The following is a 144,179-nucleotide window of genomic DNA, read 5'->3' on the forward strand; positions in this document are numbered from 1 at the left end:
ATCAGAGGCTTGAAATGAACTTGAATGTTTGTGCTTTTCTTCTTGCTGCTTTGATTACATAGTCATTGTGTGTAAAAGCTTTGACTAGCCTCCTAGGTGATGAAAGATATGTGACCTGTTGCCCCTATTGCCTCAGACAACAACAGCCTTCTATGAATGAGGCCTTCTGGGATGAGACAGTGCCCAGCAAATCTGTTAACTGACTGGACTTGCACAAGTGAGCCAGGTCTTCACCAGGAGAACCATACAGGGGGATTCTTAGCTAAATAAAAGGATTGTTATAAGTTTCTAAAGTTTGGTGTGCTTTATTATGCAGAAAAAGGAACATACAAGTAATCTCAGTGAAATAAAAGTTTATTTAGATATTTTCCATGAAAGTGGTTTAATTTTGCTTAAAGCTGGCAAAACTTAATGCCAATTATCTCTGGCATACTCTTTCAGGCTGATTCTTATTACCAGGGTTTCAAATACATGTAGTCCTAGAATAGAAATGAAAAATAAATGTAATTAGGTTGACCTGATAGTAGAAACAGGTATAAACCTTAAGATGTGAGAGTGCTTTATGCATCTGGTTTATTATGACATGATTATAAAACATATTAAAACAGCATTCTGAGGATTGTATCAATAAGCATCCAACTTCTAAGGACATAAGAATGATTGTTTACTACCCTTGTATGTACCCAGGTAATAATTTTAAATATAAAGTCTTTTAGAGAATAGAAACAAATTCTAACTAATGTTATTTCTTTCTATGCATTTTAATTCAATATAGAAAAGTGTAACCATAGAGAAGGAAAAAATTATATATTAAACCCTATCAAAATCTACCATTAGTATTTTGGTTCAAATTCTTTCCACAAACACACAATTGACATTATAACATGCCTCTATCCTGCTGTTTTCTCTGTATAATATATCCAAAGCATCCATTTCATTAAAGTTCACGTACTGAACAATTGAGTCTTTAACATTCTTTTTTTAGATATATCTCATAACATGCTTAATATACTTCATACTCTAAATTGTAGCTTGTTTTAATCTTTTTATTTATTAGAGTAAAATTTGCTATTTAGAATAGACACTACTATTTACTAGGGTATATATAATTATTTGCTTGCATCTCTGCTAAATTTTTGAAAGATGGGCTTTTCATCAGCTTGAATATTTCCTGCCACTCCCTTCTGGCCCTTAATGTTTCTGTTGAGAAATCAGATGACAGTCTAATTGGTGCTCCTTTTTCGTAACTCTGCTTTTCCCTTGTGGTTTTTAGGATCTCTCCTTGTCTTTAGGCCTTGCCATTTTAATCATGATGTGTTTCAGTGTAGACCTCTTTTTAGGGGGCTCTCTGAGCTTCCTGGATTTATGTGTATTTTTCCTTCATCATATTAGGAAAGTTTTTAGTCATTATTTCTTCAAATAGGTTCCTGGTCCCTTGCTCACTCTCCTCCCCTCCTAATATTCTCATAATGCACATGTTGTTACATTTCGTGCTGTGGATGGTGCTATTACTTCCCCTTCAGGCTTTCTCTGTCTTCCTCTTGGTACAGTATCCCCTCACTTATCGCAGGTATTATGTTCTAGAGCCCCTCCCCCCCCCCCCGCCCCCTGCGAAAGGTGAAAATCCACAAAGTAGGAACCTTACATTTATTTTAGTATTTATATATATTTTAAGGCTTTATAAACCCTTCCCACACACTTATAAACTGTTCCCAGTCCCTTATTAACCTTTCCCATTCCATTATTAACCTTTTCCATACTTTTATAAACACTACTTATGTTCTTAAACATAATCTACACTCTTAAACCTACGTAACTTTAACAACATACATATACAGTACCGCAAAATCCCATGATATAGCGAAAAATCTGCGATAAATAATTAAATATAATATTTTTAAAAATCCCACGATACAGTGAGGCCACCATAAGTGAACCGCGATATAGAGAGGGACTACTCTATCTCTATAATGTGGATGTTATGGTTCAGATTGTTTCAAAGGCCTCTTAAACTATCTTCATTTAAATTTTTTGTTGTTGTTGTTGCTCTAATTGGGTGTTTTTGTTTTTGTTTTTCTATTTTGTCTTCTAAATCACTGATTCAATCCTCTGTTTCAACCAACCTACTTTTTATTACTTCCAGTGTATTCTTCATTTCAGATATTGCATTCTTTATTTCTTAATGATTTTTTTTTATGTTTTTATGTCCTTTTTAATGCTATTGAAGATTTTTATAACCATTACTTTGAACTCTATGTGTGGTAAATTGCTTACCTTCATTTCATTTAGTTATTTTCTGGAAATATCTCCTGTTCTGTCATTTAGGGCCTGTGTCCTTCTCTCCCCATTTTAAATGCCTTTTTGTGTTTGTTTCTATGTATTAGAACAATCTTCTATGACTCGCAGTCTTTGTGGAGTGGCTTTATGTAGTAGGTATCCTATGGGGTCCAGTGGTGTAATCTTTGTGATTACCTCAGCTGGGTGCTCCAGGTGTGTCCCTTTTGTGTCTTATGTGGGCACTCCTGATGTAATTTTATGGTTCATTGCTACTAGCCTGTTTATGTGTGGGATTGACCCTCAGGCTGGTTGACTGTGAGGCTCCACCCTGACCACAGCATGTGAGCTGCTGTTCAAGTAGCAGAATTCACCTCAGCAAAGTTTGATGCCTGCTGAGATTTCCCTTTAGATATGCTGCTTATGAAGCTTATTGAATCTTGCTGTGATGTTGTCTGAAGCTGGTGACTAAGTATGTTGGTTCTGGGTCTATTGGGAGGGACTCTGGTGCAGTCCAATGTCCTCTCCTCACGCGACTTCAGTTCACTCAGCCCTCTCTCTGCCAAAGCCCAGTGTAAGTGGCTGCAATACAATTTTGTGTTTTCGCCCTTTAAAAGGAATGAAAAGTATCCAAAATGGGGGAGAGATGGAACAACTTCACTGCATGCAGACCCTGAATTGAGGCAGAGCGACACTATGGTGAGCTCCCCCTTTGCATGAGTTGATTGCTAACTTTACCTATAGAAAACTCAATAGTCTTGGACATTTGTAAACCCTCTTGAACCAAGGGAGAGAATTCAAACATATTTTATGTTGACAGAGGAAATATGGACATTCAACAAACAAAAGTATGCTCAATTCACTAGAAATCTTGTAAATTGCAAATTAAAATGAGATTCCCTATTAAAAATGTCAGTTGACAAAACCTGACAACATCAAAATGTGGTGGTATGTAAAACAAAGCAATGCACATACACTATGGTTAAAACAGTAAATTGGTATAACTAATTTGGAGAGCAATAACCTCAGAGAACCTCTTCTTATGCATAGAAGGAAACATGTACAGAAATATTTACTGCAAGTTAGATTATAAAGAAAAGTTAGTGTATTAATAAGGGCTATCTAGGGAACCAGAATAAAGGAGAGGAACAAGGGGAAAAAGGGGGGAAAGGCAGAAGGGTAAAATCTAAGGAATTGGCTCACATGAGTGTGGAAGCTGGCGAGTCCAAAATCTGCAGGGTGTTCTGACAGAATGGAAACTCAGGAAGAGATGATCCCGAAGTCTGAGTCTGAAGGCAGTGTGTTGGAAGAACTCTCTCTTCTTTGAGGGAAGTCCATAATTTTTATTAAGATCTTCGACTGATAGGAGGAGGCCCACCTACTTTATGGAAAGTAATTTGCTTTACTGAAAGTCTGTTGATTTAAATGTTAATCTCATCTAACAGTATCTTCAATAAGTCATGTAGAATAATGCTTGACCAAATATGTCCATACTTTTGCCTAACCAAGTTAACATAAAATTAACCATTTAGTTGGCAACCACAAAATATCCACAAAAAATTTAACAGATAAATATATTTTATTATACTGATAAAACAGATTACTATCTAATCAGAAACATGTGGAAACCAGAGTTCAAAATGGACAAGGTACAAACAAAATTTTGAATAAAACATTCTAATTACAGAAGATATATATAGTATAATGCTATTTATATCCTATTAAAATATATAAAAAGTAATACTATATATTATATTGTTTATATATATGTGTATATATATATATATAGAGAGAGAGAGAGACAGAGAGAGACAGAGAGAGAAAGAGCATGAAAGGGAGACAGGGAAAAACAAAGAAAGATAATTAAATTATTTCATTCATAAAAGACCTTAAAACAATATTACTCACTGAATAGAAAAATAATTGACAAAAATAACTTATACCAGTTATACATTTTTTTCTTTTCAAAAGCATTTGGTTTTATTTATACGTACTTCCATATATAATCACCAAGTTTATGGGTGTTTTCAGTCACTTGAATGTCTAGGGTATGGCATTGGAAGGTGATTCTCTAAGTTTATAAAAGAACCAGTCTTTTCACTACATTTCCAAATTAGCTGAACACAGCTTAGTTCAGGAACGTTTCTGATTGAAAGCATTCCTAGGTGAGTGGGTGATTGAGTTCCTGTTACAGGCAGAATAATGGCCCTGAAAAGTTGTACACATCACCCAATATTACATAGCAATGGTGAATTAAGTTGTGGATGGAAATAAAGTAACTAATCAAGTACCATAAAATGAGAACATTATCCCTGATTATTCAGGTGAGCACAATGTAAGCCCATGAGTCCTTTAAATGTGGGAGAGGAAAGCAGAAGAGTTGGGGTTAGAGGTGTAAATGTTACAAGGGAAGCATTTGCTGGTTTTAAAGATGAAAAGAGGCCACTATTCAAGAAATAATGGATCTCTCTAAAGATGGAAAAGGCAAGGGAAAGGATTCTACACTGGTGTCTCCAGAAACAATAAAAACCTTCTAATATCTTGGTGTTAAACTGACACATTATTTTCGCACAGGTCTGCAAGTCTTAGTTCAAAGGGCCAGCACGGTTGGCTTCTGGTGAGAGCTCTTTCCCTGGCTTGTAGGCGCCACTTTTTTTTTTTTTACTGCTATGTCCTCACAAGGCCTTTCCTTGGTGCATGTGCACAGAGAAAGAGAGTTTGAGCAATGTCTTTTTCTGAGGACACTAATTTTATCAGATAAGGGCCCCATCCTTTTATCTTCATGTAACTTTCATTACTTCCTTAGAGACCTCATCTCTAAATATATTCACATTGGTATTAAGGATTCAACATACAAATTTTGTGGAGACATAAACGTTCAATCTATAACACCCTTTAAGACCCATTTCAGATTTTTGACTTTCAGAACTATGAGAAAATAAGTTTGTGTTGTTTAAAGCCACTGAGTTTGTGGTGGTTTGTTATAGTAGCAATAAGAAACTAATATAGATTTTGGTATCTAGAGGTGTGGTGCTGCTATAACAAATACTTAAACATGTAGAAGTAGCTTTGGGATTTGGAAGTAAACAAAAACTGGAAGAATTTTGAGGCGCTTGATTTTAGAAAAGCTAAGATTGCCTTAAAACTATTCATAGAAATATGGATCTTAACAACTCTGTTGGTCAGTATTCAGAAGGAAGTGAAGAGCATGCTATGTACTATCTTAGAGAATATTTACATCATCATGAACAGAATGATGGTAGAAATAGGGATTTAAGGCACTGAAGAGGAGAGCTCAGATGAAAATGAAGAATGTGTTACTGGACAATAGAGGAAAGGGAAGCTTTCCATACTACATAATGTCAGGAAGCTTAGTCAAACTGTGTGTTGCATAACTGTGTAGTTACTACTTTAGTCGTTAGATATCAGTAAGTATCCTATAGGGAGAAATAAATTGCCTTTCATAGGCAAGCTGGCTTCAAGCATCTGTTTTCCAAATCTTGTTAGTTTCCAGCTTGGGTAAATTTATAAGCTATCCCTTGGCACAATTAAGCAACTTTCTTCTACATAACATTAAAGATGGATTGAAATTTAACTTGAATGCTTAGTATAGGGAGAAGTAAGTTCAGAAGTCTACAGCCAACTGACTTTGTTGGGTATCATCTTATGGCCAACTCTGCTTATAAATCCAGAGCTACTAGTTCAAATCCTGTATCGTTTAGTTAATAATATTTAATCTGGTCTCATTTTACAAATATTTGCCTGCTTAACCACATTTTGAGGCCATGAAACTAAGAAGGGAAGTCTAGGCCTCAGTGCTCAGATGGTATTCTACCCTGCTCTGAAATGATCATGGTTCTCCAGCTTGGCATTTTGTTTGAAGGCATCCTCTCTCTTCCAAGAGGAGAATCAGTCTTCATCTGTGGGTTCAGAATAAAATTTATATGTCATTTAAAGCCACAATATAATTTAATATAATTTAGGTTAAGTTTTGTATATTGGCTGAAGCCACTTCTTTCATTTTAAAAACCAATGATCATTACTAAAACTAAAGCATTTTTCATTTTCTGCTTTGGTTTACTGCAGGAACCTGCTCAAGTAACTTGACTACGTTAGAACATTTAATCCTCACATTAACCTTATGAAGTAGATACTGTTATGCCCACTTAACAGTTGAGGTAATTAAGACATAGGTAGCGATGCAGCTTGGAAAAGAAAAGGTCTGTTGCAGGAATGTTGGCCTAATGAAGTTAGTTAGCTAGGGCACAGCAGCTGATGGGCAGGGATAGGGACAGAAGCTGCACAAGTCTTATGCAACACTGTTTTTAAAAATTATGTTCTAATTTACTTTCCATTTTTATACCAAAAATAGACTATTAATGTAATTATAACATAAAATTATACTTTATTAAATCTAGTTATAATTTGTTTCCTTTATAACAACTAATGTTATTCTACAAATACTATATATTCAATAGTTCAATATTAACTTTATTTCAGTCTCCTTTATAATTATGTTCAAATGATAGTTAATATGCATATTATTAGGAAAAAGTCAAATTTGTATTTTTTTAATATTCAGAAATTTTCACTATTTTTAACTTCTACTAAAGATAAAATGTTGTATGTAATTTCTCCCAAACACGCAATGAACATTCAGAGAAAATGTATAAAAATATTTATAAGCAATGATATAGAAAATAAACTATATAATTTGAAAGTGATATCACGTACCTGGACTACAAGGCATCACAGAATAATTCAAACATTGTATAATCATTTTTAAGAAAAACACTGATTGTCCTTTTAGACAGTCCCAATCAGTATAGATAGACACTTCAAATTTTGAGACATTCACTAATACACTAACACAATTTTGCTTTCAGGAGTGCACTCAGTATTTTAGGACATGACTTGTTTTCAAAAAACATGAAATCCTAGATAAAAACAAAAATATAGAAATGAACTTTCAGCAGCAAAACAGACAGTTCTTTGACTTAGAAATTCTAAGGGTTTTGAGGAACAGTAATATATCTGTTAAACAAGAAAATTTAACTGTAATGAGTAAATCTGGGAAGAGTCTATAGCTCTATAAACTTGACCTTCAACTTTCCACTTATTAGTAATTAAATCCTATAATTCTATTTATTTCTTGATATCTGTATAAATTGAATTATCTTCTGGTAATTTCACTATATTTTGCTTTTTCTAGTCCCCTTGAAAGCTCCCTCTTTCAGTCTATCTTACTCAACTTTTTTAGTCCCTCTCCAGTAATATAGCTTTTTCTGTGACTAGAGTTCCATCTAAAATTCAAAAATAATTTTTTATGAGAGAGATAGCTTTTTTAAGAGGTAACATTTTCTGTGTGTGTGTGTGTGTGTGTGTGTGTGTGTGTGTGTTAGTTTCATTTGTCTTCCAATTTTGTCCACTGTGTTCCCCAGTCTATTTCATTTCAGTGTCTGTACTGACCTCTACCCCTGTGACTTTAGCCAAATCCCATGGAATTTTTACCTCTCACATCTCTCACTTTCCTTTATACCTTCAACAGAAATAATTTTATCTTTTTTTAAGTATATTTTCTTGATTATGTTGTTACAGTGGTTTCAATTTTTTCCCCCTTGCTCCCCTTCTCCCAGTATCCCCCTTCCCTCGAGCAATCCCAACCTCCTCAGTTCATGTCCATGGGTTGTGCATATATTTTTTTTGCTTCACCCTTTCCTATATTATTCTTAACTTCCTCCTGTCTAGTTTGTATTTACCAAGTATGCTTCTTAATCTCTGCACCATTTCCCCAATTCTCCGCCTTCCCCCTCCCAGCTGAAAACCCTCCAAATGACTCCCATAATTATGATTCTGTTCTTATTCTAGTTTGCTTACTTAGATTTTGTTCTTACTTTTAGATTCAGTTGTTGATAGTTGTGAGTTTGTTGTCATTTTAATGTTCATAATTTTGATCTTCTTTTTCTTAAGTAAGTCCCTTTGACATTTCATATAATAATAGCCCGGTGATGATGATAAACTCCTTTAGCTTTACATTGTCTGGGAAGCACTTTATCTGCCCTTCCATTCTAAATGATAGCTTTGCTGGAAGGACAATCTTGGTTGTAAGTCCTTGCTTTTCATCACCTTAAATACTTTCTGTCAGTCCCTTCTTGCCTGCAAACTTTCTTTTGAGAAATCAGCTGTTTGTCTTATCGGCACCCCTTTGTAGGTAACTCTCTGCTTTTCTCTTGCTACTTTTAAGATTCTCTCTTTATCTTTCACCTTTGGCATTTTAATTATGATGTGTCTTGGTGTGGTCCTTTTTGGGTCTAGCTTGTTTGGGACTCTGTGCTTCCTGGACTTGTATGTCTATTTCCTTTGCCAAATTTGGGCAGTTTTCCTTCATTATTTTCTCACATAAGTATTCAATTTCTTGCTCTTCCTCTTCTCCTTCTGGCACCCCTATGGTTTGGATGTTGGCATGTTTAAAGTTGTCTCAGAGGTACCTAAGCTTCTCCTCATTTTTTTCAGTTAATGTTTCCTCATTCTGTACTGATTGATTGTTGTTTTCCTCCTTATGTTCCAAATCATTGATTTGAGTCCTGGTTTCCTTTCCTTCACCATTGGTTTTGTATGGATTTTCCTTCATTTCATTAGCATAGCCTTCATTTCTTCCCTTATGCGTTCGCTGTATGTAAGCATATTTATCAAGCCTGTGATCATCTTTATCACCAGAGTTTTGAACTCTACATCTGTTAGGTTGGCTATCTCCTCATTGCTTAGTTCTCCTACTGGAACCTTATCCATTCCCTGTTTTGGGCCATACTTTTCTGTCTCTTCATCTTGACAAGCTCCTGTGTTTGTTTGCCTCTGTGTTTTAGGTAAGGCTGTCACTCCTGTTATGTTATAAGGAGTGTAGTCTTAGGTTTTCTTGTCAGTAGAGGGCAACCCATTACACCATGTTGTGGTGCTGTATGTGGGAGAGGGGTCTGAGAGGGAACAATGTCACTTGCTCAGCACTCATCCCCTTTCCAGGCACTTCTCCCACTTTGTATGGGACTGGCGCCTCTCTAGTTGTTGCTCTTGCCATTGTTTCAGAGTGGGTAGGTCTGCAGCCTTTCTAGGACTGTGGGAGCCCTTTAAACAAGCAGAATCTGCTGAGAAACCAGAAGTTTCTTTCTCCTCCCCAATCCTCACTGGTTTGCATGGTCAAAAGCAATGAGGCTCTATTTTCCCCAGTGCTGGGACCATGAGCTGTGCAGCCTGGTCTGTTGTTGGGAGCACTCCCCAGGTGTCCCTCCCCACTTTTTAAAGCATGTGACTGCACTTTCCGCTTGCTTGCCACTGCCGCAGATGCCGCCGCAACCACACCACATCCTCTCTGCTCTGCCTCCACCCCTCCTACTTGTCTGGATGAATATTTCTTTGTTTATTGGACTTACATGCAGCTCTATTTTCTGGAACTTCTGATTGTCTCTAATTTTCAGGTAGTTGTTTTCCTTCTTAGTTGTGGAGGGAGATGCAGCATGTCTGTCTACACCTCTATCTTGGCTGAAATAATTTTATCTTTATTGCCAATCACTAGCAAATGCACTATTGCAATTTCACCTCTCAAGTTCATTTCTCACATAGACACCAGAATTTATGTTTCTAAAATTCTGATTTATAACCATTACGTTTAAACTTAGTTTAAAATCAACATTAAATGAAACAATTCTCAATGAATCACAATTTTTTATAAAAAGTTGCTTCATCTGTTTTTCCCCTCACCTGAAGACTTACTGAGTTTTAGAGAGAGAGGAAGGGGGAGGGAGAGATGGGGAGAGAGAGAGAAATATCACTTGTCTCCCATATGTGCCCTATGGGGATTGAACCCGCAAACTAGTATGTTCCCTGACTGGGAATCAAAACTGCAACCTTTTTGGTGTACTGTATGACACTCCAATCATGCTACCCAATCAGGGAAAAACGTTGTCCGATCTTTGAAGATCCTTTAGCTGAAGCCCTTAATAGTTTACTAATAAGCCCACCACCACACCAGCCCCATTTTCCATTTATCTAAACACTTTAGACTACCCTCTCTTCCCTAAAGACACCATATATTTCATATTGCCCTGTCTTTAGTTGAACTGTTCCCACAATATTAAGGTTAGATTTTACCTTTTATGTGAAATGAACACTTATTGGAAATAATTTTTACAAAGAACCTTGGTTATATTACAAACGTATTACAGAGAATATTAAGCATATCCCAAAGTAGATGGAATAACACAAAGTTAAAACAACCCCTCACTCAGCTTGAATGATTATTAACCTGATCAATCTTAGTTTAACAATTACTCCATCCTCTATTTTCCCCTGTCCTTACCCTCATTATTTAAAGCAAAGCCCTTATATCATTCCATTTTATACTGACATACTTTAGTATGTGCTCCTAAAAGATATGGATGGTGTTTTGCTTTTACATAACCACAATATCATCACCACAGCTTAAAAAACTCCTTAAATTTCTAGTGGGGGTTAGGAATTTGGGTGATAAAAGTGAAAGGAAATTAAGAAATGCAAATTTCTGGTTATAAAAATAGTCATGGGGCTGTAAAATACAGCAGAGGTAATATAATCAATAATACTGTAATAATGATGTTTGGTGTCAGGTACAACACTTATCCTTGTGGTCACTTCATAAGGTATGAAAATGTCTATTCAGTATGTTGTACACATAAAATTAATATAATATTGTATATCAAGTACAATTTAAAAATAAATTAAAATATTTAAAAGTAAACATCAAAACCGAAAAATATCACCTTAATTCATTAATATCATCAAGTAGCCAATGTTTATTTTTCATTTTTTTATCCTCACCTGAGGATATTTTTAAAAATTGTTTTTGGAGAGAAAGGAAAGGGGAGAGAAAGAAAGAAACAATGATATGAGAGTGAAACATCAATCAATTGCCTTCTCATACTTGCCCAGACCAGGGAATGAACCTGGGTATGTGATCTGACTAGGAATTGATCCTGAGACCCTTTGGTCTATGGGAAGACATTCTCACCAACTGAGTCACACGGGTCAGGGCAAATAGCCAATGTTTAAATTTCCCTGCTGTGTTGTAAATGTTTTTAAAGTGATTTATTTGAATCAATATCCAAACATGGTCAAAAAACTATTAGGTTGATGTCTCTCCCTTTTTCATTTTGTTTTTACCTTTTAATTTTCCTGACATTTATTTGTTGAAATAACTAGATCCTTTTTCTGTACACTCTCTCACTTTTTTTTTAATGTGCCCCCAAGTCAATGTTTATGATATTCATTTTGTGGTTCCAAACCTTGCTTACACATTGGAATCACTTGGGAGTGATCTAAACAGCTTGAAGGCTTGGTCCCATCTCCAAAGATTTTGATTAATTATCGGGGTGCAATCTTGACACAGGGAGTTTGAAAAGTTACCCAAAGTGTGTCTATTCTTCAGCAAAGGTTGAGAACCATTGCTCTCTCCCTGGAGCCCTTGACATTGGCTGCATATTGAATCACCTGGGGACCTATACAAACTTCTGATTGTAAACTTCTGATTTAGTTGAATTAGGGTATGATTTGGTACTTGGGGTTTTGAAATCTCCCTGAGTGACTTAATGGAATACATGTTCAGAATCACTGCTCTATCCTGCGTTTCCTTTCAGCCTGCAGTTCCATCTAACGGCTTGATTCAACACATATCCTTATTGCAGTTCACACTCCTGCAGCAGGTTTAATTGAACAATGAATCAAAACAAAATCTCCCTGTTTCACTGAGTTGTACTCCATGTAAGCTTGTATTTGAAGTCTTATCCAACGCACCCGTTTAAATTTTAAATAGAAGCCCCAAAGACCAGGGCCTCTCTGTAATGCAAAAAACCCTTTTCCTGATATGTGAAACTGAGTAGAATTTCCCAAGAAACCAGTCATCTGTGAATCCAGACTATCAGGAGAAAATGGAATTTCAGAGCTAAAATTAAATGGGTCTCCCTTTGAATAAAACCTATAAATTTAAGCAGGTCATTTAAAAATGTACAATTTACTGAACCTTTACAGAATGATACTAAAGAAATAGCCAAGATTAGCAAGAATAGACTTACAATGAGGAAACATGCACCAAGCATGGTAGCTTTCATTTTCACATCAAGGTCTAAAGGGAAATGAATATCAAAGTCACTGTAATCTGTGCATGTCTCTCTCACAAAATCAGTCCACTGCTTGGAAATCTTGCCAACCACATTTTCTTCATCAAGAGATTTAATCTAAATAGAAAAAAAATGAGAGTCTTAATAATTCTGTTGTACCTTCAAAGTTGGGATATAATATTAAACTTATGTCCAATACATAACTATGAACATTATCTCTCATTAGATGCATATAAATTCCTGTATTTATTTATAAATACATGAAAAAATTGTTTCTTTGTTACAGAGAAATATATGAAAACAGTTTTGTTGAAATATTTAACATTTTATATTGTACATTTAGAGAGAGAGTAATAAATTATTTGAACTGATATAAAAAAAATTAAGCATGAAAGATACAAATATGGAATGTTTCTTTGATGAAATTTCTATAAGTCATCAGAAGGGAAGCAAACTAAACCCTATGTGACACATCTGTTTTAAGACGAGCACTGAGAGTTTACACAGGTTTCAGTGTGATGCGGGGAACATTACCACGCACTGTCAGTGGGTAACCAGGAGCGCTGAGAGCCTGGGAAAGAAGACTGGCAGTTTCGAGTGAAGCCAAGTTTCTAGTAAGTAACTTGATGGGATGCCGCTGGTCTGGGTTTGGGGTATGACTTCAACTTGACAACAGGAAGGTGGGGGAACAACAAAAGAGGAGGATGTATGACAAAAGCTCTGAAGGAAAGTTTTCCTAATTTTACAGTTTTGCCTGAGGAGAGTCCAGGGCCATCATAAAAAGTTGAGAAGATCGTAGCTGGGCAAATCCACCTCACCAAGTGGGCATTTGGGGCTGTAGGTAGCCACACTCATCGTGGTGTGTACACATAGGGTTGTGTCAATGCCAGGAAGAGAAGTGTCCTTTTCAAATGTACACCAGGTGATAGATGTGCCAGGTTGGGACCTGCTACATAAATGTGGGGAAATTAAAAACTGTTTACGCCTATTCTTTTGTGGATGCTTATTAACAAACCTAAAATAAACTTTTAATTTGAAAACTGCGATAGCATGGATTACTGGTAATTAATATTCATTCACCCCTCCCACAGTAGGCCCAGTATACTTCCCTGAACATTGATAACTAGGCTTGGCCACGTGACCTGTTTGGCCAATGGAATGTTAGTATATATGACAATGAGCTGAGACCTTAAACATGGCTAAGTGGTTTGGGCTGGTTCTTGCTCTCCAGTGATCAGCCGCTAGAAAATCATGATCCAGGTGGCTGTTCTTGCTACAGCTCTAGAATGAGCATGCTTGGAGCCGACCTGGGGCCAACTTCTAGCCTAAACCAGACATTTAGCTGAGCCTATGTATACCCACGAGACACAGTTTACCTGTAGACCCATAAGCATGAGAGCACATGCCTGTTGTTTAAGCTACTGAGCTCTGGGGGTTTTATGTTATGTAACACTGTCATGGGAAAACAAATACAAATCTTTCTAACTCTCTACTGTTTTATCTGCTAACAACTATCATTTAAGTATTTGTAGCTTGTAATCTTATTTTATTAAATATTTTTCATTTTGAAATTTTTTGAAAATGAACCATACAGAAAATAACATATGTGCCACAACAATACCACACTAGATTTTGTTATGGATATTTACCCATTTTTATTCTTATAGCAAGAAATTTTAAACTTCACAATATTCATGAAAAAAGTAAAAACTAATTTTTTTAAATGGAAAGGATCAAAAATATGAATAATGACAAGTAAAATGTTATCAGAACCTAGATAATTTTTAGCTAAATTCTAGATAAATTTTAAAAAACAGAAATCCATATAATAAAGTTATTTACACATTAAAATATAAACTAGTGTTTGTGACATCATAAGAAATATATCTTCAGTTTTTTTCTTTGGTTTCTGACATAGAGATCTAAAACTCTTGTACTTTTCTAAATGATAAAAATTATTAGATAGTCTTTCTTTTTTTTAAACTTAGTCTTTGTCTCAGGTTTCTGGCACACAGATCCTAAAATCCTAGTTTCTCCTGAGTGATAAATCTTTTTTAGGGTAATGAAATGACTGGCGACTGTGGGCCCCTGAAAGGTTCATGATGGGAACTGTTCACCGGAAAGTCCAAGCAGTGATTAAAGACTTGGCACTTTGACCTCTCCCCTGACTCTGGGGAGGAGAAAAGGGCTAGAGATTGACTTAATCAACAATGGCCAATGATTTAATCACTTATACCTATGTAATGAAACCTTTATAAAAACTGTTGATTATGGGGTTTGTGGTGTTTTCAGATTGGTGAATGCATCTATGTTCTGGGAGGGTGGTATACCCCAACTACACAGGACAGAAGCTTCTGAACTTGGGACCCTTCCAGACCTCACCCTATATATTTCTTCACCTTGCTGTTTATATTCTTATAATATCATTTATAAAAGCCTGTAAATATGAGTAAAGAGTGTTTCTGAGCCCTAAGATCCATTCGAGCAAATTACTGAACCTGAGGATGAGGTCATGAGAACCCCAGATTTATGGCAGTCCGTCAGAGGTAAAGGATGTCTAGGACTTGTGATTAGCATCTGAAGTGGGGGCAGTGAGTGGGACCAAGCCCATAACCTGTGGGGTCTGCATCAACTCCAAGCAGTTAATGTCAGAATTGAATTGAGTTTGTAGTACAACCAGTTGGTGTTCAGCTGGTTGAAGAATTGTTTGGTATGGGAACAAGTACTCCCACACATTTTGTGTCAGAAATGTGGATGCCATTATGGTATATTTTATTTGAATTAATTTCTAAATACGTAAATTTAATACCAGTAATTGTTAAAGATATTCTAAAAGAAAAGCTGTAGATTTGCCTATAGTGTAAATTATAATGGAAAAAACAAATAGAATACTAGCACATACACCTAGGTAAGTATCAAAAGAATATACTGTAATAAAATACAAAATACTAGAAAATCAAATCATTGATTTGAACCCTGGTTTCCTTCCCTTCACCATGTGGATTTTCCTTCATTTCATTTAGCATAGCCTTCACTTCTTTCCTTATGCATTTGCTATATGTAAGCATATCTGTAAAGCCTGTGAGCATCTTTATTACCAGTGTTTTGAACTCTACATTAGTTAGGTTGGCTCTCTCCTCGTCACTTAATTATCCCACTGGGACCTTGATCCATTTCCTCTTTTGGGCCATACTTCTCTGTCTCTTCTTCTTGACAGGCTCCTGTGTTTGTTTTCCTCTGTCTTAAATAGAGCTGTCACTCCTGTTACGTTGTAAGGGGTGGAGCCTTAGGTACGGGCAACCTGTTTCACCACTTTGTGGTGCTGTATGTGGGGGAGGGGTCTGAGAGGGCACAATGCCACTTGTTCAGCACTTGCCCCTTTTCCAGGCACTCCTGACATGCAAAGTTTCTGTTGAGAAATCAGCTGACAGTCTTATGGGAGCTCCCTTATAGATAACTAATTACTTTTCTCTTGCTGTTTTTAAGTTTCTGTCTTTGCCTTTAACCTTTGCCATTTTAAATTATGATGTGTCTTGGTGTGGACCTCTTTGAGTTCATCTTGTGTGGGACTCTCTGTGCTTCCTGAACATGTATGTCTATATCTTTCACCATTGTTATATTTTCTCACAGGTTTTCAATTCCTTGATCTCTCTCTTCTCCTTCTGGCAATTCATGTTGGTACACTTGATGCTGTCCCAGAGGCTCCTTGTACTATCCTCATTTTTTTTATTCTTTATTCTTTTTGACATTCTGATTGACTGTCTTCTGCTTTCTTATCTTCCAAATCTCTAATTTGATTATCTGCTTCATTGACTCCATTGTTGATTCCCTATAATGTATCCTTCATCTCAGCCAGTGCAATCTTCATTTCTGACCAGTTCTTTTTCACATATTTTATCTCCATTTTTCGTTTCCTATCTCTTTGTTGAACTTCTCACTAAGTTCATCTATTTTCCTAGGTTCGTTAAACATCCTATAACCAGTGTTTTGAACTCTTCATTTAGTAGATTGATTGTCTCTATTTTGTTTAGTTCTTTTTCTGGAGTTTTGTTACATTCTTTCCTTTGGGACATATTTCTTTTGTCTCCTCTTTTTGCCTGCTGCCTTGTGTTTATTTTTATGTATTTGAGCTGCTATATCTCCTGGGCTTGGTAGAGTGGCCTTATGTAGCAGGTGTCCTATAAGGTCCATTGGCACAGTCTCCCATATCACCTGAGCCGGGCACTCCAGGTACATCACCTATGTGGCCCTCTTGTTGTAGTTGAGCTTTGATTGCTGTTGGCACATCAGTGGGAGGATTAACTCCAAGGCCAGTCAGCTGCAAAGACTGGCTATGACCACAGTGGAGGGTCAGCTGTGCAGGAACTGACACCATAGAGCAGGACCCACTTCAGTGGAGCACTGATGACCTCTGCGTGTGTCACTTGTGAAGGTAATTGGGTGGTGCTTCAACATGGTCTGAAGCTATCCATCAAGTTAACTGATTCCAAGGCCTCCTGGGAGGTGCAGGCCAAGTTCAGTTGCTACCTGTACCCAGCCTGAGCCCACCTGGCATGAGCTACAAGCAATCTGCCGTCAGCTACAGCTTGTGCTAAGTCTGGAGGTGCTCAGGAGAGGTCAAGGTACAAACCAAGGTCAGTTGCCACCAGTCCTGGCTGGGCCTGAGGCCACTGAGCGATAGGTATGGGGCATGCTGAGGCCACATGCTGCTTGTTTGAGAGATTTTACTCAAGTACAAAGCATGAACCAAAACAGGCTACTTTTATAGAAAAGCCACTGAAAATGGTTTGGGTTAGGTCCACAGTTTGGTGAGGTGAGGTTTCAGGAAATCACCAGGGCTGTTTGTATGGTGTTAACCAGGTTGATGGAGGCTCAGCTATGTTGCCTGCTTGCTGGTTCTGTGGGAGGAGGGCCCAGAAAAGGAACAAAGGCCTCTGTCAGCACCCTGGGAAGAAGCTGCCCCTCCAGCTCTAATCCTGATGTTAGACAACACAGTTCTTCTCTGTATGTCCCTGGTGCTCCAGTGCTGGAGATCACAGCAAGCGAGTCTGAGTAAGCACGTGTGCAGGCCCTTTAAGAGAAACATCTGGGGCCCCAGAAGCCCTCCATCTCACTCAGCCACACCCCTGCTGACTTACACAGCCAAAAGTTATGCGGACTTCTCTTCCTGGCGTTGGCACCCTGGACTTGGGGGGTGGGGTAGGCTGGGAAACCTTGTTCCTCAGGGAGGACCTCTGATTCCAAGATATTCCTCTTGAGATTAAACTGCCACACTGGGTGTGAGATCAGCTGGTTCTAAGTCTCTGCTGCTCCTATCAACCTTGATGTGGCTTCTTCCTCATATCCTTAGTTGTTGGACCTCTGTTCAGCTAGATTTCAGGCAGTTTTGAATGATGGTTTTTCTGTAGCTTAATTGTGATTTTGATATGGTTGTGAGAGGATTCAAGTCTCATGTTTACATACACTGATCAGAACCCTCTAACTTGAATATTTCAGATCTCCTTTTTTAATTTGAAGTTTCCGGTTTACCTAAGCTATATTTGGGTGTCAGCTTTTTTCACAGCCAGAACTCCTTGAACTTTCTTTTTTATAAAAGATTCTATTTACTTATTTTTTAGAGAAAAGTGAAGGGAGAGAGAAAGAGAGGGAGAGAAACATCAATGTGTAAGAGAAGCATCCATCAGTTGCCTCTTACATGCATCCAAACTAGAGACTGGCCTGCAACCCAGGCATGTGCCCTGACCAGGAATTGAACCAGACATCTTTTGACTTGTGGGATGATCCAACCAACTGATGCGCACCAGTCAGTTCCCCTCGTAATTTATGAATCTGAGGTTCCGCGCCATCAGGTCAGCAACATTCTGTCATTTGTCTCTTTGCAATAACATCTCAGCGCATTCTCTGTCTTCTCTTTCACTATAACTCTTCTTTGACATATGCAAGAGTAGTTTATTGTTCCATATCCCTTCAATTTTTTTGTTCTTTCAAATTTATAATTTTCCCTTTCTCTTTCTTTTCCATGTATTGATATGTCAGTTCACTAATTTTCTTTTCACCTCTAATTATCTATTTTGCAGCTCACTGATTCCAAAGAAGTTTTATTAATAATTATTACTCATTTCTGGCTTGTCTTCAAATCATCCTGTCCTTTATTATTAGTTTTATTCTTCCTTTTTTGTTTAGTTTCTTTACTGTTTATTTAGGTGTTTCTTATATGATTGCAGACTATTCTGCTACATGCTGTTTGTTCTTGAATTAGTTCTTAGAGAGTTATGTAACTTTTTCATCTGCTCGTGTAAAGATAGGTTTTCTTTTCTGTAGAAATAAAGGGTGCCCTTGGTGATTAATCTCCTTCGAGTGTGCTTTCACATTTTATCCTGCTACCTGTATGACCACTTAGCATCTATTCTTATGTTTTGAGATTACTGAACATACCACAGTAATGGTGTGAATTCAGATTTCAAACTCATAGAGGGGCCTGGATTAGGATATCAGTTTAATGTATGAATATTTTTCCCCTAGCAAGAATCCTGGAAGGAGACATATTCTCTTATAATGACCATGAGATATAGAAGAGAGTCTACCTGCCTTCTATTCACCCTTGGGATAATCTTCTCATGGCTTAAACTATCATTTGTATACTAAAAACTCCCTAATATTTTCCTCTACATATGTAAAATTCAACATAACTCAAATAAAAATCATTAGCTTCCTACAAATCAGCTGTTTCTCATTCAAGATTATTATTTTTCCAAAGGCATAACTTCAGCTTCTTAATTCTCAGACATCAGATTCATCTCTAGATTTTCTTTCATCCTCAACTGACATCCTATTCATAAGACAGCTCCACTCAGTATACTTATGAAATCTCTCAATTATTTTTTCCTATAGCATGACTCCTGCTGTGCTCAGGCTTTATCTCTTTTCTACTCCAAGTTTCCATAGCTACTGACACTGCGATGGAATCCATGTTCTGTAGAAGCCCCTCATATTCAAAGTTCCTGAGTTAAGGTGTCAAACTTGCCATCATAAATCGATTCAAATGACTATTTCTCAGTGTTCTGGAAGATGGTACCTAGTTATCATCATTCTGGCTGCGTAGGAGAGAAGTTAGTTCATTACATATGATGAATGCTCCAAGCATTCTATTGTGAAAGTTTGCTGGATGAAATCTAAATTCATTAACATTAAATATAATTTCACAATGTATTTCTAGTGTTTTCACCAATTTCTCCAAAATAATACATTCAGCTAAACTCTGTTAATACGGTTCCATGAAGGAACAATTATCTTTCCACTTATCTGGATCTTTGATATGTATGCCATACCCTACATGAAGAACTATTATTATACATACCTCTATATAAAGTGCTTACACATATAAACATTATACACACACACAAACATACGCATTATACATATCCCTTTAAAAGAGCCTTCATAAAGGCTCTTTACATTATGTGGGTTTTCTTAGAATCGTCCATCTCTGTCATTAGTCTATTAAGTCCATGAAGGAAATAATTCATCTTTACATAACCAGGTTATAACAGAATTGAAAATCATACAACCAGGGAAATCAGGAAGATAAGATAAAAAATAAAGGGGATAGTGGGAAACTGAGGAAGTTGGGAAAGGGGCAGAATTCTCACATCTTATTATGGAACAGCATCCCTGCTCAGCTGTAGCAATTTTTTGCCCTTTCTGTGGAAACGTGGGCCCAGTTTAAAAGATTTTATAATTTTCCAAGAGAATCATAATATCTAGATTATGTTATGAAATCCCCTGGTTTTTAAATATTTGCAACTAAATAATTTGGGTTTATGGCTAGACCATCTATTGGAAAACTGCCATAATGAAATTACTTCATACAGTAAGCACATAGATATATTTTGGTTTCTAATAATCAAATTTAATACAAAGATAAAGCAGAGACCGGAGAGAAGCATAACTGGGTGATACATCTTACACTGTCTTCCTGAAAACTCTCTCCGCATCATTGGACTTTTGTGTGGAGACTCAAAGATGTCAGACCTTCTGAAGAGGGCTGAGGGTACTGACAGCCTGCGTTTAAGATTAAGAAATGCTGCACAAGCTTTGGCAGTCAGACATAGATGGCAAAGTTAATGTTGTATTTAAAATGGATAATATATAGTGCCTCCACATAGAAACCAGCATGTTTAAATGTTAGTTATTTTGCTTATATTTACTTGACTGCAAGGCTTTACCTCACTTTTTTCTATTAGCATAATCAACATTGAAGCTCAATGAGACTAATAACTACCTTTATGACAAAAGTTACATAATGAACACACTGTCTCCCTCTTGAGATATTAGGATACATATTTATTTAATATATTTGTAACATCTTAAAAATTATATTCTCCTTATATTTATAAATCAAATCATATTAAAGTGATTATGTCTCTTACCTCAAAATCAACATCTCCACAACATTTACATGCAAGAAATGGGCCAATAATTTTGAGTATATCCTTTTTATTCTCATTTTGAATTGTAAACCTAGGCAGGTATGGATGCCTAGTCTGAATAACATAACCTATTGGTGTGCCAGGAGGAGAGCAGATTTCTATCTACAAAAGCAAAAGAATATTTGTAATGCATATCATCATCATCATCATTATTGTTATCATAATAATATCTAATAAGAGCTCTTATTTACAGAGTACTTTTTTTCTGCAATGAACAATATTTTTCCTTTCCAGCTTTATTGAGGTATAATTGACAAGTATAATTATAATACATTTAAAATGTTAATGTGATGATTTGGAATACATATACAATGTGAAATGATTACCACAATCAAGTTAGTTAACATATCTGTCACCTCATATGGTGATGCTTGATATCTCTCTTAGCAAATTTCAAATATACAGTATAGTCACCATGCTGTACATTTGATCATCAGACTTACTCATCTTATAAATAAAAGTTTGTATAGTTTGACCAACATTTTCCCATCTTCCCTTCCCCAGTCTCTGGCAACCACTATTCAAATCTCTATTTCTATTGATTAGGTTTTTTTTTTTAAGATTCAATATGTGAGTGATACCATATTGCACTTGCCTGTTACTGTCTGACTTATTTCACTTAGCATAATGCTCTCTAAGTGTATCCATGTTGTCTCAATGGCAGGGTTTTCTTCTTATATTTGGTTGAATAATATCCCATTGTATATACCTATATTTATAGAACATTTTCTTATTCACTCATCCATCAACAAATGCTTAGGTTGTTCCTATATTTTGGTTATTGTGAATAATGCTTCAGTTAATATGGGAGGGTAGCTATCTCTTTGAAAACCTGATCACATTTCCTTTGCATACATACCCAGCTGGATCAATGAACCTTTATACTCTTTTCCACAGTGACTGTAACAATTTACGTATATTCCCACCAACAGTGTACAAAGGTTCCCTCTTATTTACACACTTAACAAATTATATCTTTTTTGATAACAGCATTTCTAACAGGTGTAATGCGATATCTTATTGTGGTTTTGATTTTAATTTCCCTAATAATTAGTTATATTGAACAGTTTTCCCAATATCTGCGGGCCATTTTTATGTCTTATTTGGAAAAATATCTACTCAGCTCCTTTGCCAACTTCTAAGTATAAGATGCTGTTCTTGCAATATTTGACAACAAACACCAGGTTTGTACTATTATTCCTATTTTTAGAGGAAATAACTGAAGAACAGAGAGGTTCATTAACTTGTATCAGATTCCCCAGCTACAAAGTGGAAGAGATGAGACACAAACTCAGGCAGGCTGCACACATGGACCCCACTCTTACACACTGCTCTGTTGACCATGTACATTTTTAAATTTCCATACTGATGAAACATGTCTATGTTATGGAGGAACTCTTCTCAAACTTCTCTAAAAATAATGATTTAGGTGTGTGAACAGAGCTCTCATCACTGGTGCAATTTTCCAATATGAGTGGTAATAGTTCTATAAGGAAAATGGGGCCAGGATCTTTACTATTAGCTGGGTGATCTAGACTGAACAGTACGGTCATTTGTAAATGACATCTTCCTAGACTGTTTCCTAAGATCAATAGTGTATTATGTGTTAATGTGCTCTTTACATTTAGAGTATATTTCAATCAAACTCTCAGTTTTTCATCAGATATTCCTATGGACAGCTAACCTAAATGACATAAGAAAAAAAATAATCCATCAGGAATAACGTCAGTTATCTGTTTAAAATAAATACAGTATTAGACTTCAAATGTCTATGTACCTGTGCCTGTCTGTGTCATGGTCTCAGAGTTACTTGCTTGGAATGACTGACCAGCCAGGACTGGTCTCAGGCCAGTGGGATGCAGGCAAAGGCTGACTTTCCTATCAACTCTCTGTGCCCTGGTGTCTCTGCTGAGATCCACATTGAATATCAGTGCGCTGACAAGTAATATAAAATAGACACCTGGTCTTTCTAGCCCTGAAGAAAACCCACACCTAGCATACCTCTATTACAGAGGATCAAATACATTAATTTTTTAAAATAGGGAACTTAAAAACATAGGAGTTGAGATTTCTCAGAGGCAGTCTCTTCTAGGTTTATTCCATAACAAGTTGGCTAAAATTGTGAGATGAATATATGTTCTTTTCCTCATTCTTCTGTACACTTGCTCCTGGGATTGTACTCCAGAATATTGTCTGTAGTGTCCTCCTCTGGCTCAGGCCCGGCCTCGGCCAGTCATTTCCTGTAAGGGACTTGAAAAGTGCCTTATCTTCTCAGCTCTCCTAAAAGATCAGGAAGCCTGGTCTCTGAGCAGATGCTCAATCCCAGGATACCAAGCTCTCATGGACACAGGTTGAACTGGCCACTGTTTTTCATGAGCCATCCTTCCTGTCCAAATTGTTCTCAAGCATAAAACAACAGCTCATGGACCAATGTCTAGAAAATCTCATTTGATTATATAAATAGGTTCAATGTAAGGGTGAAAATTCTGTTGAACTACTTTACAAATTGCCCAGGTAATTGTTCACCTACCTCCTGAAGGCAGCACGGGCAACAACAGCTGCTACACCTTAGTGGTCTCTCCAGAGTTATGACCTCTCGACCCCTAAGATCAAGAATTCTCATGGTAAAAGGCCTATCAGACCCACAGCAATTTCGGGTACAGCAATCAGTGTCTTACACTGCAAAGTAAATATTCTGTCCAAGGCTGTTCTTAATTTCATACCTGTTATTTGTTTCAATGTTTATTATGACTGAAAACAAAGAAGAGGGAATCTTAATCACCATTATGTTTAAAAATATAATGAATCTAAATACTTAAAATCAAATATTTGCCAAAATTATCTTAATACTTTAGATGACACTTAATGTCACACAGGGAGAATGAAAAGAAAAGGTGTTTAGAGATTATCTAGACAGAGGAAAAAAGAAAAGAAAAGAAGTGGGGGAGGGTATGAAGATGTATAAAATTGGGAGTTCCTCTGTGAGACATGGAAAAGAAAATCCCTATCTTCCTAATTCCATGGACTTGTGTCAAAAAGGAGAACTTTACTGCTGAGCGATGGGTCACACTGCAGATGGTCATGGCCATGCTAGGTGTATGCAGAACATGTCCACTTGCTTGGCGCTGTTTGCAGATATTCATTTGGCGGGGAGGTGGAGAGAGGATGATTGCTGTGTTTTTGGTCTATGAAACACAGTGTGTGAAATAAATTGGCTTGAGATTTTGTTTCATAATATACCCATGGCTTTTTTTTTGCCCTGTGTAGGGAAGGGAAGGAAGGCGTTCGCTCTCCATGCATACATGTAAAAAGGGAGAGAGTGAAAGTGGAAGGTGGGTTAGAACATCACACTGGGCCCAGGGTGCCCTCGTTTAATGCAGCAGTAGCTGTTCAGAAGTGGGAGGAGGTATTAAACAGGGGGAAAGATGCCTGGCGACCAAGGCTGCAACTCACAGAATATCTCACCCCCTGATATACCACTCTATTCCTTAGTGGAGGTTACTCTCTTCACTGGGGAAGAGATATGCTCACTACTGACACCCACGTGGTACCTTACCAAAGTCTTCTCAGACTGAACCACACATCGGAAACTGCTCCTTGCTCAGAGCCAGGGAGGAGCAACTCACGTTCCCACTTGTCCAGAGCCCTCGTTAACTTGTGTCATGAGATGTCACAAACCACCCAAATAAAAAGTAATTGAAAGAAATATATGAAGACAAAACTATTCTCTAATATGTGTGTGGATAAACTTTGATTCAGATAGAGATGTCCTGGATAAATTCCAGCACCATGAACTCACCTAAGTGTCTTTGCTCTGACTCACACAGGCCCTGGACTCTGCCTTTATAAGAACCACCCTTCACCTCAATATATTCCAGTCAAATATTTCATAAAAAAATTTAAACTGATTTATGAAGTGGGATTTATTACCTTAGTGTTTCATTAAGTAGCTGAATCTCAAAAACCTACTTGTTTACTTATAAAATGAGATCAGTGGACTTACACAATCTAAAAATTTCTTGTTAGTTAAGAAATGAAAAATAAAAACACAACAGACAATTCTACGGGTATATCTTTATGGTCTATTAAATTTTTTCACAATATTTATTTTTTCTTTTTAATTTGTTGGTGTAAGTTTGGTTAATAAGATTATATGTTTCATGTGTACAATTCTATAATACATGACCATATTGCATTGCATGCCCACCACCCAAATTTAAATAATCTTCTGTCACCATATATTTTAGCCCCTTTACCCTTTACTACACCCTCCACCACTCTTCCTTGATAGCTGCCATACTGTTGTGTATGTGTAGGAGTTTTCTTTTTCTTTTTTCTTTTTTTATATCCCACATCTGAGTGAAATTGTATGGTTCTTAACTTTTTCTGACTGGCTTATTTTGCTTTGCATGATACTCGAGGCCCATCAGTGTTATTGAAAATAGCAATATATTATCTTTTCTTATGGCTGAATAATATTGAATTGTATATATGTAGCACATATTCTTTATCTAATCATCTATCAAAGGACATTTTGGTTGTCTCCATGTTTTGGCTACTGTGAATAATGCTGCAATAAACACAGGGGTACATATTTCTTTGAGAATAAATGTTTTCAAATTTTTCAGGTAGGTAGCCAGAAGAGGGTTGCTGGGTCACGTGGTAACTCTATTCTTAATCTTTTGAAAAACCAGCATACTGTTTTTCATAGTAGCTGTACCAGTTTACATTCTCACCAGCAGAGAATGAGGGTTCCTTTTTCTCCACAACCTCTCCAACACTTATTCCCTATCTAGTGAAGTTGAGCATCTTTTCATATATCTCTTGGCCCTTTGTATGTCTTCTTGGAAGAAGTGTCTGTTCAGGTCCTCTGTCAATTTTTAAATTGAATTGTGTGTGTGTGTGTGTGTGTGTGTGTGTGTGTGTGCGCGCATGCAGTTGTTTGACTTCTTTATATATTTTGAATATTAGCCCCTGGTCAGAGCTGTTGTTTGCAAATATATTCTCCCATTTGACTGATTGTCTTTTTGTTGTATTGATGTTTTCTTTTCCTGTGCAGAAAATTTTTAGTTTGATATAGTCCCAATCATATATTTTTGCTTTTACTTTCCTTGCCTTTGGGGTCAAACCATAGAATCTCTAAAAGCAAGATCCATAAGTTTAGTACCTATGTTTTCTATGTAATTTTTTTTCAGATCTTATATTTAGGCCTTTGATCCATTTATAATTAATTTTTGTAAATGGGGACAAAGTGACACTTTTACTTCTTCATTCCCAAATTGGATTTTATTTCTCCCTCTTGCCTGATTACTCTGGCTGGGGCTTCCAGTAATATGTTGAATAACAGTGATGAGTGGATATCTTTGTCTTGTTCCTGATCTTTGAAGAAAGTCTTTTAGTGTTTCACCATTGTGTATGATATGCTGAGTGTTTGTCATATATGGCCTTTATTATGTTGAGGTACTTTCCTTCTATACCTATTTTACTGAGTGTTTTAATCCCACATGGATATTGTATCTTATCAAATGCTCTTTCTGCATCTATTGGTAAGATCATATGGTTTTCATCCTTTGTTTTGTTAATGTGGTGTATTACATTGATAAATTTGTATATGTTGAACCTTCCTTGTGCTCCTGGAATGAACCCTACTTGGTGGAGGTCTGTCTGGAAACAGTCCAGCCATTGTTAATATTATAAGAAGAGTTTGTATAACATCAAGTAAACTGGCAGCCAAGGAAAGGACTGCAACGCACAGGTGGGAACAATGATGGCTTCACTGTACTAGTCAGTGGGGGTGGTAGACACCACTGAGTGAGCATATATGCTGTGTGGCCATTGCATTCAAAATGACTGAGTACAGCAAAATGAACCTGCATCATATTTTGCATTAAGCTTGAACATTCCTCTACAGAAACTATTTGGGTGATTCAGAAGGCCACAGCTATGGACAACTGGTGATTGGCAGCTTCATTACAACAATGCGCTCACTCATGCATCATGTCTCATGGAGACTTTCTGGTGAAACATCAAATCACTCAGGTGACTCAGCCCTGCTACATCCCAGGTTTGGCACCCTGCAACTTCTGGCTTTTCCAAACTAAAGTCACCTTTGAAGGGGAAGAGATTTCAGATCATCAATGAGATTCAGGAAAATATGATGGGGTAGCCGATGGCAATTGTGAGAACTTTGTGAGGTCCCAAGGCGACTACTTTGAAAGGGACTGAGGTATAATTGTCCTATGTACAATGCTTTTTGTATCTTGTATCTTCTTCAGTACGTGTCTCTATTTTTCTTATTACAAGTCTGGATACCTCTGGACAGACCTTGTATTATTTTTTTAATGTATTGTTGTATTTAATTTGCTAATACTTTGTTTAGGACTTTTAAAATCTGTATTCATCGGAGATATTGGTCCGTAGTTTTCTTTTCTAGTGTTATCCTTGCCTGATTTTGGTATCAGGGTTATGTTGGCCTCATGAAATGTTTTAGAAAACATTGCCTCTTCTTCAGTTTTTTAAAAGACTTTGAGAAAGATAGGTTATCAAATCTTATGCAATTATTTGGTTGAATTCATTGGTGAAGCCATCTGGCCCTAGATGGGGTTTGTTTTGGAGATTTTTGATGGTTGTTTCAATTTCTTCACTGTTGATTGGTCTACTTAGATTTTCTAGTTCTTTATGATTCAGTCTAGGAAGGTTAAATATTTCTAGCAACTTAAATATGTCTTCTAAGTTATTGAATTTTGTGACATATAGCCTTTCATAGTGTTCTAGTGTGATTCTTGGTATATACGTGATGGCTGAGGTAACTTCTCGTATTTCACTTATGATTTTGTTTATATGAGTTTTTTCTCTCTTTTTTTCTTAGTAAGTCTAGCTAGGGCTTTGTCAATTTTATTAATCTTAAAAAAAAAAACACCTAGTTCTTTGTTGTATTAAATTTTTATATTGTCTTTTTGTTCTCTATTTTATTCAATTCTACTCTAATATTTATTATTTTTGTTCTACTGAGTTTGGGTTGCTTTTGTCCTTTTTCTAGTTATTTTTTTTTAAGACATAATGTTGTTTACTTGGGACTTTGTTTGTTTGTTTCTTGAGATAGGCCTGTAATGATATGAACTTCCCTTTTATCACTGCATTCCCTGCATCCCAGAAGTTGTGGTATGTTGTATTGTCATACTCATTTGTCTCTAGGTATCTTTTAAACTTACTTTTTATTTCTTCTTTGACTCAGTCATTTTTTTTTTAGTATTATGTTATTTAGTCTCTACATATTTATGGAGTTTTTAACTTCCTTTTTGCAGTTGATTTCTAATTTCAAAGCAATGTGGTTGATGAATATGCTTGGTAAGATTACAATCTTCTTAAATTTGTTAAGGCTAGTTTTGTGACCCACCATATGATCTATCCTTGAGAATCTTCTATGTGCACCTGAGAAGAATGTATAATCTGATGTTTTAGGGTGAAAGGCTCTGTAAGTGTCAATTATGTCCTTTTGGTCTTATATGTCATTTAAGGCTGATATTTCTTTATTGATTTCCTGTTTGGATGATCTACTTAGAGTTGTTATGGAGTGTTAAGGTTTCATACTATGATTGTGTTTTTATCAGTTTTTCCCTTTAGTTTTATTAGTTCTTTTTGTATTTTGGTGCTCCTTGATTGGGTGCATATATATTGACAGGTGTTATGTGTTATTGATGTAGTGTCCATTTTATCATAAAATGTCCATGTTTGTCTCTCATTACCTTTGGTGTCTTGAAATCTATTTTATCAGATATCAGTATGGCTACATGTACTTTCCTGTTTATGCCATTTGCTTGGATAATCATTTTCCACCGTTCTCTTTGAGTCTATATTTGGCCTTGCAGATTTGATATGTCTCCTGAAAGCGACATATGATTAAGTTTTGTGTTTTTATCCAATCTGCTGCTCTGTGCCTTTTTATTGCTGAATTCAGTCCATTTACAATTAGGGAAATTATAGATATATGAAGATTTTCTATAGCCATTTTATCTTTTGTTTCCTGGTAGCTCTTTCCTTCATTTGGTTACTTTCCTTTGTGCTTCCATCCATTGTTTTTGTTTGGTGGTATTCCATACTTTTTTCCTCTGTTTCCTGTATGTGTGTGTGTGTGTGTGTGTGTGTGTGTGTGTGTGTGTGTTCTGTGTCTCAGCTTTGGGGTTTTGTGTGGTTACCATTAGGTTTATGTAAAATAAAGTTTCATATATACAGTAGTCCTTTATCTTTTGAATTTATCTAATCTCTACCTCTTTTTGCAAATCCCCTTTTGTATTTTTATCATTTCAAATGATCCCTATTTATACTGACTTTGTTGGTAATCTTACTCATAGGTTTTTTGTTGTTGTTGTTGTTGTTGTTTTTTTGCCTTTTGTTCCTGTTTCAAGTAGAATAATCCCTTTGAGTATTTCCTGCAATAGAGGCCTTCTGGTAGTAAATTTTCTCAGCTTCTGTATGTATGGAAGAATCTATTTCTCTTCCATATCTTAAGAATAACATTGCTGGATATGTTATTCTTGGATGGTAATTTCTCTCTTTCAGTAGTTTAAATACTTGTTTCTACTCTTCTAGTTTGTAGGGTTTCTGTTGAGAAGTCTGATGATAATTTAATGAGCCTTACGGGTTACTTTCTTCTTTTCCCTGAGTACCCTAAGAATTCTTTCTTTGTCATTAATTTTTGACAGTCTTAATAGTATGTGCCTTGTAGAAGACTTTTTTGGATTGAAGTAATTGTGTTCTGTTTGCTCCTTGGATTTGAGAATCTAACTCTTTCCATAGGTTTGGGGAGTTCTCATCAACTTTCTGTTTGTAATAGGTGTTTCATTTTTTTCTCAATTTTTTCTTCTTATATTGCTCTTTCTGATGAAATCAGATAGTTCTCATAGAGTTCTTTAATTTTTTTTAATGCTCAAGTGTCTCTTTTTCTCTCTGCATTGTTTCTAGATTTCTATTTTCAATATCTCTAATTCTTTCCTCCATATGGTCAGCTCTATTTCTTATGCTGGGTAGTTTATTCTTTACTTCTTTTTTTCCTCTACAATTCCTTATATATTTTATAATTATTTTAATGTAGTCTTTTTATCACCTGTTATCTAGCCTATACCTTTTCCCACTTCCAGCCAGTTTCCTGTTCCCCTCTTTTAGTGAGTTCTTTATCTCCTGAATGTCTATTTGGTTCTTTTTTAAAAGTTTCAATCTCTTTGGTAAAGTACTCATTCTAGTAACACAGTACCCCACCCCCACCCTCATCTCCGGCAACCACCGATCTGTTCTTTGTATCTGTGAGTTTGATATTTTTAAATTCACTCTTATATAAGTGATATCATACAATATTTGCCTTCTATCTCTGTCTTATTTCACTAAGCATAATGCCCTAAAGGTCCATACATATATCCATGCTGTTGCAAATGGTAAGATTTTCTTAATTTTTATGGCTGAATAGTATTACTCTATCTGTCTACCTACCTAACTATCTATCTACCTATCCATCCATTAATTCATCTATTCATAAACACTTAAGTTGCATTTCTATGTCTTAGTTATTGTAAACATGCTGCATTGACCATGGGGGTGCAGATATCTTATTAAGATAGTGATTTTTTTTTTTACTCTGGTTAGATACTAATAACTGGATTGCTGAATCATGGGTAGTCTATTCTTAATATTGTGAGAAGTCTTCATACTGTTTTCCATAGTGGCTGTGCCAATTTATATTCCAACCAACATTCCCCTGATGATTAATGATGTTGAGCACATTTATGTACCTGTTGGCCATCTGTCTGTCTTCTTTAGAAAAAAATCCATTCAGATCCTCTGACCTTTTAAAATAACTTGTTGTTATCCTACTGAATTGTATCAGTTCTTTATGTAATTTGCGTATTAACCTCTTACCAGATATATCACTTGCAAATATTTTCTCCCATTTCATAGGTTGCTTTTTCATTTTGTTCATCTTTTCCTGTGCTATAGACATACATTTAGTTTTGGTTACCTGTGCTTTTGTAATGTAACAAAAAAAAAAAAAAGAAAATCATTGCTTAGACCAATGTTAAGGAACTTAGCCCCTATGATTTCTTCTAGGAGTTTTACGGTTTCAGGTTGTACATTCAACTCTTTAATGTATTTTGAGTTGATTTTTCTATATGGTGTAAAGATCCAGTTTCATTCTTTTGTAAGCAGTAATCAAGTTTTCCTAACACCATTTATTGAAAAGCTTATTCTTCCCATTGTATGTTCTTGCTCTTTGTCATAAATCAAATGACCTTATATGTATGGGTTATTTCTGGTCTCCCTATTCTGTTCTATTAATATGTGTGTCTGTTTTTTATGCCAATACTATACTGTTCGAATTACTATAGCTTTGTAACATAGCTTGAAATCAGGAAGTGTGATGCCTCAAGCTTTGTTTGTTCTTCTCAAGATTGTCTTTTAAGTTCATTTGATCTGAAGTATCATTTAAGTCCAACATTTCCTTACTGATTTTCTTTCAGGAGGATCTATCTATTGATGAAAATAGGATATTGAAGTCCCCTACTATTATTGAATTTTTATCTATTTCATCATTTTGATCTCTCAATATTTGTTTTATATATTTAGGAGCTCCCATGTTGAGTGCACAAGTATTTATAAATATTATTTCTTCTTGTTTGGTTGGCTCTTTCATCATTATATAATGGCCTTTTTTGTTTCTTAGTAAGTCTTTTTTTTAATTCTATTTTGTCTTATATAATTATAGCTACCCCAGCTTTCTTTGGTTTCCATTTACTTAGAATATCTTTTTTCATAACTCTCCTTTTAGTTGGAGGTGTTGTTAAAGCTGAAGTGAGTCACTCCGAGCAGCACATAATTAGATCTTGTTTTGTTTTGTTGTTTTTTTGTCCACCTAACCACTCTAGATTTATTTTGGGGCAGAATTTTGTCTATTATTTAAAGTAATTATTGATAGGTATGGACTTACTATTGACATTTTGTTAAATGTTTCATGGCTGTTTTGTAATTCTTTTGTTCCTTTGTTTTTCTCTTTGTCTTTTCCTCTGTGCTTTGGTAATCGTCTGCAGTGGCATACCTACATTCCTTTCTCTTTATCTTTTGTGCATCTACTGTATGTTTTTGTGCTTTGTGGTCACCATGAAGCTTACATAAAATGCATTATATTTATAGCATTCTATTTTAAGTTGAAAACAACAAGTTTGAATACATTCTAAAGATCTACATTTTTTTCTACCCCAAATCATGTTTTATGTTTTTGATATCACAATGCACATCTTTAACTTTGTGTATCCATTAACAAATTATTGTGGTTGTAATTATTTTTTACTAATTTTTTTGTTTTAACCTTTATACTACAATTATAGTTGATTAACTTCCCACCATTACAACTTTAGATTATTCCCAATTTAACTATATATTTACATTCGCCAGTTAGATTGATATTATTGTGTTTTCCTGTTACTAATTAGAGTCCTTTCATTTCTTGTTAAGACTAGTCTAGTGGTAAGCCCTGGCTGCTGTGGCTCAGTGGATTGAACGTCGGCCTGTGAACCAAGTGTCACTGGTTTGATTCCCAGTCAGGGCACATGACTAGGTTGCACATCAGGTCCCCAGCTGAGGGTGCGAGTGAAAGGCAACCACACAGTGATGTTTCTCTCTCTCTCTTTCTGCTTTCCCCTTTATGAAAGACAGCTTTGCCCTGTGAAGTATTCTTGTTGGCTTTTTTCTTTCTTTCATAATTCTAAATATATCAGCCCACTCCTTTCTAGGCTGCAATGTTTCTGCTGAAAATATGTTCATAGTTATATGGGAGCACCCTTATATGTAACAAATTGTTTTTCACTTGCTGCTTTTGAGATTCTTTCATCTTTGATTTTTGTCAATTTAATTATAATGTGTCCTGGTGTGAGTCTTTGAATTCATCTTATCAGAACTCTCTGAATCTTAGACCTAGATGTCTGTCTTTCTTTTGGTTATGGAAGATTTTAACCATTATTCTTCAGATAAGTTTTCTGCCTCTTTTTCTCTCTCTTCTCTTTCTCAGAGCCCCATAATATGAATATTGGTCTGCTGGTCATAGTAATAAAAATGCAGACTGCTGGCTGACCCACAAGTTGGACCCAGGCAATTAGAGTTCCTCATCCTTCCTTTGTCCTTTGAATGTAAACTCTGCCTACAACTCCCGCAGTGGGAGCTGTTTCAAAGATGTAACTTGAGAGAATAAGGTACTGTTAAGACCGTTTGGATGGTATACATAACTTAACTGAATTAAGGTCTCTATATAAACTTTCAATATTCTGGCAGCAAATGAGGAAATCTACTCATCTTGCGGGACCCAAGCAAGTCTCACAAGTAAGTTCTCTTGCTTACTGAACCTGCCACCTACCAATATGTTGTCACCTGCCTCTTCAGCCTCTTCTTGTCCTCTGAGTAAGGAGCCAGTTTGCTAACCAACAATCCACTTGATGTTATTCCATGCTATGTTGTTGTCATGCTTTTTCAGTCTTTTTTCTTTTGGCTCCTGTAGTTGGATAAATTTCACTGCCAGCCCTAAAATTTGCCGATTTGATTTTCTGCTTTATTTTTTCTGATGTTGAATCCCTCTATTGAAAAGTTCAGTTCAGTTCCTGTATTCTTCAGCTTCCTATTTGTGTTTGGTACTTTCTTATACTTTCCCTCCCTTGTTAAAATTTCCACTTTATTCATCCATAGTTCTCCCGACCTCACTGAGTATCTTTATGACCCCTATTTTGAATACTTTATCAGGTAAATCTCTTATCTCTGTTTTGGTAAGGTCTTTTCTGAGTTTTTACCTTTTTTGTTTGTTTGGAATATAATCATTTGTGTATCATTTTCCTTGACTCCCAGTGTTGGTGTCTGTGAATTAGATAAAACAATCATGCTCTAAGTTGTCTCTCAAACCTTTGTGATTATCCAGCAAGTCTTCTTATCCTTAGTGGCTCCCAGTTGTTTAAAGTGTGCTAAGACCTTTTAGTCTCCCAGATGGTAGGATCTCAGGCAATACCTAGATTCAAGCTAAATGGAAGACAGATATTCAGGTAACAATTTTTAAAATATGCAAACATATTTCTTTTAGGGGAAGACTGGGAGATGGGAATTTCTTTTTTTTTCCTTTTGTACTGATCCCTGGGATGGAGGGGAGGTGGGCAGTAAGAACAGTTATTTTGTGTGTGCTACCCACCCCCCAGCTTTTAAAAAAATTCAGTCTAGAGAGAGAGATAAAAAGAGGGAAAGAGATTTGTTGTTATACTTATTTATGCATTCACTGGTTGTTTCTTGTATCAATATGAGCCCTAACCAGAGATGGAACTTGTAACCTTGACACATTAGAATGATGCTCTGGGCTCTTGCTACCTTCCCTTTGAATCCATGAACACAAGCCCTGTTGACTACTGGAGGCAGGCTATCAATGGATGTGTCTCCTAGATGGCAGTCAAGCTCGGGATGCCAGACATGCACAAAAGCTCCTTTTCAGAGATATCAGTGACCTGTGGTGGAACAGGGAGAGCATGAAGTTGGCTTCCATTGACCTCTCTGGTCTCTGGAGAGTATTGCAATTGGCCCTTAGATACATGTTAAATTAGAACCCTGCACCCAAATTTAAAAATATGTTCTTTTAAAGCAAATATGCTACTTTCACAGAAATACTGGCTTGTATCAACCTGTTGCCTTTGTGCTGGACCCTGGGAATTTAGCCATGCTGAGTCGAGACCTTTATTAACTGTCTCTCAGTTTGCTATAGCCTTGTGGGACATGGACACAAGCCATCTTGGTTTTCAAAGCTGGGTGCTTAGGCAGCACATCATGCACGGAGAAATCTTAACAGTTGGGGCACCAGATGTGATGTTCAAATCCTTTGCTCTTCAGGGAGAAGCTGGGAGTTCTGAGTTCCATCCTGTTTGTGTATCATTGTGCCAGGAGTGGAGTTCATGATGATGTAGTGTTAAAGCCTCTTCTATCTGTTTCAGTACGAATTTCCTCTCATTTGTCCAGTATGTAAGCGTCACATAGCTAGTTTCTGGATTTCATTCACAGGAAATTGTTATGTATGTAGGTGCAGATTCAGTGTGTCCACAGGAGGAAATGAGTTTAGGAGCCTGGTGCATCACCATCTTGAACTGGGCCATTGCAAATAATTGTATATTTTAATCAAATGTATTACTCTGCTAGTACAATTTATGTTTTAAATCTATAAATACAAAGGAACTTTCTAGAGAGATAAAGATGTATTCAACAGGTATATTCTAAAACCTAGCAGTTTTCTCAAAACTTCCTATATCTAGAAGAAAGAAGCTTAAAAAGAAAATCTTCACCTGATGATATGTTTACTAATTTTATAAGAGAGAGAGAGAGAGAGAGAGAGAGAGAGAGAGAGAGAGACATTGGTTGATTGCTGACCAGGGATTAAACCCACATTCTTGGTACGTGCCTCAGCCAGGTATCTAACCCACAGCCTTTTGTTGTGCAGGACGATGCTCTAAGCAATTGAGCCACCTGGCAAGGCAACATTATCATTTTGTTGTTGTTGTTGTTTTTTATTTGATCTTTACTGTATTTTTTTCCATTGCCATTTAGCCCCCATATACCCCCTCCCCTTAGCAATCATCACACTGTTGTCCATGTTCATGAATTCTTTTTCCTTTTTGCTCAGTCCTTCCCCTCCCTACCCTCTCCTTTACTAGCTATTATTCATTTTCCATATTAATTTAGTTTGTTCATTAGATTCACATATGAGCGAAATCATATGGTATTTGTCTTTCTCTGACTGGTTTATTTCACTTAGCATAATGTTCTACAGGTCCATCCATACTGCTGCAAAGGGTAAACTTTTCTTCTTTTTTATGGCCAAATAGTATTCCATTGTGTAAATGTCCCATAGTTGTGTTATCTACTCATTTATTGATGGACACATGGGCTTCTCCTATATCTTGGTGATTGTAAATAATGCTGCAATGAATATAGAGGTGCATATGTGCTTTTGAATTAGTGTTTTGGGTTCCTTCAGACATATTCCTAGAAGTGGGATCACTGGTTCAAAAGGAAGATCCATTTGAAATTCTTTGAGGTACCTTCATACTGTTTTCAACAGTGGCTGTACCAGTCTACATTCCCACCAACAGTGCACAAGGGTTCCCCTTTCTCCACATCCTCACCAGCTCTTGTTGTTTGTTGATTTGTTGATAATAGTCATTCTGACAGGTATGAGGTGGAGCAAAATAATTTCTGTGGGCGTGGCTATTGCTTCCCTCATTCTGATGCCATTTGGAGAGGAGTGCTCTGACTGAGAAAGATGGCTCCAGTCTTGTTGTGTTGAAGTGGTTTCTTCTGTTTTCCTTGGTTATAAGGCTCTTCTACAGCTCTTGTTCAGTTGGTTATTCAAGATGCTTTCTCCACAATTTAGTTGTAATTCCAGTTTGGTCCTGGGAGGAGGTTAGTGTAGCTTCTACTTACTCCTCTGCCATCTTGGATCTCCCAAGGCAACACTATTGTTAATGAAACTAACTAGGTTCTCTTCCTCTCTCACGGGTTCTGAAACATTTAGTGGCTGTTGGGGAGTACTGGAAATATCTTGTAGAGTCAAAGGTGTTATATAGAATGATCAGAAATAAAAGTTAGGCTACTGGGCCTAATGGTCAGCTCAGTCCAACATTGTAGCATTGCTTCATCTAGCTTGTAATGAACAGTCCATGGAACAAAGGTTTTATAGGGTTCATTTCAACTTCAAAGAGAACCTGTGGGTAAATATATGGTTTTCCAACACATAGCCATCCAACTTTAAAAAGTTCACTTGCTTTGGAAATATACAAAGGTAACTATTAATAGGTGGTACTCAGGTAACATGAACTATTGCATATGGCTCTGTGCCAGTCTCAAGGTTATCACAAATTGGGAAAAAAACAGTTAAAGTGATACAAGGCAGGTAAAGTAATAGAATCACTAAAGTGATTCTAGAGAGAAGGTGTAACAAACATAAGTTTTGTTCCTTCTTTTTCTAAATTAGGTTCACTTTTATGAGAACAGAGCCTAAAGAAATAGCATTTTACTGTTTGACTCCTAAATTCAAGAAATGAGCTAATGATAATCTTTATTATTTTACTATCAGGAAGGGAGACATTTGTAAATAATGAGGCCTAACCAATGCCATCAGTGAAAGTTGTTATATTTGTGGTTGTTGATGTGCTCTTATCTGCATAAGTGTCTACTCTTTATAGAAAAATGATGATAGAATAAATACATACCTTCCAGAATATCAATTTGCTGATGAATCAGTAGTTTATCTATCTAATATAGTAAAAAAAGCATTAAATACACATCCATTTTTAAGCTGAGGAAATTAAGAATTATTTTTGTATTTTTAAGAATGCATGTAAATATCACTACTTGTCAATATTCTCAATATTTAATAATAGCTTATATTAATTTTAAGTGTAAAACTAAAGCTAAATAATTTATAATGTAAAAAGGATCTTGAGTGTGTTTACTATTGAGGGAGACAAAATGACTTACACAGGAATCTCTATAAAAATGAGAAAACACTATTCCTTCTAGAAGATGTTTAGGAAATAGGAAGACCTTTTCATTCATTTAAGGAACTTTCTCTATAAATATCAAAAAATGTTAGGTATATTTTATGTCACTATTTGTAGTAAGCAATAACTTGCCCTATATGTTTTGTGAGTCCTGATTTTTAAATATCTACTTAGAGTACTTTTTGAATAGGTAATATACTAAGATTCTTATAAAATAACTGCTCAAGACAATTATGAGAAATTAAATTAGTAAAGAGAGTACAAAAAAGAAAATTTATTGAAAAGTGATTGGCTATTATAGGAATATTTGTTTATTTATATATTGATTGAACACATTGGAACTTCTACCTTATCTATAAAATTCCTAATACCATATATGAAACCTCACATTGCTGAGATAAACTATCATGTAGAACATTAAAATCCAAGATTATATTTTTTTTCATTGGAAAAAACGAAAGATTCATTTTTTCCATTTTTCAATGGAAGATTCTAATGCCTCTTCCTGGGCCATGTGCCCTTCTCTGGACTGTCAGCTGCAGCCACAGGAACCAGGAGACTGAATGTGTCTAGAGCTATCTGATAGCTTCACTCTGCTGCCCATCAAGATCTTTCCATTTAAGTACAACTGAAGTGTAATTTTATCTAATTAAGTTCATGAAAGTACTTTGGCAATAAGGACCCTGAAAAAGAAGATAACTATTAAGAAGAGATCCTGGTGGTTAACTAGGCTCTAATTTTTAAAAAGAGCCTAGTAGCTGTTTCTAAATAAGAGTCTTTTATGCAAGCCACACTTCAGAGAAAAGTTTGCACTAAGCTTTCTGCCTCCCACATTGAACTGCCTGCCTGCACCGTTTGTCATCTGAGCCAGCCTATATAAAGGAATTCCTGAAATTACATTTCAGCCCATAGGATTGAGACTTTCCCTCTCCATTCAGAGCTATGAAGTTATATTCTCTTCAGTATCTTTACTGACCAATCAGAACAGCCCCACTCTGACCAATTAAGATAGGATGGCTTTTAGAATTAATCAACCAGTGAGAATTTAGAGTCCTCATTTGCATGAGAACAAACCAATCAGTGACGAGTGGTAGGGATTCTTTCTACATTAGTCAGCTCCCCTCTGGTTCAGAGGGCATAATTTCCCTTTCCACCAAACCTTGAAGACTGAGTTTCCCTGGCTGGAACTGAAACACCAAAGACATCTCACTAGACCAGAATGGAGCAGATTGAAGTAGAGTGGAACAGAGAAGAGCAGATGAGCACACTGGACCTAAGTGGACTGGGGAGGAGCAGAGTTGTCTAGCCAAAGAGGGGCTGCACCCTTGGGGTGCCTCACCTAAGAGGCGTGCTGTTCCACAGCCATGCTATTTCATAATTCATTTTAAGTCTATTGAGTTGTTCCACAGCAATGCTGAATCTCACTTGAGTTGTTTGCATTGCACCCTATATAGAGGATTACTGTCAGCATTGAACTGGCATAACAACTATAAAATATAAAATATATAATATTTTAAAATATTATAAAATATAATATATAAAATTATAAAATATAATATTATTAATTATAATAAAAATGAATCATGTTACATACAAAATATTAATTTCTTTTTTGGTACCACTTACTGAAACTCAACAGTAAATTGAGTTTGATCTTTCTTTCCAATTCCTAGGAAATTATTCAGTGTTAAGATTAAAGAGTCCAGGATACAGAACCATGGTTCCACAAATAAAAAGCCATCCCCGCTCCCTTGGCATTTTGATGCTAAGCAAATTATGTAATTCCTCTGGACCTCAATCTCCTCTTCTGTAAATTGATGAAGAGTACAGCACCTATATATCCTAGAGTTTTTGAAAGGATCAAATGAGTTAATACTTGTATTATACTTAGGAACAAAGCCTGGGAAATGGTGCTTAACAAATTTTTGCTATTGACTATGATCACAGATTATATTCAAGATCATAGAAAACACAACCTCCCCAGTCATATGTAGTTTGCTTTAAAAGTAAACCTAACCTAGAAAAATTGGAGTAATTTGTTAGCAAATTACTAGTTAGACTTTTGGGAATTAGTCATTTGTTAATAAGTTAATTGGAAGCATAGTTTTATTTTTATGACTGACTTATGCATTTTAAATTACCTGACTTAAATATTCCAATCCTGGTGGACAGTCTGATAGAGGTGGTGGTGTCAGCATCAACGGTGGCTCTTCAGGTCCACTTGGCTGATTATACACTGGCTGGTGTTGGATAGGAAAGTCCACTGGACCAACACTTGAATAGCCAGGTGCTGGGACTGAGTTGTCAACCTGGGGGCCAGGATGGGCATCCTGGGGTCCAGGTTGGATCTTATATTCTGAAGGTCCTGAAATATGAACAAGTAAAACAGTTTGTATCTGGGAAGAAAAATAGAAACATCAATACATTTAGAATTGCCCCAGTTATCTACAAACTAAAATTTCAGCTCAAGAATACTGTTTTGACAAAGCTTAAAATTTGGGTTTTTGTCCTTCAGTAAGCTTTCTATTAAATATCAGTGGTTTCATATACATTTCTATTCTAAGGGTAGTGGAATGTGAATCAAGTCAGCCAATGGTCTTACCATTTCTGTTAAAAAATCTAAAATTTTTCATGGAAAAAAGAGATGGCACTGAGAAGAGGGCCCATAATAATGATTTTGAGCCAATGTTTTTACAAACAAAACACTCTGTAAAAAATGATATTTGGAAATTCTAACAAATGACATCTCTTATGTATGTAAAACTAGGGCCAGTTGTACCCTTTTGAGGGATATTTGACAAGGTATGGAGATGTTTTTGGTCATCACAACTGAAAAGAAAGGTGATGCTGACCAGAAATACTGCTAAATACCTTAAAATGCCCAAAACAGAATCCTTAAAAATAAAAAAAAGAGTTATCTATCCCAAAATATTATAGTGCCACTGTTCAGAAACCCTGATATAGAGGTAAAGGCATGTCATCCTTTTAGTACTCTCCAGAAACTTTTCTGGGTTAATGTTTGCAAGAAGTTTTCATCCATGGGATAGTCAGTTCCTGAGACACTCTACATAAAAACAAATTTCACTGTGATATTAAGATTACAGATTTAAATTTCATAACTTAGCACCCTCAGTATTCTGAACACAGAATTTGAGAGCCAAGGTAAGTAAAAATTTTATAATGGACAAAACTGTCTTAAGTTCTTAATAAGCATAGTGTATACTGTGTATACTCTATATACCATGTAAATTTTTATTACACTGAAGCTTCATAGCTTATATGTAGAGTGCACAGAGTAATAATTACATATACAAAGGTAAGACTAAGAAGAAAGCTTAAACCTCATATTGATGTCTTTTAAACACTATACTTTTATAATAAATTCCTTCTAAAATGAACAAATATTTACAGATGATCAATAATCTGACTCTGTTCTAAAATTAGAGGATAGAGCTATCAACAAGCCAACCTTCTCTCAGGGGGTTTACAGGCAACTTCTCAGAGATAGAACATACATTTTTTTAAAAAAGATTTCAGATTGAACTAATGGAGAAAATGCATGAGGAGAGGGGAAAATATCAACTAGTTGCTTTTAAATAAGTAAAATTTAAGTTGAGAACTAAACAATGAGAAGGAAAAAGCTTTGTATGATGATCTGGTGAGAAATGTTCTAAGAGGAAAGAAAACTAAATGCAAAAATCCCCAATTTAGGGATGAATTTGGCATGTTTGAGAAAGAGAGGAGCATCCTAAGGGAGAGAAGGAACAGAAGCGGCTGTCAGTAAAGAAATAGGAGCGGTTCATCTAGGGAGTCCCTTAATAAGGAGTTTGGATTTTACTCCAAGTGTGTCTCAGGCATTAGAGGATTTCAAGCAGAAGAGTTCCCTGACCTGATTGATATCGTAAGGAGTTTTAGGAGTGCGAGCACTGGGATTTAAAATGAAAAGTGCTGATAAAAATCCTGCCCTCGTTGCCTAATGGGAGAGAGAACTTTATACTCACCCTTACTGTAAGGAGATACAACACTATAGTAGTTAATGGATTGATTAGAATTGAAGATAATTCATTTGAAGGAAGGGACCAGTGCTATATTTGCCAAAGGAAAGTATTTGGATGAGGAGAAAGGGAAGGAGTTGGGAAGGCTTCCCTGAGGGCCAAGGGATAGAAGGAGGTGAGGAGGCTGGTGGCACAGAAAGAACATCTCAGAGAGAAGCCCTGGCATAGCAACAAACAGGGCCTTCCATATTAGAGAAAAAGACCCATCTATCCAAACAGTAGAGAGCCAGGCTTAAGGGGATACTAAGGGGAAAGCAGGAGAGTCCCAAGACTTTGTGGCCAAATTAAACATTTTGGCCTCTAGCTCAAAAGTAATGGGGAGTCAACAGAGACTGGATACCATCTGTAATATGAAGAGATTTGTATTTTTAAAGAGCTACTAAGAAGGTGGAGATGTGAGTTAAAATAACTTACAAAAATCACAGGACTATTACATTGTCTTAAAAATACTTTCTTTTTTACTTTTATATATAGTTACAGACATACACTTTTATTTTTATTTTTGCGTACATACACATACAAACACATACAATTGTTTATATAATCCTGATGAGTTAAAAAGTCATTATGAGCATGGCCAAGTATATCACTGTTAAGTGATCTGAAGCATCCTAAAGTTTGTAGGAAATAAAACAGCTTAATACTGTACAAATTTACATTTAACACACTTGGCATTTTGTAAATAAATAAAAGTAAGTCAACATAGCAATCATTAAAACTTCATGAGGGAAAAGTGAGATTTTTGGTCCTGAGAATATCTAATAAATCTAGTGAGGCTGCTGTTGTGGTGAGAAATAAACACCATTCTGGCTATATTAATGAAGATAAAAGGGAGAATAAAGATGATTTCAGAAGAACAGATTTTTTTTTGTGGTAAGTACTTTTTTAAAAGACATTTTTTATTTAGCTTTAAAACAAAGTTTAGAGGGCTGTACAGAGCTTTCCATATACCCCCTTTTGACATATGCAAAGCATCCCCTATTGTCGATATCACTCAACAGAATGGTACATTTTCCCCAAGGATGCACATACATTGCTACAACATCATAATCAACCGAAGTCCCTTGTTTACCTTATGGCTTACTCTTGGTGTTGAACATTTTATGGGTATGGACAAATGTATAATGACATATTGCCATCATTGTAAAACCACAAAGAGTATTTTAACTGCCCTAAGAATCCTCTGTGCTATGCCAGGTTATCCTTCCTGCAACACCCTTCCTGTAAACACTGATCTTTTTACTGTCTCTATAGTTTTGCCTTTCCCAGAATGGCATACAGTAGGAATTGTACACTACATAGCCTTTTTAGGTTGGCTTTTTTCACTACTAACATGCATTTAAAATTTCTCCATGGAATTTCATGGGAGAATTTTCATGAAAGAGGTTGAAAATTGCTGATCTAGACTTTCTTCTATATTATCTCTAATGCCGTTAGTTTCACATTGTACATTCAGTTCTGTAATGTATTTTGAGTTAAGTACTGTGAACCTGCAAAGTCTGTATCTAGATTCATATTTTTTACATATGGATGTCTAGTTGTTTCAGCAGCGTTTGTTAAAAAGGCTATCTTTGCTCCATTATATTACTTTTGCTTCTTTGTCAAAAATCAGTTGACAATAATTATGGTGTCTTAATTATGAGCTCTCTATTTTGTTCCATTGACCTATTTGTTTATTCTTTTACCAATACCACACTGTATTGATTACTGTTGATATATAAGTACATCCTACTCTTAAGTTAGCATCAGTTTTTTAAGATTGTTCTTCTCAGGATTTTGTTCTTGATATTTTTCCCTAATATTTATTGTTTTGCTCTTTAGAACATTAATTTTGAAAAAGATGCTTGATTAATATGCATCTTATTTAGAATTTTCTTGATAGAAAAAACCTAGAGCATAATGACTGGTATTTATTTAAACCTATATACTTATGTATGTTATGAAATATATATCAGGAGATCTAGCTGATAATTTTATTATAATGAACTGACACATTAAAGCTATTATCTGTTAATTAGTATGATTTGAATAATATTTATGTATATAAAATACAATAGAAAAGGGAAAACGGACCTGGATAAAATATAGTTAAACTAAATATTTCCTAATAAGCCTGGCATTTTTTTAGTTTTCTCTAAGATTTTTATTTTTTAATTTTTAAAGAGAAAAGCAGCTGTAGGTATATTTGTGTGTAGTTTTTCAAATACTGAGCTAGGCATTGGGTTCTGAAATTATATCCTTTCAGAAACTAAATAAAACATTATGACAAGTAACTTCTTAATAACAGAACTAACAAATAAGAAGGAAAGTAAACTAAGTAAGTTACTTACTTTGGTTATCCATAATTTAGAGTTCTGAAAAAAGAAGATCTACTGTTATTACATTTTCTACAAATTTATAGGTCAAATATCACTGTTGAAACAAGATGCTCTGTAACTATATAGTCACATACATGGTGTATTTCTTTTTATTTATCTTATCTATTCATATGTAGCCATTTCAGTCCTTTTGGCTTGATCCTTCTCATTGCTATGTTTTTGAGTAGGACTTTAGATGTTGTTGTTCAGCCAAGGATGGTGGACAATTTCTAGAATCTGGGACGAGAGGGTCTAATGAGGCAAAAGGCCATGAAGAAACACTGTGGGCATAACACTCCCACATGATAACCAAGTTGAAACTTCACAACTCACACAACCTAAAAAGAACATGTGATCCAGCACCTAGACTCAAGGCTGGACTCCAGGCATGGTCCAGAATGAGAAGAAGAAAGATTAGCTATCAGGTCATGCTACTGCAAACATCTCTGGAAATCCCCGGTCCTGTGGATGTGTCCTACCCAGCATGAACAGAAAATTTGCGTAGGACTGACCCCCTATTCTGTGCATCAATAAGTGCTTTTAGCTAGAAAGTCTCCTCTCAGGCAATGGTAGGAGCTGTAACAACAACAGAAACTTTGTGTTGCTTATTTCTACAGAAAACAAACAACCAAACAAGACATTGTGTTCAGTACTTCTGCCTTCCAGTGCCTTGATCCCATCCTAGTCCTTCCTACTACTATCCAGTTACTATTCTCCTTATCTCGCCACTTTAAAACCAACTTCTATATTCCTATTAATTAAAAGTAATAAAGGTGACAAAAACTTTGTTACCTATGTGATTTATCTTGGGTCCACACACTAATATTAATCAGTCCTACCCCTTTTCAAGCCCTATCTTGCCTTGATTGCCCTTCACTAAGTCTTCCTACTATGTCACCCTAAGTGGTAAAAAGATGTCAGCTACTCTCTCCATATCCTTAATTAAATTCTGCTGTTTTCAACAAGAACTCACTTCCTTCCTCTCCATTTCAAAATTATTAACATGCAAGGCCCTATACTAAGCACTAGAACAAAATGGGGGATGTGGAAGATAAACAAAAATTAAATATAATATTACAAGTATTCAAAGTGCTATAAATAAATCTAATGGCACTTTAATAAAGAGTTTTAGGGGCACTAGGTTAGATGGAAGGAGTGTCAAGGAAGACAGATCCCAGAGCTGAAAGAAGTGTGTTTGAAGAGTGGGTTGGATTATAGACAGAGGTAACTGCATAGGTAGAATTCCTGAGGCTGAGTGAGCTGATCTCATTCAAGGAAAGGAAATGTCTGTGGGTTACAGACCCAAGAGGGAGAGATCATTAGACATGATGATAGAGAGGTGCACAGGAGACCATCTTACACATTTACTGTTTCTACAGCTTCGCTCTAAACTCTCAGAGGCCAGGGCATGGCCAGTCCCCTGCAAGGCACTTAATTGGTGCTTTTTGATTGAACAATGTGTGTACAGTCAGAAAGAACGGCTTCCTTACAGATTTGATTTGCGAACTAGGTATTTCAAATGCCACTCTTTTACCCAAGTGAAACAGTCCACTCACTCCATAAACAGCCTTTGTGTTATGTTAGTTCAGCGTTCAAGGTCTTCTAATCAATATGCTCACCAGGGTGGTATTAAGAGAAACGTCCGCTGTTACAAAAGTTCAAGGGAGAAAAAGGGGATCCCAAATTGCCTGACAGGTCAGGTGGAGCAAGTGACACTTGTGCACTACTAACCACATCCTTCATCTTGCTAAACTAGGAGAAACAATAGTTCCCTGCCTGTTCTTGGAACTGGGAAGTGACCGTGCCAGACTTCCAAGACCAAATGGATAAGTAAAACCCCAAGGGAACCAGACACTAAATTTGGAGAAGCAAGGACTTTGTCAAATATTACAAACAATAAAAACTGACTGTCACTGAGTACTTTGTACAGTGCCAGATCCTGCTCTAACGGAGTTACACTAGAACATGTCCTACTCGAACTCTTATAACTGAGTAGACACATCTTCAGAGATGAGGTAAGGAAGGAAGGCCTATGAAGAAACTGGCTGGAAGTCAGAGTCCCCAGATACTAAGTAGTAGAGGCAGGAGGCAGGTGGACTCCTGAGATAATGATCTTGGCCTCTAATCTACAACCCGCCTCTATGTTTCCAATTCTGGTGGCCCAGGGTGCCTAGCGCAGTTCCAGCCATGCTCCTAATTAGTACCTACGTTAAATGACAGCTAGCGGGCTCTATTAATAGCCCCCTCTAACTTCCCCAAGAACCTGGCCGATGCTTCTGGCCCAGGATGCTCTCTGGGCTGTGTAGAGATGTACTAGGGGAGCCCAGCCTGGGGGCGTTTTCAGGCAGAGATCTTCTTGTCATGGGCAGTTTCGTGGCCTGAGGTACCACCTGAGCAGCTGGGGCCCCTGCTGAGCCCTGGCTCCACTTCTGGGTGGCTTTGGAGGCCATTGGAACCCCACCCCCCACCCAGGGACGCAAACAATGCTGGTCCTCCCCGGAGCCCCAGCAGCTTTCCCACCCTTCCCACTGAGCCCCATTTCCGAGGCCTTTGGGCATCCAGGATCCAGGAAGCAGGGAGCGAAGTCGGGCCTCGGGGCAGCCACAGTCTTGCCTTGGGCTGTGCTTGTGGTCAGGAGAGCTTCAGCGAATCCACCGCCCTCCTTCTTGCTCTCTGGAGAGATGTCAAAGACATTTGTTCTATAGCTTGGGGCAGCCAGGAACTGGCATGTCCACACCAGCTGGAACTGAGAAAGGCACTACCTGGTAGGTGGCTTCCTCCAGGTGGTTGCTGACTTCTGGCCTAAGTAACTTCCTTTATTCTGGCTTGATGTCCATTCCTTGGACCCCTGTTGCTTTCAAAGCCTGTTCTGTTCTGTGTGCAAGAGAGCACGGATCAACCTTGTTTTTCTTTAAGGTCTCTCTTCTCTTTTGCTTATGCTTTCTTCCTCTTTCTTTATGTCAGATGACATTTTAGCTTGTTTTGGAGACAAAGCAACTTGGTGTGTAGAATATTTACTGTTCACTCTATACATACTTATTAAATTGAACTGTTCATTGATTTTTTTTCTTTAAATATTTGTATTACAAAAGTAACAGAGGGTCTTCCAAATAATAAAGCCTAATATGGAAGAAAAAAGTAAAATATATCCTTTTTCTTCCCATTATTCTCTCCATTGCACTGTTACCCATGGTTAGACACTGAAAGATTTACTAAGAGAGAGGTAGATGAGAGGAGAGAAAAAGGGTGCTGGAAGGGAGAGGAATTGAGACAGAATCAGAAAATCGGTTGGAAAGAGGAGGGAAGAAAACCAAGCCACTTGGGTTCAAATCCTTTCAATCACTTTCATCCTTCTCATCCCTCTGATCATCTCTGTGACCTTGTGAAAGTTACCTGACAATCTCTGTGTGGGTAAAGTGAAGGTAGTAATAGCATCTACATTGCAGGATTTTTTATGAGGATTAAGGAAGATCAAATATGTAAAGTTGCCTGCCACAGAATAAGCACTCAGTAAATGTTATTATGCTGTCAAAAGTTTAGAAGTATAAAACCAATGAACTACTGAAATAGTAATTAGTAAAAGTTTATTGTGCAGACTGCAAGTGCTAAAACCAAATCATGGAATGAAATGTAGGGGTATGTTAATAAGGAGCTTATATAGTAAGAAAGCAGTGAGTATGTATTCTTTACAGTGATTAGTTATATTAGAATTTTCAATGGTTACCTCATATAAGTCTTGGGAAACAGTTTGCTTATGATTTCCAGAGGCTAAGCAAGACATAACTCAGGTCAAGTTAGTCTTGCAAAATAAATTAAGCTTTTTTTATATGACTACACTGGTTTTGTCTGCTCAGGGAATTTTCAAGGCCAGTCTCCATTTGTTTTTAATTTTAACAGTACAAATATGTACATACACATCAATATAGTGCCTTTTTTATGTAAGTAGGATTATTTCTCAAACTGTTTCTGATGATGCACCTTGGAAATCTCCAGGCCTTTAATAAAGAACTGTATCATTGATGTAATCATCTAGATGTACTTTATTTTTAGCTTTTTGCTGTTATAAATTATGCTGTAGTCATCATCCTTGCCCAGATCTTTTTGTACAGACTACAGAAAAACATTCTATTCTGTTGCCAATAAAGTAACAAAATGCTGTTTTTCACATCTCTCCAATTCCATATTATCAATTCTAGATGTTTACTACTGTGATTGGCAAGGATTATCTTATTCTTATTTTTATTTGTAATTAATAATAATATTTTTCCATTGCCATTTAGTCTCCTTATTCCCCCCTGCCCCCAGCAATCAACACACTGTTGGCCATTTCCATAAGTCGCTTTTGCTTTTTGCTCAGTCCTACCAGCCCCTAACCTCCCCTCTCCCTCTTAGCTGTCATCTTGCTTTCTATCTATGAGTCTGCCTGTATTTTCCTTGTTGGTTCAGTTTGTTTATTAGATTCCACATACGAGTGAAAACATATAGTATTTGTCTTTCTCTGTCTAGCTTATTTCACTTAGCATAATGTTCTCCAGGTCCATCCATATTGTTGTAAATGGTAAAAAATTTTTCTTTTTTATGACTAATATTCCATTGTATAAAAAGAACCATAGTTATTTTATCCACTCATCTACTGATGGACACTTTGGCTGTTTCCATATCTTGATGATTATAAAGAACACTGCAATGAACATAGGGGTGCTTCGAACTAGTGTTTTGTGTTCCTTCAGATATATTCCCAGAAGTGGGATTGCTGGGTCAAAAGGCAGAATAATTTTTAATTCTTTAAGGTATATCCATACTGCTTTCCACAGTGGCTCACCAGTCTGCATTCCCACCAACAGTGCAGTAGGGTTCCCTTCTCTCCACATCCTTGCCAGCACCTGTTTGCTGATTTATTGATGATAGCCATTCTGAACAGATATGAGGTGATATCTCATTATGATTTTAATTTAATTTTTAATTGAGCATCTTTTCATATATATTGGCCATCTGTATGTCCTCTTTGACCAATTTTTAATTGGGTTGTTTGTTTTTTTGGTGAGTTATAGTTCTTTATAAATTTTGGATATAGGCCCTTATCAGATGTATTGGTGAATATGTTCTCCCATTCAGTGGGATGTTCCTTTTGTTGATGTTTTCCTTTGCTGTGTTTGATGTAGTCTCATTTGTTTATTTTTTCTTTTGTTTCCCTTGCCTCAGGAGATATATCTGATAAAGTATAGCTATGAAGAAATAATATATATTTTAAATTTTTATTTATTTACTTTTAGAGAGAAGGGAAGGAAGGGAGAGAGGAAAACAATATGTGGTTGCCTCTTGCACACCCCTAACCAGGGGCCTGGTCTGCAACCCAGGCATGTGAGCTGACTGGGAATTGAACGAGTGACTCCTTGATTTGCAGGCCAATGCTCAAACCACTGAGCCATATCAGCGAGGGCAATTATATTGCTGCTATGCTTTCTTCTATAATTATGGTTCCAGGTCCATCTAAGTTTTTAATCCATTTTGAATTTATTCTTGTATGTGGTGTAAGGAGGTGGCTTAGTTTCATTTTTCTGCATGTGTCTGTCCAATTTTCCCAACACCATTTATTGAATAAACTCTCTTTAGCATATCGTATATGCTTGCTTCTTCTGTCAAGTATTAATTGGTTATAAAGGTGTGGGTTTATTTCTGGGATCTTTATTCTGTTCCAATGATCCATGGGTATGTTTTTATGCCAGTACCATGATGTTTTGATTACTATGGCCTTATAGTATAGTTCAGTAATAGGTAGCATGATTCCTCCAATTTTATTATTCTTTCTCAGGATTGTTGTTGCTATGCAGGGACTTCTGTTGTTCCATATAAGTTTTTGAAATTTTTTTCTAGTTCTGTGAAATATATCATTGAAATCTTGATAGGAATTGCATTTAATCTATACATTGCTTTGGGTAGTATGGGCATTTTAATGTTAATTCTTCCTAACCATGAACATGTTATGTGCTTCCACTTGTATCTTTTTCAATTTTCTTTAGTGTTTTATAATTTTCTGATAATAGATCTTTTATATCCTTGGTTAGGTTTATTCCTAGGTATTTTATTCTTTTTGAGGCAATGGTGAATGAGATTGTTTCTTAATTTCCCTTTTTATTAGTTCATTGTTGGCATATAAAAATGCAAGTGATTTATGGATATTAGTATTGTATCCTGTTACTTTGCTAAATTCATTTATCAGCTCTAGTAGTTTCTTGGTGGAACCTTTGGGTTTCGCTACGTACAGTATCATGTCATCTGCAAATAAAGACAGTTTTGATCCTTCCTTTCCAATTTGGGTGCCTTTATTTCTTCTTCTTGTCTGATTGCTGTGGCAGGGACTTCCAGTACTATGTTAAATAAGAGAAATGAAAATGTACATCCCTATCTTGTTCCTGATCTTAAGGGGAATGCTTGTAGTTTTTGCACATTGAGTGTGATGCTGGCAGTGGGTTTATCTTATCACATATAATCTTTAATATGTTTAGGTATATTCCCACTAATCACAGTTTTCTGAGAGGTTTGATCATAAATGGGTGCTGGATTTTATCAAATGCTTTTTCTGCATCTATTGACATGATCATGTGGTTTTTATCCTTCATTTTGCTTATATGGCAAGTCACACTTATTGACTTGCAAATATTGTGCCAAACTTGCATTCTGCAATAAATCCCACTCGATCATGTCATATGATCTTTTTGATGCATTGCTGTATTCAGTTTGCTAATATTTTGTTGAGGATTTTAGCACCTATGTTCATCAGGGATACTGGCCTTTAATTTTCTTTTTTTTAGTGTTTTTTCTGGTTTTAGAATTAGGATAATGCTGGCCTCATGAAATGAGTTTGGGAGCCTTCCCTCTTGAATTTTTTGAAATAGTTTGAGAAGAATAGGTGTTATTTCTTCTCAAAATTTTTGGTAAAATTCACCGTGAAGCCATCTGGTCCAGGGCTTTTGTTTTTTGGGGAGTTGTTGGATTATGCTTGTTTCACTAGGTGTAATCTGTCTATTCAGATTATCTGGTTCTCCCTGATTTAATTTTGAGAGATTATATGTTTCTAGGAATTTATCCATTTTCACCAGGTTGTCTAGTTTATTGGCAAAGAGTTGTTCATAATATTTTCTTAGAATCCTTTGTAGTATTTTTTGTGTCAGTGGTTATTTCTCCTCTTTCATTTTCTATTTTATTTGTGTCCTCTCTCTTTGTGTCTTGGAGTCTGATTAATGCTTTGTCAATCTTGTTTATCTTTTGAAAGAAACAGCTCTTGGATTCATTGATCTTTTGTATCATTTTTTTAGACCTTATTTTATTTATCTCTGCTCTTATAGTTTCTATTGTCTTCCTTCTATCACTTTGGGCTCCGCTTGTTGTTCTTTTCCAAGTTCCTTTAAGTGTAAAGTTAGACTGTTTATTTTAAAATCCTTTTTATTGCTGTTGTCTCTGTTTTCCTGCCTAAGCCAACTGCTGTTGGTCAATAGCTCCAAGAGTCCCACCGCCCTAAGGTGGAATCGTTGTAACAGGGCCTTATGGCAGCAGAAGAAAAAGGCCCTGATATCTGGGTGCCTCAGGTTCATGTGAAGAAGGGCAAAGTTTTCTATTTTGAGAAAATAGGCTTAGTAGGGCATTTACATTTTCCAATTAGATTATCAGACACGAATTCTTCAGTCTTCAACATTGGGCCATAGAAGTTTGGGCATAATGCTGGTAGCATTAGCAACCATAAAATTTCTATAACATAACACAGTCTTTGTTGTTGTTTAATGACATAACAACAAAGTGGGAGTTTTCCTCTTTGGTTGGATTGGCTTTGCTTTACATTATCATACTAGGAACCAGGCTAATGAAAGCACTGGTATCTGTAATATACACCTTCCAAGGTTTGGTGTGCTATGGAGAGACATATTTTGAATTAGTTTGTAAAAATTCAGAATTCATTCTTTGGAGAAGAGACGAGGCCCCAAATAACCATAGAATTGGCTCAGTGAATTGATATAGAGAGACCTTGACATAAGAGCATTATTGCTAATATAGAGTTGACTCACTCTTTGCAAAATAATATTTTGGACTCTCTCACAAATTGTCTACATAAAAGTCTTTGTAAAAGAGATGGACCATTTTATTTAAAGGAGTACTTGTGAACTATGAAATAGAACATATATGTTCAGGCGACATGCTTCAGTAAACCCCCCACCCTTTGGCCCCTTCTTGGAAAATTAAAACACCACCACCCAGGTTACTTTCCTCTGGACCAGAGTAGTCTGGTGTTTCAGTGAGTCCAATTCAGGTAGCAAATGTATTTCTGTTTTTCATGGCCAGGTAAACCTGTGTTCCTCTGCTAATAGGATGTTTAGATTCACCTTCTCTTTCATTTCCACTTTCTCCATGCAGCCCACCCCTCTCATGCCTGCATTTTTTGTTCATTTAAAATTCTAAGAGAATATTTCATTTTGTTTCATATCTTAACCTAAATTTTTACTATCCTATTTTCAACTCAGCCTCCCCACATATCCTTATTATATTTTCCTGGTTTTATTTTGTAGATTGTTTCTAATATCTTTGAAGTTGTAATTATGGACTGTTTGCTTTTTTTTTTTTTTTCCAGCTACCAGTAATGTCTCTATACTTTGTTTGTGTTTGTCTCTCTTGTCCGAAGCCTTTAAGTGGCTGGTGTGGAAGTCATGAGTGAGCTCAGCTGCTCATGCCAGGCCCTTCTGCAATAGGCTTGTTGACTAGTTTACCTCATTATGTGGTGAATGGGTAAGAAGCTGCACATTTTTTCCTTTAGGTACTCCAAAACCTGGAGGTTAATTTTTTGACTATTCAGTTTCTCCAGTAAAAAACGGCCACAAATATATTTATCTGAATTATTTGAGTGAATCTGTTTTCTTCACACATACACACACACACACACACACACACACAAATAGATTTATAAATGAAATGAATTGTGTAATTAAATCCTCTTTTTCTGTGAATGGCAATGATGAGGAGGGAATTCTGGTACTAAGACTTAACAGAAATGTGCTTAGGAGGTTCACAGTAGTCTATGATCCAACTTACACTGTAAACTTCATCTAATAGAGACTTCCTCTGGAATATTTCTGGTGGCTGTCATCTGTTGGTAATACTTGATTAAAGGTAAAATCTTCCCTAGCAACTGATTCTCAAAAGTAATTTTTAATGCAGGAATAAGCCAATGTTTGTTTTCTGTCATTGCCAGACAGAATAACCTCAATGTATTAGTGATGGAAAGTCAGAATTCACTGGCAGAAATAAATTGCCTTTAGTAGACAAATTGACTTTAAGCATCTGTTTTCCAAATCTAGTTGGTTTCCACCTTGGGTAAATTTATAAGCTGTCTTTTGACACAAATAGGATATTTTCCACCATTAAAAGCAGATTGAATTTTAACTTGAATGTTCTGTGTGGAGAGAGATTAACTTCAGAGGTCTATGGTCAATCGACTGTTGGGTATCAATCATCTTATGGCCATCCCTGCTTATAAATCCAGAGCTTCTAGTTCAAACCCTGTATTGTCCAGTTAATATATTTCATCGGGTCTTATGCTAAAGATTTTTGCCCTTTTCTTTCATGGTTTTCCACATTTGGAGACCATGACACTAAGAAGGGAAGTCAAGGCCTCAGTGCCCAGCTGGTATTCCACCCTGCTCTGAGATGAGAATGGTCCCCAGTTTGGCATCTTGTGGGAAGACATCTTCTGTCTTCCAAGGGTAGAATCAGTCTTCATCTGTGGGTTCAGAATGAATTTTATATGCCATTTAAAGCCACAACACAGAAATTCAATTTAGCCAAAATTTCCTGTATTTGGATGAGCCACTTCTCTCAGGTTTAAAAACCTGTGATTACCAGCATGCAGCCATTTTTATGTTCTGCTCTTGCTCTACTGCAGGAACCTGCTCAAGTGCCTTGATCTACATTAGCACATTTAATCCTCACACAGAATGTGCGAGCTATATACTGTTATCATGCCCACCTGACAATTTAGGAAATTAACAGGGAAGGACTCTTCTTAAGGAGACAGGTTTAGGTGCAGATATATTGCCCTAAGAAATTCAGGAAGCCAGGGCATGGCAGGTGGGAGCAGAGACAGGGACAGGAGCTGAGGCAACCTCTGAACATCCACCTGGGGCACTCTAGGAGGAGTAGTTGTATTTTGGAAGCTTTTTTCAACTTACTTTTTTATTAAGTAATGGCAGGAATTTCCCAATTGAATTCCTTCTAATTACTGTTCAATTATAGTAGCTCTTCTTGAGTACAAATTCCCATCAACCTCAATACCTAGACTGGAAAGAGCAGCTGACTGAATGCTAGGAGTCCAGACATGACTTTCTGGCCATTTTAACTGCCTCTGCCTGGCCTATCTCTTCTCTTCCAGCAGCTACTCCACTTCAGTCCTTTTCCCTCTTCGCTATACATACCCCTTAGTCAGGGACATTTAATGACACACAGTTCACTGTCACAACGCACCTTGCATTACCTGGCTGTTAGGCCCTAGGAAAGCCCCTAAGCTCCCCTCTCCTGGGCATCTGGCCCATCCAGGGCAGATGAATATTTCTGACCCTTTGTATTCCCTCTCAGGCCAAGGAAGCTTGGGATGATGGGGTTAGGAGTGCAGAAGGCACTTCCCATCTGAAGATAAAGAGTAGGCTTCACACTTGTGCAGTTCTGCCCTAGCCAAGTCACACAGGGCAAGTGGCCCTAGGAACCGTGGCCTCACTTTGCTTTTCTGAACTTTCCCACTCTAGCATGTTTCTAACTGGGATCATTAGGTTTAGTTTTATCTATTTGTTGAGTCTCTTTTGACTGAAATATGCTATCAAAGTTCCTCTCTACACCCCATCACCCACTGATTTCCCTCACATAAGCACCCCAAGACACAGCTCTCAGATTTCCAGCCAGTGGCTGGGCTCTCTGTGAATGCCTGCTGGTGATTACCAGATTAAAGGGGTAAATTGGCCAAATCCCACAGTCTCTGACTTCAGGATTATATTGAATTGGGCTGTGACCACAGGAGATTTAAACTACTGACACTTAAATTGAACATCAGAGAACACTCCCCCTTCTCCATCCACAGGCTAAGAAGCTCTGTGTAAAAAGAGCAATGAATTACAGTGTGGAATTCTTCAGGCGGCAGATTCCCTTTGATGGTTTCGGTAAACATTCTGGCAAACTAGCCCACATTCTGAACACAAGTAATCAGCTAAAAAAATTTGAAATCTGGGGTACAGTGAGGGTAACTAACAAGAAACTGGAAACGAAGCCCAACTCCTGACTAGCTGACGAGACAAACACAAGTACTGGACAAAAGGCATTCCACAAGGAAAGGTCAGTTCATTGGCATTAAAACAAAACCTCTCACAATGTGCTGTCCTAGCGGACCTGTCACGGTTCGTGATGCTGCATCTTACTGCATCCCATCAGGTGGAACTCAGTTGCACTTTGTCCTATTAGTGAAGATGATACTTCAGTCGCTTGATCACTAGGCTCTGCTGTAAAAGTTACTCTTTCCCCCTTTAAAATTAAAAATGATTTTGTGAGGACATAATTTGAAACTTATAGTATCTTTGTACTCATCAAACTTGTTTCTACCAGTAGGGTCCTGTGGTGTCCTAATTTATTCAATAGGTAGTGATCTCTTCCTATATTTTGCTGCTCAGATTTACTTAGTTTTGCTGGTGGAAGCCCTTTCAATTTGGTTCCTGCATCCCTGTGATATCCCACCATTATTCCTTAAGTACCTCTTTGGCTTTTCCTTAAGTTGTTTAAGACTCATCTTGTACTTGTGCCTGATTCATTTCTGGGTGTAACTATTTCTCAAAGAACCCAGTTCTAGTGGAGAATGGTATTTAGAAGCGAAGATCTAGGCCTTGGTGGTCAGAACGATTACCTAGATGTGCTTTTCCTTTTTTCTCTTCAGAGTAAAAAGGACAGGCAGAGGAAGCCCTGTTCTGAATGAATCCATGACACCACATCTCTATATGTCACATCATCCAGAGGGAAAGAATCTCAGGAGTGCGAAAGCTCTACTCAAAGGCAGGCATGGGGATATGGGAGCAAGGCATCAAATACCTTTATAGTAGTTATCTTTTTATTCCATATCCTTTGGTCCTCTTAAATGCCTGTGATTAGAGTAGTAAATTGATCAAATCCCATTGGTGAGGTAAGAAAAAATGAACTAGAATGGGGGAATATCACGGAAATTAGGCCACAGAAACCATTCTACTAAGGCCTAACAGTGTCTGCCACAGTTCAGGCATGTGGTAACTGTCTTGTAAAAGTAATCATAAATAGGTATTTTAATGAAAGTTTCTGAAATATGGTAAACCCATTCACCTAGAGTGCACAATCTGTCCTTTTTACAAGTTTTTTTTTGTTTTTTTTAAGTATATTTTATTATGTTGTTACAGTAGCTTCATTTTTCCCCCTTTGCTCCCCTCTGCACAGTACCCCCCTTCCCTCCAGTAATCCCAACCCCCTTAGTTCATGTCCATGGGTCGTGCATGTAAGTTCTTTGGCTTCACCCTTTCCTATATTATTCTTAACTTCCCCCTGTCTATTTCGTACCAATCGATTATGCTTCTTAATCCCTGCACCATATCCCCATTTCTCCCCCTCCTCCCTCCCAGCTGATAACCCGATAAATGATCCCCATAACTATGATTCTGTTCCTATTCTGGTTTGCTTACCTGGATTTTGTTTTTATTTTTTAGATTCAGTTGTTGATAGTTGTGAGTTTGTTGTCATTTTAGTGTTCAGAGTTTTGATCTTCTTTTTCTTAAGTAAGACCCTTTGACATTTCATATAATAATGACTTGGTGATGATGAACTCCTTTAGCTTTACCATGACTGGGAAGCACTTTATCTGCCCTCCCATTCCAAATGATAGTTTTCCTGGATAGAGTAATCCTGGTTGCAGGTTACCTTTCATCCCATTGAATACTGCTTGCCAATCTCTTCCTGCCTGCTGTGTCCTCTGAGAAATCAGCTGATAGTCCTATAGGCACCCCCTTGTAGGCAACTCTGCCTCTCTCTTGCTGCCCCCAGGACTCTGTCTTTATCTTTCACCTTTGGCATCTCAATCATGATGCACCCTGGTGTGGTTCCCTCTGGGTCCAGCTTGCCCAGAACCCTCCGTGCTTCCCATACCTGTATGTCCATCTCCTTCACAAAATTTGGGAAGTTTTCCTAATTTTTTTCAATTCTTGCTTCCTCATTCTGCACTGATTGACTCTTTTTTTCTCCCTTATGTTCCAAATCATTGACTTGAACCCGGTTTCCTTCCCTTCACCATTGGTTTTGTGTGGATTTTCTTTCATTTCACTTAGCATAGCCTTCACTTCTTCTCTTATGCGTTTGCCATACTCGAGCTTATGTCAAGCCTGTGAGCATTTTTATCACCAGTGTTTTCAATTCTGCGTCTGTCAGGTTGTCTAGCTCCTTACCTGTTAGGCTGACTATCTCGATGCTTAGTTCTCCTACTGGAACCTTGATCCGTTCCCCCTTTTGGGCCATATTTCTCTGTCTCCTCATTCTGACAGACTCCTGTGTTTGTTTCCCTCCACGTCCCAGGTAGAGGTGTCGCTCCTGTTACATTGTAAGGGGCAGAGCCTTAGGGATTCTTCAGTACAGGGCAACCTGTTTCACCACGTTGCTGCATTGTATGTGGGGAAGGCATCCGAGAGGGAACAATGCCGCCTGCCCAACACTTGCCCCTTTCCCAGGTACCCCTCCAATTTCCACAATGGACTGGCACCCCTCTAGCTGCTGCCCTGGCCATCGTTCCCAGAGTGGGTGGGTCTGCGGATGTTCTAGGACCGTGGAGGCCCTTTAAACAAGCGGACTCTGCTGAGAGACCTGCAATTTCTGCCTCCATCTGAACGCCCACTGGTCCGCAGTCAGAAGCAATTAGGCTTGATTTTCCCCCGGTACTGAGTCGATGAGCTGCTAGGTCCGGTGAGGAGCTGGGAACGCTCCCCAGGTGTCCCTTCTGACTTTAAAATGTGTGACTTGCTTTCTGCCAGCCTGCTGCTGCCACCGCCACCACAATGTGTCCTCTCCGCTAGGGCCCCGCCCCTCCTACCTGTCTGGATGAGTATTTCACTTTATATCTCTGTTGAACTTCCATGCAGTTTGATTTTCTGGAACTTCTAGTTCTTTCTAGTTTTGAGGTAGTTGTATTCCTTCTTAGTTGTGGAGGGAGACGCAGCATATCTGTTTACACCTCCATCTTGGCCGGAAGTCGCAAATAAGTTTTCTTACATTTTAAAATTATTATTATTTTCTTGGCTCCATTGATTTCTGCTTTTGAAATTTCTGCTGTGCATAAATTGAAGTCGATGTATTTGTTTTTCAGGAGTCACCTTTCTCTCTATACTTTACATGATTTCTGGGAGAATTTCTAAAATATCTTTTATTTTGTTATCTTCATACTTTATGCAATCTATTGTTCCAATGTCTCCATCATACTTTGAAATGTGGTCATCATATTATTTAAATTTATTAAAACTTTGCCTTGTCAGAATGCTTCTTTTTCTCTACAGTCTGCTTTAGAAATACACAACATTCCTCTAAATCTCACTGAGATTACAAATAAGACATTTGTTTTTATTTTTCTCATTTAAATTTCTAATTTTTCATGTGTAATGATTTTTCTCTTTGTAAATGCTAAATTTTCCCCGTATTTGAATTTAAATGGATTCTGCAGATGGAGTATGGGTTTCTGTGTATATCTTCCTTAAACACTGAAGAAAAGGAACTGTTCAATTCAGTTGTAATTTTACTTTGCTGAACCAGAGATCCTGAATTTTATGCATAGGATGGGGTGGAGGAAGAAGGAGGGAGTGAGAAAGACGGAGAATGAAAGCAAGATATAACTATCAGAGTTAATATCAGTACTTCTAGCTTCATTTTTTGTTAGTCGTAGTACCTGCCAGCTAACCTGGGAAGCCCTCCCTTCTCTAACTGGCATAACTAGGATCCAGCTATGCAAATACCTCACTTTATCTGGCATGCTGTGTACCAACTATAAACTGAATGTGAGAGTCATGGTTACTTTTCATTATTGTAATCTGGCATCTGGTGAACTATGTGACTAATAAAAATGGTGTGGACTTAGCTTTTCCTGTAGCTCCCCTGACAGCCCAGTGTTCTCAACATTATGAGCTAGTGGTTTTGGTGGAATTTTGTGGAAGGTAAAAGGGAGTCTCTCCCCTAACCCCTTATGTCCTAAGCACACTTTTCCTTTGCATGAGTTGATTATGGGCTGGGCATTTCTTCTCACTCAGTCCAAATTTTTCTATAAAACAGAATATAAAAAATTCCTTTACGCTTCTGACAGGTAGAAACCCTATTTTCCAGCACTGGTATGGATTTTATTAATGTTTATCAAATGCTTTTGCTCTTTTGAATGAAGTGGGAGGTAAATGTGTAAGGTTCAGAACACCGTATGAATTAACTGCTCAGTTTAAAAACAAAAATATGTAAAGAAATATATCAACTGAGGTGGATGTGCCTCACACACCCTAGGCTTGGTTGGAAGCTGCTCTGTCCAGCAGTCTTCGTGACCACGGCGGAACAAACTTTTACCCAGGACACTTTATTATGTCCCATGAACAAACTTTTACCCAGAACATTTCATTATGTCTGGGGGAAGGAGGGTGGCTGCCTCTCTAGTGGAGAACAGCGATTAGACCTTCTTCCCTCATGCCTTTTATTGAGGAGGATACACATGAGAGATACAAGGTCAAGATTCATGAATCACCAATAGCTTGGAGGCGTTAGGATAACAGTTGACAGTAAAAGATTACATGTACTAGTACAGAGGGTACAGTGACCAGTCTGTGTCAGGGTCTATCAAACATCTTGATGCCACACTAGCAGTAGGTGCAAAGTTTCATACATTCCTTGCTAGAGATTGTTTATGTTATATTATAGATAAAGAAAGTAGAGCAAGTTCTAAAGCACAATAAGCATTCTTTAAATCTTAATTCCCCTGGCAACCCTCTGAGTGGCTTTCGGTTGTTTCACATGCAGCCTTATGTTGAGACTTAAAGACAAGTACAGCCGGGATGCCGGCAAGCAGTCATGCTCAGGCCAGGGCTACAATTCCCTAAACCACGAGGAGCAGTTCCCTACAATCAACAATTTTTTATTTCAGTTACTTGATTGTTGGCATAAATAACCTACTAGTCTATTGTAGTTCACACTCTGATGGAATATATATGTTCTATTTTACTGATACCTGAATGAGCTCCTAACTACCATTCTCTATGAATGACAGAATTAGGTACTCAACATTCCATGTGTGAATAATTACTTCAAATAATACTCAAGTTTTAGAGTGAGTCTTTAAATAAAGTGTCCTTCGTTGGGACAGAATCATATCTTTTTAACTGAAATCCATTAAAAATTGGTAATTTACTCTCTTTCAATATGAAAATCATAGTAGCAGATTAGCTTATGTAAAAAGTTTAATTGCTGAATGAAAACAAATATTTTATTTTTCCTTGATAATATGGACTTGAGTATTACTTGAACATAATTGTAAAGGAAACTGAAGCTATGTTCATTTTTAACTTTTTTGAATATACAATATTTGCAAATTAACAGTTGTTACATATAAAATAAATTGTAACTAAATTTAACAAAATATTGTATAATTTTATATTAAAATCATTTTAATTAATTTTGCTGTAACATTGGGGGGAAAAAGCAACTTATCAAAGGAAGTTTCATGTTTAAATGTAAAAATTCCTATAGGTTTTCTCTGAAATATACATTACAAAATGTATAAAATGAAAAACATATATAAAATCATTTATAAGTAAGTGATACAGAAAATAAACTCTATAGTTTAAAAAGTGAAGTCATATATCTGGAGTTTTAGGCATCATAGTGTAATTCACACATTTCAATAAAGAAAAAGAAAACCCACTGAATTTTGCTTCTACATAGTCCCCATCGGGATACAGACGTCACACTTTCTGAGGAGACCTTTATTCATCCACTACCACACTCCTGCTCTCTGTTCTTGGCCTCCACTCCTTTCAAAAAACATAAAATCCTAAAAAATAAAAATAAAAAAACAGAAATGAACTTTCAGTAACAAAACAGAAATCAATTTGCAGATACATAAGTGCTAAAGAATATAATAAAACAAAATGATATATCTGCTAAACAAGAAAATTGACTATTATAAGTGATCTAGGAAAAGTCAATAAATAGCTTCAGCTTTCCATTCTAACAGGAATTAAATCTTATAATTTTATTCACTTATTAATACCTGTATACATTTAATTAGTCCTCTGGTAATTTCTCTAAATTTCACTTTTTCTCAGGTTCCTTGGAATGTTCCTTTCTTCCTAAACTTTTTATATACCTTCTCTAGTAATATGACTGGAATTCCATGTACAACTTTTAGACTTTTTTCAGGGGAATGGAAGCCATTTAGAGTTAGAATACCACTTAGAAATGTTTGGCCCAATTTTAGGATTTTTCTTCCAAACTTGTCCACTGTGTTCTCTAGCTTGCCTGACTCTAAAATGCCTAACTAGAACTTCCCTTCCATGACTTAACATCAAATCCTATGGATTTTATCTGTCACACCTATCATTTTCCTTTATCCCTTCAAAAGAAATAATTTAATATTTATTTCAAATCTCTTGTAATTGCATTACTGCAGTTATATCTCTTCAATCCATTTCTCACACAGTCATCAGGATTTTACTTTCTAAAATTTGGATTTATAACTTTTATTTATACCTACTTTAAAAATAATCAGTTAACTAAATCATTTTCAATATCCTCCCAATGTCTATTAGAAGTTGCCCAGTCCTTAGATGTCTTTTAGTAGAAGCCCAATCTATCCCATAGCCATTTACTAATAATCCCTCCACCACTCCCAATCCCATGTCCCACATATCCAAACACCTCAGACGGACTTAGCTTCCCCATACACACCAGATCTTCGGTTAAACACTTCCCTAAGGGTAAGGTTAAATTTTCTTATCATGTGACATAAACAGTTATTGAAAACACCATTTTTAGGTAGAACTATGGTTAGTTTTAAAACTTTATATAGAAAATATTGAGCCTATTCCAAATCAGATAGAATAGCATAATAAAGTCCAAGTATCTACTCACCTAGATTTAATAATTATTAATATGACCAACTTTGGTTCATCAAGTACTCTATCTTCTAGATTCCCCACCCCTCATCCCCATTATTTAATGCAAATCTGTGATAGCATACCATTTTATATTGAAATAGTTCAGTATGTGACCCTAAAAATATGAACTCTGTTACTGCTTTACTTTTACATAACCATTATATAATCATCATACCTTAAAAAACAGTAAGTCATTAATTATCAAAGAGCCAATGTTCAAATTTCTATGAATGCCTATAAATGTCTTTTTATACTGGTTTGTTCATTTCAGTATACAGAGTGTACAAACTGCATTAAGTTTATGTCTTTTAAGTATCTCATTTTATTATCCTTTTATTGTAAATTTTTCTCATCTTTTAACTTTGTTCTGAGTGCATCCCCACATAAATGTTTAAGATATTCATTTTATGGTTACAAATTTTGATTGCACATTGGAATCACTTGGGAGTGATCTAAACAGCTTGAAGTCTTGGTCCCATCTCCACAGATTTTGATTCACTATCTGGGTACAATCTTGACACAGGGCATTTGAAAAGCTACCCAAGGTGTTTCTACTATGCAGCTAAGGTTGAGAACCATTGCTTGCTCTCTCGCCGGAGTCCTTGACTTTGGCTGCATATTGAATCACCTGGGGACCTATATACAAACTTCTGATTGTGAGCTTCTGATTTAGTTGAATTAGGGTATTTGGTATTTGGGGTTTTTGAAATCTCCTTGAGTGATTTAATGGAAGACACATTCAGAATCACTGCTCTATCCTATGTATTTCCTTTCAACTGGCAGTTCCATATAATGGTTTCATCGGATGCATATCCTTATTGCAGTTCATACTCCTGTAGTAGAAGGCTTAATTGAACATGAATCAGTAAGTAAAATCTCCTTGTTTTACTGTGTTCCACTTCATTTAAGTTCATATTTGAAGTCTTACCCAAAGCACCTGTTTTAACTTTAAATAAAAGCCCCAAAGACCAGGGCCTCTCTGTAATGCAAAAGGCCCTTTTCCTGACATGTGAAATTGAGTGGAATTTCCCAAGAAACCAGTCATCTGTGAATCCAGACTATCAGGAGAAAATGGAATTTCAGAGCTAAGATTAAATGGGTCCCCCTTTGAATAAAATCTATAAATTTAAGCAGGTCATTTAAAAATGTACAATTTACTGAACCTTTACAGAATGATACTAAAGAAATAGCCAAGATTAGCAAGAATAGACTTACAATGAGGAAACATGCACCAAGCATGGTAGCTTTCATTTTCACATCAAGGTCTAAAGGGAACTGGATCCCAAAGTTATCAGCATCTGTAAATGCCTCTCTCACGAAACCAGTCCACTGCTTGGAAATCTTGCCAACCACATTTTCTTCATCAAGAGATTTAATCTAAATTGAAAAAAAATGACTGTCTTAAAAAATTCTAGAAAATAATCAATCTACTTTCAAAGTTGGAGTAAAATGAAACAAATACACTATTAAACATGATATGTGCAATACATAACTATGAGCATTATATCTCTCATTAGATGCATATAAAGTCCTGTATTTACTTATAGATACATAAATTTGTTTTTTGGCTACAGAAAATTTATATGAAAGCAGTTTTACTGAAATATTTAGCATCTTGTATACTAAGACAGTAACTGAACTGATCTAAAACAAAATTTAAGTATGAAAAAATACAAATATGAAATGTTTCTTTGATGAAATTTCTACAAGCCATCAGAAGGGTAGCAAACTAAACCCTATGTGACACAACTGTTTTAAGACAAGTACTGAGGTTTACATAGGCTGAGTGTTTCAATGTGATGGGGGGACATTATCACGCATGATCAGTAGGCAACCAGGAGCGCTGAGGGCCTGGGAAAGAGGGCTGGCAGTTTGAGTGAAGGTAAGTTTCCAGTAAGTAACTTAATGGAATGATTGATGCCTGTCTGGCATTGGGGTACAACTTCAACTCAACAACATGAGGATGGGTGACAACAAAAGAGAAGGGGTGTATGATAAAAGCTCTGAGGGAAAATTTTCCTAATTTTACAATTCTGACTGAGGAGAGTCCAGGGCCATCATAAAGAGTTGAGAAGATAGTAGCTGGGCAAATCCACCTCACCGAGTGGGCATGTGGGGCTGTCTGTATGTAGCCACACTCACCATGGCATATACATGTAGCATTGTGTCAACACCAGGAAGAGAAGCATCCTTTTCAAATGTACACAAGGTAGCACATGTGCCAGCAACACCCTTTGAAGCCCTAGCTCAGGCTGGGAGCTGCTACATAAATGTGGGGAAATTAAAAACTGTTTACTCCTTTAATTCCTTTGTGGGTGTTTAAGTTATGAACAAACCTAAAATAAATTTTTTTTGTCTTTTTATATTGTTGTTCTTTTACAGTTGTCCCAATTTTTCCCCGTTGCTCTCCCCTGCCCCACCACCCCTGCTCCCAGAGTCAGTCCCCACCCTGCTGTCCATGTTAAAATAAAGTTAATATGAAAACTGCAATAGCATGGATTACTGGTCATTAATATTCGTTCACCCCTCCCACAGTAGGCCCAGTATACTTCCCTGAACACTGATAACTAAGCTTGGCCACGTGACTTGTTTGGCCAATGGAATGTTAGTATATATGACAATGAGCTGAGACCTAAAACATGGCTAAGTGGTTTGGGCTGGCTCTTGCTCTCCAGTGATCAGCCGCTAGAAAACCATGATCCAGGTGGCTGTTCTTGCTACAGCTCTAGAATGAGCATGCTTGGAGCCGACCTGGGGCCAACTTCTAGCCTAAATCAGAGGTATCTAGCTGAGCCTATGTATACCCACGAGACACAGTTGCTTGCAGACCGATAAGCATGAGAATAAATGCCTGGTGTTTTAAGCTACTGTGTTTTAAGGGTTATTTTCACACAACCGTCTTCTGGGAAAACAGACTAATACAAATTCTCTCCTTTAACACTATAGTGTTTTATCTGCTAATAGCGGTCATCTAAGCACTTGTAGCTGGCAATAAAACCTTTTATTTTTTTAATTTAGTTATTAATTTTTGAAATATTTTGCAATAAAATACACAAAAGATAAGTTATCAGCCACCATAATCCTATCACTAGATTTAACATTTAGCCTTTTTGTTTTCTGTAGCAAGAAATCTAAAAATTCACCAAAATTTATGTATGAAGTAAACCATATAGTTTTTTTATGAAAAGGTTCAGAAATGTGAAAAATGATCTTCAGCTGAAGAGTCAACAAAACTAAATAATATTTAGCTAAATTCTAGATAATATTTTAAAAACAAAGAAATTGATACAATAAAATTTCAACTTGTGAAAAAATAAACAGGTATTATTACTATCAATTAAATTTTAATTATTTTAAAAAATAATTGATAAAGGTATTCTAAAAAGTCTTAGCCATTTATCTATTTGAGTATTACTTCAGCACATTCTCTGTCTTCTCTTTTTCTGTTCACTTCTTTGGCATATGCAACAGTGGTTTATTCTAGCTTTCTCATCCCTTCAATTTTTTATCCCTTCAAATATATTTTTTCCTCCTTTATATTCCTAATATGGATCATCCATTTCAGCACTTTTATCTTCATCTGTATCTAAATTGCAGCATTCTTTTCCAAAGAGGTTTTATCAATGACTCTTCCTTATTTTACTATTTGGCTTGTTTTCAAATCCTCCAGTCCTTTAATAGTCTCATTCTTCCCATTATGAATCTTGTTTTGTCTAATGTTTCTTTAAATATTTCTTATATGACTGATTGCAGATTGTTCTATTATATGAAATTGGTTTTTGGTGGATTAGTTCCTCGGGCATTATGTACTCATGGCTTCAAATACCATCAGTATGCTAAAAACCCCACAAATTTTCCTTCTACACACCTAAAATCCATTACAACTCAAATCAAATCAACTGGTTCTCCTCCAAGATTCTTAACATTAATATTCATTTGGTTTCTTAATCCTCAGGCAACAGAATAATCCCCCAATTTTCTTTTATCCTCAATTGACCTCAAATCCATGGATCAGTTGCACTTAGTATACTCATTAAATGTCTCTTGAATGATTTCTTTCTATAGAATGACCTCTGCTCTTGCTGTGTTTTATATATACGAAGTGGTTAAGCCCACCGACACCCAAATGGAACTCATGTTCCATAATGTTTCCTCATATTGATAATTTATGCAATCAAACTTCCAATCAGATAGCTTTCAGAAAATGTTTTAAGGGACTATTTTCTCAATTCCCTCAAAGATGTTACTTAGTAGCACCATTCAAGATGCACAGGAGCAAGTTAATTTATTACCTATAATAGATGCTTGAAGGTATCTATTGAGAAGGGTTGTTAGATGATTTCTAAATTCCTTAGCATTAAATACAGGAGTTTCACAATCCAGTCTGACTTACTTCACCAGTATTTTCCACAAATAAAGTATATGTTAGCCAAACTTTTCTTAATACTCCCTGAAAGAACAATTACCTTTCTACTCCTCTGGATCTTTGATAGGAATAACAATCCCTACAGAGAGAACTATTATTACACATAAACCTATAAAGCCTTTACACATGTAGTACAAATCCCACCCTACAATCTATTGGATTGGCCAAGAAGTTTGTTCGGTTTTTTCCAAACGTGCAGCTTGTACACGTTCAACTTCTCAAGTGTTCTGCTTGTTGCTGGCCTTCCAGAATGTGGATCACTTTCAACAGATTCTCAGCCACCTTTGAAGCATTTGTGCCATACTTTTATTTGTGCTGCATTCATTACATCATCCCTGAAAACCTTCTGAATCATCAGAACAGTTCCTGTGGAGGAATGTTCAAGCTTAATGCAAAATTTGATGCAGATTCATTGCTCTACTCGCTCAGTCATTTTGAGTGCGATATCCACACAGTACACAAGCTCACTCACCAGAGTCTGCTGCCCCCACTGGCCAGTACAGTGGAGCTGTCATTGTACATGCGTACACATTGCAGTACACTCTCCTTAGCTGCCAGGTTACACCAATGCCGTGCAAACCATCTTGTTATATTAACAATGGCTGGTCATTTTCTCAGTAGACCTCACATTTTATGCAAAAAACTAAACAGATTTTCTGGCCAACAAAATAGGTCCCTTTTTAAGAATCCTTATGACGTCTCTATTACATCACATGTGTTTTCCTAGGATTGCTTGTCTCCCTCATTAGACTCTGAGGTCTTTGAGGGGAATGATTAATTTTTATATAACCAGTCTTACAGAGGGATTCTATATTATATTACCAGACAAATGCTATTTAAAAAATGTAGCTGGATAGTGGAAAACCTCAGGAAGTCACAGCAAACTGGCAGAGTTTCCACATATTAATCACAACGGGACAGCTCTAAACAGGTTCAGCCTATTTTTTGCCCCTTTTATAGAAACGTGGGCCCAATTTACCATATTTTCTGCTTTTCCAATAGAATAAGAAAATCAAGATTAAGTTATAAAATCTCCTGATTTTTAATATTTGCACCTAAATAATGTGAATTATAAGACTAGGCCATCTGTTTGAAAACTGTTGTAATGGAATTACTCCATGTGGTAAGTACACAGGTGTGTTTTGGTTTCTAATAATAAAATTTAAAACGAAGATAAAGCAGAGACCAGAGAGAAGCATAGCTGGGTGGTACATCTTACGCTGTCTTCCTGAAAACTCTCTCTGCATCAGTGGACTTTTTGTAGGAGCTCAAAGATGTCAGACTTTCTGAAGTGGGCCAAGAGCTCTGGCAGCCTGTGTTTCAGACTAAGGAAGGATCCACAGGCTCTGGCAGTCAGACACAGAGGACATGGTTAAAGTTGTATTCAAAATGGATAATATATAGCGCCTCCACGGAGAAACCACCATGTTTAAATGTTGGTTATTTTGCCTATATATTTGACCACAAGGGTCTGCTTTTCTTTCTCCACTTAGCAAAATCAGCACTGAAGCTCATGGGATTAACAGCTTCCTTTCTGACCAAAGTTAAATATATAAGCACACTGTCTCCCTCTTAAAATATTAGGATACACATATTTATTTAATATATTTGTAAAACCCTCCCTCAGTTTATATTATTCTTATATTAGGGAAGCAAAATCTATAAACATTATCACATCTCTTACCTCAAAATCAACATCTGCACAACAGCTGCACACAAGACAGGGACCACTAATGTTTAGTACAGCCTCTCTCCTCTCATTTTGAACTGTAAACTTTGGCAGGCATGGGTGCCAATTTTGAGAAACATAACCCACTGGTACACCAGGAGGAGCATGGATTTCTATCTACAAAAACAAAAGGACAAATGTAAATTGTAATAATGATAATAATGTTTAATAATGACTGTCATGTATTGAATATTTTTTAAGTGTCGGATACTGTTCTAAACACCACTTGTATTACAACACATCTTATCAGGTTGGTACTATTATTCCTATTTATAGAGGAAGTAACTGAAGAACAGTGAGGTTCATTGACTTGTATCAGATTCCCCAGCTACAAAATGAAGAGATGAGACACAAGCTCAGGCAGGCTTCACGCACGGGCCCCACGCTTAAGCACTGTTCTGCTGACCATGTACATTATTAAATTTCTATACTAATGAAACATGTCTAAGTTATGAAGGAATTCTTTTCTCAAACTCCTAGAAAAACAAAGGTTTAGGCATGTGAGCAAAGCTCTGATCACTGGTGCAATTTTTCAATATGTGTGGCAATGGTCTATAAAGGAAAATAAGGCCAGGATCTTGGCCCTGCTATTAGCTGGGTGACCTAGAGAGAACAGTAAGGTCATTTGCAAATGACGTCTTCTGAGACTGTTTTGTAAGATCAATAGTATAATGTGTGTTAACGTGTTCTTTACGTTTAGAGCATATTTCATCAAACTCTCAGTTTTTCCTCAGATATTCATATGGACAGATACTATTATATCTAACCTAAATGACAAAGAAAACAAAATGATTCAGCAGGAATAACGTCAGTTATCTGTTTAAAATAAATGTTGTATTAGACTTCACATGTCTATGCGCTATGCCTCTGCCTGTGTCATGGTCTCAGAGCTACTCGTCTGGAATGACTGACCAGCCAGGACTGGTCTCAGGCCAGTGGGATGCAGGCAAAGGCCAACTTTCCTTTCAACTATCTGTGCCCTGGTGTCTCCCCTGGGATCCACATTGTATATCAGTGGGCTGACAAGTAATATAAAACAGACACCTGGTCTTTCTAGACCTTAAGATACCTGCACCTAGCATATGTCTATTACAGAGGATCAAATACATAATTTTTTTTAAATGGGGAACTTAATAACACAAGAGCTGAGATTTCTCAGAGGCGGTCTCTTCTAGGTTTGTTCCATAACAGGTTGGCCAGAATTGTGAGATGAATATATGTTCTTTACCTCATTCATCTGTACACTTGCTCCTGGAATTGTTTCTAGGATATTGTCTGTGGTGTCCTCCTCTGGCTCTGGCCCGGCCTCGGCTGGTCATTTGCTGTAAGGGACTTGACCAAAGTGCCTTATCTTCTCAGCTCTCCTAAAAGATCAGGAAGCTTGGTCTCTGAGCAGACGCTCAATCCCAGGAGACCAACTTCTCATGGACATGGGGCTAATGGTCACTGTTTTTTCTGTGCCATCCTTCCTGTCCAAATTGTTCTCAAGCATAAAACAACAGCTCATGGACCAATGTTTAGAAAATCTCACTTGATTATATAAATAGGTTCAATGTAAGGGTGAAAATTCTGTTGAACTACTTTACAAAATGCCCAGGTAATTGTTCACCTACCTCCTGAAGGCAGCACGGGCAACAACAGCTGCTACACCTTAGTGGTCTCTCCAGAGTTATGACCTCTCGACCCGTAAGATCAAGAATTCTCATGGTAAAAGGCCTATCAGACCCACAGCAATTTCGGGTACAGCAATCAGTGTCTTCCACCGCAAAGTAAATCCTCTGTCCAAGGCTGTTCTTAATTTCATATTTATTATTTGTTTCAAAACCTGTTAACACTAAAAACATAAAGAGAATCATATGACCATTATGTTAAATGAGTACTGAATGTATCCTAAAATGCTATAATACCTAGTTATACCATTTTTAGGTGATACTACATGTCACATAGGGAGAACTAAAAATAAAGGAGTTTAGAGGTGACCTAGACAGAGAAAAAAAAGGAAAGGAAAGAAGTGGGAGAGGGTATAAAGATATATAAAATTGAGAGTTCTTCTGTGAGACATGGAAAAGAAAATCCCTATCTTCCTAATTTCATGGACTTGTGTTAGAAAGGGAACTTCGTTGCTGAGCGATGGGCCACACGGCAGATGGTCATGGCAGTGCTAGGTGTATGCAGAACATGTCCACTTGCTTGGCGCTGTTTGCAGATATTCATTTGGCGGGGAGGTGGAGAGAGGATGATTGCTGTGTTTTTGGTCTATGAAACACAGTGTGTGAGATAAATTGGCTTGAGGTTTTGTTTCATAATATACCCATGGCTTATTTTTTGCCCTGTGTAGGGAAGGGAAGGAAGGCGTTCACTCTCCATGCATACATGTAAAAAGGGAGAGAGTGAAAGTGGAAGGTGGGTTAGAACATCACACTGGGCCCAGGGTGCCCTCGTTTAATGCAGCAGTAGCTGTTCAGAAGGGGAAAGGTGCCTGGCGACCAAGGCTGCAACTTGCAGAATATGTCAACCACTGACATCCTAAGTGAACTCTATTCCTCAGAGGAGGCTACTCTCTTCACTGGGGTAGAGATATGCTCACTACTGACACCCACCTGGTACCTTACCAAAGTCTTCTCAGACTGAACCACACATTGGAAACTGCTCCTTGCTCAGAGCTAGGAAGGAGGATTCACATTCCTACTTGTCCAGAGCCCTTGTTAATTTGGATCATGGGATGTCACAAGCCACCCAAATAAAAAGTAATTGAAAGAAATATATGGAAACAAAAACTACTATCTAATATGTGTGTGGATGAACTTTGATTCAGATAAGAGACATCCTACACAAATTCTAGCACTGTAAACTCCCCCAGTGTCTTTGCTTTGACTCACACAGGCCCAATTATCTCAGTGCAGCTTAATCTCATAAATCCTTAGTAGCTTAATCTCATAAATGTTTAGCCTGTTTATCTATAAAATGAAATCAACGGCCTTATATAAAGAATCTCTAAATTTCCTTCTAGTTACTTGAAAAAAATGAAAACAAATAAAACAAATTCTAGGGCTACGTCTTTATTATCTATTAAGTTTTGAACTGCTAGATGTGGTTGCCATAGTCTCAGGTTCCAAAAATAAACTGAGTACTATGAATATCTGTATACTATTCATAATCTTAAAATACAGACTTTCAATTTGAGACAAAAAATTAAATCCATCTCTTTTAAAAACTGAAGAATTAATAACTACTAAATTTGGTACTTTATGTTTCCTCAGGAATACAAATACTTTTAAAAAAACATATAAAAGTTATAAATTAAAAAACTATGAATGGAGTACTGTATGATGTATTGGGGCGGAGGAGGTTTATAATCTTAAAAGTAAATTCCCTAGAATAAAACATTTTTAAAAATTCAGAATACAAACTATCTAACAACAAAGAGCTCCTTTCCAGGAATTTAGACTCAGTTTAAAAAAACTAACAGTAATGAGAACATTATAAACATCTAACAATGTACACTGTAAGTAATCAAAATACAATAAATAATAATTGTATATTCTAACCTAATCTATTACCAATTAGTGTAATTCATATTATAATTTCTACTAGTGGAAGGAAACTTTGCAGAGTGGTGAAGAAGGATTTAATACATATATTCCAAAAACTAGCAGAGTTTTCATTAAACTCTATATGTAGAAGAAAGACACCATGGTTCATGAATGTCCCTGGCTGGGGTTCTGAAACATCTGGTGACTTTCTAGGGTTATCTTATGTGTGAGGCACACTGGCCCCAGGGAGACACCTGCTGGAGTCAGGCCCATTCACGTGAGCAGGAATGCTGTTTGAGGAAGCCAGACCTCTAGACCTGCTGGTCCACATACTCCAACATCCAAAGTGATCATCCTCAACCTATGACAAAAAGGCTTTACAGGGTTTATCTGAACTCTTGAGAGAAGCTGTGAGCAGGAATGTGATTTTCCAAAACATGCTCATCCAAATTTTAAAAAATGTATTCACTTTGGAAAAATACTAAATAGTTGCAATATTACACATGGTCTGTGCCAATCTCAAGGTTATCACATAAAGGGGACAAAAGAGCTTAAGTGATAGAAGTCAGGTAAAGTGATAAATCACTGAAGTGATTACTAGAGTAAAGAGAAGCAAAAGTAAGTTTTGGCTGGTTTCCTCCTAAATTCAGGTCTATATCATGAGGACAGATGGCCAGAGTAATAGTATTTTACCACTGGGCTCCTAATTTCAAGAAACTAGCTGCTAACAATCATTATCATTTCATTATCAGGCTGAGAGACATTTGTGATAACCAGGCTTAATCATTCCAAATCAGTGAAAGTGTTATATCTGTGGTTGTTGATATGCCTTTATTTGTACAAATGTCTTTTCTTATGGAAATATAATCAATACATACCTTCTAGAAGCTCAACTTGCTGATGAATCAGTATCTGATCTATCTATTATAGTTAAAAAAAAGAATTAAGCTGTAAATTATATATCACATGTTTTTTAAGCCAACCAAATTAACATTAGTGTTTTTATATTTTAAAGAATACATAATCAATAAACAATACTTACCAATATTATCAATATTTAATGATAGTTTACATTACTTCTAGGTATAATCAAAGTTAACATATTTTTAATTAAAAATACCTATTGAATGTGTTCACCATTAATATGGGCAAATTCAAGAAAGGGAGTCATATTACATACAAAATATTAGCTTTTTTTGGTACCACTTATTGAAACTCAACACTAAGCTTTATTTGTTGTTTATTTCCTACTCCTATGAAATTATTCAGTGTTGGGATTTAAGACCCCGGATACAGAACTAAGGTTCCACAAGTGAAAAGTCATTCCCATTCCCTTGGCATTTTAATGCTGAGCATTTTATATAATTTCTCTGGACCTCAGTCTCCACTTCTGTAAATTGGTGGTAATTAAAGCACCTATATATCACAGAGTTTTTGCAAGGATCAAATGAGTTAACACTTGTATTATACATAGGAACAAAGCCTGGAAAGTGGTACTTAATAAAAGTGTGCTATTGGGTATTACCACAGATTATATTCAAGATCATAGATTACACAATTTCCTAAGACATCTGTAGTTTGCTTTAAAAGTAAACCTGAGCTAGAAGGATTGGTGTGATTCATTAGCAAAAAATGTTGTTTTACCATTTCAGATTTTTGTGAATTAGTCATTTGTCAATAAGTAAATCAGAAGCACAGTTTTATTTTTTTTTAATTGTTTAATGTACTTGAGATTACCTGAGTTAAATATTCCAACCCCGGTGGACAGTCTGATGGAGGTGGTGGTGCTGGCATCCATGGTGTCCCTGTAGGTCCACCTGGTTGATTATACACTGGCTGGTGTTGGACAGGAAAGCCCACTGGACCAGTACCTGAATAGCCATGTGGTGGGACTGAGTAGTTAGCCTGGGGGACAGGATAGCCTGCTTGAGTTCCAGGATAGGCACCCTGTGGGCCAGGATAGCCTGCCACCATCTCAGGGTAGGCAGTCTGTGGGCCTGGGTAGCCAGCATGTCCTGGAGGTCCTGAAATATGAACACGTAAAATAATCTGTAACTTCACTGAATAATGGAAGCATCATCTCTTTGGGATTACCCCAGTAATTTCACTTCAGGAATCCTGTGTCTATGAAGCTTAAAATTCACGTTTTTATCTTAGAGCAAAATTTCAATGAAATATCTATGCTTTCATATATACTTCTATTTTGAAAGTTTTGGGTGGAAGAGAGTTGGTGCAGCTCTTAAACTCAGATGAAAATATACTTAAAACCTAAGAAAGTGAAAGAAAATCAGCAATGACCTAGTCACTTATGTAAGTATTATGGAATTCCTTCATGGAAAAGAGAGATAGCATTGAGCCAGGGTTGAGCCAGGATTTCTAGGACCAAAGCACTCTGTAATAAATGATAATTTTGGAATTCTAACAAATGGTACCTCCTAAATGCCCAGAACTGGGGATGGTTTTGCCCCTTCGAGGCATATTTGGCCAGGTCTGGAGATATTTCTGGTTGTTACAGCTAGAGGGGAGGGTGATACTGACATCTGGTGGATAGAGGCCAGGAATGCTGCAAAAATCCTAAAATGCCCTCCATCTGAAGAAAAAGCAGCATCTATCCCAAAATACTATAGTGCCACTGTTGAAAAACCCTAGTACAGAGGCGAAGGCATGTCACTCTTTCCAGTACTGTCCAAATAGTTTTCTGGGTTAACAATTTCCCTGAAGTTTTAATCCACTGTATTCTAAGACCCTCTAATATGAAAAATAAAATGGCAATAATGTTAAGGTTACAGATTTAAATTTCACAATTTAGCACCCTCAGCTATCTGGAAATACAATTTGAAACAGGGTAGGTAAAAAGTTATCACGGAAAATTGTCGTAAGTACTTAATGAACACAGTGTATACTATGGATACTCTATATTCCACATGAATTTCAAAAATGTATACTTAACATTTCATGTGAATTTCACAAGTGTATACTGTATAATCCATGTGAATTTGACTACAGTGAAACTTCATATGCTTATACACAGATGTATAGTCCAGAGAGTAATAATTCCATAGCAATGGAATATAATTTCAAAGGACTGTGCTCCACAATATTTTAACAGTAAAGGGTATTCAAAACTTAACTTAGAATATGCAATTTGTAAATACTCTTAATGGAACACTGATGAAAAATACATACACTATTAAAAATTAAGAAGAGCTTAAATCTCACAGTGATATCTTTTAAACACTATAGCTTTTATAATTAATTCCTTTTAAAATGAACAAGTATTTATGGATGATCTATAATCTGACTTTGTTCTAAAAGCAGAAGATATAGCTATCAACAAGGTAACCTGCTCTCACGGGTTTACAGGCAACTTCTAGGAGACAGAAAATAAATTTTTTAAAAGATTTCAGATAGAAATGATGGAGAAAATGCATGGGGAGAGGAAAAGGTATCAGCTAGTTTTTTTTTTTTTTAATCCTCACCTGATTATGTTTCTTGATTTTGAGAGAGAGGGGAAGGGAAAAAAAGAGAGGAACATCAATTGTTTGCCTCCCTTATGCACCCAGACTAGGAATCAAAACCATAACCCTTGATGAAGGGGACGACGTTCCAACCAGCTAAGCCATCTGGCTAAACTAGTTGCTTTTAAATAGGTAAAATTTAAGTTGAGAACTAAACAATGAGAAGAAAAAATCTTTGTATGATGATCTGGTGAGAAATGTTCTAGAGGAAAGAAAACTAAACACAAAAATCCCCAATTTAGGGATGAATTTGGCATATTTGAGAAAGAGAGGAGCATCATAAAGGAGAGAAGGAACAGAAGCGGCTGTCAGTAAAGAAACAGGAGCAGTTCATCTAGGGAGTCCCTTAATAAGTGTAAGAAACGCTCACAATAAAAACTGGGACACAGGACTTGAGCAGTAAAACGAGGCCTCTATTCACGAGTCTGCAGAGCCGGGTGCACCCTCACAGCCAGGAGAATGTGCAGGCGCCAAGTAGACAAAGGAAACTGGTTTTATAGTCTTGGCTTCCCCACCCTGAAATTGCCACCCTAAAGTGATTATCGTTTCCATCCTAAAATTGCAGCTCTAAAGTGATTATCTTCTCCACCCTAAAATTGCCACCCTAAAGTGATTATCTTCTCCACCCTAAAATTGCCACCCTAAAGTGAGAGGATTAGCTTCCCCGCCCTAATGCAATTAGCTCCCCCTCCCCTCTCCTTCTTCCCCGTTTCTCCATAACTGGATACTCCGGAGTTACAATTAACTCGTTCATCTAAATGCCCCTATTGTGATTTGTGAATATGCCAATGCTGTCAGCTCACTTCTTAGAGACCCTTTAATTACATTTGCCCTTTGTCACTAATGACTGTCTCCTGGTTTGGGAGTCACTATGTCCTTGTTTCCTACATAAGGAGTTTGGATTTTACTCCAAGTGTGTCTCAGGCATTAGAGGATTTTAAGCAGAAGAGTTCTCTGATCTGATTGATATCTTAAGGAGTTTTAGAAGTGCGAGCACTGGGATTTAAAATGAAAAGTGCTGATAAAAATCCTGCCCTCGTCACCTAATGGGAGAAAGAACTTTATACTCACCCTTACTGTAAGGAGATACAACACTATAGTAGTTAATGGATTCATTAGAATTGAAGATAAGTGATTTGAAGGAAGGGACCAGTGCTATATTTGCCAAAGGAAAGTGTATGGATAAAGAGAAAGGGAAGGAGTTGGGAAGGCTTCCCTGAGGACCAAGGGATAGAAGGAGGTGAGGAGGCTGGTGGCACAGAAAGAACATCTCAGAGAGAAGCCCTGGCATAGCAACAAACAGGGCCTTCCATATTAGAGAAAAAGACCCATCTAGCCTAACAGTAGAGAGCCAGGTTTAAGAAGATCTTAGAGGGAAGGCAGGGGAGCCCTGAGCATGTGGCCAAATTAAACATTTTGGCCTCTAGCTCAAAAATAATGGGGAGCCAACAGAGACTGAATACCATCTGTAATATGAAGAGATTTGTATTTTTAAATTGCCACTGGGGCCCTGGTGGGTGTGGCTTAGTTGGCCAAAAGGCAAAAGGTCACAGGTTTGATTCCAGATCAGAGCACATACCTAGGCTGCAGGTTAGGTACGCAATGGGGAGCACTGAATGTTTCTAACATCACTATTTCTCTCTCTCTCCCTCCCTTCTCCTCCCCTGCTCTCTCTATTAAAAAAAAGAAAACAAAACCACTAGGGAGGTTTAGATGTGAGTATATTGGTAACATTACTGGCATTAATTCAATCTTCTCAAAATTGTTGGAGAGAGAAGGTTCATTATTTCCAAAATCAATGAATTAGCCTATAGAATTACCTGAAATTTGAATATTTTCATTTATATAAAGCCAAACTGATTTAATATATTATTAATTTAGTCGGTAAATCTTTGTCATTAATTACTTATAAAGCACTGTGATAGGTGTTTTACATATAGTTTCATTTAATCTCTAAATTGACCTGAATTGGAAAATGTTACCCCCATTTTATAGATAAGAACTGTGGAGAAATAGTGGATTCAAAATGGAGAAGGAGAAAATGACCAAACTGGAATTACAACTAAATTATAGAGAAATCATTCCGCATAACCAACTGAACACTAACTAGCTGGACAGACAGAAGAGATCGCTTCATCACAATGTGACTGGTAGGTAGTGTGGGGGCACAAGAGCCCTGGCTGGGCTCCCACGCGTGGCAGCTGAAGTTCCGATGGGACATTTCAGTGGCTAGAGGGCTCCCCGTGCGAAGTGTGGGGTCTAAATCTCAAGCTGAGCTCCCTAGCACAGAGCACCTGAACCAGGAAAGGAACCAAATAACATCCAGCTGTGGAAAGCAGCACTGTTTCTCTTCACCAGAGAGAGATGGCTACAGATGCAGAGAGCCTCTTAAAGGGCCAACATACAAAATTTCATTTGCAGCCACGTACCCTGGACTCTGGCAGAGGGAGGACAGAGCAAACTAGAAACACATGAGGAGAGTCTGGGGTTGGTGGCTCTGGAGAGAGAACTATAGGAACAGCCACCAGTATCCCTGTGCTGAGTCATTCCCCATATTGCAGAAGCCATCTTTCTCAGTGAGAGCAGTGCCCTCCAAATGGCAATACCCCCACCAGCAAGAATCACTCTTACCCCACTCTTTGAAGCTTATGCCTGGCTACTGATGAGCACAGCTAGAAGCTATTTCAGAGACAAAGCCTTCAGACAAAGGTGGGTGTGTGGGAGCTCTGAGTTCAGCTGACACAATCCTGGGCCCCATGCTTGTAAAAGCCAGCCTTGGTGCGCCACCTGATTCTTTCTGCACAAAAACAGGCCCATCGGAGGAAGCCATAAGCTGTGAATTGCTGACAGCTCCAAACAGTCACCCAGGGCCAGTCACAGGAAGAGTCTGACACAATTCTACCCCAGTCTTACTCAGTCTACCTAATACATAAAAACAAATACAAAGAGGCAGCCATAATGGGAAGACAAAGAAACAGGACTCAAATAAAAAAACAAGAGAATTCTCCAGAAGAACTAGATGAAATGAAGGCAAGCAATTTATCACACAGTTTAATGATTTTAAGGATAATCAACAGGATGAAAAAAAGACACAGAAACAATATAAAAGGCCAACTAGGAATAAAGAATGCAATATCTGAAATAAATAATACACTGGAAGGAATAAACAGTAGTTTAAATGAAGCAGAGGACTGAATCAGTGTTTTAGAAGACAAGGTAGGAAAAAACACCCAGGTAGAGCAGCAAAAAGAAAAAAAAATTTTTTTTAATGAAGAGAGCTTAAGAAATATTTTGGCAACATGAAGCGTAACAACATCCGTATCATGGGAATACAAGAAGGAGAACAGAGTAAGCACAGTATCAAGAACCTATACGAAGAAGTAATTGAAAACTTTCCTGGTCTGGTGAAGGAAAAGACACACAGGTCCAGGAAGTGCAGAGAGTCCCAACAAGATGGACTCACAGATGCCTACACTAAGACACATCATAATTAAAATGGCAAAGCTTAAAGACAAGGAGAGTATCTCTAAAAGTTGCAAGAGCAAAGACTGTCATCTGGTTTCTCTAGAAACATTTCAGGCCAGAAGGGATTGCCATGAAATATTCCAAGTGATGATGGCAAGGACCTACAACCAAGACTACGTTACCCAGCAAGGCTATCATTTAAATTTGAAGAAGAAATAAGAAGCTTCCCAGACAAGAAAATGCTAAAGGAGTTTGTTACCAGTACTGCAACAAATGTTAAAGGGCTTGCTTTAAGAAGAAGATTAAAAAACAAAAACAAAAAAAAGAGGCAAATAGTTTAAAAATAAAATAGCCTATCAATAATCACCTCGAATATAAATAGCTTAAATGATCCAACCAAAAGATCGGATGGGGTAGCTGAATGGATAAGAAAATAAGACTCATATATTTGCTGTCTCCAAGAAACCGACCTCAGAATGAAAGATACAATACACACAGACTAAAAGTAAAGGAATGGAAAAAGATATTTCATGCAAATGGAAAAGAAAAAAAGAAGCCAGGAGAGCAATATTTAACTCTGACAAAACAGACTTTAAAACCAAGGCTACTGTAAGAGACAAAGAAGGACACTATATAATGATAAAGGGAACACTACGAGAACATAACCCCAGTAAACATTTATGCACCCAACATAGGAGCACCTAAATATGCAAAGCAAATCTTGATAGACATAAAGCGAGAGATGATGACAGAAATACAGTCATAGTAGGTGATATTAACACACCATTGATTTCAATGGATAGATCTTTCAGACAGAAAATCAACAGGAGACAGCAGCCTTAAATGACACTCTAGAATCAAATGGATTTAATTGATATTTTCAGAGTAGTTCACCCCAAGGCAGCAGGATATACATACTTTTCAAGTACACAGGAATATTTTTTAGGGTGGTCCACATGTTATGTTAGGACACAAAACAAGTCTTAATAAGTTTAAGAAGATTGAAATCACATCAAGCATCTTCTCTGACCATAATGAGATGAAACTAGAACTCATTCACAAGAAGAACACTGAAAGACACCCAAAGACATGGAAGCTAAATAACATGTTTTTAAACAATGAACTGGTCAACAATGAGATCAAGGAAGAAATCAAGAGATACCTTGAAACAAATGAAAACGAGGACACAACAATCCAAAATCTGTGGGACACTGGGAAAGCAATCCTAAGAGGGAAATTCATAGCACTACAGGCCTATCTCAAAAACAAACTAACAAAAAGCTCAAATAAACAATCTAATGTCATACTTAAAGGAACATGAAAAGGAAAAACAAACAAAGCCCAAAGTGAGTAGAATGAAGGAAATAATAAAGAGCAGAGCAGAAATAAACAAAGGTCTAAAAAATAAAAATAAAAATCAATGAATCCAAAAGATAATCAAGATTGACAAACCTTTAACCAGACTCATCAAGAAACAAAGAGAGAGGGCACAAATAAATAAAATCAGAAATGAAAGAGGAGAAATAACAAGAGACACCAAAGAAATATAAAGGGGACTTCTGGCCAAGATGGAGGCATAGACAGACACGCTGCGTCTCACTCCACAACTAAGAAGGAATACAACTACCTCAAAACTAGAAACAATGAGAAGTTCCAGAAAAATCAAACCGCATGGAAGTCCAGCAAACAAAGATATAAAGAAGAAATACTTATCCAGACAGGTAGGAGGGGTGGAGAGGACGTGGTGTGGTGACAGTGGGAGGGGGGAGGGGGAGGAATGGGGATATGGTGCAGGGATTAAGAAGCATAATCAATAGATACAAAATAAACAGGGGGAAGTTAAGAATAATATAGGAAAGGGTGAAGCCAAAGAACTTATATACACAACCCATGGATATGAACTCACGGGGGTGGGATTGCTGGAGGAAAGTGGGGTACTGGGCAGAAGGGAGCAAAGGGGAAAAAATTGGAACTACTATAACAACATAATCAATAAAATATACTTAAAAAATACAAAGGACTGTAAGAAAATATTAAGAAGAACTATATGCCAGCAAATTAAACAACCTAGCCAAAATGGATAAATTCCTAGCAATATACAATTTTTCAAAACTAAATCAGGAATAATCAGAGAATCTCAATAGACAGATTACACTCAGTTAAACTGAATAATCCAAAAGCTCCCAACAAACAAAAGCCCTGGACCCCAATGGCTTCGCAGGTGAAATTTACCAAACATTCTGAGAAGAACTAACACCTCTCCTTCTCAACCTATTTCAAAAAATTCAGGAAGAGGGAAGGCTCCCAAACTCACTTTACGAGGCCAACATTATCCTAATTCTAAAACCTGATAAAGAAACTACAAACAAAGAAAATTGCAGGCCCAATATCCCTGATGAACATAGACACTAAAATCCTCAACAAAATATTAGCAAACTAAATACAGCAATACATCAAAAAGATCATACACCATGATCAAGTGGGATTTATTCCAGAATGCAAGTTTGGTACAATATTTGCAAATCAGTATATGTGATTCACTATATTAAAAAAAATGAAGGATAAAAACAACATGATCATATCAGTAGATGCAGAAAAAGCATTTGATAAAATCTAGCACCCATTTATGATAAAAACTCTCAGAAAAGTGGGAATAGAGGGGACATACCTAAACATAACAGGCCATATATGACAAACCCACTGCCAGCAAAAACTACAAGTGTTCCCCTTAAGATCAGGAACAAGACAGGAAGATCGCTTTCACGTCTCTTATTCAACATAGTACTGGAAATCATAGACACAGCAATCAGACAGAAAAAAAGAAAATAAAAGTCATCCAGATTGGAAAGGAAGAAGTAAAATTATTATTTGCTGATGATATAATACTGTATATACAGAACTCTAAATGTTCCCCCAGAAACTGGAACTGATAAATGAATTCAGTAAAGTAGCAGGATACATAATAAATATCCATAAGTCAGTTGCATTTATATATGCCAATAACAAACTAACAAAAAGAAAATTAAGAAAACAATCCCATTCACAATTGCTGTAAGAATAAAAGACCTGTGAATAAATCTAACCAAGGGTATAAAAGACCTGTACTCAGAAAATTATAAGAAACTGAAGATGATACAAGTAAGTAGAAGCAAATACCATGTTTAAGGATAGGAAGGATTAATATCATTAAAATGTCCATGCTATTGAAAGCAATCTATAGATTCAACACAATTCCTATCAAAATTCTAATGATATATTTCACAGAACTAGAACAAATATTTCAAAACTTATATGTAACCACACAAGGTCCCACACACATAGCAACAGAGATCCTGATAAGAGAGAACAAAATGGGTAGAATCACACTACCTAATATCAAATTATACTATGAAGTCATAATAATCAAAACAGCATGGTGCTGGCATAAAAACAGACACATATATCATGGAACAGAATGGAAAGCCCAGAAATAAACTCACAGCTTTATAACCAATTAATATTTGACCAAGGAAGCAAGCACATACAATGGGCTAAAGATAGTTTATTCATTAATAGTGTTGGGAAAACTGGACAGATACATGCAGGAAAATGAAACTAGACCACCTTTTCACACCACACATAGGAATAAATTCAAAATGAATTAAAGACAGATATTAGGTTTGCAACCATATATGTCCTAGAAGAAAACATAGGCAGTAAAATTTCGGATATTGCTCATAGTAATATTTCATTGGATATATATTCCCAGGCAAGGGAAACAAAAGAAAAAATAAACAAAGATTACATCAAACTCAAAAGTTTTACACAGCAAAGGAGACCATCAACAAAATAAAAAGACAACCCACAGAATGGGAGAACATATTTGCCAATATATCTGATAAAGGGTTAATATACAAAATTTACAAAGAACTTATAAAACTCAACACCAAAAGAACAAACAACGCAATTAAAAAATGGTCAAGAGACTCCGAAGAGGACATACAGATGGCCAACAGACATATGAAAAAATGCTCAACATCTGTAATCATCAGAGAAATGCAAATTAAAACCACATTGAGATATCTCCTGACACCTGTCAGACTGGCTATCATCAATAAATCGACAAACAACAAGCGCTGGCGAGGATGTGGAGAAAGGGGAACACTTCTGCACTGTAGGTGGGAATGCATATTGGTGTAGCCACTGTAAAAAGCAGTATGGAGACACCTCAAAAAATTAAAAATAGGTCTACCTTTGACTCAGTAATCCCACTTCTGGGAATATATCTGAAGAAACACAAAACACTCATTTAAAAAAAAAACATAAGTACCCCTATTTTACTGCAGCATTATTTACAATAGCCAAGATATGGAAGCAGTCAAAGTGTCCATCAGTAGATGAGTGGATAAAACAATTATGGAACTATTCCTACAATGGAATACTGCTCGGCTGTAAAAAAGAAAACTTTGTCCTTTGCAACAGCATGGATGGATCTGGAGAACATTATGCTAAGTGAAATCCAGTCAGACAAAGACAAGTATCATATGATTTCACTCATACATGAAATTTAAGGAACAGATTCACCTAACAAGCAAAATAGAGACAGACTCATAGTGAGAAGGATGACAACTACAAGGCGGGGGTGGTGGTGGTGGTGGTTGTTGGGGTGGAAGGATTGAACACAAAGGAAAAGGATGCATGGACATTGATAACAGTGTGGTGACTGTCGGGGGGAAGAGTGTATAAAGGGACTAAATGGTAATGGAGAAAAATAAAACAAAATTTTAAAAAATGCACTGTGGCTTAGAGGTACAGCCTATTGTTTAAAACCACAACTATTAAGTACAGAAGCCAGAGCTTGAAGCCTGAAGGAGCCTCTCTATACCTGTGTTTCCACATAAATAATAGGTATAATTAATATATTTACCTCAGAAGAGTATCAGAGAATTACATGAGTTAATCCATAATATGCAAAATAAGCTCTCAATATTAAGGTATCAGTATCATTACATTAAAACCTGTGCTATATGGGGCCTTGAATATAAGCAATAAAATTGAGCTGTTTTTTCTTACAAACTCGCAAGTCTGATGATACCAATTTAATTATGTATCACCTACTTTTAATTAGCTGTGGGTGGATTAAATCATTCTCCAAGTACCTTGAATGAATATTATAGACTTGCTAATAATTCTCCAAACACCAACTGTGTAAAGAATTTAGAGTTCACAGCCTTGGCTACATGTTACACTAACCTGGGGAATTTAAAATTACCAATCCCTGGGTCCCACTCCCTGAGCTTCTGCTTTAGTTTTTTTTCTGGGATAGTGCTCTGGCACTAGTGTTTTTAAGAGCTCTCATGGAATACTTATGGCAGGTACCCTTGAGACTCTTACCTTAGAGTCTTGGATTTTTTTCTAGTTCACATTCTTTTAATTGCAAACATTTGATGACATCCAGGTCCCACCGGGAGAGTTCTCATTAGACAATTAAACAGACCATTCAGCTCCTAAGCAGACTGTTCACAGTAGAATACAAAATGAATACAACCTTCTGTTCAAACCTGAAGTCTTAAGTCCCCAGGATGGTCTCTCAAGATGTGGGTAGCCTGCCTACTCAAATGCAAGACGTAATTCAGCATGTAAACAAAAGGAAAGCTTTCATATGTTACAAAATGAAAATGAGAATTATGCCCAGGTAACTACGTTTCTATTGCTTTCAGCTTCGTTTTATTAAAGCAGTCATGTCTTTTCTGTGACTTTCACTGAACACAATTAACCTCAGCTATGCATGACTCAAGAACACTCAGGATTAAATCTTCTAAATGTGATTACATGATCACAATTTTCTGAAGAGATAGAGGAGAATCAATACAACCTTTTACTTAATATGTTCATTTTGGGGTTTAAGTTATATGCAGCTTTATATTTCACTTGCTAAATGTAAACTCACTACTATTTTTATTAACTCTACACCTTTACTATCCTGTATCAATAAAAATTACTTTAATGATATTTATGATAACATATAGTCAACCAAACAAATCAAGAATGAGGCTGACAATTTCATTATTGCACCTTCAACAAAGTGCAGTACTACAATACATACACAGACAGACAGACACACACACGCGCACACACACACACACACACACACACACACATCCTTTGGGGAATATCGATTATTGATTCATTTTGGTTTTATTCCTTGAAAAAAATGTTTTACCTTGGAATGCTGCCGGAGGGTATTGAGGATATGCAGCTGGGAAATTTGTTCCTGGGTGAGAAGCATTTATTTGCATATCTGTAATTCAAGGAGAGGTAAACATATATCGGCTTTAATAAAATGCTTATTAGGAAAAAAATACAATATCTGTAGATAACTTCATTTGTATGATCTTATGCTGTACTGAAAGAGAAAGAGTGAATTCTTCACTTAACAAAAGCTGTGTCTCTTTTCACAATTATTTTGCTATAGAACCCTGTCTCAAACAAATTTCCTTTTGGATAAAATGAGACAGCCTGGGTTACTGGGAATGAATTTCTAGTTTTCAGCTATGCCTGATGAGTGTTCACTTCCATTTTATTTTGTTGGTATTAGAAAAAACTGTTTTAAAAACACATATAGAGTATGAGGAAATAAATAAAACTAGGTAGATGTGAAGACAGGAATGAAAGGATTATGGATGATTTTAAAGATATTTATAATCACTGCTATAGAAATTTCTTATTTTTAAATTTTTTCAATTTATTTTTATTGTATTTTTTTCATTACCATATCCCCCTTATACCCACTTTCACCTCCATCCATGCCCCTCCACCCTGCATAACCGCACTGTAGTCCCTGTCCATGAGTCTTTTTTCTTTTTTGCTAGATCCCTCCACCTGCTACCCACCCCCAAATACTTAAAATAATGCATATATAGTTTTATTTAAATATCCTTTTTAATGTTTACTCTGGCACTACCCTAATAAGGTTGATCAAAGTAAATTCTAATATCTGACTTATTTTGACCTACAAAAACCATAACTGACTTAATTACAATAAACTAACATTAAATGTTATCTACTAATCAGTGTGTTTTAAATAATCTTAATATATCTACAAATGGTTCAACATCCTAGTTTTACATATTTGCATTTCTCCAATTATTCATTCAACAGCCATCCCAGCCTGACAATAAATATTTACTGAGCAGCTCCTGTCTCACCCCTGAGTTAGGCTCTGGGGCTTCACTGGCTCTGCCTTCATGGAACTTACGGCCTAGTGCACACTACACTATGTCCTCCTCTCTTTCCCATGACTTATTAACGTAAATTCAACTTTCTTTTTGAATCATGCAACATTGCATCAATATAGAAGAAAATGTTGGCCAAACTTTCAGCCTCACATATTTCTTGTATGCTTCTCTTTCATGGGTCTTTTAAGGTCACTCCATTCATGTGGTTTCAGCAGGAAGGCTGGATTCTGTGGCCTGCTCTCTCCTCCATTCAGTTGACTTCATAGTAAGTTCAGCAGCATGAAGTCCATGGAGACTGCAAATCTAGGCAACATAGAATCCTCTACTTCCAACAGGGCAGATACCACAACACTCCCCAAATTATCATAGATTTCTGAAATATTGCAATCTGTTCCTTCTAACCTTTCCCTTCTGTTTGTCAGCATCCCATGAGTGGCCTAGCTCCTAGCTCTTTAGCTCTCAAGGGTCTGCCCACAGGCCCCACTCTTCCTTGAGTTGGAGATAACAGAATCAGACTCAATGGATCTTGAGGAAATACACTGCAGGTCTGATTGAAAGACCTGCCCTTAAATAATAATATGTCACATTTTGGCACCTCTAAGTACTATTGTTTCAACAATAGTAAAGACACACATATGTCCATGACCTGACAAAGTCAAGAAATTAGGAGCTCATAATCTCTGGGATTTTGGTGCCAGAGCAATGATCCTGGCTTCAGAAATTTCAATAGAAATTCATACAAGAGAAACATGTGAATGAACAAGTGGTCAAGTAGAGCAAAGAGCATATGAATCACGAATCGTTTTGAGAAATGCAACTTAAAATAACTTATAGAATCACAAGAGTATCATATTGTTGTAAAGGTATTTTATTTTTATATATGTATATTTACATAAATATACATATATAATTTCATTTCTATTTATGCAAACATATACATACAATTTATATATGTGAAACTGAAAAAGTAGAAGGTGACTATGTGGACTCTAATGAACAAAATAAAATGACAAACAAAACATAAACAGAGGCATGGATACATAGAACAGACTGAGAGCTGTCCGAGGGGAGAGGGTTGGGGGGCTGGATGAAAGAAGGTTAAGGAATTAAATTAAAAAACATATTTTATATATATATATGTGTGTGTGTGTGTACATATATATGTGTGCATATATATACATATGTGTGTGTGTGTGTGTATATATATATGGAAAAGGGGATAGGTGATAGGTGGAGGTGGGCAAAGTGGGGAGGAATGAGGATGGAAAGAGACTTCGCTTTGGGCAACGGGCACGATGCAGTATGCAGATAATATTTTATTGAGTGGTACACTTGAAATCTATATGGTTTGTGAACCAGTGTCACCCCAATAAATCCAATAAAAAAAGGAAACATACTCTTGTTTAACAGAAACTCCTACTGTTGACTCATAATCATTTCAGCTGATTTTAAGTTATTTTGTAAATTTATCCCAAAAGGTGTCAGTGCTGAGTTGAGGCAAAGTCCTTTTTCCAAGGGTAATATTTTAATTAGTCAAAAGAAAAAAGAAAAAAGGTGACTATGACTGTGGTCAAGAGAATCTTTATGAAGTGATCTGATGCATCCTAAAGTTTATAGCAAAAAAACAACAGCTTAATATTATATAGAATTACATTTTAAAAGCTTTGAGTTTTGCAAATAAGATTAAATTAATATAGCAAACGTAAGAGAAAACCATGAAACCTCCTGAAAGAAGAGCCAAGGTTTCTGGTCCTAATAAATGATACTACATGTAGGAAGAGTGACATCGTGGTGAGAAATGAACATCTTTGGCTATCTAAACAAAAATAAAGAGAAACTATAAATCCTTTCAGAACACATAATTTTATTTTTTATCTTTTCCTGCCTATGTATTGCTTTAGATTTTTAGTCAGATGATTCGATTTTTATTACATGCTTGGTCAATACTCAACTTATTTAAAATTTTCTTGAAAGAAAAAAAGCCAGAACATAATGATTGGAATTTAAAACTATTCACGTGTGTATATTATGAAATACATGAGGGATTTATGTAAGGATATTATTACAATGAACTGACATATTAAATTTATTATCTGTTAATACGACGAGTAGTCTTTCTGTAAATGAAATACACATAGAAAAGGGAAAACTAATCTGGATGAAATATAGTATAAATTATAAATTACTGGAAAATTATTTTCCAGTAAGCCTAAAATTTCTCAGGTTTATCTAAGGCTTTTTTTTTTTTAAGGAAAAATTAGTGATAGTGAGTATTAGTGCATATATATCAAAACACTGAACTAGACTTTGGATTTCAGAGCATAAATAACACAAAGCAAACTATATCCTTTCAGAAACTAAATAAAACATATAGTAATTAATATATTAACAGATTTAACATTGAAGGAGAAAAGTTAATTACTTACTTGCTTTGTTCATGATTTAAAGAGTTCTGAAAAAAAAAGACCTGCTATTAATACATAGGTTATAATTTTATAGGTCAAATATGATTGTTTAAACAAGATGCTCTGAAACTATACATGCAAATAAGATATTCTTCCATTCATCTAGTTTACCAAAATCTGGTCATTTAAACCCTTTGGTTGATTCATTCCCCATTGCTATGTTTCTAACTACGACTTTGGAAGTTGTAGGTCAGCCCTGTTAGTGAACAGCTGGCTGGGCTCCAGGAATGGTCCAACATGAGAAGGAGAAATGTTAGCTATCAGGTTACACTACTGCAAATAACTCTGGAAATTCCCAGCCCATGGATGTGTTCTGCCCAGCTTGAATGGTAAATCTGAAAAGGTCTGACCCTTTGTTCTATGCTTTAGGACATGCATGGACAACAGTGTGTTGATTGCTGGGGGCAGGGGGATATAAGGGGACTAAATGGTAATGGAAAAAAACAAAATAAATATTAACCTTTTTTTTTTAAAGCATACTTTTAGCCAGAGAACCCACTCTCAGGGAGGGGTTGTCACAGTTGTAGTAGCATGACAAATCCAACCGAAATTTTGTGTTTGGTTATTTCTACCAAAAATAATAACTAATAAAAAGTTAAAAAATAAACATTGTACTCAGTACTTCTGCCTTCCAGTGCCTTGATCCCATCCTAGTCTTTCCCACTACTGTTCACTCACTACTTTCCCTATCTCTCCACTATAAATGCCTATGTGCTTGTTAATTACAATCAACACGTAAGGCAAAAACTCTGTTACCTTACTGTTTCATCTTGGACCCATACATTAATATAAATCAGCCCTGCACTTCCCAGGCCCTCTCCAGGCTTGGCTGCCACTTTATTAACTCTTCCTACTATATTGTCTTAATTGGTAAATAAAAATCAACTGATCCCTCTATATCCTTTACTCGTCGTCGTCGTCGTCGGCAGCCGTCCGTCTCGAGAGACGATGGTGTAGCTTCTCAAGAGTCTATCTGCACCGCCGAGAATGGCTGTGCAGTCCGACTCGGGAGTGACATCGTATCTGTCTCCTCCCGTGTTGAATCGACATCTTGTGATGACGCTGAAGCTACAGAGCCTGGGCAGGGTGATATGGAGGGTCTGCTGTTGCCCATGCAGCAGACCCCCCCCTCTCTTCGCAGCTGAAGGGTCCAAGGGAAAGACGGAGTCAATACAGCTTGGCTTCAGGTGCGCCGCAGGAGTTGCCAGTGTTGACTACAACGTCAAACCGCCTTAGGGACTCCGGCTCCGGATTTTCTGTCAGGGTTTACTCCCTTAGCCTTTCCCCTGAAGAGGTATGCCGCAAGGCAGCGGAGGTTTTTTGGAGTCAGAGTTTTCCTTCTCTGATATCCTTTACTAATGTCTGGTTTTCCCAAGAGGAAACCATGTCCCTCCTCTCCTTTTAATTGTTTTCTTTATCATTGCCTACTTTAAGCATAAAATTTCATAATCTAGTAAAACTCTTATGAACATTCTAATTGAAGTCACCTCTTAATTATATACTCAAGAAATTCAGCAAGGGTTGAATAATTTGGAATGGGTTTACTTGGCCCTGGGATAAAGCAAAAAATTTGTTTGAGTTACTGATTTCACCTTCTGAATTTTCTTAGAATGATAAAAACAAGTTTTTGTTAGCTAGTTAGAAACCAACTGTTATGGACCTCATCAGGCTAGAAGAGCAAAATGATGAAAATCTATGCTTTTCTTCAGTTAATCTATAAGACGATCAATAAGCAAATAAACATATGTAACCAAAGTTGGCTAAATATTTTCACAGGCCACATTCATGTTTTAGGTTCTGTCATAAAAGGAACAGTAAAAGGAAACTAAAGTCATATGTATCAAATGCCATGGTTACTTTTGTTAACCTCACATTTCCATGATCAAAGATTATACATTAAAAGTAAAACCCATTACTTAACAGATATATAAAAATTAATATTTAACATAAATATTAAAGATATATATAAAAATATATAAAATATATAATATATATATATATATATATATATATATAAAGTGGTGGAGAATTAAATAGTATTCCTTAATCAATATACTGGACTGGACATCTCTAAAGCTTTTATCTATCCTCTGTTGCTTGTAGGACTGCCCTCTTTAATATGATTAGTTAAAAAAATATCCTATAGCCTTTAACCGATTTTATAGCAATTTTAAGAGACTATTGTTTTTATCATTCTCCACTTGCATACAATGACAGCAAGGCACCCATTTCAAGGACAAATACTAAATAATACCTGGAGGAGGAACACAGACAAGTCACCTCCACTCTGTGTGTGTGTGGGAGGGAGGGGATCTAAAATTATTAACATTATTTTTTTTTTACTTAAAAATTAAAGTATTTTTAAGTAAAAAACAATATTTTTTACATTTAGTTGTTTGAGCCTGGGGAGTCCAGTGCCAGTCAGAAAGAACGAATGTGCCAGAAAAAGGAAATTCATAAACAAATGCTGTGAATCACATAAGGAACAGGTAGACACTCCTCAGTAACGAGTGCCGTAAGCTCCCAAGCCCTTGCCCAGTGAGTACCAACATGAATACCAGACTATTGACTTTCCTTTCATTTCCTCCTTCCACAGAAATACAAAGAAGTAAAACTGAATGGACCCCAAAACAGAGCTCATTTGTTCATATTTACTCTTTTCCTTCATATTTGGTTACAGTTTGACTCTTGTATTTTTAAAATAATTTTTCCCCAGGTGCACGTCTCCAAAGCCTGTGGGCCTTAGTGGCAGAGCAGATCCTATTAGAAAATGGTATCAGCCGAAGTTGTGCTATAGAAAGCATTTAAAATATGGTTATTTATAGAAATATAATCAGAGTGTGCTCTTTTGTGTCTGGCTTCTTTCACTGAACATAATATTTTTGAGATTCATCCATGTGGCTGGTTGTATCAGTTGCTCCTTCTTTTATGTTGCTGAGTAATAGTGTTTTGGCCACAGAAATCAGAACAGTGGTTGTTGCTGCGATAGGAGGGGGCTAACTGGAAAGTGATAGGAGAGAATTTTCCGTGGCAATGGAAATGTTCTGTATTTTACCTGGTGTGTTCTTTACATAGGTTTATATACAAGGGGGGACCCCCCCCAAAAAAACAGTATTTATTAAAAATTGTGTATTTATTGTTACATGTTTAAATTTCAGTCACTTTCAAAGTACTCTGCATTTGATGCAATACACCTATCGAGACGTATTTTCCCACTGCTCAGAACAGTTTCTGAATGCATCAATTTTGATGCCTTTTAGTGCTTCTGCCATTTTTTATTTCACCTCTTCCACAAAGGTAAAATGTTTCCCTTTGAGGACTATTTTCATCCGGGGAAACAAAAAAAAAGTCACTCAAGGTGAGATGAGGTGAATATGGAGGTGGGCCACAGGGGCCATGAGATTTTTGATCAAAAACTGCTGAACATTCAGCGTGGTGTGGGCAGGTGTGCTCATAAATCACCCACCATGAAATAGGCAAACACGTTGAAAGAGTCTTCAAAGAAAATTCACTGAAGCTGAACACAGCATCTCCACAATGCCAGCTGGTACACTGAGACAGATGTGTTCACCTAGTGGGTGAACTCACCTAGTGGGGGAAGCCTGTACTAAAAGGGGCCCGCCCTTCTAAGATAATTCCATTTTGGGGGGTCCCCCCTTGTATAATGTACATGTACATATGTAAATATTATATAAATATTCACTTAGTATAAAGCCTGTGCCTTTTCTCAGAGAATACTCATGAAAGGCATATAACAGTATTTTATTGCAAACATTCAAAATGCTATAAATAAATCTAATGGTGCTGTAATGAAGAGTTATAGGGTCGCTAGGTTAGATGGTGGGGAGAGGGTGTGAAAGAAGACAGACCTGAGAGCTGAAAGAAGTGTGTTTGAAGAGTGGGTGGGGTTATAGACAGAGGTAACTGCATAGGTAGAATTCCTGAGGCTGAGCAAGCTGATCTCATTCAAGGAAAGGAAAGGAAATGTCTGTGGGTTACAGGCCCAAGAGGGACAGATCATTAGACATGACTATAGAGAGGTGCACAGGAGACCATCTTACACATTGACTGTTTCTACAGCTTCGCTCTAAACTCTCAGAGGCCAGGGCGTGGCTAGTCCCCCACAAGACACTTAATTGGTGCCTGTTGATTGAACAATGTGTGTACAGTCACTCCTTTCAGACAGAAAGAACAGCTTCCTTACAGATCTGCTTTGCGAACTAGGTATTTCAAATGCCACTCTTTTACCCAAGTGAAACAGTCCACTCACTCCATAAACAGCCTTTGTGTTATGTTAGTTCAGCGTTCAAGGTCTTCTAATTGATATGCTCACCAGGGTGGTATTAAGAGAAACTTCCGCTGTTACAAAAGTTCAAGGGAGAAAAAGGGGATCCCAAATTGCCTGACAGGTCAGGCGGAGCAAGTGACACTTGTGCACTACTAACCACATCCTTCATCTTGCTAAACTAGGAGAAACAATAGTTCCCTGCCTGTTCTTGGAACTGGGAAGTGACCGTGCCAGACTTCCAAGACCAAATGGATAAGTAAAACCCCAAGGGAACCAGACACTAAATTTGGAGAAGCAAGGACTTTGTCAAATATTAAAAACAATAAAAACTGTCACTGTACTTTGTACAGTGCCAGATCCCGCTCTAACGGAGTTACACTAGAACATGTCCTACTCGAACTCTTGTAACTCTGAACAGTCACACCTTCAGAGATGAGGTAAGGAAGGAAGGCCTATGAAGAAACTGGCTGGAAGTCAGAGTCCCCAGATACTAAGTAGTAGAGGCAGGAGGCAGGTGGACTCCTGAGATAATGATCTTGGCCTCTAATCTACAACCCACCTCTATGTTTCCAATTCTGGTGGCCCAGGGTGCCTAGCGCAGTTCCAGCCATACGCCTACTTCGTATCTACTGTTAAATGAAAGCAAGCGGGCTCTACTAATATCCCCCTCTAACTTCCCCAAGAGGCTGGCAGATCCCCCTGGCCCAGGATCGTGCTTTGATTCACGCTGACCTCTGGGCAGCAAAGAGATATAGTAGGGGAGCCCAGCCTGAGGTCAGTTTTAGGCAGGGATCTCCTTGTCATGGGCCCTTTCCTCCTGGGGTACCTACCACCTGGTCACTTGGGGCCCCATCCTGAACCCTGGCTCCATTTCCGGGTGACTTCCCTAGGCCTCTGGAGCCCCAATCCCACCTGCCCCGCCCCAACCTCAGCACAGGCACAAGCCAGCCCTCCCCCATCCCCACCCCCACCTCATCGCCCCGCGCCCATAGGAAGTATCAGAGAACGCCGCCGCCCACCTGTAGCTGCTGCAGTTCCGAGGCCGCGCGGGGTCAACGAGTACCGGCGGTGGCTCTGCTGGTCTGGTTACACAACCACTGTCCCTGAGTCAACAGGAAGGGGCCTGGGAGCGAAGAAATCACGTTTCCCGGTTTCGTTTCTGAGATCCTACGCGTACAGAAGGGTTCTCTAGCCGTCAGCGTAGTTGCTAGGTGGCTGGAGAGCTGCAGGGAGACCACTGCCCCGGGGCGGGGCGGAGATGTCGCCCCGCCCTTCTTCTTGCCCTTTGGCCAGACTCCAGAAACGTAGGTTCTGTGGCCAGAGGGCAACCGGGAGCTGGGACGTCCACACCAGCTGGAACTGGGACAGCCGTAAACGGGGAGGTGGCTACCTCCCAGGTGGTGTCGAAAGCGCTGAACTCCGGGGACTTCCTTTACTTGGGCCTTGACCTCCATCCCTTGGACTTCAGCCAGGGTCCAGGCTGGGAGCGGTGACCGGCTCAGAGCACAAATAAGGAAGGCCAAGCTTGTTTTTCTTTATGGGCCCTTATCACTTTCGTTCTCTGGCTCTTTGTTGCTCTTCCTCTGTTTCGGTCTCAATCTCGGTCTCTCTTTCCATGAAATTATGTTAACTCTTTTTAAAAAGAGTCAAACTGATCATATGTGTTTAGAATATTTAGTTTTTCAGGTCCCTCCGACTGGCATCCAAACACAATAAATGTACTGGACTGAAAAATGCATTAATTTCCTTTTTCTTTTAAAATTTTCATTCATAAAAGTAACACATAATCTTCCACACCATAAAACCGAATGAATATGGAGAAAAGCAAAACATACCTCCTGCACCCCCACTTTTCTCCTCAAGACACTGTCAACAGGCATTTGCAAATTTACTGAGAGAACAAGTAGGTGGCAAGAGAGAAGGGAAATTGAAGGGAAGTAGATAGGGAAATTGAGGAAATAATACTGAAAAAGGAGGGAGGAAACCAAGCCCCTTTGTTTTGAAACCCTTCTCATCTCTGTGACTGTGAAAATTGCACTCTGTCTCTTTTCTAATCTGTAAAATGAGGGTCACAATACTTTCTACCTCAGGATTTTTATGAGAATCAAGGAAGTTAAAATATACAAAAAGTTTAAGAGTGATGCCTGTCACCCAGTAAGCGCTTAATAAATATTATATATACAGAAGTACATACTGGTTTCTTTTTACATAAACAGGATTATTTTATGCAAACTTCTCCCATATGTTTCTACCTTACAATGCATCTTGGAAATTTCCTTGGCTTTAATACAGAACTGTATCGTTGATATAATTAGCACGGTGTACTTTGCTTCCAATTTCACTATTACAAATTATGCTACAGTCATCATCCTTGCACATATCTTTCCGTACACACCATAGAAACTATAGAAACTTGTCATTCTGTTCTGAGAATCCTTCTTTTACTACATCTCTCCACTCCCTAAATATTATTTCTAAATGTTTGCTATTCTGATTAGCAAATACTAATTTACTATTCTTGTTAATTCAGATTGTTAGTAATATTGAATAATTTATTTCATATTATTATTGAACATTCTACCATTTTATTTTGTGATATGTCTGATATTTAATATAGAATTTTCTGTTGGATTGGAACATATTTTTCCCCTTTCTGATTTGTTGTTCTCTTTATATACTGTGGATTGAACCCCTGGTCTGTTATCAATAAGGTACAATCATTTTGCCCAGCAGGTCTCTGAATTATATCTAATTTTAAGTTGCTTTAACAGTACATAGTTTTCATTTTTAATCATCTTTTACAGCGTTTTCACTTTTGACTTCAGGGCTTTGCACCTTATTTTAGAAAACTTCCTGTATATACCCCAGAACATCCAATATGAGTGCTTCCGTGACACCTGTTCATTCTTTCTTTTTTAACCTCAGGACACAACTTCTAACTTTAAAAAATATTTTCAATTATATTTGACATACACTATAACATTAGTTTTGGTTGCATTGATTAGACATTTTATATGTTGGAAGTGATTACCATAATAAGTCTAGTAACCATCTGACAGTATACATAGTTTTTACAATATTATTGCCTATGTTCCCTATGTTGTACTTTATATCACTGTGACTTTTTTTTTTTTAATACTCACTTGAGGATATAGTTAGAGAGAGGAAAGAAGAGAAACACCAATGTGAGAGAGAAACATGGATTGGTTGCCTCCCATATGCTCTCCAACTGTGGATTAAACCCACAACCTAGGTATGTATCTTGACCAGGAATCAAACCCGCAACAGTTTGGTCCAACCAAACTGAGCCACCTGGCCAGGGCTTTATAACTATAAATTCATACTTCTTAAGTTCTTCACCTTTTCATCCATACCCCCAGCACCCTCCCATCTAGCAAACATCAGTTTGTTCTCTGTATCTATGTGTTTGTTTCTGTTTTGTTTGTTTATTTTTTTAGATTCCACATATAGGTGAAATCATAACTTATTCTTTTACTCTGCCTGACTTATTTCATTTAGCATGAACTTCTATGTCTACCTATGTTGTTGATAATGGCAAGATTTTTTTCTATTTTATGGCTGTGTAATATTCTATTCCATGTATACCCCTTCTACTTTATCCATGCATCTATTAATGGACACTTAGGATGCTTCCATATCTTGGCTACTGTAAATAATACTGTAATAAACATAGGGGTGCCTATATCTTTTCAAATTAGTGTTTTTGATTTCTTTGAATAAATACTCAGCAGTGGAATTGCTAGGTCATATGGCACTTCCATTTTTAACTTTTTGGCGAAACTCCATACTGTTTTCTGTAGTGGCCGCACTGACTAACAATTCCACCAACAGATATATAAAGTCAAAAGACTAAATTTGTTGAGTAGAATTAAATAGTATTCCTTAATCCATATGCTGGACTGGACATCTCTAAGGTTTTTATTTATTCTCTGTTGTTCATAGGCAGGAAGTATTCTAAGTGTTTAACAAACAATGACTTACTTAGTTCTTACAACAGCCCTATAAGGAATATGTAGTTATTATACCAGTCTTACAAATGAGAAATCTAAGCTATCACAGAGCAATTCAGAGTAAGCTTATCCCCACTTCCATATTTCAGTATCTACAGTTTCCCTTCTTCAGGGTATGTACCTCTAGTCATTCTTTATAGAATATGTTTTCTACAATCTTTATCTTTTTTGAGATATAATTGACATATAACATTACATTAGTTTTAAATATACAGCATAGTGATTTGATATATGTATATGAGTATATTGCACAAGTTTAGTTAACATTTATCACCACACATATTTACAATTTATTTTCTTGTGATGAGAACATTTAGTCTCTTCACAACTTTCAAATATACAATACAGTACATATAAGTATCGTGCATTACATCCCTAGGGCTTATTTATCTCATAACTGGAAGTTGGTACTTTCTGACCACTTTCACACATTTTGTCCTCCTCCTCAGGCCGTACCTTTGGCAACTGCCAATCTGTTCTCTGTATTTGTGAGTTCAGATGTTGTATTTTTTTTTCAGATTCCATATGTAAATGAGTTCATATACTATTTGTCTTTCTAGCCTGACATATTTCACTTAGCATAATGGTCTCAAGGTCCATCCATGTTGTTGAAAATATCAGGATGTCCTTCATTTTATGGTTATATAATATTCCAGTGTGTACATGTATTACATTTTCTTTACCCATTCATTTGTTGATGGACACTTAGGTTGCCGCCTGTCTTGGCTATTGTAAATAATGCTGCAATGAATGTGGGAGAGCAGATAACTTTTTGAGATAGTGATTTTGTTTCCTTTAAATAAATACTCAGAAGTGAGACTGCTGGATTATATAATAATTCTATTTTGAACTAATTGTTGAGTAATCTACATACTGTTTTCCATAATGGCTATACTATGGGAAATTTACATTTCCACCAACAGCACACAAGGGGTCCTTTTTTCCGACATTCTTGCAAACACTTATTTCTTATCTCTTTGATGATAACCATTCCAACAAGTGTTGATATCGCATTGTGGTTTTGATGTTCATTTCCCTGATTATTAGTGATGTTGAGCAGTTTTTCACTTTCATATTGGCAATCTGTATGTCTTCTCTGGAAAAAAAAATATATTCAGATCCTCTGCCTATTTCTTAATCAGATTGTTTTTTTAAGTTTTATGAGTTTTATATATATATGGTTTGGATATTAGTCTCTTATCAGGTATATGATTTGCAAATATTTTCTCTCATTTTATAGGTTGCCTTTTCATTTTGTTCATGGTTTTATTTGCTGTCCAAAAGCTTTTTAGTTTTAGGTAGTCCCACTTGTTGATTTTTACTTTTGTTACCTTTGCTTTTAGTTAAATCCAAGAGATCATTACTAAGGCTGGTGTCAAGGAGCTTACAACCTATTTTTCTTCTAGGGGTTTTATGGTTTCAAGTCTTAAATTCATTTTGAGTTGATTCTTGTGTATGGTATATGATAGGAGTTCAGTTTCATTCTTTTGCAGATGGTTGTTCAGTTTTTCCAACATCATTTATTGAAGAGACTATCATTTCCTTATGGTATAATCTTGGCTCAATTGTCATAAATTAATTGACTATATATGTATGATTTATTTCCAGCTCTCTATTTTGTTCTATTTATCTGTGTCTGTTTTTATGTCAGTACCATGCTGTTTTGATTGCTACACATTTTAAAATAATTTGTTTATATTTAAATTTAAAAAATATTAAATTTAGCGGGATGACATTGGTCCATAAGGTCATAGAGGTTTCAGGTGTACATTTCTATAACATATGATCTGTATATTGCATTGTGTGCTGACCACCCAAAGTCAAATCATCTTCTGCAACCATATATTTGTCCCCTTCTGTACCTTGCTACCTCTCACCCCCTTCTTTCTGGTAATGACTGTGCTGTTGTTTGCATCTATGAGTTTCAGTTTTATTCCCATGTATGAATGAAATCATATGGTTCTTAGCTTTGCCTGACTGACTGATTTTGTTTAGCATACTATTCTCAAGGTCCATCCATGTTGTCACAAAGGCAGTACAGTATTTCATCTTTTCTTATGGCTGAGAAGTATTCCATTGTATATATGTTCCACATCTCCTTTATATAATCCTCTATCAAAGGACACTTAAGTTGTCTCCATGTCTTGACCATTGTGAATAATGCTGCAGTGAACACAGGGGTGCACATAACTTTGCCAATAAATGTTTTTGAGTTTTTTGGGTAGACACCCAGAAGAGGGATAGCTGGCTCATATAGTAACACTATTCTTAATTTTTGGAGGAACTACCATACTGTTTTCCATAGTGGCTGTACCAGTTTACATTCTCAACAGCAGTGAATGAGCGTTCCTTTTCCTCTGCAACCTCTCCAACACTAGTTATTACCTGTCTTGATGATAATAGCCATTCTAACAGGTGTGAGGTGGTATCTCATTGTAGTTTTGATTTCTATCTCCCTAATAGCTAGTGAGGTTGAATATCTTTTTCATATATCTGTTGGCCATTTGTATGTCTTCTTGGAAGAGGTGTCTGTTTAGGTGCTCTGCACATTTTTAAATTGGATTGTTTGTTTGATGTTTAGTCGTATGAGTTCTTTATGTATTTCGGACATTAATCCCTTGTTGTAGCTGTTGTTTGCAAATATCATCTCTCATTCAGTTGTTTGCCTTTTTATTTTGTTGTCAGTTTCTATGCAGAAGCTTTTTAGTTTGGTATAGTCCTATTCACTTATTCATAAAATTTTCTCTATGACCAATGTCCGTAAGTTTAGTATCTATGTTTTCTTCTATGTACTTTACTGTTTCAGATCTTACATTTAGGTCTTTGATCCATTTTGAATTATTTTTTGTACACGGGAACAAGCTATAATCTAGTTTCATTCTTTTGCATGTGGATTTCCAGTTCTCCTAGCATCATTTTTTTTTTAAAGGCTTTCTTCTCTCCATTTTGTGTTTTTGGTTCCTTTGTCAAAAATTATTTGCCCTTATGTCTGTGGCTTTATCTTTGGGCTCTTAATTCTGTTTCATTGGTCTATGTGTCTGTTCTTCTGCCAGTAACATGTTGCTTTAATTATCATAGCTCTGTAGTATAATTTGAAGTCAGGAAGTATGATAACTCAGGTTTTGTTCTTTTTTTTCTCAGAATTGCTTCAGCTATTCAGGGTATTTTGTGATTCCATAAAAAAATGTGACAATTTCTTCCTCTATTTCTTTAAAAATAACATTGAGATTTTTGACGGGGATTGCATTAAATCTGTCTATTGCTTTGGGTAATACAGACATTTGAACTATGCTGATACTTCCAATTCATGAACACAAAATATCTTTCCATTTCATTGCGTCTTTTTAAATTTCTTTAAAAAATGCTATGAAGTTTTCAGTAAACAGGTACTCCCTGTCCTTTGTTAAGCTTATTCCTAGATATTTAATTTTTGTTGCAATTGCAAAAGAAAATTTTTTTTCATTACTTTTTCTGCAGTTTCATTTTTAGTATATAGGAATGCAATAGATTTTTGTACATTGATTTTGTATCCTGCAAATTTACTCTAGTATATTGGTGGAGTTTTTAGGATTTTCTATATACAGAATCATGTCATCTGCAAAAAAGTGATACTTTTACTTCTTCATTCCCAATTTGAATGCGTTTTATTTTTTAGTCTTGCCTGATTGCTCTGGCTAGGAATTCCAAAAACATGTTGAATAAGAGTGATGAAAGTGGACATCTTTGTCTTATTCCTGATTTTAGGGAAAAAGGTTGCTGTCACCATTCAGTATAATATTGGCTGAGGGTTTGTCATATGTGGTCTTTATTATGTTAAGGTACTTTCTTTCTATACCCATTTTATTGACTGTTTTAATTATAAGTGGATATCAAATGCTCTTTCTGCATCTATTGATAAGATTATATGATCCTTATCTTATGTTTTGTTAATGTGGTGTATTACATTGATTGATTTGTGTTTATTGAACCATCCTTGTGCTTCTGGAATGAACCCCAAATGATCATGGTGTATTATTTTTTAAATGTACTGTTGTATTTGATTTGCTATTATTTTGTTTAAGATTTTGCATCCGTATTCATCAGAGATATTGGTCTGTAGTTTTCTACTGTTATCCTTGTCAGGTTTAGGTATTAGGGCTATGTCGGCCTCATAAAATGTGTTAGGAAATATTGCCTCTTTAATCATTTGGAAAAGTTCAATAAGAATTGGTATTAAATCTTCTTTGAATGTTTGGTAGAATTTACTAGTGAAACCATCTAGTCTTGGACTTTTAATTTTGAGAAGGTTTTTTGAGATTTCAATTTCTTCACTGTTGATTGGTCTATTTAGATTTTCCATTTCTTCATGATTCAGTCTAGGAGGTTATATATTTCTAGAAACTTATGCATTTCTTCTAGGTTATTGAATTTGGTGGCCTTTAGTCTTTCATAATATTCTAGTATGATCCATGATGTCTGTGGTAACTTCTCTTTCATCTCTGCTTTTGTTTCTATGGGTCCTTCCTCTTTTTACCTCTAGCCAGAGGTTTGTCAATTTTATTAATTTTTTTAAAGAACCAGCTCTTTGTTGTATCAATTTTTATATAGTCTTTTTGTTCTCTATTTCATTCAATTCTGCTCTAATTTTTATTATTTTTTTCTTATGCTGACTTTGGGTTGCTTTTGTTCTTTCTTTAGTTCTTTTGACCTCACCTTTTATTTCTTCTTTGACCCAGTCATTTTTTTAGTACCATGTTGTTTAATCTCCACATATTTATAAGTTTCTTCCTTTTGTCAGTTGATTTTTAATTTGAAAGCATTGTGGTCAGAGTGCTGGGCATAATGTCAGTCTTCTTGAATTTGTTGAGGCTAGTTTTGTGACACAACGTATGCTCTATCCTTGAGAATGTTCCATGTACACTGGAGAAGAATGTATAATCTGATATTCTGGGAAGAAAGGCTCTGTAAATGTGAATTATGTCCATATGATCTAATATGTCATTTAAGGCTGATATTTCTTTGTTGATTTTCTGCTTAGATAATCTGTCCAGAGCTATAAATGGTGCATTAAGGTCCCCAACTATGATTGTGTTTTTGTCAGTTTTTCTCTTTAGTTCTGTTAGTATTTGCTTTACATATTTTGGTGTTTCCTGATTGGGTATGTATATATCAAGAAGAGTTATTATTTCTTGATATAGTATTTCATTTATCATTATAAATTCCCATCTTTGTCTCTTGTTCCTTTATTATCTTGAAACCTATTTTGTCAGATATAAGTATGGCTACACTTCACCATAGGGAAGTGTGATGCCTCCAGTTTTGTTGTTCTTATTTAAGATTGTTTTGGCTATTTTAGGGTCTTTTGTGGTTACATACACATTTTAGGATTATTTTGTGAAAAAAAGTCTCATTAGGATTTTGAATATGTAGATTGCTTTTAGTAGTATGAACATTTTAATAATATTTTTAAATTATTTTTATCATTTCCCCCCTTGTTATTGTTATTCTTCAACAGCATTTGTTGTGTGTTAATTTATTAATAATAGCCATTTTAACAGGTGTCAGGTGATATCTCATTGTGGTTTTAATTTATAGCTCTGTGATGGCTAGTGATATTGAGCAGTTTTTCATATGTCTCTGGGCCCTCTGCATGTCCTCCTTGGAGAAGCGTCTATTGTCTTTTGTTTATTCTTTAATGGGATTGTTTGTCTTCCTGGTGTTGAGTTATGTGAGTTCTTTATATATTTTGGAGACCAAACCCTTGTCTGAATATCATTGTCAAATATGTTCACCCATACGGTCAGTTCCCTTTTCATTTTGAAGATGTTTTCTTTAGTCATACAGAAGCTTTTTAATTTGATGTAATCCCATTTGCTTGTTTTTTCCTTTATTTCCCTTGTCCTAGGAGACATATTGGCAAATATATTGCTACATGGAATATCTGAAATTTTCCTGCCTATCTCTTCCTCTAGGACTTTCATGGTGTCAAGACTTATATTAAAGTCTTTTATCCATTTTTAGTTTATTCTGGTATATGGCATATGTTGGAGGTCTCGTTTCATTTTTTTGCATGTACCAGTAGAATTCTCCCAACACCAAGTACTGAAGAGGCCATTTTTGCTCCATTGTATGCTCCTGCCCCCTTTGTCAAATATTAATTGACTATAGAGACCTGGGTTTATTTCTGGGCTCTCTATTCTGTTCCATTGATCTATGTGTCTATTCTCAAGCCAGTACCAGACAGTTTTGATTATAGTGGCTTTGTAATATAGTTTGATATCAGGTGTTGTGATTCCTCTAACTTTATCCTTCTTTCTTAGGATTGCTGAGGCTATTCAAGGTCACTTTGGTTGCATTTAATTTTTTTAAATATTTGTTCTAGATCTGTGACATATGCCATTGGTATTTTAATAGGAATTGCATTGAACCTATACATTGCTTTGGGTAGTATGGACATTTTAATGATGTTAATTCTTCCAATCTAGGAACATGATATATGTTTCCATTTCTTTGTATCTTCCTTAATTTCATTCTTCAGTATTCTATAGTTTTCCAATTATAGGTCTTTTACCTCCTTGGTTAAAGTTATTTCTAGGTATTTTGTTTTTCATGTTGCTATAGTAAATGGCTTTTTTCCCTAGTTTCTGTTTCTGATTTTCATTGTTGGTATACCAAAATGGCATCAATTTCTGAATGTTGAGTTTGTATCCCACTATTTTGTCAAATTCACCTATTAGGTCAGGTAGTTTTATAGTGGAGACTATAGGATTTGCTATCTATACTATCATGTCATCTGTGAATAATGACAGTTTTACTTCCTCCTTTCCAATTTGGATGCCTTTTGTTTCATTTTCTTGTCTGATCACTGTGGCTATAACTTCCAGTACTATGTTGAATAAGAGCGGTATAAACAGACACTCTTGTTTTGTTCCTGATCTTAAGGGGAAAGCTTTTAGTTTTTGGCCATTGAGTATAACGTCAGCTGTAGGTTTCTCATATATGGCTTTTATTATGTTGAGGTAGGCTCCTTCTATTCCAACTTTTCTGAGCGTTTTTATAATAAGTGGGTGTGGGCTTTATCGTGCTTTTTCAGCATTTATTGATATTAATTTTTGTCCTTCATTCTGTTTATGTGGTGTATTACATTTATTGATTTGTGAATATTATACCATCTTTGCATCCCTGGAATGAATCCCACTTGGTCATGGTGTATGAACTTTTTAATGTATTGCTGGATCCAGATTGCCAATATTTTGTTGAGGATTTTAGCATCTATGTTCATGAGAGATATTGGCCTGTAGTTTTCTTTCTTTGTTGTGTCTTGACCTGGTTTTGGAATTAGGACCATACTAGCCTTGTTAAAAGAGTTTGGGAGTCTTCCATCTTCTTGAATTTTTGGGACTATTTAGAGAAGGGTAGGAGTTAGTTCTTCCTTACGTAGGTAAAATTTACCTGTGAATCCATCTGGTCCAGGGCTTTTGTATGCTGGGAGTTTTTTAATTACTGCTTCAAATTGACTAGTTGTTATTGGTCTATTCAGGCTTTTTGCTTCTTCTTGATTCAGTTTTGAAAGAAGGTGTGTTTATAGAAGTTTGCCCATTTCACACAGGTTGTCCAGTTTCTTGTCATATAGTTGTTCATAGTAATTTCTTAAAATCTTTTGTATTTCTGTGACATCAGCTATAACTTCTCTTTCATTTATGATTTTATTTATTTGTGTCCTCTCTCTTTTTTTTTCCGTGATGAGTCTGATTAAAGGTTTGTCAATTTTGTTTATCTTTTCAAAGCACTGGCACATGGATTTATTGATCCCTTAATGAATTGTTCTTTTAGTCTCCATGTCATTTAATTCTGCTCTGATCTTGATTATTTCCTTCTCTTTTCTCTGGGCTTTGTTTGTTGTTTTTCCTCTAGTTCTTGTAGATGTAGGGTTAGGTTGTTTATGTGAGATTTTTCTATCCACTTTAGGTAGGCTTGTATTGCCATGAACTTCCCTCTCGGTACTGCTTTTGCTGTATCCCATAGGTTTTGGGTTGTTGAAATGCTCAGTTTCATTTGTTTCCAGATACTTTTTGATTTCTTCCTTGATGTCATTGTTCACCCATTCATTATTTAATAATGTATTATTGAATCTCCATGAATTTGAATGTTTTTGAGTTTTTTCCCTTAAGTTGGTTTAAGTTTCAAGCCATTGTGAACCAAGAAGATGCTTGATATAATTTCAGTTTTCTTGAATTTGTCGAGGCTTGTTTTGTATCCTACCATGTGATCTATCTTTGAAAATGTTCCATGTGCATTTGAAAGGAATGTATATTTTTACTCTCTGGGGTGAATGTTCCTGTATATATCAATTAATCCTATTTGATCTAGACTGTCATTCTGTGCCCCAATATCCTTGTTATTTCTTTGTTTGGAATATCTATCTATTGTTGACAGTGTAGTGTTAAAATCCCCTACAATGACCGTGTTGTTGTCAGTATCTTTCTCGAAGACCTCCAAGATTTGCTTTATATCTTTAGATGCTCCTAGGTTGGGTGCATATATCCTTACAAGGGTGATATAATCCTCTTGGATTTCTCTATTAACTATTATATAGTGTCATTTTTTCCCTTTTCATGGCTTTTGTTTTGAAGTCAATTTTGTTTGATATAAGTATTGATATTCCAGATTTTTGTGTTCATTTGCTTGGAATAATTTTTTCCATCTCATCACTTTCAACCTGTGTAGATCTTTTGTACTGAAATGGGTCTCTTATAGACAGCATATATGCAGGTCTTGTTTTCTTATCCATTCAGCTACCCTATGTCTTTTGATTGGAGTATTTAATCCATTTACATTTAAGGTTATTATTGATAAGTACTTATTCATTGCCATTTCTACCTTACCTACCCCCACTTCTCCTTTTTATAGCAGTCCCTTTAGCATCTTTTGCAGTGCTGGCTTGGTGGAGATGAACTCTTAGTCTTCTTTTGTCTGGGAATCTCTTTATTTCACCTTCCATTTTTAATGAGAGCCTTGTAGGATAGAGTAGTCTTGGTTGTAGGTCCTTCCTTTTCATTACTTGGAATATTTCATGCCAGGCTTTTCTGGCGTGTAGTGTTTCTGTTGAGAAGTCAGCTGTTAGCCTTATATGAGCTTCCTTGTATATTACTAACTGTTCCCCCTTGCTGCCTTTAAGATTCTCTCTTTAAGATTTGCCATTTTAATCATGATGTGTCTCTTTGGGTTCATCTTGATTGGGACCCTCTGTGCTTCCTGAATCTGTGTGATTTTTTTTCCCTCACCAAGTTAGGGATGTTTTCTGCCATTATTTTTTCAAATAGGTCTTCTATCCCTTTCTCCTTTTCTTCTCCTTCTGATATTCCTATGATATGAATGTTGTTATGTTTCATGTTGTCCTGAAGCTCCCTTAAACAATCCTCATTCTTTTTGAGTCTTTTTTTGTTTTGTTGCTCTGACTGGGTATTTCTTTCTATCTTGTCTTCCAGCTTGCTGATTTGGTCCTCTGCTTCATCTAGCCTACATTTAATTCTTTCTAGTGTATTTTTCATTTCAGATATTGTATTCTTCATTTTTTTCTGATTCTTATCCATAATTTCCATGTCTTTTTTCATGCTGCTGTAGTTCCCACTAAGTTCCTTGTATCTCCCATCAGGTTTCTTACAGTTCTCAGTTCCTTGAGCATCCTTATACCCATTATTTTAAATTCTATCTCTGATAGATTGCTATCCTTAATTTATTTTAGCTCTTTTTCTGGGGATTTCTTCTTTCTTTTTGATTGGGGGTTATTTTTTTGTCTCCCCATTTTAGGTGACTCTTTTTGTTTGTTTCTGCATCTCAGGTTGCTCTGCCTGTTTTTGTGGCATAGACTTCTGTGGGACTCAGTGGTGCAATCTCTTTAATCTCCTGATCCGTATGCTCTAGGGTTGCCCTTTATTCAGTTTATGTGAGCTCTCTTGTTGTGTTGGACTTTGATTATTATTATTATTATTATTTTAGAATTTATCTCCATTTATTTCTTTTTTTTCCAAAGATTTTATTTATTTTTAGAGAGTGGGGAAGGGGTTGGGGGAAGAGACACCAATGGGTGCTTGCCTCTTGTACGTCCCCAATTGGGGACTTGGCCTGCAACCCAGGCATGTGCCCTGACTGGGAACCGAACCAGTGACTCATTGGTTTGCAAGCAGGTGCTCAATCCACTGAGCCACACCAGCCATGGCTGGACTTTGATTATTGATGGCTCATTCATTGTTGGGTTCTCCCCTCCAGCTAGCTGACTGGGAGTCACAACCCCCACCACATCTTGTATGCCTTTGTACAGGTGCTGGTTAACAAAACAATACTACCCAGAAAACCAAACCCACACCAGCAAAAATACCCTACTACCATGTCAGCAATAGTAATAGCAAATGAGCAAAAATAATAATAAGATAGGAATAAGGGAATATGAGATGACTATTGGAGAGAAACATTATTTTGAGTTTGAAGAATGAGGAGAAATAATGAGAGTAAGGAATAGAAACATGACAAAGAAAGGGAGATGATAAAATTTAAAACATAAGTAAAACAGGGAAGGGCAATGGCAAAATGGAGTAAGACAGGGGGATTGTAACCTATGAGATTTGAAATAAAAAGACATAGTGAACAATTAGAAATATAGTTGAAGAACAGCAATAACCATGAGAAGTAACAATTTATAAAGGTGGAAAGAAAATGAGAATATTATAAGAACGGAAAAGGAATGAGAGCTAACTGAAGGGAGTAAAATTGATTTTGAGAGGTTAGAGGGAGGAGAAATAGTGAGTAAGGAGTAGAAATAAGACATAGCGTGAGGGAAAATAAGATTTACAATGAAAATAAGAAAGGGCAGGGAGAAGGCAAAATGGAGTAAGGCAAGGGAAGGGTAAAATGTGAGATCTGAAATGTAAATAAACTAAAAAATCATATAAAAATAAAACAAATAAGAAATAAAGGACAAACAATATTGAATTAGTTGGAATACAATTGACACAAAATAAGAAGTTTTAAAAGGTTATGTGAAAGAAAAAACCTCCACAAATTTTGAAGAAAGCAAGGTGGAATTCATCTCAATAGAGTTTGGTGTTTCCCTTCTGTCTTCTCTTTCTGGATCCGCCTCTGGTTTTTTATCAGCTTGAGGTCCCAGGGTGGGTTGTTCCAGTTTCTAGCAGCACCACCTGTATCACCTTCACCTGCCTCTGGAGGGAGAATCTATTGTGATTGGGAGGGTGGGGCCCCTGGGTCTCCCCTAGGAGGCACTGTTCAGTCTTTTGGGAAAATGGTGGCTGTGTTCTCCCTGCCCCTGCACCACCTGACTAGGTCTGTCCCAGCTTATTTCCAATAATGTATAGCTTCTGATGAATTAGCTGTCTGTTTCAAGGGAGGTGCTAATCTGTGTAAGAGGGCCAGGCCAGCTTGGAGGCCAGCTCTTTCCTACTTGGTGCTGAGGGCAGCTCTGTGTGCTAGCCTAGGCTGGGCGAGGCCCTGATTCCCCCTTGCTTTGCAGGTCCCAGTGGAATAAGGGCCTAATGATGGGGGATTCAAATGTTGGAAATTTTTAGTTTCAGGTAACAGCTGATAAGTTTAGTTATCTTTGTTTGTAAAAAGCTCCTGTTTCAGGAATTGGAGGTATGACCCACCTTATCTCCAGGAAACCATAAACAGTTCCGCCTTTGTGCCTCAGGAGGACTGCAAGCAATCAAGATGGTATCTGATCCATTGTACTCCAGGAAGAGACACCACCGCCCAGGGCACAGCTGAAAGAATGCTGCAGCTTTTATCTGATCAACCTTTTCCCTGAATTCCAAACCCCTTACCTATACTTTTCTTCTCCTTATAAAAAGGGTCCATTTATAATAGAATTTAAGACAGTCTGTTAGGGTACAAACCTGCTGTCTTCTCAGATCATGGACCATCTGAATACAGCACCCATAAAGATTCGATCCCTGTCTCTGCTTATTGGGTCTGGTAGGTGACAGACAGCACAAACACTGGCTTTTCCAGTTTCCCTGAGAGTTCAAACTGGGCCCTTAGGCATTCTGTTTCTGTCTTTCCCTTGCTGATATGCACCCTGCAAGGGTTCTTGAGCCTCTCCAGCTTGCTTTCAGATCCTGCAGAAGGTGGGGGTTGAGTGCGTCCTTCCCTTCCCAGAGGTTCTGTCTCCCCCGGGGAGGGTGGCTCTGTCTGGGTGTAAATAATCCCAGCTACTCCACTGCTGCCCATCCAGTTCCAAGTCCACTGCCCTCCTGGCAAACAGTCCCAAACACTACTCTTTGTAGCCTTTGGCATGCTAGCTGCATCAAGCTGAGGCCAAGAAACCTTGGCGTGTATGTTTCTGATCTCTCTGCCTGGCTGCTCTCAGCGGGAGCAAACCGCACCCTCAATCCTTTCCACTTACTGGCAGGGCAGCTGCATGTGTGGTCCCTGCCCAGCATGCCTCAACTTCCCTTTTAAAAACTGTCTCTGGGCACTCCCACTGCAGCACTGAGTCACTGTACAGCTTCCCTCGCACACTACCTCTCCAACAAGCAAAAAGTCACAGTCACTGCTACCTGCGGCCTCCCTCCCCACTACCCAGGTTCAGATAGAATCCCTCCCTCTGGCACTGTCCCCATTGGTATTTGCTGCTGTAGCTATGGGTGTGCCACTGGCTGTATGTGTTGGGGGGTGGGGGGGGTGGGGGGGTAGAGAGCGGGGAGCCTGGATCTTCTCAACTTTGTATATCCAAGTCACTCTTGGCCTGGGTCTCCAGTTTAATAATATTAATTCTTCCAATCTATGAACATGGAATATTTTTTTCACTTATTTTTGTCTTCTTCCATTTCTTTTGTCAATGTCTTCTAGTTTTCAGTGTACAGGTCTTCCACCTCCTGGTTAAATTTATTCCTAGGTATTTTATTCTTTTTGATGCAATTATAAAGAAAATTGTCCTCTTAATTTCCCTATCTGGTATTTGTTATTAATGTATGAAAATGCAACCAATTTTTTAAAATGTTTAATTGTCATCCAAAAACATGTTTATTGATTTTAGAGAAAGGGATAGGGAGAGAGAGAGGGAGAAGAGGGGGGGAGAGAGAGAGAGAGAGAGAGAGAGAGAGAGAGAAACATTGATATGAGAGAGGAACACTGATGTGAGAGGAAAGTGTCAATTGATTGCCTCCTGTATGCATCTTGATTGGGGATAGAACCCAGACCCACACCCTATTGTGGCCATGCCTGGGGTCAAAGCCACAATATTTCAGTGTATGGAATGATGTTCAACCAACTGAGACACTTGGCCAAGGGCACAATGATTTTTGTATATTGATTTTGTATCCTGCAACTTAACTGACTTTTTATTAGTTCTAACAGTTCTTTGATAGTCTTTGGGGTTTCCTCTCTATTTGTCATGTCATCTGCAAATAGAGACAATTTTGTTTCTTTCATCAAGTGCCTTTTCTTTATTTTATTTGCCTAATAGTTCAGGCTAACTTTCTATAATGTGTTGGGTAAAAATGGTGAGAGTGGGCAACCTCACCTTATTCCTGATCTTAGTGGAAAAAAAAGACTTCCAGATTTAATATGTTGGTTATAGGCTTTTCATATAGTCTTCATTGTGTTGAAATAACTTTACCTTTATACACACTTTATGAAATTTTTAAATTTTTTTAGGAAAACAGGTCTTCATTTACAATGTTCCAGTCTGAGAAGGGCAGTAAGCACTTCAGCTCAGAGCCCTGTTCTCCCACGGGACCCAGCACTTCCCTTGCTCCCCAAAAGGCTAGAAGCCAAAAACATGCCCAGAAGTTTCCCATCCCTTATCTGTCAGATGTCTCCTTCAGGATCTGGGGTACAATGTCATCAGCCTCCATATAACAGTTCAGGAAAACATGTGCCATGTTGCACTGGATCACGCATGGTTCTCTTTCTGCCCTTCCAAAGCTGCATGGGTCTCCTCTTTTACTTCCTTGCAAACTGCGTGGATCTCTCTCAGAAAAATTTTTATCATGAATGGATGTTCAAGTTTGTTAAGTGCTTTTTCTGCATCTATTGAGATTATTATATAGTTTTTAGTTTTCATTTTGTTAGTGTGGTCTATCACATTTATTGATTTGTAGACGTTGAACCATCCTTATATCTCTGGAATAAATCCCATTTGATCATAATGTATAAATCTTTGAACATATTATTGAATTCAGTTTGTTAGTATTTTGTTGAAGTTTTTTGAATCTATGTTCATCAGAGATATTGACCTGTAATTTTCTATTGCGTAATATCCTTCTAGTTTTGGTAATGTACATATCAAGAATAAAAATATTTTTTCTTCTCACAATAGAAAGAGTCATAACACTTTATGGTATAAAATTTACTTTGAGAGTCAATCACCATATCTTTTTTTATAATTTTTAATACATGATTTTTTGTCCATTGTACTTTATTCCTGGTATTAATTTTTATAGAATGTATATTAATTATAATATAAAGCATTACATAGTGTTTTTATACATTTGATTCAGGTAATTGTCACATAGTTTATTTCATAATAATTATCAAAGAAGAGCACATATTAATATTCTGTAGGCTGAGAGACTTTTATAATATTATTTGTTAGAATTTTACATTTGTTTCAGAAATAGTAACATTAAAAATCTAAGACAAGAACTAGCAGTTTGTCAATTATTTATGTGAATTATTTATATGGACCATATGCTTATAATTTTCTTCTTTTCTTTTTATAGTCATCTTCAATACTACAATAAAAATTATATCTTTTTCTTTTTTTAATATGCAAATGTGGCTTCTAATTCTTGTGTCCACACAAATGAGTGGTACATTTATTAAGCACATTCAGCAAGTGATTCTATACTTTGTTTATGTATAATCTACATGTTGTCATACTTTTTATCATTTTGGTTAATATCTTTATTGTTGTTATTTACATTCATTTGAGGATGAACAGACTTAATATTAAAATTTGATAATTCTTCTATATATTAATACTTCTAATAAATATTTCTTGGAAATGGACCTAAAACTCTTAGTTCAAATAGAAATTCAGATATTTTTAGATTATGATATTAAATCAAAGGGTCCCAAGAATGTAGTAAAATGTTATTTTCCAAGAATTTTTACTTTTATTTGTTTTTCATAGCCTGCTGTTTCTCTTTAGTGCATGCATTAACTTTTCAAATTCCTCAGTATACATTGGAGTTTTGTTTATAGAGTTCTCTCTGTTCCCTTAGCTTATTATATTTGTCTTTACTTTTGTTGGCAATTTAAAAATTTATCTTGGAATTCTGTTTCTCCATGTATCTAGTGGTTTTAGTTTGTCCATATTTAAGCATAGGACACTGGTGACTGCTGTCATTTTTCTCTGCTCTTGTATGACTTTTTCTGCTAGCTCTTTTCCACCTGTAAAACTAAGATGGGGAGGTCAATTATGAACAATGGTTGTGACCTTTAGGGTGAACAAATGGGGAAATCACTCTTTGAATGTTAAAATAAGGAGAGCTTTACTCTGTGGAACTAGAAGCTATTCCAGAAACATTAAAAACCTTATGCTCATGCAATTAATTATTTTGAGTGCTATTTTGAGCTGCCTGGGCTGCTATGGTCATTGTGCATGGAGAAAAGGAAGGCGTTAGAAATGGAATTAGTGTGGGCCACTAGACAACACAGTATTTCAGTAGACGGACTTAATAACCCTGTTTTTATATACTCTTTCAACTCTCATGTTCCATGATACTTGTCTTTGAGCCAGGTACCTCCAAGGGATCAGGGCAGTTTTCATTATAGACTCGTCGGCAGCCGTCCGTCTCGAGAGATGATGGTGTAGCTTCTTAAGAGTCTATCTGCACCGCCGAGAATGGCTGTGCAGTCCAACTCGGGAGTGACACGGTATCTGTCTCCTCCCGTGTTGAATCGACATCTTGTGATGACGCTGGAGTGTCCTCTCCAGTGAAGCTGAAGCTACAGAGCCTGGGCAGGGTGATATGGAGGGTCTGCTGTTGCCCATGCAGCAGACCCCCCCTCTCTTCGCAGCTGAAGGATCCAAGGGAAAGACGGAGTCAATACAGCTTGGCTTCAGGTGCGCCGCAGGAGTTGCCGGTGTTGACTACAACGTCGAACCGCCTTAGGGACTCCGGCTCCGGATTTTCTGTCGGGGTTTACTCCCTTAGCCTTTCCCCTGAAGAGGTATGCCGCAAGGCAGCGGAGGTTTTTTGGAATCAGAGTTTTCCTTCTCTGATGTGCCCTGACTGGAAGATCGAACCAGCGACACTTAGCTCGCAGGCCGACGCTCAATCCACTGAGCCAAACCAGCCAGGGGTACATTATAGACTATTCATATAAATATTTGGCTGCCTTTGCTGGTTCTATTTCATCCATCATTATGTTCATTCGCATAATTTCATAAAAGACTTAAGAGAAAGCAGAAATAAATTCTTATTTTTTTAGTTGTTTTAACTGGAAGAAACATTTTTTGAGACACTTGTTTTAAAAAGTCAATTTCTTAATTATATTAAAAATGGATTGTACAAAGGAGCAGAGGCTGCTTTCAGGGATATAAGTAATCACGTTCAGAAATAGGATTGTGACAGCAGAAATGGAGATAAAGAAAGAGAAATAAGACATAAAATGAAGGTAAAATTTGTAGCACTTGGTGACTATTTTTGTTATCAGTAGTTGTGTACACATAGAAAGAAAGAATTGCTTCTTTTTGCTTGACCAATAGACATAATTGCAATATAAAAACAATATGTAGAGCTCCAGACTCCATGTCTCTTCAGAATTACTTTCTACTTGTATAATTCAATTTTAAGTAATTGAAATTTGATCTACTGACTTTACTTGACAAATTATATTTTCTGATATCTCATGAAGAGCCATGATGTCTAGATTTACATATAAACAGTATGAGCAATTCATTGAAAAATTGGAAGACATAATTCTACACCAAATTTTCATTTTTTCCTCATCTTTTCCCATTACTCCATAAAATAATGCCTGAAGCTCAACCTTTTAACTCAGATTAATCAAATATTTATGCTTTTGATTCTGGAGAATGGCTCCATTCTTATCCAAATAACAGGTTTATCCACCTGTGTTTGGTATCTTATTTTTGTTGTATTATTCTATGAGTTTTGCTTAGTTAATTCTTATAGTTTTTCCTGTAGAATACTAAAAAAGTCTCTGCCTAATTAAGACAACTAAAGCAACACTATTCCAGATCCTCATGGTTGCTCACATTTGCTTTCTATATTAATTCTAAGTCATTTGTGTTAATATAATAATTCTTTACTTATTTCCTGTGATTCTTTTTTTCCATCATGCCCAAATGCACTAAATTAGACCTTTGCCAAATCCATTTAACATTACTTTCTCTAAGGCCTAATAGTATTAGAAGGTCTAAATCCCAAGAAAATAACTAAATCATGTCTTTTCTTTTTTAACCCACTGTAACATAGAGGATGATTAATTACCACTCACCTCATAGAAACCTCTCCTCTCTTAATTTCTATAGTATCATATTCCGTTGTCTTTCCTGCTAGTCTCTAGGCAGTTCTACTCCAAACTTTGTGGGCTTTTCTTCATCTTTACAGTCAAATATGGTGTCCCAAGCCTTTCTTCCAAGTTTGACAGTCTTCTCCTTTCACGCAATGTAATTTCAGTGGGTTAAGCCACATACTTATGGCTTTGATTCCTAAATTTAAACCTTTAAATATGTGGTGTACTATCATAGATCTTAGGAAACCTGCTAGATATTAATAGGTTAGACATTATAACAGGTAACTCAGTGGAAAAAATAGAAGTAAGTTTTCATAAAGCTGACCTCATTTAGAATACAATTGAAAAGACTGGGAGTAATCATATATTTTTAAAAAAAAGTCATCATTTTTCTAAATTTTTTCTTAATTTTTTTCTCTATAAATTCAAGAAATGTTATACATTTTCACTTGAGGCAAATCTCAATAATTGTGTGTGTGTGTGTGTGTGTGAGAGATGAGTTTATTGTTCAAACCTTTCAGAAATATATAAAGTAGCTATTAATTCCTGCATATGCCCATCCCAACTATGAAATAACCATTTTTAAATTTGATATGCATTCTTCCAGATTTTTAAATTTAAGAATATTTTATATAGTGTATATGTGATTACTATTTTTTTTTTACAAAAAGAAGTTACAGTTTTGCACATTTTTCCTAAGTAACTTTGTTTTCTTCTACCTACTACATTAACGATATTTTCTGTTCTCCTTTCCCTCTATTTTTCCCTGTCCTCTATCTAAATGCCAATGACTATCTAATTTTAAGAAAATAGAATTTCTTTTTCTGTGTGAAGAGATATTTATTAAATAGCCCACCATTGGTTAACATTTAGGATGTCTGTATTCATTTTATTGTTAATATTAAAACAATTTTGCAATGAACACCCTGATACATATATCTTTGAAGGCTTTTGAATTTATTTAATATATCTATAGAATAAATTCCAAGAAAAAAAGTTGCTTGCTCAACTAATAAGTACATTTAATTTGTTTACACTTAATGCTAAATTTTTCTCCTGATTCATATCAACTTACTTTTCCATTAAGAGTATGTAAAGTATTTTGCTTTCTTGAGCCTTTGCTATCAATGGGTAATTCAAACTTTTGAATCTTTTCAATTCTGATTTATTTCTTTAACAATTAGAACATGAGTTTACTTTTACTAGCTATTAATATTTCATTTTTAAGCAAGTTTTACATTTATCACTATGCCTGTTTCCTTTTAGAATATTTGTCTCATATATTCGTAGAAGCTTTTTCTTCATCATGAGTAAGCATTATGTCTTCTTTCATATTGCCCCTTTCTTTTGTCTTAGTTCATGTTGTGTTTTGCATAACAGAAAATTTTAATCTAGAATTTTATGGTTCATTTTCATATACACATTTTTGTTTGTCTGTGGCCCTACATCATATTTTAATTTTTCTACATGGTTTTACTAGATAACAATATTTTCAGCTTCATGTTACAGTCTACCTGAACTAGTGGCTTAAGTACTAAATGATTTCTTAACACATGTATGATCTCACTTAAGAATTTGGGAGATAGCCCCACTCTCAGTCCTTAAGCCTGATGGCTGATCACAGATTGAATAGATTAACAACTAAAGGAGACAGACAAAGGCAGTAGATCTCTGATAGTCTCCAACAGGCTGCCTAGCCCCAGACTGGTGCACGATCTGACGCCACCAGGAGCAGATCCAGGAAGTGCAGATCAATCTAAGAAACAGCAACAAACAAGAGTCACAAAAATGGGGAGACAAAGAAACAACTCCCCATTGAAAGAGAAGGAAGACTCCCCAGAAAGAGTGCTAAAGGAAATAGAGGTAAGCAAACTATCAGACATGGAATTCCAAAGATGGATTATAGGGAAGCTCAATGAGATCAGCGAGCTCAAAGAAAACTAAAAGAACTCCAGGGAAACTACAACGAACTCCAGGGAAACTCTAAGGAACTCACTGAGAATTACACCAGCAAGAAAAATGACATAAGTTATCAATAAGAGCCAGGAGGAAATAAAGAATACAATTTCTGAATTGAAGAACACAGTAAAAGGAATTAAAAGCAGACTAGCGGAAGCAGAAGATTGGATCAGCAAGCTGGAGGACATCATAGAAAAAAATTCCCAGACTGCAACAAAATGAAAAAGACAGAAAAAGGATGAAGAGGTTTTAAGAGAGCTGCAGGACAACATGAAATGTAATAATATCTATATCATAGAAATTCCAGGAGAAGAAGAGGAGCAAGGGATAGAAAACCTGTTTGAAAAAGTAATGACAGAAAACTTCTCTAACTTGATGAGAGAGAGTCACTCAAGTCCAGGAAGCACAGAGGGTCCCAATGAAGATGAACCCCAACAGGCCCACTTCAAGACATATCATAATTAAAATGGCAACATTCAAAGACAAAGAATGCTAGAAGCAGCAAGAGAGAAACAGCTAATAACATATAAGGGAGCTCCAGTAAGGCTATCATCAGATTTCTCAGCAGAAACACTACAAACCAGAAGGGAATGGCAAAAAATATTCCAAGCAATGAAAAATAAACTCCTACAACCAAGAATACTCTACCCAGCAAGGCTCTCATTAAAATGGAAGGTGAAATAAGGAGTTTCCAAGACAAAAACAGGCTAAAAGAGTACATCTCCACCAAACCAGCATTGCAAGAGATGCTAAAGAGCCTGCTTTAAGAAAATGAAGAAACAGAGAGAGACAGAGAGAAACACAAGTACAAAGGGGGAAAAAAAACAATAAGTACCTATTGATAACAACCTTAAATGTAAATGGATTAAATGCACCAATCAAAAGACACAGGGTAGCTGAATGGATTAGAAAGCATGACCCACATATGTGTTGTCTACAAGAGACCCACCTTATAACAAAGGGTCTACACAGACTGAAAGTAAAGGGATGGAAAAAAGTATTTCAAGCAAAAAGACATGAAAAAAGAGCTAGGGTAGAATACTTATATCAGACAAAACAGATTTCACAGCAAAGGCCATAAAAAGAGACAAAGAAGGATATTTCATAATACTTAAAGGAACAATCCATCAAGAAGATATAACTCTTGTAAACATACATGCACCCAACATAGGAGCACCCAAATATGTAAGAAAATTTTTGAAAGACTTCAGGAAGGATATAGACAGCAACACACTCATAGTAGGGGACTTTAACACCCCATTGTCAACAATGGACACATCTTCAAAGCAAAGAAACACCAAAGATATTGAGGCATTGAACAACACTCTAGATCAAATGGACTTAGTTCATATATATAGAAATTTTCACACCAAAGAAGCAAAATATACATTCTTCTCAAGTGCACATGGAACATTTTCAAAGATAGACCACATGGTAGGACACAAAACAAGCCTCAACAAATTCAAGAAAATTGAAATTATATCAAGCATCTTCTCAGATCACAATGGTTTAAAGTTGGATATCAACCTCAAGTAAAAAACTCAAAAACATTCAAACTCATGGAGAATGAATAACATGCTATTAAATAATGAATGGGTTAACAATGACATCAAGGAAGAAAGCAAAAAGTTTCTGGAAACAAATGATAATGAACACACAACCCAAAATCTATGGGACACAGCGAAAGCAATCCTGAGAGGAAAGTTCATAGCAATTCAGGCCTACCAAAAAAGCACGGAAGAATCTCTAATAAAAAATCTAACCCCACAGTTACAAGAACTAGAGGAACAACAACAAACAAAGCCCAGAGTGAATAGAAGGAAGAAAATAATCAAGATCAGAGCAGAATTAAATGACATAGAGACTAAAAAAAAAAACAATTTAAAAGATCAACAAAAGTAGGAGCTAGTTCTTTGAAAAGATAAACAAAATTGACAAGCCTTTAAGCAGGCTCATCAAGAAAACAAGAGAGAGGATTCCAAAAAATAAAATCAGAAATGAAAGAGAAAAATCACAACTGATACCACAGAAATACAAAGGATTGTAAGAAATTATTATGAACAACTGTATCACAAGGAATTTGACAACCTAGATGAAATGGACAAATTTCTGGAAACATATAATCTTCCAAAACTGAATCATAAAGAAGCAGAAAGCCTGAACAGACCAATAACAACTAGTGAAATTGAAGCACTAATCAAAAAACTCCCGGCACACAAAAGCCCTGGACCGGATGGCTTCACAGGCGAATTTTACAAAACATTTAGGAAAGAACTAACTCCTATTCTTCTCAGACTATTGCAAAAAATCCATTAAGAGGGAAAACTACCAAACTCATTCTGTGAAGCCAGTATTACCCTAATTCCAAAACCAGGTCAAGACACAACAAAGAAAGAAAACTACAGGCCTATATCGCTGATGAACATAGATGCTAAAATCTTCAACAAAATACTGGCAAATCGGATCCAGCAACACATTAGAAAGATCATAAACCACGATCAAGTGGGATTCATCCCAGGAATGCAAGGATGGTTTAATATTCACAAATCAATAAATGTAATACACCACATAAACAAAATGAAAGACAAAAACCACACGATTATATCAATAGATGCAGAAAAAGCATTTGATAAAGTACAATACCCATTTATGATGAAAACTCTCAGCAAAATGGGAATAGAGGGAGCATACCTCAACATAATAAAGGCCATATATGAGAAACCTGAAGCCAACATAATACTCAATGGGCAAAAACTGAAAGAATTCCCCCTGAGGTCAGGAACAAGACAAGGATGTCCACTCTCCCCACTCCTATTCAACATATCATTGGAAGTTCTAGCCACAGCAATCAGACAAGAAAGAGAAATAAAAGACATCCAAATAGGAAAAGAGAAATTTAAACTGTCATTATTTGCAGATGACATGATAGTGTACATAGAAAACCCTATAGACTCCACTAAAAAACTACTCAATCTAATAAGTGAATTTGGCAAAATAGCAGGGTACAAAGTCAATATTCAGAAATTGAAGGCATTTCTGTACACCAATCATAAAATATTAGAGATAGAAACTAGAAAAAAAGTTCCATTTACTATAACAACAGGAAAATTAAAGTACCTAGGAATAAACTTAACCAAGGAGGAAAAAGACCTGTGCTCAGAAAACTACATAACACTGAAGAAAGAAATTAAGGAAGATACAAATAAATGGAAATATATACCATATTTGTGGATGGGAAGAATCAACATCATTAAAATGTCCATACTTCCCAAAGCAATTTATAGATTCAGTGCAATCCCTATTCAAATACCAATGACATATTTCACAGACCTAGAACAAATACTTCAAAAATCTATATGGAACCAAAAAAGACCCCAAATAGCCACAGCAATCCTGAGGAAGAACACAGTAGGAGGAATCACAATACCAGACATCAAACTATACTACAAGGCCACAGTAATCAAAACAGTCTGGTATTGGCATAAGAACAGACATATAGATCAATGGAACAGAATAGAGAGCCCCAAAATAAACCCAGGTCTATATGGTCAACGAATATTTGACAAAGGGAGAAGGAACATAAAGTGGAGTGAAAAGAGCCTCTTCAACAAATGGTGTTGGGAGAACTGGACAGAGACATGCAAAAAAATGAAACTAGACCACCAATTTACACCATACACTAGAATATACTCAAAATGGATCAAAGACTTAAATGTAAGCCCTGGCACCATAAAAGTTTTAGAGGAAAACATAGGCAGGAAAATTTCAGATATCCTGTGTAGCAAAATTTTCACTGATATATCTCCTAAGGCAAGGGAAATAAAGGAAAGAATAAACAAATGGGACTACATCAAACTAAAGAGTTTATGCTCAGCAAAAGAAAACATCAACAAGATGAAAAGGAAATCAACCATATGGGAAAATATATTTGCCAATGATACCTCAGACAAGGGATTGATCTCCAAAATATATAAAGAACTTATACAACTCAACACGAAGAAGACAGAGAACCCAGTTAAAAAATAGGCAAAGGACCTGAACAAACACTTCTCCTAAGAAATATGAAAGAATGCTCAACATCACTAGCCATCAGAGAGATGCAAATAAAAACCACAATGAGATACCATCTCACACCAGGCAGAATGGTCATCATCAACAAAACAACAAACAATATGTGCCAGCGAGGATGCAGAGAAAAGGGAATCCTGGTGCACTGCTGGTGGGAATCCATACTGGTGCAGTCACTATGGAAAACAGTATGGAATTACCTCAAAAAACTAAAAATGGAACTGCCTTTTGAACCAGCAATTCCATTGGAAGGATTATACCCGAAGAATCCTGAAACACCAATTCAAAAGAACCTATGCACCCCTATGTTCATAGCAGCAGTACTTACAATAGCCAAGTTCTGGAGACAGCCTAAGTGCCCATCTATAGATGAGTGGATCAAAAAACCTTGGTACATTTACACAATGGAGTACTATGTAGCAGAAAGAAAGAAGGAACTTCTACCATTTGCAACAACATGGATGGAACTAGAGAGAATCATGCTCAGCAAAATAAGCCACGCCACGAAAGAAAAATACCTTATGCTATCACCTATTACAGGAGGTTAATGAACAACACAAACAAATAAGCAAAATTGAACCAGAGAATACAACAAGGATGCCAGCCTGTTAAACCAAGCATGCCGTGGTCCGGGGACAGCCAGCTGACCTGGAGTCTACAAGATCCTTCCCCCTGTGGGAAGATCACCCTCAGGGATTTCTGAACTCAAGGATAGGTAGGACAATGACCATGTCCAGCTTGAAGCAGCTAGAGGAGCATGAAACCTTTGACCATTGTCCTTTATAAGATTATAAAGGGTCTTAAATCTGAGGGGCGTGGTTGTTATTTTTTTATCGTTATAAAAAATTAACTAATTAATTATTTAAAAAAAGAAGAATATAGGAAAGGGTGAAGCCAAATAACTTGTATGCACGACCTATGGACATGAACTAAGGGGGGTGGGATTGCTGGGGGAAGAGGGATACTGAGCAGAGGGGATCAAAGGGGGAAAAATTGGAACTATTATAACAATATAATAAATTATACAAAAAATAAAAATAAAAAGATCTGTAGTATATTTTGTTTGCCTAAAATTCAGCAAGTTATACTTGAGTCTGTGCTGAAAAATCACCATTTACATTTTTCTTTAAACAAGCTAGGAGTGCCTCATTTCAAGTAGTGTCATATAGATGAGGATTTTTCTAGCAATCAAAGAAAGAGAAGTCTAAGAGACCTAGAGCTACTTTTTTCTTGATTTAATTTCTGAAGCTTTGAACTTACTTTTCTTCCAAACATGTAACATGTTATCTAACATTTGCATTTAATATGCCTAGTGTTAAGGAGTTGCATTTCAACAAAATTAAAAAAAAAAAAAGAATTTGGGAGATAAGTAGTACAACAGCCCTATGATGTCACCGAAGAGCCATATTCCTTCTATTTATTAAGTTGCTATCTTTAGAGCATTGGCTTACTTACCTACTATGATTGCTGCTATATTTCCAGGCATCAAATCATGTTTCAAGGAGGAAGTGGGCAGACAGGGGAGCCAATCACATCTACCCTTTTTAACACAAAAGTAAATGCTTCACTGGTTATGTTTCATTGACAAGAACTGAGTTACATGGCAGCCTTTAGATACAAAGAAGCTGAGAAAACAAATAGTTTTAAAATAGACATAGATCTATAAGATAGATCTATATTCTTAGATGCATACTTTTTAAGATGTACCTAAAGATGTTTTATATGGTTTTTATTATTGCATATCTGAGTTCCTGCTACAGCAAATAAGATATTTGCCACTCTCACCTCTCTCTTTTCTCTCTTTTTACACACACCCCGCATATCATTATATTTTATTTATAAAAAATGATCATAATTCTGCATACTTTTGCAAAGTAACTTTTTTGTTATCTTCTATAATATAGATATTCTCTATCTTTTTTGTCCATATACTTAAGTATTATGTCTATCATCTATCTTATAATACAATTTTAAGAAAAAAAGAATTATTTTCTATGTGTAAATTGTAATTCATTCATCTATTCAGCAATGTTGAGCGTTTGACATATTTATTAACAATCTTCTCATTTAAACTCTGCTATGGGAAAAAGACCTGTGGACATGAAGTAGAAGAAAGTTATTTAATTTTTTTACTCCTCATTTTCTATAACTTGAACATTTGGAGATTGCACCTGGTCATCTCCAAAGTTATGCACAATCGAAACCCTCTGTTTTCTTGTGAAGCTCTATGTATGGAAGTGCTTTGAAATATTGTATGGGATTATACCAATATATGGATGATACCACTACTGTTATTGTTATTTTGCAATCACTCAGTACATGGAAACATGGGTTAAAGACAATAGACTGGGGACTTGCACAGGGATCCAGAGGGACATGACTGCACTATAAAAGGGTCAGACTACCAGGAAGTTTATGTAAGTAAACCAGATCAAGATTACTGAAGATTTTCAATGTCAAATTTGGATTTAGACTTAAAAACAAAGTTTATACCATTTTGTCAGCATTGAGTAACAAGTTTTTTGCAACACTGGTGGCACAATCATATCACTGGGAAGATTTTTAATAAAGAACGCAGTGGCCCAAGAGACACAGCTAGAAATTTTGGCTTAATGGGTTTGAAATGAAGCTGAGGTATTGGAATTAAAAAAAAAAAAATCTCTTCACAATTGGTATTTTAAAAAACATAATTTAAACCCAAACAGGATAAAGTTGATTTCTCTATATTTTACATGGCATTTCCCCTACTTCTCCCTCTTCTCCCACCATTCTGAATAGCATATTCATTATGGTTTTTATCTTCTTATCACTTAACTATCTTAAAAGCCTATTTTCAAATGGTAGGGCATTTCCCCCCATCATCAGACCTACTCACCCTTGCTTGATGACCTTGAATCACCCAATCTGGAACAGATTTGACTCCATACATGTGCCATGGCTTTGCCTATACATTTCCTGTGAAGATGATCAAGATGCATCATACAAATGATCACAGTAAAGATATTTTCTGCATGATTCTAAATAATTTTAAATTTTGTATATTCACAATTTTACTCTTTAATGAGGAATAGCAAATCAGATATGAGAATCTACTTTCAATTACATGCTCAATTTTTCTGGTTGCTTTTACTTAACTATTTGATAAGAGTGTTACTCAGTTTCCTTGGAAAAAAATAGGAATACATATATATGCATTCATTAAATAGATTGGAATTGTGAAAATAGTAATTACTAAACTTTTATATTGTGCAAAATATATCCACAAATCTCATCTGTTTCTTGTTTGATAATGCATATCACATCAAATTCTCTCTCCTACATAAAAAATCAGAACATTTTCTATTGCAGATTACAGAAATAACACAGTGACTATTCAGTAGAAATGTGTATTTCCATGAGTCTGCTGGTAAAGCTAAGCAGAGATGATAATGTGAAATGTTTTGCCATCTGCAGCATGAAAGACATTACAAGTATGTCACTTATACATAAATAACTGGGTTTTGAACAACTTGTTTATTTTAAAAAGAACTGTTTGATTTCTCTATTAGTCTTTCTATGCATTTTTTTACAGCTAGCTTTAAACTTACTTAAAAATATATTTTAAAACATTCAAAGCACTTGTGATTATAAGTGCCAAAATATGTACTGAGATTATATTTATTATTTGATTATACTAAAATTGACTTTTTAAATGCAATTAAATAGTAGATTAAAATAGTCTATGATTTGATGCAAGAAAATATTTTCTAGTTTTTTTGTTTGAAAGGGTTTTGGAAAACACTCCGATAAAATTTAAACATTTTCTCAAAAAGATTTTTTTCAAGCTTATCTATTTCCCACTTAATCTGGTATATAGAATAGTAACCACAGAGCAATACACAAAAATGACCACAAAGATCAAGTCAGTGAATGAAAAATTTTAAGTTGTTTATATGTTGCTTTTCCAAAAAGATAAAGCACATAGCATTGATGAAAATATTACTTATTCAGGTCTTAAGAGAATGAGAACACTTCTCTCTTAGCTTTCTTAATTCTCATTCTATGTATTTTTAAAGTTCTCCTTTTGCCATTTTTAGTCCACTCACATTCTCATTGTAGAAGGTAGAAAACACCTAACAGCTCTGTAAAATATGGCAAGTTACCTTAACCTTCCTGAGCATTGATTTCTTCATGTGTTCTTTTAGGCTTATAATAACTATTTTGTTGTGTTGCATTGAAATTAGATGAGAACTATATGTGAGAAGTCTAGCATAATGTCTAAAATGTGCTCATTCATGTTAGCTTTTATATATTCATGAAACAAATAATTTCATCATGTCTAGTTTTGTTTCAGGCAAAATACCAAATTTTTATATTTGAAATTTCTTATATTTCTATTGTAATTGATCTTAAAAACCAGATATTTATAATTAAGTAGAAAATGCTCTGAGAGTGCATTTGAATTATTTTGATAATATGTTGTTTTGGAAGATACTAATGAAATAATGGTGCAGTCAGGAAAATCTAATATGGTTCTTTTCTTTTCTCTAACAAAGTTTCAATTATTTTGTTTTTTTCTGTTTAAAATAAACCATAGATCTCATAAATTATTTAATTTAAATTACTGAAATCTGTGATGCCTAAATTTAACACTTGGACAATTGCATGAACTAGAATACATGCTACTAAGTACAATGCTCACGTATTTTAATGGTAAAAAGAAGTCCTAGTATAAGAAATTGACAAAACCATTTGCATTTAGAGAATTTGTATTAAAAAAGATTCTTCCTTTCTGAGATAATCTACAGATTCCAAAATAAAATCTTAACAGAAAGAAAAAAGTCAGAGTTTATATAAAGAAAAAACTTGCTGAACTAGAGAACTCAAAATATTATAAATAATTTATTTTCTTCATAATTTTAACAATTAAAGAAACTATGACAGAAATGTAAAAATAAGAATAAGAGAAAAATGTGAAGTGTTACCATTTTATGTTACTTCCTAGGTGTATTCTCATTTGATAAAAAACAAATCTAAAATAAATTATATAGTATGCTAATTAAGGATCAAATAAATCAAATTTTAGTAAAGTGCCATATATTCTGTCTGGGTTACACCCTTATTCTTCAGATTCCTGCTCCTCTTTTGGAGGAAAGTATGGGTGATTGATGTTCTAACGAGTTTTAGTTTCTTTCACCTAGGATATTATGGATAGGGAACAGTATTCAAGGTTGGTTTGTTTGCCAGTACCTCTTGGTTTACTCAGACTCAGTTGCTGAATTCAATGGAGTTTCTAAATCAACTTCGAAGTACAAAGACAAAGTACATACATCCAGGAGAAGAAGCTATTCCCTGAATCAAGATCTAGCAGGACTACTTAGAGGACACTTGGGCACAGCTGGGAAAGTGCAGCCTCATTGCTAAAGAAGAAAGTCTGAACTCATTAGGCACATCCTAAACTCCTGGGGTTTCTTCATTTTTGGTGATAACTACGATGATTTCCACTTCTATGCCTTTGTGCCATGCTTTCGGCAGGGAATGCTCTCCCAGTCATACATTCCTGGTTTTGACCCCACCTGGCCTGGGGAACACACACTTATCTCATATGTTATCTACTCTCTATGGGTTCTAATCTTCCATCCTAAATGTATTGAATGCTAACACTTTTTGTTCCTTATTATGCATTCTTTTATTATAGCAACTGTAGCACTGCATTGCCCCTACTTTGGTGAGTGGCATGGCCATACCTTCACTTTCTTATAACAGAAACTGGAGTTTGAGTTCTTAATATCTTTTACATCCCATGTTCAATCCGGTGCCAGGTTTTGTCAATTCCTTTTCCAGTCTTGTTTTGCAAGACTATATATGATCTAGCCCCTGGCTACTTTTCCTACTGTAACTGTACCTCTCTTCCTCTTGTTTACTATACTCCACTTGCTTAGGCTTCCTGTTTCTCAAACTTACCCATCAGGCTCTTGATTTAGAACACTCACACTTCTTTTTCCATCTGTCTTTCCCAAATATTGTTATATATTTTTGTGTTTTTACCCTTTCTCTGTACAAATGCAACAGCATCTCCACTTCTCTCTATTTCTTTATCCTGAAATACTTTTCTTTATAGCTTTGGGAATATAAAGCTCTCATGTTTCTATGAAACAGTCAATTGTTTTCCATTATAGCAATGAGTAACAGTCAAAACAAGTATTAAACAAGTTTAATCAACCAGTGATTTATTACAAAACTGCATACACTTCTAAACAAAACCTAGTGACATCTCCTACAATCAACTTCAGAAAATTAGAAAATCAGCAACAGCTTCTGTCCAGCGAACAGATTTCTGAGTCAGCCAGTCTGCAACACTCCTACTCTGGTAATAATGTTTCCCTAGCTAAGGTCAACACCTGTTGCTTTGTTTATTGCTAGAACTTAATGCTTGACATAAGTGCCCAGCATATTATATGAAGTTCACAAATATTTATCAAATGCATCTTCAGAATAGGAATAATTGCCACTAAGCATAATATCCTCACTGCCTGAAACTGTGCCTAGTACACAGAAGTAATTTCATAAAACATTAGTCAATGAATGAATTAATAAATTCATTGTCCATGCAATTTTTAATTATTTTTTAGGGACATCTTTGAAGTAAACCAGCAATTATTCAGATATTCAGACCTCTGCAGGTTCACATAGTTCTCATAAACTCATCTCTCTTCAGAAATCCACTAGATGAAAAGATGCCCACATGCCTATTTGGAAGAGTTAAAGGCATTACAAATTCATTATGTTTAAGACTGAATCCATGCTCTTTAGCCCTGAACCAGATCCTCTTCTGATGTTCTCTCTGTGAGTAAATGGGATAGGACAGAAATCCCCTTTTTCCCTCGAATCTCCATTTTCAACTCAGCATCAACTAATGGTGATTTTACCTCCTAAATGTATCTTGAATTTGCTCACTCCTCTCCCTTTAGATGAGTGACACATTAATCCAAGCTGCCATTAGTTGTCACCTAAACTACTTTATAACCTACTAACTGGTCGGTGAGCATCCTCTCCAGACCTCTCACCAATCTTATCTTCAATCAGCCAACTCTCTCCATATAAACTTTTATCAGATGTTTTGCTAAAATTTGTAACATGGCCTACAGGCTCCATTTATCCTCATCTTGTACCACATTCTATCTCACTGTCGGAACTTTAATCACCGGCCTTCTTCAAGATTGTCATGTCTCCTCTTTTCCCATCAGAGAATGTCTACAAATGTTACTACTTCAGCCTAAAACATTCTTCCTTCCACTCCTACTTATTGTTCATCTATTAAATCCTCATCACTCCCTCATTTCCTGACCAAGTCAAATATCCCTGCCTTGTTAGCCCTTTGTCTATTTCCTGTACACACTTCTTATGTTTGAAATTCAACTTTTGTTTGTGTGATTATTGGATTAATAGTTACCTCTTTAACTAAACTGCAAGTTCCATAAAAGGGGGAACTATATTTTTGGCATATAGAAGGGAGTCAATAAATATTAAATTAATAAAACAATGAATGAATGGGAGGCATTTAAATTTGGTAAGGTCTTCTCAGTACATCTCAGTGTGAATGGAGTTAGACCTTGTTTTCTGAGAGTGTAGTGGTGCCAAGGGAAGGCAGCAGTGTACAGAGGGCCCACCTCATTCTAGAGCTGCATTCTTTTCATTGAAAATTTCACTGAACAGTGAAAGCCTCTCTAGTGGCTCATGGACTCATGTTTGGTGAGACAGGGAAAAGTAGAAGACAGAAGACGTATAAAGGTCAATTTCACCTTTAGTGAGGAAGGGGAGAATGAATTTGTTGTAGTGTTCTAATTCTGGAGCAAAGTATTACAGCAAGTTTTTATTTAAAACAGCCAACTTTAAAATATATGCTATATTCTGAGAAGAATTTTTATTTTTAGGGAGTCTCTTTATCTTTAGGTGTTAAGTAGCTCTTTTCACTAGTTTTTGGGTTCATTTAGATAGTTTTTAAAAATGCAAAATAGTTTGTCATATTAAAATGCAGCAGCTATAAATGGTGTTTTCTTTCTCCTAGTCTTGCCTCACTGTGAAAATCTCAACTGCTGCTACTATGACATTAGTTACAAAAATCTTTCATTTTAAAATTCAAAAGTAAAAGACAAGAAGAAAGTATGAAAGGAGCATCATCCTTGAGAAGAACATCTGGGACACGGGCAGGTCTTCCACATACCACCAGATTTTCCTTTGTTTCCATGTCATTTTGTTACCCCACCAGGAATTTATATGGAACATAATGCCTGGCGTATGATAAGCCCTCAAAAATGTTAGCTCTTTTCCTCCATTTTATTAGTTAAAATGCATCAACTTTAAAAAAATGCCATCTCCTTTAGCTTGTTATAAATGACCACAAATCACACACAGTGTAGTTAAAAAGAGGTAAAGGGGAAATGGAGGAAATGTTGTGCTCCCCTTAATCATCAACATGGCTCTGCACGGTAGCAAATGGGAGACCTGAGGAGGTTCAGAAAGACTACATGGTAAGTTGAGAGAGACATGACAAGCACACAGGTGATGCCTGTTATTTACAGGACTTGAGTTCCCTCCCCTGACGGCTTGTCTCCCAAGTGCAGGTGATACCAGTTAAATTGATTTCATCTATCTTCCTTCTCATCTTGAAACATATTATGTAACCAATTTTTAGCTTTCCTGATATAAAGTAAAAAATGTCTTGCTACAATAAGATTAATAAAGTAAAAAAAAAAAAACCCTACTTATGAAAGAATATTTTAGAAATCCAGTTCTTTTGATTAGTAACTTTGGAGCCAGAAAAAAACTTCAAAGCACTCTCTAAACATTGCATTTTCATCAGTGCTGCTGCAAGCCTCAGTTCTCATCTTTCATGCTTACCCATGCAATAACTTCAAAAGAATAAAAAGGAAGAATGGTGATCTCTCAAAGTAACTTTGTGCTAAGGCCAGTAATCTTGTTTTTTAGCTACCATACATTCACAACCAAATAATTGCTTCATTACATTATGCTTTATTAAATATAATAATTAACATTTTGTTACAAATGAGTAAATACTCAAACCATTCAGAAGTGAAATCCAAGCCCAAGGGTTTCTAGAAGAAAATGAAAAAGAATCAGCATCAAATGTCAACATCTTCAAGGGAAAGAAATCATTTAAATTTGCCTTTTACTTACTGAAATATCTCCTGTATATTTTATTGTTTTTTGTCATCTTGCTTGTTATAATCCAGCCAGTGAATGTTCAAAGAACATAAAATCCTACAAATAAGGAAACTGAATATAAGTGAATTTACAAAAAGGCAACAGTTTAAGATCAAGAGTATTACATATAAACTTTGATTACATAAAGCAATTATCTTTCCTTGTGGTGCTTCAGCAACATGTGATATATCAGTAAAAGAAAAACTTTAAAAAGTTGTACGTTTTTTGACACTTGTATGTCTGATTTTCAGAGCACAAGTAATTGAAAACCTTATCTAAACCAGCATGGTATCATCAGTCAAACGTGGTGATCAAGATTTTGCAGAATTCGATTGTAAGACATTCTGGGTCAGTGCAAGAAATTGTAATAGACACTGATTTTTGAACAAGAATTAGATACATCATCATGGACTCTAAGGAAGTACGGAAAACCATACCAGAGAGCACGTGGGGCGCAAGAGGTTAGAGCTATGGGTGTGGAGAGGTAGGCTTGAACCACAGAAGAACAAAAATTAGATGTACTTCTGAATTTTGCTATTTGGATCAGGGAATGTTGTCACACTAGCAGCTTTTTGCAGTCTCTTACAACAAGGTAATAAAATGGAGACAGTATTTAAAAATTAAAAACATAATTCTTCCTGTCAATATAGATGCCAGTGATTTATGTTGGTAATACATGTGAGAAATAGTTTTAAAAGCTACGTTAGCAAAAAGTGAAAATATTTTATAATATTGTGGTAAACAGGAAAAAAGAAATGAATGGATGCCATTAGATATCCTCAGTGAGTATGTTTCTCCCTCAAACCCTGAGTTAAAAGTTATCTTTGAGATGATTGGGGTATATTATCTCAATCAGTGCTTCTCCAATTTATAGTGTGTAGGGAATTGCTGACAGTAAATAATTGCCACTGGCCTGTTACATAAAGAGGTGAATAGGACAGAGTAAAGATGGTCTCTTTCTTGACATAAACATTAAGTATAGGGACTATCTAAATGGCCAAATTAAAGTTCGGGGAAGAAGGTGTGTGTGCATGTGCGTGCATGTGTGCATGTGTGCATGTGCATACCTGTGTGCATGTGCGTGCATGTGTGCATGCACACGTAGGCATGTGTGTACTTGGAGGGACTGGTGTTGAAGTGCAAAATGATCAAAACGGAAAAGGTGAGCAGGAACTGGCAAATTAACAGCCTTGTCAAGTGAAGAGAGGAGAACAGGGAATGAAAGCAATATTAACTGACAGGTAAGATTGACTGGAATTGATAATATTTGTAGATAATGGGAATTGAAAGTGACTACTTAGTAAGGATAAATACCTAGCACTCTACATATAAAAATGCTGCCTTCTACCAAGCATAAGGAACCAATAAGTTAAAATGATTCCTCTTAAATTTCAGAAGAAATAATCTTTCATATATATATGTATATGTAATTATTTATTCTGTAATAGACTATAAGTATCCACCATTGATGTCACTAGGGAATTATTTTTATTTACTGTATCTCCCAAGTTTTTTTACAAGCAGCTGAGTAAATAGGGCCTATTATTTCCCCCACAGAAGTGCATATTAATATAACCATAAGATTTAGGATCCTAAAACCTTGAAGAACAAGAAAATATGAGAGGTAGAATGTAGGTTTATTTTTAAATTCCCTGAATTTTTGTGAGTACATTGAAAATGATGGGCAAAGAATGAGATACTGGAGGGGACATCAGGACAGGAGACAGCCAATCCTTTGGCACAGATATTATTAGACTTCTATTTTTCTATCACAAAACCCCACACCAAAGTAGAAAATGTTTTTAATGAAGTTGGAATTTGGAAAGAAAGGACAAAGACAAAATATCTTTCTAATATGGAAATGAACATAATGCATCTCTGTCATCTCCTGAATGTATGCACATATTAGAAGGGCAAGAAAATGGCACTGTTCACAGTCCGAACATCACCTAGCTCATTGATATGCAATGAAGCTGTCCTGAACCCTATCCAGGATAAATAATCGGGATATTTATGTTTACATATTTTTCAGTAAAAGCGAAAATAAGCCAAAAATCTAAATTGAAGTTAAAAGAGAAGGAAAACTCAGGTGTTGATGAAATGATGAGAAGGGCTTGTTGACAGAAATGCAGGCACCTGCCTCCTCACTCCTGAAGAATGTGGGCTCTAAAGTAGGCTTCTAGGCAACAGCTTTTCTTTGGGATAAACGCTGTGTGTTTGTAATTGGCAACTGAAAAGGAGAGAGATAAATCAGCTCCACTCTTACAAAGAGAAAACAAGCACCGATCATCGCTGCTTTGATGGTCACATCTAAGTCGGCAGGAACGTGGATCCCAAAGTTGTCAGCGTTGGTGAAAACGTTGTTTACAAACCCGGACCAGTACTTTGAAATCTTCCCAATTGTAACCTTTTCATCAATGGTTTTCACCTTCAAAAAGAAAATAAGAGGTATTAAGTTTTGACAGGGATGCAGATGGTTTTAGATTCTTCACATGTTTACTTCATGAGAGATATGAATTATTTTATCATCTTTATGACAATATGATGTTATTCAGTCCTTTATATAAACACAGGTTTGTAGATTTAACTTTGCGTTCATTCTTCAGGAATTTTACTTTTCTGACAGTTTTCTAACCCATCATAATTTTTTTTTTAATACAAATGAAAAATATAATAGCAATAAATAATTAAGGCCGGCTGACCACAAGATGGCAGCAGGTACATAGTCTCAGTTATGTGGTCTCACCAGGAAGGTAATTCCTTTACTAGAGGTGTGGATTTTAAAATGAACAAAATAAACTGATAAACAAAATAAAGGCAGAGTCATGGATACATGGAAAAGACTGACAAATCTCAGAGGAGAGGGTGTTGGAGGACTGGAAGAGATTAGCCAAGGAACATATATACATACATGCATAGCGCCGATGAACACAGACAACAATGTGGTGGAGGTGGGGGGTGCTGGGTGGAAGTGAGCAAAGGGGGGAAACGGGAGACATCTGTAATACTGTTACTTAAAGAAAAGAAAGAAAATAAAAATATGTTTGAGAAAGGTTTTACAAGGAATTAGCTTCACTTCTAGGTACAATTTGTTAACTTTAAAATTTTACTGCTAAGATTTTATAATTGCAAACACATTTAAATATTACTAACCATTGCTTAATCTCCCTTTTACATCATACTTAGACATTTACTAGACAATTCCTTTATAACCAAACATAAGTCCTATTTTTACATTAAAAAAGCCCCAATAAATCACACAGGAAATTTGGGCTAATTTGATCTAAAAGAAATCTATTATTTTCCTCAGCTAGAAGGAGTTCACTGTTAAATTTTATCAGATATTCATTGGCTTGTCCTGTTTGCCACTTAAAGGCTGAAAGTGATTCAATACAGCCTTTCACTTTTGGTATGTCAGTAGAAGATAGAAAATAGAGAAAGTTACTTATTACATCCCTATACCAGGAATACTAAAACTCTCATATCTAGATTCTCCTTGATTATAGGGCATATTTTTATACTTTATTCTTTTGAAAGCCATGCTAAGTCCTCTTGGAGTGAGTAGGAGTTAGGACAGCTCATTTTGTAAAATTTACGTTCTACTCTATGTGAATGGTGTTCCCTAAAGCTCTACAAACTGAATGTCCTAAGTGGATATACATGAATGAGTGAATAAAAAGTAAATATACAATTTAAATCAGACGAGCTCTTCTGCCTAAGATGTACTTCTAGGAAAGGCTGCTAAGATAGTTCATATTGATACAGATTAAATTTGCAAACAGCTATTGTTTTTAACATTCAATTTACACAAATGCATTTATGTGAGAGATTGTTCTATAAACAAAGTTATCAAGTCTTATGAACATGACTTTTAAATTAGTGATATTTTAATGGAATATGCTTCTGAGATGAGATTTGAACTGGGATATATTACTACTAAGGGTATAGGAAAGAAAATGTAATTTATGCGATTCTAAACTACATATATTTGTTTTATACCATGGGTGATATGCTCCACATAAATCAACTTTTTGTAATATGTTAAAAAAATTCTTGGACTTAATATTTCTTAAATTATGAGTTACTATTGGCATGTACAATATAGGCTTATTACATTATTCATAAATATATATTCATAAATATACTATTATTAAGAGATAATATATTTATAATAATACAATTATTCCAGAGATATTTTATGATTTGAACATTAAAAAAAATTGAATTATGTTGCAAAAAATCAGGACCTAAGTGAACACTTAATTTTGTTAATCATACCTCAAAATCCACATCGCCAAAACAGCCACATGTTGCACAAGGACCAACAATTTGCAAAATATCTTCTCTGTCTGCATTTTGGATTGTGAATTTAGGCAGAAAAGGGTCCCACTTCTGTGCAACATAACCAACTACAGTACCAGGAGGGGCTTCGATTTCTAACTGTAAGAAGAGAAAACAATAAAATAAGATTTTCTAAGCTTATTTTATTTTAATTTCACTATAATGTAAATTTACTTCTAAAGAATATACGTTTATGAAATTATTTTTTTATTCTACAGGTCATTTAAATATCTGCTTCTAAGGAAGAAAAGCAGGGCTTTTTTTTTCCATATTTTATAGAAACTAAGAAATTCACTGTATAGCTATATGTTTAGTACTATGCACTAAAAGCCCAAGTCTTTGCTCTTACTTCCCTTAAGAGAACCTATCCCAGAACTGTCTTCTGACCTCAGGAAACTGGCTTCTTTGCCATTTTTGTTCCAAGTACAACAGTTGGGTAAGCATTGGAAGCTGTTTCCCATGAGGGACCTAGTATCTACTCCCTTTCAGTTGTTGCTACAACACACATCTATTTTTAATCCTCACTTTTCAATTATCAAGTATGTAAAAAAATTTTTCTCTCTTCAGATTGTCAACTTCCAGCTTCTCTGTGTTCAATTAAAAGCAAATGCTTCTGGCCCTGGCTGCTGTGGCTCAGTGGATTGAGCGTCGGTTGGCCTGGTTCAATTCCCAGTCAGGGCACATGACTAGGTTGCACGTCAGGTCCCCAGTTGGGGGCGTGAGTGAGAGGCAACCACACAGTGATGTTTCTCTCCCTCTCTTTCTCTTTTCCCCTCTCTCTAAAAATAAGACAAAAAACAAACAAACAAATAAATAAATAATTAAAAAAAGAAAAAAGAAAAAAAGATACTTAAAAATAAAAAAGCAAATGCTTCTGCAGAGTTACAATTATTACACACTGATACAAGCACTGTTTAACTTCTTTCAAAGTGTTTAAGGTTAGCAATTGCATTTGCAAACTTCAGTATTTTACCCATTATCCTTCATTCTAATTGCTTTATTTTTCATCATATTGTATTTCAATATGTTTATGTAGCCAAGTCAATCCTTTGTATAATAAGCTGGAAGTAGGTGCACATAATGAAAATTATTGGCTTTTAAATCAAACTAACCATCATCAGATCTAATTTTGTCTTTTCCTATTTATTAAGTTCATAGTCTAAGTGTATGTCTATAGTGTTCTCGGACGCACAAAGGTGGCTTCAACAAGACTGGTTAGAATTATATAGAATTGTTCTAGGATCACTTTTAAAATTATTGATTTGATTATGACAAATTTTTAAAAATTATTAATGGGTATCAAGATGTATCTTCTACTTAATTCATGTGATACTACTATGAAATAAAACATCCATTATCAAAAATAAACAAATGAGCATATATTCTGTGATTATACTGACTGTACCATGTTGGGGCTTATTAGATCTTACATATTCTCAGCAGGAGGATGGAAATTCTTGGGCTCCATGTATGAGTACCTTAGCTATCTTATCACTAAGCCAGATCATTAGCTTATAATATCTGTAGAATAAACCTCACTAATTTTCCTCTTTCCATTAATACTTATTTCTATCATGCTACAGTACTTATACACAGGCCCCTCATAGATAAACTTGGGTTTGAATAAAGACACCTGGACCAAGTCCCATTTATATTTCCTAGATATGTGATCATAGGTAAGTCACCTCCATCCTCTAAGCCTGTTTCCTTAGCTGCAAAATGTGCATAGTAAAATGTATTCTTTCTAGCTCATAGAGATGTCATAATATCAAAGACATCAAAGTAAGTAAATGTTATTTATCACCTGCATTATGTCAATAAAAGTTATTTTTACTGGTCCATTAAAGAGTATTGGAATCTATTATACATTAAAATGAAATAATTGAATGATTTCCTCTAGAACAATAACATTATCTTTTCTGAACCTTGATATTTGTCATAAATGAGTGAATACAATGTGACATTCTGTACTAAATAATATTACCTAACCAAGAGAGAACACCTTGGAAGAGTTCAATATCACTTAGCACTTTCTGAACTTCACTATAGTTAGAGAAGACAAAAGGACAAAGAGTAGATTTGCTTAATGGTGAAACTCATCGATATTACAATTACATGCTAATAACAAGATTCAGGAAGGCGTGTCTCATTTACATGATGCATGAACCGTCTTCACCAATTAACATCATAGAAGCCACTATCCTGCTTTTTTTTTTGTTTGGAAAGAAAAAACATTTAGTGGATTACCAAATCCTCAAGCTGTTCTGATTCTAAAGGAGCAACTACTAATTCAAACAATTGAAATGTTAATTGCCCCCATAGCTCCAGATGAATGGCATTTATTAAAGAAATTATTGCTAATCTTTTCAAAGGTAGGAGACAAAAGCACACCAGAGCCAATGACTGACCTCTTGCAGGTAGCAAGGGCACCAGCAGCTGTTACACCTCAAGGGCCTGTTCACTGTCATCACCTCTTGACCTGAGTTATCTGAGATCCTCAGAGTACAAGATCGAAGTGTAGAACAGAAAGTCCGATTGAAGCAGATGCTTTCCTCCACGGCAAAGTATATTCTTTGTCCCAAGCTGTTTTTAATCTCATATTTGTTTGAGGTCTCAGTGCCAAGGATCACTGATGGGGCAAGAAAGAAAATTCTTAAAAATAATGCTAGTGCTTACTATTATACCTTTAAATAAGTAAAAGGGGTATAGTGTTATTAAAAAACAGTGACAGTTTAATTAAGAATATGGTATCTTCTTCACACATGTACTTCTGTGCCCTAAAATTTGAGGACTTCTCTATGGAAATCAAAGTAAATTCTCAGAACAAAGCTGTATGTTTAATAAATCTTGATTCTAGATATAGGATCTAGTTGGAAACATGCAACACCACTTTTCAACTATAAAGCAATGCTGTAAGGAATAATCTAATACTCAAATAATAATTGTGTTATTGGTAGGAAATTTATTGGAACAACTCACATGATAGTATGAATTTTGTCTAAAACCTCTATCTGGTAATATATTAACAGCTGCATGCTATCCTTCTATCTATTTCAATATTGACATACTTTGGAAACAGTTTATTAAAAACAAAAAATATTCAAGTAATTTACATTCAGTTAGTCATAGTTGTTTTGATGGATTCTTAAAAATTTAGTCTCAAACTTGATTTTACTTTCAGGAATTATTAAGAAAATGTAAAGTATTAGCAACCATGGGAATAATCACATTTTTTATTATTTTAAGATTTAAAATAATGTTAGATTTCTAATGGCAATATCACCAAAGACTGAATTTTATACTTTTAGGTTTATATATGTCAGATTAATACTTTTACTTATATGTTATTTTAAAACAATAAATAAAATAGTGCTATTTTTGACCTAAAGCTAGTCTAAACATTTAACTTGATTCTTTATAAAATATTTAGGTGTAAACAAACTTGTGAAACCTAAAATATTTTCAACAGTTTTAATAAATAGAGAATATACTTACTTCCGAGAAGCTCCACCTGCTGGTGTATAATTATGAGGTCTAACTGTTGAAGGATGACATAAAGGAAATAAAAAGTATTACATCACAATTCTGAACATTTTTGGAGACATTAGTAAGCTGTTTAGTAGGCTATATGAAATTAGGTGATTTTCAGTTTCTCTATTTTCAAAACAGTTGAGTACAGCTTACATTTTATAATGAAAAAGAAAGTAAAATGTTTTTTATTCAAGTGAAAATAAAAAAATTAAAAGAACCCTGAAAATTCCAAGGCAGTATTGCCCAAAATATAAATAGAAACTGTGGTTAACTCTATGCTCTTCCTGTGTTAATGGAATAAAAGGGTAGCTGTTGGAAACAGTACTTTGAGAAGATTTTTAAACAATCTCTGAATAACAATGCCTGTGAGATTTTAAAAGTCTACTCTCCTTTTTTTTTTTTTTTTTTTTTTTTTTTTTTAAGAAATGAAAGAAAACAACAAGGATCCAAATGTTTGGCCTCTCCTCCCAACCCCGCCTAACTTGACTCTCATTCTGTCAAACTACAGCAAATGCCCCACAGTGAGATATGTGTTTATTACAGCTGAAAGAGCATATTCTGGAAATTTTTCTCATTCACATCGTCCTTTGGACTAGAAATAAAACCAAAAACTCTGCTTATGTTGACAAAATATCAATTTAAGCAGAATAAGAGTTATGCCACTAAATGCATGACAATAAAATTGTATTGAATTATATAATTAAAAATGAAGTTAATTTACAGGGAAGTAGTCACACAATTGTGAAATGACTATAAATGTAGACAATACCAACTGTTTTTAAAAGAAAATTAAAAACATACGTTTTTAGAATAAATTTTATTTGTGTATACTTGAAGTCATGAACACAGTATAATGCTGGTCATTGTCATTTCTAATATTTAATTTTCTATTTTGCCTTTAAATTTTCTTTATTCTCTTTTCACATTAATAAACTCACATGTAACTGTCATTACTAATATTTGGTGTTGACTGGGCATCACAAACACAGAAAACTGAAAGTTACATTATTTTCTTCATTCTCCTTATATGTACTAAAAAGAGGTAAAACCAATATCGTTTCTTTATTCAAATCTCATTATTGATAAAACTAAGCATGTGGCCTCTTTCCTTAAGATTCACAAAAAAATATATTTTTCAGAAATAATTTATGATTTAAGATATTATAAAACCTTCTTAAACAATTATAACAATTATTTTAAAGTTAGAACCAACCAAATGGGAGAAGATATTTGCAAATAACAGCCCCAACAAGAGGTTCATATCCAAAATAAGTGGAAACCTCAGACAACTCAACAATAAAAAAATAAAATAAAAAGAAATCCAATTAAAAAATGGGCAGAGGAACTGAGCAGGTAATTCTCCCAAGACATACAAAAGGTCAATATCTATACAAAAAGATTCTCAACTTCACTAGCTATTAGGGAAAATTCAAATCAAAACTACAATGAGATACCACCTCACACCTGTTAGAACGATTATTATCAATAAGTCAGGTAATAATCATTGGAGTATCCTGGCTGGTTTAGCTCAGTGGATTGAGCGTCGGCCTGCGAGCTATGTGTCGCTGGTTCGATCTTCCAGTCAGGGTACATCAGAGAAGGAAAACTCTGACTCCAAAAAACCTCCGCTGCCTTGCGGCATACCTCTTCAGGGGAAAGGCTAAGGGAGTAAACCCCGACAGAAAATCCGGAGCCGGAGTCCCTAAGGCGGTTTGACGTTGTAGTCAACACCGGCAACTCCTGCGGCGCACCTGAACCCAAGCTGTATCGACTCTGTCTTTCCCTTGGACCCTTCAGCTGCGAAGAGAGGGGGGGTCTGCTGCATGGGCAACAGCAGACCCTCCATATTACCCTGCCCAGGCTCTGTAGCTTCAGCGTCATCACAAGATGTCGATTCAACACGGGAGGAGACAGATACCATGTCACTCCCGAGTCGGACTGCACAGCCATTCTCGGCGGTGCAGATAGACTCTTGAGAAGCTACATCATCGTCTCTCGAGACGGACGGCTGCCGACGACGAATCATTGGAGAGGTAGTGGAGATAAAAGAACACTCATTCACTGCTGATGGGGATATAAACTGGTTCATCCACTGTGAATGGTATGGATGTTTCTTTAAAAAATTAGGAATACAATTACCATATGATCTAGCAACCCCTCTTCTGGGTATCTACCCCAAATGTTTAAAACCATTTATTCTCAAAGATATATGCACCCTTACATTCACTGAAACATTTATTCATGGTGGCCAAGACATGGAAACTGAACTGTCCCTCAACAGATGATTGCATAAAGAATACTACCCAGACATAAGATAAAATATTGCCGTTTATGACAACATGAATATATATTTAGAGTATCATGCTAAGAGAAATAACTTGGAAAAAGTTAAGAACCATATGATTTCAATCATGTGTGGGATGTAAAACTGAAAGCAACAAATTAACAAATAACACAAATAAACAAAAACTCATAGACAAAAGTATGGTGGATAGCAGAAGGAAGGGGTTTGGGAGGATAGTAAAGGGTAGTGGGGGTGGATTATATGGTGATGGAAGGAGATTTGACTTTGGATGGTGGCCATACAATGCAATATAAAGATGATGTATCATTGAATTATACAGCTGAAACCTATATAATTTTATTAAGCAATGTCACCCCAATAAATTTAATAAAAAATTAGAATCAGTGTACTGTTGTTAAGTCTGGTGTCTTCTTTTGAGAGAATTTGAGGCCTTTGGGACGAGAAGACGAAAGCCTCCATGATGATTTAGCAGTGGCTCTATGTAGAAGTAACTTAGGGATGGGAAGAACTATAGGGCCAAGACTAAGGTTTAAGTTTAGAAACTTTAAATATTAGCGTCATAGATCAAGTCTTAGTCTTGAAATTAAGAAGCTATCAGGTAAGACCCACTCAACAATGGAAAGGGAAATTGTATCTCTGTAATATCTAATAAGAGTAGGTGTTTATTTAATGACTACCCTGAGGTAATCACTGTGTTAGATATTTTGACAACGTCTGATTTAATTCTCATAAGAATTCAGAGAGATAGATATCATTATGCTTTACATGTGAGGAAACAATCCCAGAGAGATTAAATAGTTTACCCAAGAATCGCACTCTATAAATGGCTGGGCTGGGACTTAACCTCAGTCTGTACTACAGCCAATTTTGATATGCTTTTTGCTCTGTTGTATTGGCATCACTAAGGTAAGCTTAGAAACTGGGAGAAAGAATTCTTAAGTGAAACTATGGGAATTCTGAATAGTTTTCATCCTTATCTTCGGTGCTCTTATATTCACCCTATCCTTTGTAATAACATTTGATTTGATTTGACCTTTCTTTGAGAGAAAACTTCTTGCAGTTGAGGGTCTTGTTTTTGGTTGTCCTTGTAGTTTCCTTTCAGTCCTAGGCCACTTATAAACCATAGTGTACATGGGTCCTTTCCAACCTTTGCTATTAAATAATGAACTGGGAATTGTTGGAAAGTTTAAACTTTAAACTTCATCAAATTATATATATTCAGGTGTCAGAGCAAGTAAAGCACTCCTAAAGTATGAATGCTACAGAATGCACATATAATGACAGTCTTGGACATAGAGCTTAATAAAAATTTCTGCATAATATATAAGATTTGCAGATATCAGTAATTGCATTTAATATATATACCATTGACTCTTGAACAACCCAAGTTTGAATTATGCAGATCCACTTCTATGCATGTTTCTTTCAATAAATATTGTAAATATATTTCCTCTTCCTTATGATATTTTAGTAATATTTCTTTTTTTCTAGCTTACTTTATTGTAAGAATACAGTATGTAGTACATGTAATATACACAATTTGTGTTAATTGACTATGTTATCAGTAAGGCTTCTAGTAAATAGTAGGGTATTAGTAGTTAAGTTTTGGGGGACTTGAAGTTTATATCTGGATTTTTCTGTGCAGGGAGTCAGTGTCCCTAACCTATATGCTATTTAAAGGACAACTGTACTTCAAAATAAACTGAACATTTACATTTTTTTTGTAGAGTTTAATTCACTTCTCTTACCTACAGGTAACTAAATTATAATAATTATCCTTTGATATTTGTAAAATAAAATGTTATTGATTATTATGAATGTATTAATCTAATCTAGAAAGAGAAAATATTTGTTTTATTAGGTTTAACCTTAGGTGTATATATATATACACATATGTACATATGTATATATGTTTAGATAAATATTTATACAGTATATATTTATATACATATCTCAGAATATATTTGCAAATAATTAATGGAAAAAATATTTTCAATAGTGACTGAGTAGACTGGATTAAAAAAGAATAGATGATTTAAAAAATTTTTTACTTTGTTTTTTCAATTTAGATAATTTTGTATATTTTTGTATATTTTCCTTTCTATTTATTGAAGTATGTACTATTTCCAAAAGTTCATAATTTTACTTAATTCTTACAGTTTTTAAACAAAAGTTAATGCATATGAATTCATTCTATATATGTCTCTTACAGATTTGTGATATAAAAATTTTTAAATTATCATTAATGCTGTTATATGTACAGTGCTTTAAAACAAATGTGTTCTTTTGTATAAAGTGAATAAATTATCTTTACCTTTGAATAATTGAAGTGAAATATTCACCAATTTGTGGCATAATTTTTGTTTTGACTTTGTTTTAGAACTGAAGCTGATGAGTTCATATCTCTATTTATTGACTATGAAAAAATGTATTCATATCAAGCATCTGGCTCCGGGTGTGTCATCATTCATGGATGGAAGAAGACTATGTGATGACCATATGTGATCATCAAACCTCAGCCCTCTGGCACTGGTATATCACTCTTATCCTTGGCAAAACCTTGTTTGACAATGTTCCCAAACAGCTTGCAGCAGTTAATCAACTCTAGTCAGCTATTACAGCTGATCCTTTCTGCAGATGGAAGATGGTGGGTTAGCTTTCCCAGCTCTTTTACATATCTCCCCAAGCTCCCCAGTCTCCAAAGTACATTTGTCTGCCAGTGGGTTTCTGGAGAAGGCATCTGCAATTATAAACATTTTCCCAGCAACATATGCTGCATGCAGCTTAAACCCTATCAGGCATAACAGAAATCTCTTGTACCTTAAGGGAATTAACACAGAGATTTGATTTTGATAAAGGAGATAGACTTTATAGTTTGAAAGAATGCCAAACAAGCTGAAAATGCAGCAGATGTGCTGACATCTCAATATTAGTGTAAGTGTATTTCTAATCTTTTGTAGGATAAAATACCAAGGCAACAATTCGTGTATATATATCGTATATATCATATATATACAAATTGCTATTCACATGTCATGTAATTGAGATAATATTTCTTAACTGAATTATTATAAAGCTTGAATCACTACTTACCTTCCAAAGATTACTAGTGCATATGACAAATAATAATATGATTTTCCAAGCAAATGGACCTGGAGATGCAACAGTGTCAAAGACAATATTATCAACTTGGTAGTTTGCTTTCCCTTGGATTTCCATCCACCATCTGAGATTCAGTTGAAGACGAACTCTCAGCTCATTACAGAAGTCTCTTGCTCAGTACAACAACCTTTTTCTCATCTATATACCTACACACATTACAGTTCTGTGCTTATCTGGCTTTGGTACACATCCTGGCACTTTTTGTCAACATTTTTTTTTTGTCTTGCCAATTAGGATACAGAATGTTTGAGTGACAGAGACTAGGTTATATGCTTTTTATATTCCTTGATTTCAACAAGTACTCAATAAATATTCTATAATTAAATAGCCGTTGGTGTCTAGACGTACATATTTTGAGGATAAATATGCTGACATTTTTAACAATTAGCAGAAGGAGGATAAATGTGCTAAATAGCTCAATCAAAAATGTTTAATCTTATTACCTGTCAAGGAAAATAGAAGTGGTAATTAAAAAAAAAGAATCCCCCCCCAATTTTAATTTCATAGTTTATAATGTTTTTCTCACTGCAATAAGTTATTTGTTAAAGTCCTTCATTCTTGGTTGAAAAGCAAGAAACCAAGTTTGTATTCATGTTAAGGGGAAACATTTATGGGAATAGAAAAGTAAAACACCTGGCTTAAATATTCTAGACCAGGAGGGTGGTTGCCTGGCAGAGGGTGACCTGGCTGCCACACTTGGCTCTCTGGATTAGAAGGTGAGACATGTTGGCCATGGTCTGGGTCTGAAGCTCCAGGAAGAAAATAAGGCAGACCTCTGCTTCCTTGGTTTGGTGCATCTGCAAGAGAACAAAAATCCCAGCTTATATTTAAATTTAGTCCATTATATTTAGTTTTTTAAATATAATATCTGTTACTTCTAATTTGGTGGATAGATTCTCTCCTGCTGCCCTTTCCTTAATTTTTTCCTACTTGCTGCCACAACAGGTGACCCCTAAACCAGAGAAAAGGAATGTAGAAGGTTGTTAGTGGTTGTGAGGAGAAGTTGGGTAATTTGGGCAAAAAACATGATTTTAGAAAATATATGTTGTTTGAAGGCCTGTAAAACTTCTATTCAAAAGTACAATAGGAAAAGAAATGGTAAAAGGAATGAAATATTCTCATAATTATGACTGTCAAGGCATATCCTCCCTTCCCCAAGTATTATGAGGGTGCTTCATAATACTTAAGAATATTTTGTGTTATCAATCATATTGTTATGACTAGGTTTAATCCAGTGGTTCTTAACTTTCATCCTGCATCAACACCACTTGTTAAAATAAGATTTCTAGGCCCCTGCTCCCAGTGTCTGATTTAGTAGTTGATGTGGAGGTGGGGCTTGATAATTTGCATTTCTAATAAGTTCCCAGGTAAGCT

General features: G+C 36.1%; 3 protein-coding genes across 4 annotated transcripts in view; all 3 read right to left on the reverse strand.

Moving 5' to 3' along the window:
- Positions 1-7,139: 7,139 nt before the first annotated feature.
- LOC150021163 (phospholipid scramblase 2-like) lies at positions 7,140-46,326 on the reverse strand. The gene is given in 7 exon segments (XM_090286323.1): positions 7,140-7,211; positions 12,372-12,533; positions 20,846-21,007; positions 23,436-23,584; positions 37,174-37,216; positions 39,606-39,829; positions 46,128-46,326. Coding segments are annotated over 7 exon segments (1,011 nt in total).
- A 13,220-nt stretch (positions 46,327-59,546) lies between these two features.
- Positions 59,547-94,096, reverse strand: LOC150021164 (phospholipid scramblase 1-like). Of its 2 annotated transcripts, none has more exons than XM_090275660.1 (9): positions 93,743-94,096; positions 88,397-88,422; positions 84,956-85,033; positions 73,508-73,794; positions 72,649-72,691; positions 69,851-70,071; positions 68,193-68,354; positions 63,298-63,459; positions 59,547-60,977 (listed from the first exon to the last, which is right to left on the reverse strand). In XM_090275660.1, the coding sequence occupies exons 2-9, from the start codon at positions 88,407-88,409 to the stop codon at positions 60,921-60,923; spliced, it is 1,023 nt and encodes a 340-aa protein (XP_090131786.1). In that variant the 5' UTR covers positions 88,410-88,422; positions 93,743-94,096; the 3' UTR covers positions 59,547-60,920. The 2 variants fall into 2 exon arrangements, with proteins under 2 accessions (XP_090131786.1, XP_090131791.1); XM_090275665.1 differs by having other exon boundaries at positions 73,508-73,675; positions 93,743-94,091.
- A 35,204-nt stretch (positions 94,097-129,300) lies between these two features.
- The window catches only part of PLSCR5 (phospholipid scramblase family member 5), a 21,026-nt gene continuing 6,147 nt past the window's right edge, over positions 129,301-144,179 (reverse strand). The window contains exons 2-8 of the mRNA XM_090284559.1: positions 143,439-143,602; positions 137,303-137,345; positions 136,216-136,436; positions 133,745-133,906; positions 131,733-131,894; positions 129,440-129,523; positions 129,301-129,357 (exon numbers count right to left, since the gene is read on the reverse strand). Coding sequence (XP_090140685.1) covers positions 129,485-129,523; positions 131,733-131,894; positions 133,745-133,906; positions 136,216-136,436; positions 137,303-137,345; positions 143,439-143,602 — 791 coding nt within the window. The 3' untranslated portion in view covers positions 129,301-129,357; positions 129,440-129,484. The remainder of the gene's footprint in view (positions 129,358-129,439; positions 129,524-131,732; positions 131,895-133,744; positions 133,907-136,215; positions 136,437-137,302; positions 137,346-143,438; positions 143,603-144,179) is intronic.

The sequence above is a fragment of the Furipterus horrens genome, unplaced genomic scaffold (assembly GCF_987537825.1).
Source record: "Furipterus horrens unplaced genomic scaffold, mFurHor1.1.pri manual_scaffold_1, whole genome shotgun sequence".
In the NCBI taxonomy this organism is placed as follows: domain Eukaryota; kingdom Metazoa; phylum Chordata; class Mammalia; order Chiroptera; family Furipteridae; genus Furipterus; species Furipterus horrens.

Coding starts and splice junctions, on each gene's coding strand:
- LOC150021164 (XM_090275660.1), bottom strand. Junction 73,795..84,955: donor CCCTCCGGCAGCATTCCAAG/GTAAAACATTTT, acceptor TTCATATTTCAG/GACCTCCAGGACATGCTGGC. Junction 70,072..72,648: donor GCAAGTTGAGCTTCTAGAAG/GTATGTATTGAT, acceptor TTATGTTTTTAG/TGTTAACAGGTTTTGAAACA.